Source organism: Triticum aestivum, chromosome 7D (genome assembly GCF_018294505.1).
Source record: "Triticum aestivum cultivar Chinese Spring chromosome 7D, IWGSC CS RefSeq v2.1, whole genome shotgun sequence".
NCBI classification, from domain to species: domain Eukaryota; kingdom Viridiplantae; phylum Streptophyta; class Magnoliopsida; order Poales; family Poaceae; genus Triticum; species Triticum aestivum.
Genome location: NC_057814.1, coordinates 151,929,521 through 152,073,699, shown reverse-complemented (window position 1 = coordinate 152,073,699; position 144,179 = coordinate 151,929,521).

Below are 144,179 nucleotides of genomic sequence, written 5' to 3'. Positions count from 1 at the left end.
ATTTCAAAAACAGTACAAAAACTTGTCCCAAATATTTTTGAAATAAATCTTAAAATAAACTAGATGAAATTTGAAAGAGGTAGGAAAAAGAATCAACTCATTTGGAGTTTTATTTTAAAAGATATAGCCAGTCAAAGATTAGTCAAAGTTCTGTTTTAATAAAACCAGAAAAGAAAACGTTTCGGGGAAAAATACACTTTCGAAGCAGAGGAGACGTACTCGGGACTTTTGCGCTTTCACTTAACCAAAGTGGATGGGCACGCGGGTCGCTGACAGTGGGTCCAGGGGGCCCACTGGTCAGGTTTGACTGGTCTTCCCTCCTTCCTCTCTCTCTGCCCAAACGGTGGCGGGACTCCGGCGATCGCCGTCGACGAACGGGAGCTCCCCACGGGGCCCCGAGGGCAGGGATGGATCCGCCAGTCTAGGGCGGTCCTCCCGGTGGGCGCTAGCCAGGTGGGGACGGAGGAAGACACCGGCGGTGAGCTCCGCGGTGGACGGTGGTTCGGGAGCAAAGGGGGCTTCGGGCTATGGTGGTCCTTGGTCGAGGCTGAGGCGCTAGGCAGCTCCACAGGACTACGGGGAGACGGTTGGTGGCGTTGGATGGACGGGGGAGGGTCTGGTTGCGACGCACTGCACTGGATTGCGGCGGCGACCTAACTAGCCGGAGGCGGGGAAGAAAGCTTCTTCCGGTCAATCCGCGGCTAGGGGAGCACTAGGGGGAAGGCCTGAGGTTGCTTTAGTGCTCGGAGGGGCTCGGGGCTTCCTTATATAGGCGCTCGAGGTCGGTCCCGCGGCGGTCGTGGATAGGATCGCCGGCGACCGATGTTCTGTAGCTGCAGGACTATGTGGCGGCGACGAGCGCGTGTCGACGGCTTGTGGATAGGCTCGGGCTGTTCCCGGGGGGCAGCTGGCGCGCGCGGGTGGTTTGGGCGGCGCCTTCCACGGTAGAGCCCGCTGCCGACACCGGCGTGCCGCCAAGGGAGCCCTGATGGCGGCGATGTAGGGCACCAGGGGGGCTTGGAGGGTACTGGTGAGTGGGCGAGGACAGGGTGTGGCTCTGCAGGTGAGCAAGGGCCAGGGGTGCGACGCGGCGACCCGTGCGCGTGCACGTGCAAAACGCGCGCTCTGGCCGCGCCAAGAGCACGCACACCAGATGCTCGACGAAATGCCAGCGTGTGCTAGAGAGCTTGGGCGATGCTAGTAGTTAATAGGCCAGGGTTAGGGATAGCTAGGAGCTTAGTGGACAAGGTTGCTGGGTTAGTGGATCAAATCCATAATGCAAACTAGAAAACATGCCAAAATTGTTCCTGCACACAGGGTGTTCGACAGAATGCCATGGGCATCTAGGCAACTCTTGGGGTGGCCAAAATCTCCAGTTCCTAGTCTCTTTAGGAGCTAAAGAAGGTGGCAAGGTTAGTTTGGCAAAAACAGAAATTTGTTAGTGCAAGTTTTTGAGAAAACCAGTTTTGGGCAGAAACTAAAGGCTATCATTGCATGCACTAAAAATAATCCAATGGGTCCAATATCCTGGACTTAAGGGTTTGGTAGGGAGGACTACAAGTAGGAAAAAGCTCAAGGGCACTAGAGGAAAAAAAATAGGGTTGCAGTACAAATCACCAAACTGGACCAGAATGAAAATGAGGTTGATTCACTTAATTTTTTCAAAGAACACCATTGGGTTTTAGCATAAGGTTGAATTATATGCATCTACTGACATCTCCAAACACTTGGAAGAATTTTTAAGGGAATATCTAAATAGGTTGTAGTGTAGAGATGCCTACTGGACCAGATTTGAAAACTTGGTGTCGAGCTCAAAATCTCTAATAACCAAAATATATTTTTGCATAAAAGTGATGTGGAAACCTCACATGACATCTCCAAATTTTGGTGAAAATTTTAAAAGCATTTATCAAATGGTTGCAATGAAAAAGGGGCTTCAAATTTATGAAAGATCATTTTAAAAGAATAAAGCTCATGAAAAACAATTATGCAAATAAATCCACTGATAAAGAATTGTTTTTATAAAGAGGGCATACAAGTCCAATAGTACTTTTGGAAAGTTTCCACTTGAGGTAAAAACCCACAATATTAAAGAGAAGGGGGTTTCTGAAATCAAAGGAGAAATCCAGAAAAATAAAAATTTAATTTCCTGGCAAAATTTTAATTAATAAAACAGGGTCAAATTTTTGGGGTGTTACAGTCGGATAAAAACGCTGGCCAAATAAGGATTGACAATAATCAAGGTTATGTCAATATGTATAATGCGGGGGGTGCAACCACTTCAGTATCGGGGACAACCCATGTGGCACTTCAATGGAGAAGACGATGCCACCCGCTGCGGTCGTAAGGGGCCGGGCTCCGTCGCTGCTCTAGCGAAAATACTGATTTATATAAAGGAGAGGAAGAGGAGTTCATCCGCATTAAGCCACCGGATGGATTCTCCATGTACAACCCCCAAGCTGGGTGAGCTGCTACTTTTTACTCCGAACCTTCCCGCATTCTTCGTCATAAGTATTTACCTTGCTATTTCATAGCAGGAACTGCGAAAAGCTGTGAGGGAGGTCCACAGCGCCTCCACAACCAGAGGACCCTGACCGGGCCCTTGACCCCGGACTCGAAGAAGATCCAGACACATTTGTGGAGCTCATCGACAGGACGTTCTATCAATTAAGCTGCGACGGTGCCTTGGTGGCCATCATAGTCGATTATCCTGGACTACTCCCTCCATTGCATGTAAGTAAACCGGAGTCCCAACTTCCGAGGAGGATCCCTTTTTTGCACTTCACCTACCGCACACATATGGTGTCTTACAGGGAAGGTCCTCGGGACGCCATGCCGAACCCGCAATGACTCACCAACAAGGGGCACCGAAACCGGGTAGGCTTAAAAGGAAGGCGGTCAGGACTGAGACGCCGTCGCAGAGGTATGAAAAAGAACACCACTCCGTGATTTTCGTCTTTTAAAATGTAACAACGTCCATGTTTCCTAGCAGGAAAAACGCTCGCCGGACCATATCCGAAGAGCCTGCCGGCCACGCCTCTACCAGCCGGGCTCCAGAACCGGACTTAGAGGCAGACGCTAACGTGGGGCTAACACCGGATGTTCCTCCTACAGAGGATGCAGATAGGCTGTCCGCCACGAATTCCGAAGTGGAGAGTGCCATGAATCGCAGGCGTCGCTGGGCCGTACTCCGCGACGCTTCTTTCTCTCAAGAGGCGTTTGATGCCTTCAACTCAGGAGGCGCATACATCTGAGCTGCTCAAAATGGTCTTGCCAGAGCCACAGACAAGTATGTAAAGGATATACGGCTAAGAAAATCTAATAATTATGTATATCAGTAGCCCCTGAGACTTGAAACAGTTGGCACAACTGATTTAAGGATCGTTGTTTTCGTAGGTTCTTATGGAGAAGAATACCCAGTTGTCTCGAGAGCTGGAGGAGTGCAAAGCCCAGCTACGGGGCGCAGTTGCCGCAATGAAGGAGGCCGAGAAGGCCCCATCTGGTAACACTTGTTTCTATCAAAAAGAATGACATGTACCAGTTAGTATTCGGCATGCATGCAAATTTAACAATAGATTTTGCAGATGACCCCGGAGTGAATCTGGAGGTCGTGCGAGGGGATGAGCAACATGCTCAATGACAGCTAAAGGCTGGCGAGCGCGTTAGGCGGGAGAAAAACGATCTCCAAGATGCCAATACCCGGCTGGGCGTTGAACTAAAAGATGTTTGAGCCCAGCTTGCTGACTCCGTAAAGGAGAATAAGAGGCTTCGACGCGGCCTTTTTAGTAAGTGCTTGAACGAACCTTTATAGAGTTCAGCAAAGAAACCGGCTAACTGAGTTATATCTATAGGTATGTTGACGGGTCGTCCGGCAGAGGAGATGCCCGGGTCTGCTGGTGATCTTCTGCCAGAGCTCTCACAACTGCACGAAGAAGTACAGTAGGTGATGCAGGGCATTGCCCAAGCCTTGTGGCCATCCGCCTCCCTGCCAGGAGGCATGGGGGAGCTTGTAGAGATGCTCAAGGGAGCGCGGCGGCGCTTCCGATTATGGAAGATACCAGCCTGCCGACAAGGTGCAACTGAAGCCTGGGCCATGGTGAAGACGCGATATACCAAGGCTGACCCGAACCACATGGCCGAGGTCGGACCTGTGGGGTCTGATGGGAAAGAGATCCCCGTCAGTTTGGTGTATGACCTGGTGAAATTAGCCGCAAAGTATTCCCAACAGGATTGTAGGCTGGACTGCCTGTTGGATGGTATAGAAGAAGAATTTAGTCAGCCTAAGTGACTGTGTACTTCAAGTGACATATATTGTCCCCAGCCGGATTGTAAATCATTTGTCATGGCAGACCTTTTCGCTTCGACCTCTGGACCCGACAGTCCGGAGTGTATCCGAATACCCGCTCAGTTATGTAAAAACCGGGGTACGCGTGGAAACCAGGCGTAGGGGTCATAAGTGTTTGAACAGACAAGTACCCAACTAGCTATATTATATTACATGGATAGTAAGAAACATATTCCAGGGAGAATAGTTCCGTTAAGGGTTCCTTTCACTGGGTACGCATGCATTAATGTGCATGTCCGAACTGCAAAAAGAGACACAGGATATAAACATCTGGGGGCATGTATTACAATAAATAAAAGTCATCTTTTGTTCACCGACCGAATATTCCCTTAAGAATGCTAGCTTTCGGTTTCACCCAGTCTGAGGTACACATCCGGCTGACCCGGCAGTAACAATCGCAGAGGTGCTCCCCTTATGCCCTAGGCGAATTAACGGGAACGTAGGGCATAAACACAAGAGCCAGGCAACCCAGCTTGGCCAAAACTTAAGTCATATCGATGCATATAATGGCGAAGAAAATGTACATGTGGAAAAGTAACACATGTGCGGGGGAAATGAAGCCCGGAACATAATTATATTAAGCTTCTGTATAAGAAGCCCCCAGGTATAATGAGCACATCTAGCGCGTCAAGATTGTGTAGTCAAGACACATTTTAACCTTTTAAGGCTGTGAAAAAAGGGAAGAAAGAAAGAAAGAAAAGACAGATAACGGATATATAAAAAATTGACGGAGGTAAGGAGACGAACACATAGTCCGGCACTAGGCATAGAACCTTCAGAGTCTGGCTGCGTTCCATGGGTTTGGCTCGAGTCTATGTCCAATGCATCCCGCAGACGGTACGCTCCACCTGTCAGAACTTTGTCAATAACGAAGGGACCTTCCCATTTGGTCTTGAGCTTGTTCTTTTTCTTCTCCGGTAGGCGTAGAACGAGTTCGCCAATGTTATAAGTTTTGGCCCGTACTTCTTTGCTTTGATACCGTCGAGCCTGTTGCTGATAGAATGCGGAGCAGGCTTTTGCCACGTCACGCTCCTCCTCCAGGGCGTCCAAACTGTCATGCCGATCAAGCTCGGCTTCTTTCTCTTCATACATGCGCACTCGAGGTGAGTCATGAATTATGTCGCAGGGCAGTTGTGACACCCCAAAAATTTTGACCTTGTTTTATTAATTAAAATTTTGCCAGGAAATTAAACTTTTCCATTTGTCTAGATTTACCTTTTGATATTGTGGGTTTTTACCTCAAGTGGAAACTTTCCAAAATTATTATTGGACTTGTATACTCTCTCTATGAAACAATTCCTTATCAGTGGATTTAATTGCTAGATTGCTTTTCCCTGAGCTTTATTCTTTTAAAATGATTTTCATGAATTTGGAGTCTCTGTTGCACTGCAACCATTTGATTAATGCATTTAAAAATTTCACCAAAATTTGGGGATGTCGTGTGATGTCTCCACATCACTTTTATGCAAAAATATCTTTTGGTTATTGGAGATTTTGAGCTCTACATCAACTTTTCAAAATCTGGTCCAGTAGGTATTTTTGCACTACAACCTATTTAAATATTCCTTTAAAAATTCTTCCAAGCGTTTGGAGATGTCAGTAGATGCAGATAATTCAACTTTATGCTAAAACCCAGTGATGTTCTTTGAAATATTTGAGTGAATCAACCTCATCTTCATTCTGCTCCAGTTTGGTGATTTGTACTGCAACCCTATTTTATTTTGCTCTAGTGCCCATGAGCTTTTTCCTGCTTATAGCCCTCCCTACAAAACCCTTACGTCCAGGAGAGTGGACCCATTGGAGGATTTTAAGTGCATGCAATGAGACCTTTTTCTTTCTGTCCAAAACTGAAGTTTTGCAAAACTTGCACTATCAAGTTTCTGGTTTTGCCCCAATGATCTTGCCATCATGACCTACATCCAGGGTGACCCTGATCTGGAGTTTTTGGCCACTCCAAGAGTTGCCTAGATACACTTAGCATTCTGTCGAACACCTTGTGTTCATGGACAGTTTTGGCATGTTTTCTAGTTTGCATTATGATCTTGAGCCCCTGACCCATCCAGCATGTCCACTAATCTCCTAGCTATCCCTAACCCTGCCCTGTTAATTGCTAGCCTCCCTCTAGCACTCTAGGCTGCCCTGGCATTTTGTCAAACACGTCCCGTGCGTGCTCTGGGCGCGCCCAGAGCGCACGTTTTGCACGTGTGGGCGCCCGAGCCGCCGCGTCGCACGGCCGCCTCCCCGCGCCCGCTCTGGCCTTCCCCACTCGCCGCCAGCATGCCCGCCCCCTCCCGCATCGCAGAGCCGCCCCTGGCGCACTACAGCGCCGCCGTCAGAGCCTTTGGAGGCACGCCGGCGTCGGCAGTAGGCGCCTGCCACGGACGGCGCCGCCCAAGCCACCCGCGCGCGCCAGCTGCCGCTTGGAGCGGCTTGAGCTTATCCTGGAGCCCGTCGGCACGCGCTCGTCGCTGCCACGTCGCCCTGCGGCTACAGAGCGACGGTCGCCGGCGTTCTTATCCACGGCCGCCGCGGGACCAACCTCGAACGCCTATATAAGGGGACCCCAAGCTCGTCCAAGCCCTCAGGCGACCCCAGGCCATCCCCCTAGTGCTCCCCTAGCCGCGGATTGACCGGAAGTGGCCATCTCCCCCACCTCCGGCAGGTTCGGCCGCCGCCTTCCTCCGGTCCCGCTAGTCGCCAGCAAAGCCTCCCGGGCTCATCTAGCTCCACCATCCCACTCCCCTCGACCTCACGGTGCCGCCCAGCCTCTCAAACGCGACCAAGAACCACCGCAGCCCGGAACCCCAAAACCAACCGGAACCTCCACCGCCGCGGAGCTCGCCGCCGGCGACTCCTTCCACCCCCGACGACCCAACGACCACCGGAAGGACCGCCCTAGACTGGCGGATCCATCCCCGCCCTCAGGACCCCGCGGGGAGGCGCCGTTCATCGACGGCGATCGCTGGAGTCCCGCCTCCGTTCGGGCAGAGGAAGAGGAGGGAGAGGGGGACTAGTCAAACCTGACCAGTGGGCCCGCTGGACTCACTATCAGTGACCCACGCGCCACCCACGCTGGCTTTAGTGGAAGTGCAATATCCAGAGTACGTTTCCCCCTGTTCGAAAGCATATTTTCCCCAAAACGTTTTCTTTTTCTGGTTTTATTAAAAACAGAACTTTGACTGGCTATATCTTTTAAAATAAAACTCCAAATGAGTTGATTATTTTTCCTACCTCTCTCAAATTTCATCTAGTTTATTTTAAGATTTATTTCAAAAATATTTGGGACAACTTTTTGTATTGTTTTTGAAATATTTGTTAATTGAATATTTTCAAAATAGGGAATGGAGAGAGAAGAAAATTTCAAAAAGTGCACCCCCCTTGCATACTCTTGAAGGCAAGCATTCTGAACTCTGGCATAATATTTTTGTGTGGTGTTTTGATACGGTTACAACACCACCTTGACTTGGAGCATACGTTATTTTTATGTGACGATAAAGTCATACGCATGAGTGCACAATGGAGATTCTTTGTGGTTAGAAATGGATATGCTGGTGATGGTAATCATCCTCGTAAGCTTCTCATGCATACCGGAAGGAAGCTGGGAAAGTCGCGGTCTTGGGTAGACACGAGCTTGTCCCTAGTTCCTCGTTGAGACGAGTATGTCCGGTATGGCATGGTGAGGCTTGATGAGTGGTGAGTTTATCTGTTAATGGAAATATTTTTGTCATGCTAATCCTACGGAGAATACTTTGACCTCCTGAGTCGGCCATAGGTCGAGTCTTGTTTAGTAACCCCCATACTTGTTTAGTACTACCACTTGTCCCTGCCGCAGGTAGGGTACGGTTCAGTAAGTTGTCAACCCCGTCCTAGCACACACCGTACAGAGAGGCCATGGTGGAAGATACCGGAGGCCTCCGGTAGGCATGCCACCTGGTCCGGGGGCATGGGTGTTTCCGATTGGGAGCGAGAGGGGAGCACCCCTTAGAGCGCGCGATATAAATTTGATCCCATGCTACGTCGAGGTTGTAGCCTCCCCACTTAGTGTTTTGCTTGACAGGTGTTGTGGGTGATTCCAGACACCGGTAAGTTAAGCTGGTGTGTGCAGGTCAGGCGTGTTTTCAATTAAAAGGCCGTAGGCGGGATTAGTCCCGATGGACTAAGTAAATCCGTTACGCCTGGGTATAGAGTACACCCTCTGCAGAGGTTATATCTATTCGGATACCCATGTCCATGGGCAAGGACTACAGTCTGAGATGGGTCTAGTGACGGTTTTTGGATGGAGAAACGGCTAAACTGGAACATAGTAACGGTATTCGGATGGAGAAACGGCTAAACTAGAACATAGTGACGGTCTTCGGATGGAGAAATGGCTATACTAGAACATTGATTATGACCTATGACATATGAGGATTATGTTTATTATTATTATGGACTAACCATTTACATTATTTGAATTATTAAGTATCCCTGGGATGGTTCTACCTCCTGGATACTCACTGCGATTATTATTTATAAGCCCTTTATGTGGCGTCGCTCAGACGCCCGACTGCGGCATGTTTGTCATTTCTTTATTATTTATAAGCCCTTTATGTGGCGTCGCTCAGACGCCCGACTGCGGCATGTTTGTCATTTATTTATTATTCATAAGCCCGTTATGTGGTGTCGCTCAGACGCCCGACTGTGGCATGCTTGTTATTTTCTTTTATTCATAAGCCCTTTATGTGGTGTCGCTCAGACGCCCGACTGAGGCATGATTTATCTTATTATCCTTTCGAGGCGTCGCTTCAGACACTCGATCGGTGCATTCTATAACCCTACACCCGTAATTGCATATTCATAGTTTACCCGCATGCGTGCCTCATCAGCTAACAGTAATCCTGGGGCTGGTGAGCACAAAGGCCATTTTCTGGGAAATTAATATCCCGAAAAACCAGTCCTGACAAACTTGTTATCAGAGCCAGGCTGACCATTGGCTAATCCTATCTTAGCCAGGTCGATAAACCTAGGTTAACCAAACCACCAGACCTTAACCTAACCCCGGCCAAGCTTCTCACGTAAGATAGCCACATAGTGACCCCGACGCTTTTGCAGTCGGTGCCCAACCTATCAGCCTAGCCTGTCGATCACGCGCCAGTGACCGACACCTAACTTGTCTCATTCGCAAGCGTGCGAAGGAAGACTCCGTCCCTTTTTTCTATAAAAAGGGCACGCTAGCCTCAACCCAGCACAGCACAGCCTCTTTCCCAAACCAAGCCACAATGCCTGGCCCCATTGTTCACAATGAGACCACAGCAACCAACCTTGGAGGTTTTGTGACCGTGCTCACAAACCTCACCCGCTGTGCCTATGCATTAGAAGAGCCCCCAGAATATGTTGTGTACCAAGGACTCATGAGCGGTGAGAGCCATCAGTTCTGGGCCACTGTGCACATCTATGGTAGGGGCCTATCGCCAGAACGCCCCTACAGGTTCACTGGAAGGACAACTTCCTTTGAGCCACAAGCCATCCAACTGGCAGCTCGAGAAGCTATAGTTCAACTCCGGTACTTGTCGCCCAGAGTTAACTGTCGCTCGTTCTACTACTACCCCAGTCGTGACGGGTATGGTAGGCCGCCCCAGGTTGCCAACGGAGATCACGAGACAGATCCTGCACTATTGCATCTGGTACGCTATGTAAGCGCACTAGAGAAACTGTTCGATCAAATCGCCCTTGATCTGATCGCAGCTCGTGGAGAACTGGTTCGCCGAGCCCCGGCGAGAGGAGAAGTGGAGCCTGACGCCGACAACCCAGTCGTGCTGTTCGGACACCCGATCGAGCCCTTGAGGTCTGCCCCAGCCATCTACCAGAATGCTTTGGTGTCCCCAGAAGCGCTTCGTCGCCTTTTGGGAACACGTTCCAACGGGATTGTGGCCAACAACCCCCGCGATGGTCATCACCACTACCCCGACCCTACAGCCCATCAACCTCATCCAGCAAATCCCGACGGTGAAACCCGTGGAGAAACCTCGGCGTCCACAAGGCCAGCCCACTTAGACATTAACGAAGTAGACTAAGTCACTCGAGTAGTATCGAGCCTTAGTTTTTCCATGCCTTGTAATTGTGTGATCCTGTATCACCATTATTAAATATTGTCTGCTTGTGCGCCCCTATTTTTGGAGTAGTAGCCATGCATAAGTATGTCAGCGTACAGATGCATCTTTTAAATTCCGGGCACAGCTACCAAAACCACACCCGACGACACCCACAGCAATGCGTCACATTGATGAGATATGGGTATCTGTGGCATTGACCCCGACCCCATAGAGCAGAACCGACAGCTAGTTACCCTTCACCACGGTAGATAACCTAGCCCCAATGCTATATAAAAGGCCACCTCGTGACCTTGCCAAGTACCCCTCGCCTTGCGCACAACACTCACAGCCTTTTTCCTTGCCATGCCGATCCCCAGTATTTATCAGAGAACTCCAGACGCAACCTCGGGTAGTTTTGTTAAATTATTGTGGGACTTTACCTGCAGTACCATGAGTGCCATCCATCCACCCCAGTACGAGTTGCTCAAATCGAGGATCACCCCATCCACCTCGAAATATTGGGCAGTGGTGCACATCCCTCCCACAAACCCAAATCAAGACCCAACGGAAGTTTCCTTCGTGGGGAAATCCATGCCGACTCCGCATATGGCCATAGAAGCTGCTGCGTACGAAGCGCTCGCTCGTCTTCGATTGGCGGTACCCTATGCCAGCGAACGAGGATACTATTATTTTCCGAGTCGTGCAGCACCCGGAGAAGTAGCATCTTTTCCCGGTGGACGAATTGAGAGAGATCCAGTACTGGCAAACCTTGCCCAGTACGTTATCACTCAGGAGCGTTTGACTCAGCTGGTAATGGGTTATCTCCAGAGCCTCGCTGATTTAAATCCTCGGATCGCTATTGGTAGACCACTGAGGCCTGACCAGGAGAGGCGCATTCATCGACTGGTCAACCCGCTTCCCCCGATAGAAGAGGAGTGTGCCCCAGTACAAGAGACGTTTTCTCATGAACCTGTCCATTTGTCTTTGTTATTGTAGACGTCACCGCTATGTTTATTATCCCACTATTTATTTATGTGCTCTAACTTGTACGTGGTATCCAAAAATTTGTGCAGCGTACCAAATATTTGGTTTCAATTATGTGATCTGTTTTACTGCTGTTAATTTTGTTTTAACTAATTTTCACCCTCGATAAAATTCAAGTGAGATTTCTTTCCCTGAGTTGCTGCAGCGTATATATCTTCACGACATAGATTTTTATTCGCGCAGCACCATAACAGCAGACTCACAACCACAACCACTCGACCTCGTGCGCTTATTACAAATCCTCGTACACATTTTGCGCCTAACTGATCACACCCGAGGACACCACAATCTCAGTAAGAGAGATTTGTGAGTAATCATTCGGGCGCGAGTTGCCCCAGCACACCGACAGCAGTTAGCACTCGATGTCGCACCTAATCCTCGTGATCGCCGCCACCACGAAGAGCTAACACTCGAGCGGCAGCATCACGACGATCATCCAGGATCATCGCGCACAAGAGCACGGAGAACCCCAGCAACGTCGCCAAACCTCCACACACCAGGACCACGTACCAGTCCGGCATCGCCTCCGCCATTAGAGCCTCGTCTCGAGCTCCTGCAAACAGCAATGGAGGAGAAGGAAGAAGAAGTAGAAGCGAGGCCAGGTGTGAGGAAGAAGAGAGGAGCATCGCGATCATTTTATAGCTCGAGATCGGTGTACGGTGGGCGAGGTCCACCAGCGCCACTCGTGGCTCGGTCGCCGGTGTTCGGAGGCGAGTCCGCGAGCAGTGCCGACAGTGCACTGGCCCGCGAGGTGAGTGCACGCTGCACCGGCAGCTAGCACGCTGCGCACTACCGCAGTACGGCCTAGATGCCCTACGCGCTAGGCGTCGCCGGTGGAGGAAGCGCGGGAGAACACGCGAGAGAGAAGAGAGAGCCAGAGGTAGAAGAAGTGGCCGACAGTGGGCCCCGGGTCCACCTGTCAGCCAGAGAGAGCACTGTGCTCTCGGGTACGACCAGCGTGTTTTAGTAATTTAGAATTTATTCTAAATTACTGTATCCACGTAGAAATATCTCGTTTTTTCCCAACCATGGATTTTTTATCCGCGCAACGCCAGTATACCACACTGTGGTTTTACACCACTTATTGCCCTCTCACTGTAGCTACATTGTTATTGCATAGTAGAATGTTGATTTTTTTTTGGTAAAAGCAGTGTTTGTTCAAAACAGCTTTTAACAAATCTCGAGGACGAGATTTTTTCTTAAGGGGGGTAGTGTTGTGACACCCCAAAAATTTTGACCTTGTTTTATTAATTAAAATTTTGCCAGGAAATTAAACTTTTCCATTTGTCTTTACCTTTTGATATTGTGGGTTTTTACCTCAAGTGGAAACTTTCCAAAAGTATTATTGGACTTGTATACTCTCTCTATGAAACAATTCTTTATCAGTGGATTTAATTGCGAGATTGCTTTTCCCTAAGCTTTATTCTTTTAAAATGATTTTTCATGAATTTGGAGTCTCTGTTGCAGTCCAACCATTTGATTAATGCATTTAAAAATTTCACCAAAATTTGGGGATGTCATGTGATGTCTCCACATCACTTTTATGCAAAAATATCTTTTGGTTATTGGAGATTTTGAGCTCTACATCAACTTTTCAAAATCTGGTCCAGTAGGTATTTTTGCACTACAACCTATTCAAATATTCCTTTAAAAATTCTTCCAAGTGTTTGGAGATGTCAGTAGATGCATATAATTCAACTTTATGCTAAAACCTAGTGATGTTCTTTGAAATATTTGAGTGAATCAACCGCATCTTTATTCTGCTCCAGTTTGGTGATTTGTACTGCAACCCTATTTTATTTTGCTCTAGTGCCCATGAGCTTTTTCCTGCTTATAGCCCTCCCTACAAAACCCTTAAGTCCAGGAGAGTGGACCCATTGGAGGATTTTAAGTGCATGCAATGAGACCTTTTTCTTTCTGTCCAAAACTGAAGTTTTGCAAAACTTGCACTAGTAAGTTTCTGGTTTTGCCCAAATGATCTTGCCATCATCACCTACATCCAGGGAGACCTTGATCTGGAGTTTTTGGCCACTCCAAGAGTTGCCTAGATACACTTGGCATTCTGTCGAACACCTTGTGTTCATGGACAGTTTTGGCATGTTTTCTAGTTTGCATTATGATCTTGAGCCCCTGACCCATCCAGCATGTCCACTAAGCTCCTAGCTATCCCTAACCCTGCCCTATTAATTGCCAGCCTCCCTCTAGCACTCTAGGCTGCCCTGGCATTTTGTCAAACACGTCCCGTGCGTGCTCTGGGCGCACCCAGAGCGCACGTTTTGCACGTGTGGGCGCCCGAGCCGCCGCGTCGCACGGCCGCCTCCCCGCGCCCGCTCTGGCCTTCCCCACTCGCCGCCAGCACGCCCGCCCCCTCCCGCGTCGCAGAGCCGCCCTTGGTGCCCTACAGCGCCGCCGTCAGAGCCTTTGGCGGCACGCCGGCGTCGGCAGTAGGCGCCTGCCATGGACGGCGCCGCCCAAGCCACCCGTGCGCCAGCTGCCCCTTGGAGCAGCTCGAGCTTATCCTGGAGCCCGTCGGCACGCGCTCGTCGCCGCCACGTCGCCCTGCGGCTACAGAGCGACGGTCGCTGGCGTTCTTATCCACGGCCGCCGCGGGACCAACCTCGAACGCCTATATAATGGGACCCCAAGCTCGTCCAAGTCCTCAGGCGACCCCAGGCCATCCCCCTAGTGCTCCCCTAGGCGCGGATTGACCGGAAGAGGCCATCTCCCCCACCTCCGGCAGGTTCGGCCGCCGCCTCCCTCCGGTCCCGCTAGTCGCCAGCAAAGCCTCCCCAGCTCATCTAGCACCACCATCCCACTCCCCTCGACCTCACGGTGCCGCCCAGCCTCTCAAGCGCGACCAAGAACCACCGCAGCCCGGAACCCCAAAACCAACCGAAACCTCCTCCGTCGCGGAGCTCGCCGCCGGCGACTCCTTCCACCCCCGACGACCCAACGACCACCGGAAGGACCGCCCTAGACTGGCGGAACCATCCCCACCCTCAGGACCCCGCGGGGAGGCGCCGTTCGTCGACGGCGATCGCCGGAGTCCCGCCTCCGTTCGGGCAGAGGAAGAGGAGGGAGAGGGGGAGTAGTCAAACCTGACCAGTGGGCCAGCTGGACCCACTGTCAGTGACCCACGCGCCACCCACGCTGGCTTTAGTGGAAGCGCAATATCGAGAGTACATTTCCCCCTGTTCGAAAGCGTATTTTCCCCGAAACGTTTTCTTTTTCTGGTTTTATTAAAAACAGAACTTTGACTGGCTATATCTTTTAAAATAAAACTCCAAATGAGTTGATTCTTTTTCCTACCTCTCTCAAATTTCATCTAGTTTATTTTAAGATTTATTTCGAAAATATTTGGGACAACTTTTTGTACTATTTTGAAATATTTGTTAATTGAATATTTTCAAAATAGGAAATGGAGAGAGAAGAAAACTTTCAAAATAGGAAATGGAGAGAGAAGAAAACTTTCAAAAATAGGAAATGGAGAGAGATATATATTTGTTATATCTATTCGGATAGCCATGTCCATGGGTAAGGACTACAGTCTGAGATGGGTCTAGTGACGGTTTTCGGATGGAGAAATGGCTAAACTGGAACATAGTAACGGTATTCGGATGGAGAAACGGCTAAACTAGAACATAGTGACGGTCTTCGGATGGAGAAACGGCTATACTAGAACATTGATTATGACCTATGACATATGAGGATTATGTTTATTATTATTATGGACTAACCATTTACATTATTTGAATTATTAAGTATCCCTGGGACGGTTCTACCTCCTGGATACTCACTGTGATTATTATTTATAAGCCCTTTATGTGGCGTCGCTCAGACGCCCGACTGCGGCATGCTTGTTATTTATTTATCCTTTATAAGCCCTTTATGTGGCGTCGCTCAGACGCCCGACTGCGGCATGTTTGTCATTTCTTTATTATTTATAAGCCCTTTATGTGGCGTCGCTCAGACGCCCGACTGCGGCATGTTTGTCATTTCTTTATTATTTATAAGCCCTTTATGTGGCGTCGCTCAGACGCCCGACTTCGGCATGTTTGTCATTTATTTATTATTCATAAGCCCTTTATGTGGTGTCGCTCAGACGCCCAACTGTGGCATGCTTGTTATTTTCTTTTATTCATAAGCCCTTTATGTGGTGTCGCTCAGACGCCCGACTGAGGCATGATTTATCTTATTATCCTTTAGAGGCGTCGCTTCAGACACTCGATCGGTGCATTCTATAACCCTACTCCCGTAATTGCATATTCATAGTTTACCCGCATGCGCGCATCACGGATTTCGTATATTTCATGACAGACGTTATGATCATAGAATATTTCGCAGCATGATTATCCCTTATTATATTATACCCGTGCTCTTAATGTTTGCGAGTACATTCAAACGTACTCACTGGCTTGTCCCTGGCTATTGTCTTGGCCAGATTCCTTGCTTGGAGAGACCATTGCGATGACAGCCCCGGAACCTACGCAATCGTAATAGCAGCCTCGCGACGATAGGAGTTATCCTGGTCAGCTGTTCTTGTGGGAAATGGAGTCCCATAGACGCAGATGAACCACAAACCGCTTCCGCCATCAACCACTAGAAACCAAGTGTTGTACTCATAGGCCACAATGATCTTGTACTACATATTTTGTACTTTGCTTGGAATTCCTGTATCAAGTTGGTGCCTCATCAGCTAACAGTAATCCTGGGGCTGGTGAGCACAAAGGCCATTTTCTGGGAAATTAATATCCCGAAAAACCGGTCCTGACAGTAGTACCACCTCTGCGCCGTACACCATAAAGAACAGTGTGTATCCGGTAGTGCGATTCGGCATGGTCCACGGCCCCCATAGTATGGAGTCGAGCTCCTCGACCCAGTGCGGATCTGATTCCTTCGAGGATCACACTAATCTGGGTTTAATGCCGCGCATAATGAGACCATTTGCCCGCTCGACATAACCGTTTGTTTGAGGGTGATAGACGGAGGCATAATCGAGCTTAATGCCCATGTTGCCGCACCAAGTTTTTACCTCATCGGCTGTAAAGTTGGAGCCGTTATCGGTGATGATGCTGTGGGGGACGCCGTAACGGTGTACAGCTCCAGATATGAAGTCTATCACAGGTCCGGACTCGGCCGTTTTAACTGGTTTGGCTTCTATCCATTTGGTGAATTTATCCACCATGACCAATAGGTATTTTTTCTTATGGCTTCCCCCTTTAAGGGGTCCGACCATATCAAGCCCCCAGACCGCAAAGGGCCAAGTAATGGGGATTGTTTGGAGAGCGGTAGGTGGCATATGGCTTTGGTTTGCAAAAAGCTGGCAACCGACATAACGTTGAACGAGGTCCTGTGCGTCTGCTCGGGCTGTCAGCCAGTAAAAACCTGTATGGAAGGCCTTGCTTACAAGGGCCCGAGCTGCGGCGTGGTGGCCGCGAAGTCCAGCATGAATTTCTGCCAAAAGTTGCCATCCTTCCTCTTCGGAGATGCACCTTTGAAGTACTCCGGCAGCGCTTTTCTTATAAAGCTCTCCCTCGTGGACCTTGTAGGATTTAGACCGCCGCACAATGAAACGTGCCTCGTTTTGGTCCTCAGGGAGTTCTTGCCTAATTAGGTAGGCCAAGAAGGGTTCTGTCCACGGGGCGATGACAGCCATAATCACGTGGGCCGAAGGCGTTATTTCGGTGGCAGAGCCTCCGATTACGTCAGAGTGTTCGGTATCTGGTGTCATGGTCAGGTCCGGACTGTTGTTGCCGGTCTCTCCTTCCCATACCACGGATGGCTTAAACAACCTTTCCAAGAAGATATTAGGTGGGACAGGGTCGCGCTTAGCGCCGATGCGGGCGTGGATATCCGCTGCTTGATTGTTTTCCCGGACCACATGGTGGAATTCAAGCCCCTCGAACCGAGCTGACATTTTGAGGACGGCGTTGCGGTAAGCCGCCCTTTTTGGGTCCTTGGCATCAAAGTCTCCATTTATTTGAGATATTGCGAGGTTCGAATCCCCACGCACCTCTAGGCGTTGAATGCCCATGGAGACCGCCATCCGGAGACCATGCAACAGGGCCTCATATTCTGCTACATTGTTGGAGTCTGTGTATAATATTTGGAGTACGTATTGGACTGTATCTCCGGTGGGGGATGTCAAGACGACGCCTGCCCCCAGACCAGCCAGCATCTTAGAGCCGTCAAAGTGCATGATCCAATTGGAGTACGCGCCGTACTCTTTAGGGAGTTCGGCTTCTGTCCATTCCGCGACGAAATCAGCCAGTACTTGTGACTTAATGGCTCGCCGTGGTTTGTATGTTATGTTGAACGGGAGGAGCTCAATAGCCCATTTGGCAATCTGGCCCGTCGCATCGCAGTTATTTATTATGTCGTTGAGTGGTACTTCAGAGGCCACCATAATTGAACACCCTTGAAAGTAGTGTCGTAGTTTTCGGGCTGCCATGAAGACCGCGTATGCTATCTTTTGATAATGTGGGTACCATGATTTGCATGGAATAAGGACAGTGGATACATACTATAGCGGCTTTTGAAGCGGGAACTTATGTCCGTCCGTCTCTCGTTCGACGACGAGCACTGCGCTTACAACTTGGTGTGTTGCCGCTATATATAACAGCATTGGTTCACCGATAGTTGGCGCGGCCAAGATTGGGTTGGTGGCCAAAATGGCTTTTATTTCTTCCAATCCAGCCATGCCCGCATCCGTCCATTCGAAGTATTCGGTGCGTCGAAGAAGGCGATAAAGGGGTAGTGCCTTTTCTCCTAATCGGGAGATAAAGCGGCTTAAGGCAGCCACGCATCCAGTTAATTTCTGGATTTGCTTGAGGTCTGTTGGGATAGCCAACAGTGACAGAGCTCGGATTTTGGCCGGATTTGCTTCAATTCCTCTACTGGAGACGATGAAGCCCAAGAGCTTTCCGGCAGGCACGCCGAAAACGCATTTTTCCGGATTGAGCTTGATGTCATATATTCGGAGATTGTCGAACGTGAGCCTCAAGTTGTCTATTAAGGATTTGACGTGTCTTGTTTTAATGACCACGTCGTCTACATATGCCTCCACTGTTTTGCCGATTTGTGTTTCCAGGCATGTCTGAATCATGCGTTGATAGGTTGCACCGGCGTTTTTGAGCCCGAAAGGCCTGGTGTTAAAACAGAAGGGGCCGTATGGAGTGATGAATGTCGTTGCGTCTTGGTCGGACTCCGCCATCTTAATTTGATGGTATCCAGAGTATGTGTCGAGGAAACACAATGAGTCGTGTCCTGCGGTAGCGTCGATAATTTGATCGATGCGGGGGAGGGGGAAGGGATCCTTGGGGCAAGCCTTGTTAAGGTTCTTGAAATCGACACATAGGCGCCAGGATTTGTCCTTCTTTAGTACCATCACCAGGTTTGCTAGCCAGTCCGGATGTTTTTTTCTCTAATGAATCCGGCCTCGAGTAACTTGGCTAGCTCTTCTCCCATGGCTTGTCGCTTAGGCTCAGAGAAACGCTGAAGAGTCTGCTTGACCAGCTTGAACCCCTTTAGAATGTTAAGGCTATGCTCGGCCAGCTTGCGTGGGATTCCTGGCATGTCTGAAGGATGCCAGGCAAAGATGTCCCAATTCTCACGCAAGAACTCCCGAAGTGCGCGTCCACTGTGGGGTGTAATTGTGCCCCGATGGATGCTGTTTTTGTAGGGTCCGTTGGGTGGACATGGAATTTGACTATTTCGTCTGCTGGTTTAAAAGAGGTGGACTTGGGTCTTTTGTCGAGTATCACGTCTTCCATGTCCACTGCGGAGCGCAGCGCAGCGCAGCGCATTTAGTTCTTCGGCCGCAAGGGCTTCGGATAATGCCTCGAGGGCTATGCGGCGGTTTTATTTTCGGTGCGGAGTGCTATGTCCGGATCACTAGCTAGAGTGATGATTCCATTGAGTCCGGGCATTTTGAGCTTCATGTACCTGTAACGGGGTATAGCTTGGAAGATCGTGAATGCCTCCCGCCCTAAAAGGGCGTGGTATCCGCTACTGAACGGGGCCACTTGGAATGTGATTTCTTCGGACCTATAATTTTCCGGCGTGCCGAATACCACATCTAGTGTGATTTTTCCTGCACATCGTGCCTCCCGACTAGGGATGATTCCTCTGAAGGTCGTGCTGCTTTGCTTGATGCGGCTCTTGTCTATTTCCATTTTTTGAAGAGTCTCCTCGTAGGTGAGGTTTAATCCACTGCCACCGTCCATGAGCACTTTAGTAATCCGAAAACCGTCCACAATTGGACTAAGGACCAAGGCGGCTGGTGCTCGGGCTGTTCGGAATTTAGGTTCGTCACTGGCATTGAAGGTTATAGCCGTATCGCTCCATGGATTTATTGCTGCTACGTGGCAGACTTCGGCAATGCTGCGGAGTGCTTGCTTGCGCCTATTATTTGAGGCAAAGGTTTCAAAGACTATTAATATTGTATTTTTATTTTCCACGGGATGGTGCTCTGTTGTATTGTTGATGAGGATATCCTCGCCGCTCTTGGCCACCTGCCGAAGTATCCAACATGCTCTAAGGCTATGCGTCGGCATGGTATTCGCTGTACTATGAATTTTGCATGGCCCATTGAGCCATCCTACCAATACGGTTCGACGTCCTATAGTGGGATTTTGTTTCTTTGTAACTGGATCGGGTGACTTACGAGAGTACACCCTTTTAGTTCGGACGGGGGGTTTAGTGAGAGCCGGAGGATCCCAGAATTTTGTTTGGGTTTTCCACGCGCTTTCCATCGCACAGTACTTCGGTACTATGGCCGCCAAGTCAGCGAAGTGTGCTATGTCACGGCGACTTATGGCGTTAAGGATTCCCTTGTCCGTACAATTTTTGCAAAAGTGAAATTGCATCTTCCTCGCGACAGTCCTTGACCTTGCTCATTACAAGGAGGAACCTGGCCCAATAGTGATGTATTGTCTCTTGGGGCTCTTGTCTAATGTGGGAAAGATCACTTATATCTAGGTGGGTGGGTGGATTTATGTCCGAACCCTGACCCAATCAGAGACCCAGGGGCAGAGGAGTTTCCGAGCTTGGTAGTTGAGGCTCCAGGATGTTGCCCAATAGGTCTGGCCCGCAGTCTGATTCTAGGTTCAAAGCTTGGGCCATGTCCTCCCATAGACGGGTATCCGGCTCGGAGAGCTCGGGAATCCGGACATAGTTTGTCCTCAAGATAGAGGAAGAATCGCTGTGTTGCTCCTCCACCACCACTATCTGATGGGTGATCGGCGGAGAGTTAATCTCCCTTTGGTCGGGTTTAAGCCCGATCCAATCATAGTCTGTAGCGACTCCCAAGGCGGCGATGCGATCCAAGAGCTCGTTCAAGGAAGAGAGCTCCATTGGATCCATTTGCTCGGCGAATCCCGAGCCGACGTGGAGGCTATTTTTGATGACCCAAGAAGTCATCGTCGGCGCAACGGCCGAACGGGCGGTCATGACGAAGCTGCCTAGTCGGAGGGTTTGGCCTATAGCCAGGGCTCCCCCAGAGGTGATGTTGTCCCTGACAACAAGACAAGCCGTCAAGCCTTATGATGACGGCATAGTGGAACTCTCAATGAAAGCACCAATGTCGGTGTCAAAACCGGCAGATCTCGGGTAGGGGGTCCCGAACTGTGCGTCTAAGGCGGATGGTAACAGGAGGCGGGGGACACAATGTTTACCCAGGTTCGGGCCCTCTCGATGGAGGTAATACCCTACTTCCTGCTTGATTGATCTTGATGATATGAGTATTACAAGAGTTGATCTACCACGAGATCGTAGAGGCTAAACCCTAGAAGCTAGCCTATGATTCTGATTGTTCTTGTCCTACGGACTAAACCCTCCAGTTTATATAGACATCGGAGGGGGCTAGGGTTACACAGAGTTGGTTACAAGGGAGGAGATCTACATATCCGAATTGCCAAGCTTGCCTTCCATGCCAAGGAGAGTCCCATCCAGACATGGGACGAAGTCTTCAATCTTGTATCTTCATAGTCCAACAGTCCGGCCAAAGTATATAGTCCTGCTGTCCGAGGACCCCCTAATCCAGGACTCCCTCAACCACCCCTTGCCAGACTGGGGCATCTCCGTCGGCAACGCCAAGCGCGGGTGGACGCACTTGGCATCCACCATGACCCATTTGGCCCTAAGGTTGTCGGCCTTCTTCCCGGTATTCGAGATCGAGTTGGCCTTGCCGGCCGCGATGAAATTGGCGCACCCGGAGATATGACCCTCGCTGACGCGGAGGAAGAAGAGGTGGCGCAGCAGAGCCACGGAAGGCATCACGCCCAGATACGCCTCGCAATAGTAGGCGAAGATGGACAAGAGAAGGATGTAGTTGGGATGAAGGTGCAGCGCGTGCAGCCCGTAGTGGCCAAGGACCTCATAGAAGAAGTCAGAAAAGGGGGGAACTAGCCCCGCGGCGATGCTACTCATGAAGAAGGGGAAAAGGTACTCCCCTCAGGTTCCGGCGCGTCGGAGGCAACCCGGAGCTCCGTCTTCCCCCTCTCGTTGCTCTCCGCCGCCGTCAGCAAGCGCGTGGCGCACGAGGCTCTTCTCCGAGACGTTGGGCGCGTCGAGAGCTGGTTCGTACCAAACCAGCGACGAGGAGGGCTTGACCTTGCGCGGCGCCATTGGTCGCTGATGCGGTGGAGGATGGAAGCAGATCTGGGGATTTCGGAGGCAGGGCGCAAGAAAGGGGATCTGAGCAAGGCGAAAGGAAGCAATGAAGGCAAGCACTGTCTGCGCCAGCCTTTTAACAGTCGGACAGTTGCCGAGGCAGCGTGGGGAAGCGGAGACGCCCACATCCAGTCAACCGCCACGCGTCGATCAAGGCCGTAGGCTATTGGGGCCCGCGGCGCTCCGCACTTGACCTTTAGCTTCGCCTCGAAGCCAAGCCCGAGCACACCTTGGGCCCGGGGGCTACTGTCGGCGTTCTGGGAACGGGGGTCCCTAGACTTGCCTGCCTGCGGCCCATGCCATGGCTCTGTGAGCGGGCCCATACGACCCATCTTCACCAGCAAGCATTCAAGACCATCGCGAGGGGCCAAGCCTCACGAGGCGGACGATGAAAGGCCTCCTCAGGAGTGGCCTCATCAGGTTGGCTCACGAGGGGCGGAGAGATCAAGACAAGGCAAACCTCACGACGTTCTAGTGACGTGAGCCATGATGATCGAGACCAGCTGGATGCCAGGCGAGCGCCCGCGCGCATAGTGTCCTTGTTTCCTCTTTGGTGCTAAGGAGGCAAGTACAAGCGCGGAGTACCAAGGCATCAAGCAAAGGTTTCCATATCAGTCCAACGAGACCAAGACCAGCAGGACGGCAAGACGGACGTCACCATGGAGCCCAAGGCGGCGTCACCACCAGAGCCTTTGGCAGGCGAAGACTACTTTTGTCAGGATAAGCTGTACTAGCAGTCCCCTTTCAAATTGGCCGTTGTTGGCTCCTTTCCCGCTCAATATTTGGGAAGAGGACCAGGGCCTCTATAAATAGGACTAGCCACCATAGTAGGAGGCAACTGAGTCTCAGGCATCTATTCTTTAGCCAACCCTTAGCCACACACCAAGCACAAGAACACCTCAACCTCAGGAGGTTGTTCTTCCCCTTGTAACTTTTCATCCTTAGCCCAAGAGGCAATCCACCACCACACACTTGAGTAGGGTATTACACCACAACGGTGGCCCGAACCAGTATAAATCTTGTGTTCTTTGTGTTGCGAGTTCGTCGAGTTAGCCCTTGAGATCATAGCAAAGCAAGGACGTGGATCGATAGGGGAGAACTTCGCGCGCACCCCAGAGTTTGAACCTTAAGGGTTTTGCCGGAACCCGAGATCCGACAACCCCGAAGTGACAATAATCGGGGCTACTCCCGGTGATGACCGTAGTTTGAGGAGTTCATGTATTCACTATGTGTTAATGCTTTGGTCCGGTACTCTATTAAAAGGAGGCCTTAATATCCCTTAGTTTCCAGTAGGACCCCGCTGCCACGGGAGGGTAGGACAAAAGATGTCATGCAAGTTCTTTCCATAAGCATGTATGACTATATTCGGAATACATGCCTACATTACATTGATGAATTGGAGGTAGTTCTGTGTCACCCTATGTTATAACTGTTGCATGAACAATCGCATCCGGCATAATTCTCCATGACTGATCCAATGCCTACGAGCTTTTCACATATTGTTCTTCGGTTATTTACTTTTCTGTTGCTACTGTTACAATCACTACAAAACTATCACTGTTACTTTTGCCACCGTTACCGTTACTATCATACTACTTTGCTACTAAATACTTTGTTGCAGATATTAAGTTATCCAGGTGAGGTTGACTTGACAACTCAACTGCTAATACTTGAGAATATTCTTTGGCTCCCCTTGTGTCGAATCAATAAATTTGGGTTGAATACTCTACCCTCGAAAACTGTTGCGATCCCCAATACTTGTGGGTTATCATCATTGCACCGATATGGAAACCTTTGCCTGATGCCTCGGAACTCCTCGCGTGCGCTTGCCTCCTTAGCACCAAAGAGGAAGCAAGGACACTATGCGCGCTGGCGCCCGCCTGGCCTTGGTCGTCATGGCTCACGTCATGAGAACCTCGCGAGGTTTGCCTTGCCTTGATCTCTCCGCCCCTCGCGAGCCAGCTTGGTGAGGCCGCTCCTGAGGAGGTCTTGTGGTGTCCGCCTCCCGAGGCTTGGCCCCTCGCGAGTGTCTTGAGTGCTTGTTGGTGAAGATGGGTCGTACGGGCCTGCTTGTGGAGCCACGCCATGGGCCGCAGGTAGGCAAGTCTGGGGACCCCTGTTCCCAGAACGCCGACAGTGAGTAACTTGGACTAGTAACATGCATATGTTACTAGTCTATGTTGCTACTTTCATAGTAGGTAGTAACATATGGATGGTACTCCACATGCAAGTCTTCATTAATTGAGATATAGAGTCATTTTACCTCGGCGTGTGTGTGTGTGTGTGTTTAACAACACGTGTGTGTTAGAGAGAGCGACACATCGACCTACTCCTACATAGAGATGGTGTGTAGTGTACGATTTAGCCGCGAGAGTCGGTGCATCCTCTTGTTTCCGGGCGTCCGGTCGGGACAGGCGGGACAGCTGCCACGCCCGCTCCTGACCAGCATAGCCCACCCAAAGCCCCTACATCGCCCGCGCGTGCTTCCCGCCTGACACCGTCAGCGCCGCTCCAAAGAATTGGTGCCGCATTCATGCCCGGGCAGAGCAGACGCGACCTCTCACTGGCGCCTGCGTTGAAGGGAGAAGCGGATTCAAGAGTGATGGTTGCTTCGTCCGTCCAACTTACTGTTGGGTCTATGTGATTTGACGGCTCATTGGTCATTATTACTGAGGTGGTAGGACTCCTGGATGTCCCACGCTTTCGACCAAAGGAGGTATTACTAGATTACAATTTTCTCCATTCTCAGCGGAGGAGTGCGAGAGCAGTGAAAACACGCAGGCTCAGTGATTACATGGCCCACCTCAGATTATCACCATATTTTCTGGACTCCGTGCGACACCTAACTCTTTACATAGTACTAGTATAGTACGTACTGTAATTTATCAGCGAGATAAATTTGTACAATGCTATGAAGCTTCCAGCTTCTGTTTCATGTATCTTGCGTCCAAGGTTGCCCGTTGGAAGATTTCATCAAATACAAAGGAGAATAACATGCATGGTATTGCATCTCAATGATTGACAGATCATAGCCAATGTGTACTCCCTCCGTTCCAAAATAAGTGTCTCAACTTTATGCAAACTTTAGTACAAAGTTGTACTACTACTAAAGTTGACACTTATTTTGGAACAGGGACAACTAAAGAAAAAAATGATCCATGCAGTCCCTAGCCCTTGAACCGTAAACCCTAACCAGGCTTTAATTTGCTGGCAACGTTGGAGCTTCCGAAGAAATGAAGTTTGCAACCATTTGACCATCGGATCATTTTGTGCAGTTTCACCAAATTCGAGATGAGCATCCCTATGGCAAAGAAATTGAAGAAGCGTGATTAGAATAAGATTATTGGGACTAGTTGGTGAGACATAAACTCATCACAAATACAGTACATAGAAGCCAGTAGAGGTATGTGCGGGGCAAATAAGTAGAGAAATATCCACATGGAGTGATGTGGGCAGCTAGAGTAGTGGTGCAAGCTGGCTGTAAAGGGAGTTGTACCTAAGGGATGTCGGGACGTAGCTCAACCTAGAGGAGGGCGGCGGGAGGACGCAACTGCCCTGTTGCAGCAGTGAGCAATGGACGAAGGCAACCTCACCGGCTTTGTGAGAAAGAACGGCGGGGACCCCTGATCGGGACGTGCCGACAGTGGGTTTTCGCCGTCGGCGATGGCGACCGCATCTACACTAAGCATCCACCCCTTCTCCCGGCGGATGTGATCCGCCGGGATGTTAGAGATGTGGCCACAATCGTTTTGTGCGAGAGAGTGTCAAGACTGAAGAGAGTAATCCCAGCAAGCAACCGTGTAGGCTCGTCCTGCCTATGTATATAGTGGAGCGGTTTCCTTTTCTCTCCATATGAACCTATTTCTATTGTGTACGTGCCACTGAAGAAAAAAAAACTTTATTTATAAATGACCGGGCACCTACTACTCGTTCTCCTACAAACCTTGCGCTTGGCATCTCCAAAATATTAACCTTGCGATTGGCTCTTCGCCTCTTCGGGAAGTCGAGCAATAATGGTACTGCAGTATATATTGTTCTAGCTATATGAAACCGAATGAATTGTTGCACGTCCACCACGTGGGCGAGGGTCGAGGGGCGAGGGAGAGTGCATACTATTACGTCCGTTTCAATATGGACTGCATACGGAGCAAAATGAGTGAATCTACACTCTAAAATACGTCTATATACATCAGTGTTTGGAGTATGTACTAGTTGTTCATATTGAAATCTACTAAAGGACATATATTCCAAACAATATGATAATCTCTCTAACCAAGGTAGGGACGAGGAGTAAACGGAGCGAGTAGTAAAATTTTCTCCTCGTCCTGCGAGCCATCGCGCGCGTGGGCGAGGGAGCGGGCGTAAGGCGTACTAGTAAGTAGTAAGCAAGCTTCACCTGACCCTGCGAGCCACCGCGCCCGTGGGTGGGGGAGATAGCGTACTAAGCAAGCTTCTCCTCGTTCTACGAGTTGACGGGACACATCAAAAGTGCTCCAGTGTATAGAGCCTTGCCTCTAAGGTAGGCCCCACATGGTTTGCCTCTTTTTTAACATAACGCGTCAAGTTGCAATTTGTATGTTCACACGTGGTAGACGATCCTCCATCAAGTGGAAAAGCAGTACACGTGTCAAATTACCACGTGGGCTAACTTTTCATACAGAAATGAGCTCCACCGTGTACCCGCGGGGGTGTGGTTGGGAAAGAGACGGGAGTATGTGCGCCGTGCGTGCACCTCTTCTCTTCATGCACGTCCCCCACCTACGTGGGTCTGTGTAAGAGAGATACAAACCTAGACAGATGGCGTGTGCGTTTGTGAGTGTTTTTTGTTTTTGGGGGGGTGGTGATTTCGTGAATGTATTTTTGGGAATTTGTGTCGATGACATCTCAAACAAAATTTTGCATGCAATGTGTGTGAAATAGAGGCATATCCATATCATATAGAGAGGGCCAGAGGGGGCGATCCACGAGAAGAGAGGGAGGGGTCGTAGATTTCGATAGAGTCGAAGAGAGGATAAAGTGGGTGGGTGCGAGATGGATGAAGAGAGCCATCAAAATTGTGTGTGTGCAAATCAAAGATATAGGGCGACTGACCTACCAGAAAGTCAAAGGGCACAGGGCAAGTTTGTGTGTGGTAGGGAGACATGACTAGAGCGCTCGATGTATGGGTGTGTGGGGGGGGGGGGGGGGAGGGGGTGGCAGAGGCCTAACTAAAGAGGTAGAATGACTCGTATATGTGTTGAGAAGGGAAGACCCAACTATGTCTTGAGGGAGATGGGTCGACATCCATACATAACTGAAGGACAGGATATAGGTTGGGACAGAGAGAGAGAGAGAGAGGAGAGAGAGAGGGAGGGAGAGGGGTAGAGTGCTGGATGGGTGATGGAGTTGCTTCTCGAAGATGGTGGGAGAGGCCTACTAGTCAAACTGAGGGTACAACTGCAATATTATCAATAAGACTGGGGATGTGTTTCTGTGTGTGCCTGTGCATGATAGATCTGTCGGGACGCATGCATGGATGTTGAAGGGGAACCATGTGTTTGCTCAGCAAAGCTAACTAGATCGGTAGATCAATTGTTGTTTGTTGGAGGAAGGGAGAGACATAACTAATGAGGTAGATCGATCGACGCGTGGGAAAAACGAGTTATAATTAAGGACCTAGCTAGCTATATGTATAGCGGGAGATCGGTCGGTGTACATCCATTTCTTAGAGGCAAATAAGGCCCTGCGAGACGGATAGACAGAGAGAATGGAGCTAGGAGGTGGTGCGAGAGGCCGAGCTACTAGCTAGATAGGGGGAGTGTGCGGTTGTAAGTTCGATGAAAACAGGGCGAGAGTTTACACGTGTGTGGGACCATATGAGAGACACGAGGCATGGACACAGAAAGGAGGAGATGGAAGGTGTGTGCGTATGTATGTTGTTGGCAGACACTGGAGAGGTTTATCGATCGGTGTGTGTCGGAAAGGAGTTATGGAGACTGTGGGAGAACGACCTAAAGAAAAAAAATGTGCGCGATGGATAGAATGCTGAGGGAGGGGAAGGGCGAGGAGGGCGTGTGCATGCACGAGAGAAAGTTAGTGCTAGCTACAAAGGTTAGAGGATTGTGTGGGTGTAAGAGACTAACAAAGAACATAATTTGCTATGAAAGTGGATTCATATATTTGAATAGGAGATCATAGTGTTATAAACATATGCATGCATGATATAGTGGTGATACACGTGTTGTGGTCTTGCACATGTTATACCATATATAATGTGATAATGCATGGCGTTTGCAGCTCACAGCTAAATGTCGAACAATCTAAACCATACTATATATCGAACAATCTCACATTTTATTTGAATTTGTGATAATGTGTGGCGTTTGCAGCTTACAAATAAATATCGAACAATCTAAACAATACTATATATCGAACAATCTCACATTTTATTTGAATTTGTGGTAATGTGTGGTGTTTGCAATTCACATCTAAATACTTGTACGCGTAGGGGGGCGGGGCACCATACATTATGTGATAAACACATTATACATATGAGACATGGTTTAGATTATGAAGATCTAGCTAGACCTTGAATTGTACTGTGATTTGAAATCAACATAAAGTGGATTCACAAAAAATCGAGTTCGAGTTCATATAGTACACATAGTTCATTTCTAACTCGAGAGTAATCATGTGGTGTGCTGTGAAGATAATACACAAACGATGGTTTAACTTGACTATAATGATGATTGTAGATCTTATTAAAATAGAGAAACGAATTCAAATGGTTTGACTTCACAATAATCATCTTTGTAGATCTTATTCAAATAGAGAAACCAATTCAAATTTAGTTCCTATTGAGGCGGTAGTATATACCTTTGGAATGCACTAAAACGTTCATTTGAGTAGCAGGTTGCATGCATTATACACGTAGCGAAATATTTTAAATGAATAACATGAATTCAAAATTTTCATTGACATTTGTAGTGCGAATTGATTTGGTACAATACACGGGACTACACTCTCTTGTGTGCTGCGAATTGATTTCTTTTTGTTTTTTCGTCGACGGAAGTGCGAATTGATTTGGTACAGTACACGTTGGTCTTGTCCGGAAATTTCAACCCGCGCCTTGTTACTCCGAAATATTTAAGATATATCTTTGTCTCGTTGTGCTCCGACAACTCCCTCCATCTCAACTCGCGCCTTGCTATTCCAACATTACAATGCGCGCGAAAACTCCCACCTCCTGTGAAATCCCGACACGTGAAATGCCCGTGATACCCCTGAACCGAAAGAACCGCCTAGCTCAAATCGGTGGGGGTAATTTCGTAACTTACCCCACATTTTGGACAAGCGCATCCCTAAGCCATGGTTCCCCACTCCCATCCCATCCGCCCACCCATTCGTACACCGAGGCCGCGAAAACCCGCGAAGCCCCACACCCTCCTCCATCCGCCACCCAGCCGGAGCCTCTTCCCTAAAACCATCGTCCACAGCAACACCTCGACGTCCCTCATCCACCGTACCGGATGAGGATCCGTCGTCGATCTCGTCGTCCTGCCGGTTCAGCCACCCCGTCCTCCACCTCCAAGGAGCTGCCCCGATGTTCCCCTCGTCTTTCGCGCCACCTCCACTCCCACACCGCCGTCTTCATCTGCACCACCGGAAGAGCATCATCATCACCGTTTCCTCGGATGAAGCTGAGGCCTAATCAGCGCCACCAAAGAGTTTGTACACTAATCGCCGCATTTTCTTCTTGGTTCGATCTCACGGTGCTTCCGGCGCTCGGTCCCGAGCCGACACGGCGCGGCTCCATCCACGGCGGCGTCGCCGGCCACTTCCTCCACGGCATCGCTCCCTCGGCGGCAGCGTCCACATCAGTAGGAGCTGTTGCTGCTTTAGCTCTGGCTTGCGCTGCTGCTCTGCTCTTGCTCTCGGTCCCCTGCTTGGTCTGCTCTTTCTATTGCTCTTGCTCTTGCTCGCGTTGCTGCTCTCTCTTGCTCTTGCATGCGATGCTGCTCCGATTTAGCTACACTTCAGTCGACTGAATCAACCTTCGGGTCAGTCGATTTTCATGGGGTGGGGGGGCTCGCTGGAGTTAAGGAAGAACCAGCCGCAGCAGGGAGGGCGGCTCGCCGGAGAGGTACCCCAGTATCTATCTTAGGGTTCAGGGTGGGGGCGGTGGTCGCCGACGGTGGTGTGGCGGTGGCGTGGGGAACGTAGGAGAAAAAGCTCGGCACGGGGGGGGGGGGGGCTAGAGGGATGGCCGGTGCGGCGGCGAGTGGTTTCAGGGCGGGCGGGACGGGGCACCGCTGGCCGCAGGTGGCGGAGGGCGGCGGTTTGGTCGGTGGTGGCTGGCGGCTCAGGGGGGTGGAGGTTGAACTTGAACTGGAGGCCCTTGATTTCGTATCCAATGCTTGGAAAATCGACTGACCAGAGATGAAAAATTCAGTCGACCGGCTCTCGCACGCGTTGTTGCTGCTACTGCTTTTCTGCTACTAGCTAGTGCGTTCAGTTTCGATAGTAAATTCAGTTTCGACAGTATAATTTAGTTTCGACAGCAAAATTCAGTTTCGACAGTTAAGTTCAGTTTCGACAGTTAAATTCAGTTTCGACAGTTAAGTTCAGAGATGAGCGGCTGATGTATTTTACATCATCTAGCACTTTGTGGTTATGTATTTTACGTCATCTATTGGAGACGCTATTAGAATTCCAGTCAGGTTAATGTTGTCTTCATGTCCTGCTTCAGCCTCGGCGTCGTACAACTCACCGGAGTTGCTCCAACGACAAAACCCTCCATCACAGCGGAGCAGTACCCCGGGATCCATCTTAAGAAGCCTAAGATCTTCTTCCCCTCCTCCGGCAGCCAAGTCAGCCGGATCAACCTCACCGACCAACCCAATCACGCTAAGATCGACATGGCTTCGCCAAAGAGGTTGTACACTTGTTGAATCTCTTTTTTACTCTACATGTTATAGATATTGTCCACTGAGCACACGCAGTAACGTGAAATACGATTAGTTTCTCCTACTATATGACAAGCAGTGAGGTACCTGGCAACTTAGCTATCCGTGATGGACTCTCTGTAATGCCATCATTATTTATCTCTGCATGTTTGAGCTATGCATTTGTCGATGGGCCTGGGAGTTGAGCTAGTACGGCAGTGGCCTGGGTCCAAAGTAGTAGAAGTAGGCAAGTAGCACAAAAACATTTTTTGAGTGTAGCTTTTCCTTGCTCAAGCCTGCCTACTAGAATCGCCAGTGCTTGAAAGGAAAAGTGAAGGAAAAACATAGGAATTGGAAAGTTTCCTATGGTACTACTATTCATGAATTTGGTTCAAAAGAATGGAGCAAAGGAAAACTGTAGGATTTCTTCCTTTAGTGTCTCCTTGAAAGAAAAACCATACGGATTTTAATTTCCACTTGTCCTCCTTTTCAAATTCCTATTCATGAAGGACAAGACTAAGAGATAGTAGCATAATAGCATATAACCGTACATTTTCTTGTGGTTTGACTTAATCTCACCATGCTTCTCTGCATCCTGTGATCTTCCAATTCTTGTGAATGAAACACCCAGATTGGCAGAAATCCTATGTTTTTAAATTCTCTGTTTTGCACGTGCATTCCTATCCTATTACTGTGTATTTCCTATCCCTGCGTTGTTAGAATCCTCCAATTCAAACGAGCCCTTACAGAATAACTTCTCTTACAGATAGTTGTCAAAGAAAACCTTGTGTGGTTTGTCCCGCTCCTGCTGCGTCATCGTCCACCCAAGCTCAGCTACTCCAACGACAGAAGGGTCCAGCACAACAGGGGATCGGCCTCCAGACTGTCTTTCGCCGCCTCAGATCTTCTTCCTCGCCGCCGGCAGCCATGACAGCTGCATTACCATCATAAACCGAGCAGATGACCTCGAGGACTACACGGGTCCGCAAGAGAGGTCGCACTCTTTCGTGTCTTCTTACGTTATGCATCGCTTAATATTACATGCTACTTTATTGTCCTCTTCACTGATTAGACTCAGCTCCAAACTAATGGTCAAACTTGAGTTTTGAAATGGTTGTGGGGTACATATCGGGGCCGCAATCAATAGTATCTATCTACTATCTGGTTAATCTCTGGTGTCTACTATGAGTTTCATGTTGGGTGGGAAACAAACAGTAAAGAAGCCATTATCTGTATTTTCTAACTGAAGCCATTATCTGCCTGCTATCATTGGTTTTGGGTCTATCCATAGGTTGCTACCATCACTCTGGATTTCTGCATGCACTCCTTACATAATCTGACTATGTTTTATTCCTATGCATGTCAGTTATTGTACACAATGGAACTAAACATGTAGAGCAAAAGAGACGAGCCTTGCCTGGCAATAAAATTTCATGCAGACGTCGCTCCATGGTAGGCGCAAAGGCAGCCCCCCTCCACCCATTTCGGATTGTAATCGAGAGGAAGATATCTGTTCTGAGGGGGATTCAGAAGGAGAAGACCATTCCTATTTACCCCCTGAGGTCTTCGCTCTAACTTGGCATGCTGATGTTGGTTATATCATGCATAAGGTGCCTTGCATTGCCTACTTGATACATCAAATATATCAACTGCTTAGTTTAGACATGCTTTGTGTGAATGTCATCTGTTTAGTTTATTCATCGTTTTTGTGAATTATGCAACGCCATCTTGTTTAGCCAGGCATCATATATGTGAATTTTGCAATGCCATCCTGCTTAGCCAGTCATCTTATAAGTGAATTATATCAGGCCATCCTTTTTTTCGTTACGTATTACTTTTGTCAATAATGTTAGTACATTCAACCACTCTTCGTGTGCATCAGCGATTTGACACGGTGATGGAAAATTCTGGAGTGAAAACAAGGTCTTCAGAGCAGACTATGCTATCTGACGAAGCACGTATCTCGCTGGTTACAGATAGCTCCTCAGAGGAGGATTCAGAGACAGATGACCAATCCTGTCCCCCCCCGAGGTGTATGCTCTAACTTGGCAGGGTTATGTCGCTTATATCGTGTGTATGGTGTCTTGCATTGCTATGTCTTTTGATTAGTTTAGACATGCTTTGTGTGAATGCCACCTGTTTAGTGTCTAATTACCATATATGTGAATTATGCATTGCCATCTCGTTGCAAGAGATTATATATGTGAATTATGCAATGCTATGTTGTTGTAAAGGCATTATATATGTGAATTATGCAATGCCATGCTGTTGAGCCAATCATCATGTATGTGAATTATATCATGCTATCATTTTTTTGTATTACATGTTCCATTTGTCGACAACGTTTGTATATTCAACTACTCTTCATGTGCATCAGCCATTTGAAGCGGTGATGGAAGTATCTGGAGTGAAAAAAAGGTATTCAGAGTAGACAATGCTACCTGCTGAAGCAGACATCTTGCTGGATACAGAGAGCTCCTCAGAGGAGGATTCAGAGACTGATGACCAGTCCTATTTCCCCCTGAGGTCTATGCTCAAACTTGGCAGGGTTATATTACCCATGTCATGCATTGCTTAGTTTTTACATCATATAGGGATTGCCATCTGCTTACTTGCTTACTATATAAATCATATACTTGAATTATATCATGCCATCATGTTTACATACACAACATCTATCTGAATTATGGCATGTCAACCCATTTAATAAAGACATCATATAGTTATATCATCTCATCCTGTTTAGTGTTTACAGTCATCATATTTTCAATTATGTCATTCTATCCGGGAATTATATCATGCTATCATGTTTCCATAGGCGGCATGTATGTGAATTATGGCATGCCAACCTATTTAATAAACACATTATATAGTTATATCATGTCATCTTGTTTACATAGTCATCATATTTTGAACTATGTCTTTCCATCTTTTTTTGTTAGCCATCATAATGTGAAATTGTGTCATGCTATCCCGTTTACTTAGCCATCATATATGTGAAATTGTGTCATGCTATCATGTTTGGTTAGACAACATAAATGTGAATTATTTCATGCCTTCTTTTATTCCCCACTATCCATTGCAGTTGTCTATCATACAATGTATGTACATTCAATTACTTTTCTTGTTTATCAGCCATTGGAATTGGAGAGGGTGATGGCAGTATCTAAGGGAGTAACAACATGGTCTTCAGAAAAGATAGTGCTACCAGTTGATGAAGATAGAACCATGGTTGTACTTGCCCAAGAACCAGCCCCACCACACATAACCCAGACTCTCGCAGACTGTACCCCTACCCAGTTGGACAGAGAACCAGCTACACCCCTTCTAACCCCAACCCCAGCAGATAGTAACCCAGTTCCAGTTGACACAGCACCGTCTCCACCACAGAGCACCCAAACACGAGCAGTTAGTAAGGGAACTGTATTAGCCAAAGCATGAGGACCACCATTCCGAATCCCAACTCAACGCTTAAAGGAAAAGAAGAATTGTTCTCAGGTCAGGTTCTGTAGCTATATTCCTTTGCTCTTGCTCCTTTGCTCTTGCATCACTGTATTTACTCAGACCAACTATTTTCAAATTTGAAGGATGGAATTGAAACTCCAATGGCGCAACAGGTATGTCTTAAACCTGTTTCTTTAACTGGTTTGCTGTTGTAACTTGCTCTATGTTGATTCCAGTTTCAATTGAATAAACAGTTATGTTCTCATGTCATGCACATTACAAGTGTTGTTATTGCTCTATAGTTTCCCACACTTATATTCTGTCTATTCTGCTTTGTCTTGAACAAATATTATTTGAACTGTGTCTCTATCTTGATTTGGCAACAAAAACTATAATGATATAGACCATAAAGTGACCATAGTACATAGATATATGTCTTTTTCATGTTGTTATCCTGTGCACTTTACTACTGAACTGATTTACCAAAATGAGTTTCATATACAACATGGTAAACCTGTGGTGTGTCTGCTTGTTTTCTTTTAGAATGCGGACAAAATATTGGAGAAGAGTACCCCGTTATACAATGGTAAAGGAAGTAATGCAGATAAGGTTTAAGATAGTGAGACATCCCTGTTGGTCTCCAAGAAAGCTGATAAAAACTACCTTGACGACAGTGAGAGAACCCAAAAGTCCTGTCTTGATGTAATGTTCGAGTTACTGGCCACTACTGCTGGCACAAGCTCTTCGAACTCGCTGCCTGAATCAGTTCGTCTTCTTGAGTCTCAACTTCAAGTTGAAAGACATGATGGAAAAGGCCCACAGGGAAAAGGCTAATGACAGGCCGTAAGTAACCGAATGTTGGAAATGAGCCCAAGAATAAATGGGCCCTGAGAAGGCAGAAAGATAACACGGGTTGGAAACGGCCCAATGGAATAATGGGCCATTAATGGGTATAAAGGGGTACACTGTTCATTGCGGGCCAGATTCACCACGGGCCGTTAATGGGCCAAGAGTTACAAATGGTCTCGTATGGGCCGAAAAACATCATGGGCCATACATGGGCCGGTAGTTACAATGGACTGGAATCATATTGGAAGGCCCAGATGAAGCTACTGGGCTTAATTCAGATAGGCCGTAACGGGCCGTGAGTTAGTGGGCCGTAAGTGAGCTATATACGAACAGGCCGTTAACAGGCTTTCCGCGGGCCGGCCTGTTACCTTTTGACCAAGTCAAACAGGCTGGCCTTTTCACCGGAATGGGCCTCTATTGGGCCGTGCCACGTGTCGACATATCATAGGTGCCTCCTGTCTAATGAATGGATGACATCTGTCCCAACGGTGAGCCAACACGTGTTTCCTCCGGCCAATGAGAATTTTACACGTGGAAAATCCTCATTGGTCCGGGCTGTTAGCGGGTTATCGGATCAAAAACAGGACCCGATAGCTTAACGGCGTTCCGTTATGGTGGATGCCACGTGTCGGTCACCCTTGAAGAAAGCACTTCCATGACGCGCGATTTATCATCATGGAAGTGGACACTTCCGTAATGATAATTTTGGTAATGTCATGGAACAGTTCTACGACAGCACAGGTATGACTATCTTGATTTCGTCATAAATTTTTCATGGATGTACATGCATGACAGAAAACGTGACCTACTGTGACAAACACGTATCATCACGGAAGTGTCTTTTTTCGTAGTGAACACCCCCGCCGACGCCCACGCCGCGGTCCTCCCAGGTCGTGCGCGACAAACAGCGTCGCAGCGTTGGTGACACTGGGCGCCAACGCGGGAAGTGCCCCCTGCATCATTCTTGAGATGCACAGGGCTGGCACGCACGCCAAGATGCTGGTCAAGACGGCGCACGGCCGCGGAACCGTGACGGCTCTCCTTCTAACATGGTTAGAAGTCCGAGCACCTCCCGTTACTCGCACTTGTCGCTACCACCTACGCCAGCGGAAGCATTAGCGGTAGTGCGGCTACTCCTCGACTTTCCTCCTACTGCGGAGAAGCAAGAAGAGTGGAGGGCTGCTATGCAGAGCCTTATTGGCTACGCCAATAAGGATCAATGTCAGGAGGCATGCCCCTCGCGGCATCGGTGCACCGAGCCAGCGCGTGTCGACGGCGGAAGGGCCGGAGGCGTCACAACCACGGTGCACTCCCCTCTGCCAGGACAGCCACGGTTGCCAGCTCGGCGGATCGACGCCCGTGATGATGGATCCACGGCTTCGTCCGAGCCACGAGCTCGTCGCGACCAACGTCAAGTTCTTCGGGAGCAGGTTAAAGAGGACGCTCGAACTACCATCGAGCGACGACGGGAAGCATGCCATCAATCTGATAGGCGTGCAGGGCCCACTGCGTACAAGCCTGCGCCGGGGGATCCAGGTGACTTGCCTTATGAGGTAGGTTGTCCAGCTTTCACCCGTGAGCTGCTGCAGTTCCAGTGGCCCACTACCCACACATTCAAACCTGAAGTCCCGGAGAAGTACGACGGCAAGACCCATCCGTCTGAGTTCCTGAGCATATACACCATCGCGATGCACGCTGTCGGGGCTCGGGATGGCAAGGTGCTCGCCAACTACTTCCGGTTGGTGCTCAAACCCAACGTCAGGTCGTGGTTGATGCACCTGCCAGTAGATTCCATCTCCTCTTGGTCGGACCTGTGCCACGAGTTTATTGGCGCCTTTATCGGTAGCCACCAAGCTCCTGGCCAGGCAAGTGATTTGCATCTCATTCCCCAGAAGGATGGTGAATTCCTGCGCAAGTAGATACAGAGATTCAGCCGTGTGCAGTACAACATCCCAGATGTTCGTCCCGCCGCTGTCATCAGCGCGCTCCATCAGAACGTGTGCAACCGCAAGATGCGTGAAGAGCTGGCCATGAACAATGTCAGGGATGTTGCCGAACTGTATATTTTGGCCGACAGATGTGCTCGTGCTGAAGAAGGAAGGAAGTACCCCGGTGAAGATGCCGGTATGGGAAGCGATTCTGGAGACGAAGATGTCATCGCCCTGGCAAAGAAGGGTCGACGGTGCAATAGAAAGCGCGGGGGCAAGACCGTCCTTGCCATCGAGGAATCCGGCGACCCCGGCACCGCCAAGAAGGCCAAGGTTGACAACTCCGGCAAGGAAGTTGCCAGGTGTGCCGCCTGCCACGACTTGGCGGCCGCCGACAAGCTGGAGGGCTCCAACAAGCAATATTGCAAGATCCATCGCACCAAGGGCCATGACCTCCAAAACTACCGGCAAGTTGAGCAGTTTGTGGAGAGGCAGAAAGCCGAGTATGAAAGATGGGACAAGGAGAAGGGCCAGGACGATGCTGAGGGGTCCAGCAAGAAGCGCGGTGGCCGAGGGGGCGCCACGGCAAGGAGAAGCAACAGGAGAGGCCTGCTTGAGGCCACGACAAGAAAGAGGGGGAGATTACCATGAAGAGGATGATGAGTCCAGTGACCAAGAATTTCAAAAGGCCATAGAGGCCATGTGCATCGATGGTGGCGCCTCGTTGCATTCTTCTCACCGCCAGCTTAAACAGTGGGCATGCGAGATCAATGCGACAGAGCCATCAATCGATGCCCAGAAGCCACTAAAATGGTCCAGCACGCCTATCAATTTCGACGCCGAGGATCACCCTAAGCACACAACCGTGGTCGGGTGCTTGCAATTGTTGGTTTCGCCAACAATTCGCACCCTCAAGGTGACGAAAATGCTAGTGGGCGGTGGGGCCGGCCTGAACTTGATCTCGCCCCAAGTGATTGAGAGGTTGCAAATCCCCAAGGGAGATCTAGAGGAGACGGGCACGTTTCAAGGGATCAATCCGGGGAGGAGCCAGCCCAAAGGTAAGATCACGCTTCCAGTTACATTTGGAGGCGAGCTGAACTACAGGACAGAGAAGATCATTTTTGATGTAGCTAAGATCCCATTGCCGTATAACGGGATCCTTGGCCGCCCAGCACTAGCCAAGTTTATGGCGGCGGCGCATTACGCCTACAACACGCTGAAGATGCCCGACCCGATGAGCATCATCGCTGTCGGCTCCGACAAGAAGGATGCACTTATCTGTGCTGACCAGTTGTACCGGGAGGCAGTGGTAGCACCTACCGCAAAGGCACTTGCTCCTGCCACTGGAGCCCCCGAGGGGAAGAAGACCGGCAAGACCTCGGTCACCGGCAAGGCTTCTGGCCCCGGCCAAGCGTCTTGCACCCACTCCGGCAAACGCGCCTCCTCGGAGTGTTGCGTTCCCGTTGAGGACGTGTCGGAGAGCTCCACCGGCAAGAGAAAGCAATCCAAGGCTGCACCACCAGAGACCAAGAAGGTGCCCGTTAAGGAGGACGACACGGGCGGAGCTTTCACTATAAGCTCCACCCTTGACAGCAAATAGGAAAGCGCGCTCGTCGCCTTCCTGCGGGCGAATGTCGATGTGTTTGCATGGCAAGAATCCGACATCCCCGGCGTTCCTAGGGAGGTGATTGAGCACCACCTTGCTGTCTGTCCTCATGCGCGGCCCGTCAAGCAGAAGGTCAGGAAGCAAGCTTTGGAGCGGCAAGAGTTCATCATCGAGGAGACTAGGAAGTTGGAAGCTACACGCTTGGTCAAAGGAGTGCTCCACCCAACATGGTTGGCCAATTCGGTGGTGGTGCGCAAGGCAAATGGGAAGGGGATGCTGTGCATTGATTATACAGATATCAATAAAGCCTACCCAAAGGATCCTTTCCTGTTGCCGCGCATTGACCAGATTGTGGACTCCACTGCCGGGTGCGACCTGCTATCGTTCCTTGATGCCTATTCAGGATACCACCAAATCTTTATGACGAAGGAAGATGAAGAGAAGACCGCCTTTATCACCCCATGTGGTACGTATTGTTTTATACGAATGCCTTTTGGGTTGAAAAGTGCTGGTTCGACATTTGCAAGGGCAGTTCAGATTGGTTTTGAGCCCCAACTCCATAGAAATATGGAGGCTTATATGGATGACATAGTGGTCAAAACCAAGGACAAGGCAACACTTGTGCTAGATTTGGAAGAAACATTTGCAAATTTGGCAAACTTCCCGGGTTCTTCGTGTCTCAGCGCGCGATCGAAGGGAACCCCGACAAGATCAAGGCAATTAAGCAGATTGAAGCACGAAGGTGAGTTAAGAATGTGCGTCAGCTTGCCGGCTGCGTCGCTGCTTTAAGTAGGTTTATCTCCAAGTCTGCTGAGCGCACCCTCCCCTTTTTCAAGATTTTGAAGAAGGCAGGGCCCATGAAATGGACCCCGGAGGCTGAGGCAGCGCTGCAGGATTTGAAGAGGTACCTCTCCTCTACGCAAATACTAGTTGCGCCTAAACTGCAAGAGCCGTTGCTGCTATATCTAGCGGCAACGAATCAAGTGGTCAGTGTTGCGCTAGTGGTGCAGAGGGAAGTTGACGAAGAGGCGGTAGCGGTGGCAAGACTATCAGATGACGGGCCAGAGCTCCCTCTGGTAGGGCCTGGTGCCGGCGAGGCAGGACCCCTGGCAGAGTCTGGCATCGGCAAGACAGGAGCCCCGGCAGAACCTGGCACCAGCAAGATAGGATCTCCACCAGTAAGCGAAGTGGTACAGAGGAAGAAGATGATGCAGCATCCAGTTTAATTCGACAGCTCCCTCTTGCAGGGGGCTAGATCAAGGTACTCTGGTGTGCAGAAGTTGCTCTTCAGCCTCCTTATGGCCTTGAGGAAGCTGCATCATTATTTCCAAGCACATGAGATTACCGTCATCACTCGCTTCCCGTTGCAACGGATCTTGCACAACCCAGATGCGACCGGGAGGATTGTGGAATGGGCATTGGAGCTGTCAAGTATTGTTCTCAGGTTTGAAAGCACTTCGACAATCCAGAGCAGGGTTTTGGCGGAGTTCATTGCAGAATGGACGTCAACGCCTGACGAAGAAATTCAGGAGACCACTCTCCCCGGTGAGGAAGCAAGCCGCAACTGGGTTATGTACTTTGATGGGGCTTTCTCGCTGCAAGGCGCCGGTGTCAGCGTGTTGCTTGTCGCGCCCACCGGTGAGCACCTCAAGTACGTAGTCCAAATGCATTTTCCCCAGGAGAGATCAACGAACAACACCATGGAGTATGAGGGGCTGCTTGCTGGTCTCAGGATCACGGCAGACCTTGGGATCAGAAAGCTGATCGTCCGTGGGGATTCACAACTCGTGGTGAAGCAAGTGAACATGGATTATCAGAGCCCGCTAATGGAAGCTTATGTAGAAGAAGTGAGGAAGTTGGAAGAGCGTTTTGACGGTCTACAAGCAGAGCATGTTCCTCGAGCAGAGAACAGCATTGCTGACGACCTGTCGAAACGTGTTGCCCTCAAGTTACCTGTGGAACCAGGGACCTTTGTGCTCCAATTGACCCAGCCATCCATTGAACCATCGGCAGGATAGAATAAGCGAAGGAAATCAGGCCCCAACAAGTACTTTCCCACTGAACTCCCAGGAGCCGCCGGCAAGGATGTTGCCGAGGACGCCAAGCTTGCCGGGGAGCAACAGGCTCCGGCAGGGCCTCAAGCCCTTGCTGTAGAGACAACCGCTCCCGCGGTAGAGGACGTGCCTCTAGTCATTGCCGTCAAGCCTCAGGCTCCGGCATGGGCGTAGCACACTGTTCAGTTCCTCCAAACAGGGGAACTCCCTGAGGAACAGGAAGAAGCAGAGAAAGTAGCCCGTTGGTCTGCCCTATACCAGTTTGTGGACGACGTCCTGTACAGGAAAAGACCGAACAGTGTGAAATTGAAATGCATTCCCCGGGAGGACGGACTGGAGCTATTGGCAGAGATACATGGGGCATATGTGGCTCTCACACAGGATCAAGAGCCCTTGCCGGCAAGGCATTCCCGCAAGGTTTCTTTTGGCCCACGGCTCTCCAGGATGCAACTTCACTAGTAACCAAGTGTGAAGCGTGTCAGTTCCATTCGAGTTCCACTCGAAGAAACTCCATCAACCAGCTCAAGCTCTTCGGACAATCCCTCTTTCCTGGCCATTTTCGGTCTGGGGGCTCGACATACTGGTCCCCTTTCCCCGTGCTGTCGGGGGCTTTGAGTACTTGTATGTCGCAATCGACAAGTTCACAAAGTGGTCAGAAGTGGAAGCAGTGAGAAAGGTGACAGCACAATCAGCCGTCAAGTTCTTCAAAGGGCTAGTTTGCCATTTTGGTGTGCCAAAAACAGTCATCACCGAGAACGGTACACAGTTCACAAGCCACACCTTCATGCAATACGTCCAAGACCTCAGCGACAAGATATGTTTTGCTTTTGTTGCACACCCACGAAGCAACGGCCAGGCAGAAAGGGCAAATGCTGAAGTGTTACGGGGCCTCAGGACAAGGACTTTTGATAGGCTGCACAAGTGCAGAAGACGCTGGATTGATGAGTTGCCGGCGGTTCTTTGGTCAATCAAAACAATGCCAAATCGAGCCACCGGCCAGACGCCCTTCTCCCTCGTGTACGGGGCAGAAGCAGTTCTCCCCATGGAACTCACATACGGGTCACCTCGAGTGCTCGCTTATGATGAGCTTGAGAAAGAGCAGTTGCGGCAAGATGACGCTATGCTCCTTGAGGAAGATCATCTTCAGGGTGCTGTGCGAGCTGCGGGCTACCAGCAAGCCTTGAGTTGCTACCATAGCCGCAAGGTTCATGCCCGAAGCTTTGAGGAAGGCGACCTTGTTCTTCGGCGCATCCAGTCGGCCAAGAATTCCAACAAGTTGACGCCGAAGTGGGAAGGCCCTTATCGGGTAATACGAGTCACCAGGCCCGGCGTGGTCCGCCTGGAGACCGAAGATGGTATCCCAGTGAGCAACTCCTGGAACATCGAACATCTTCCTAAATTTTACCCGTAAGGCGCAGTTGCCTGGCCTCCTGGCAAACCACCTTTTGTACAAGCCTTATCGGCAAGGCATGTGAGCCTTTGTACAAAGCCAGGCACAGACCCTGAGCAACAGATGAATAAACGAAGTGCTGGCGCCCTAAGAATTAGCATGCATGCTAGGTTGAGTCTCTCTCTCTGGTAGGGTTGATAGTGCTTAGCGGCAACTAACCCCTAGCCTAGAGGTCGTGTGTGCGTGTCTTTTTGTCCCTTCCAGTCCGCTTTGGTTCGTAGGCTGCACGGGCGCTTCAGCGGATCTTTCTAAAGGAAAGGAGACGAACTGACACCCCGACCACGGCAAGACAAGGCTGCCGAGGGGCAGCAGATTCAGATAAGTCCTTTTGTTTCCCCCACTGCGTACTTCCGTATGAAGCTTGAACATATTAAACTTCGCTCGGTGCCATGCCACCGTGCTCCCTCCTTCCTATGCACCAAACCCTTTTTTGGCTAGAGTTGGGTTGTAGTTGCGATGGAAGGGGAATGAGCGAAGGGCCTAATCCTACTTTCCCCCGACCTCCGCCAAGGGCATGAGCGTAGCCATGGTATCAAGCGGGAAGACGGCAAGGCTTGTTGCCGGGTGACGTTGTTTATTAAAACATAACAAGGACTCGCTCCTTGGTGTAAGCCTCTCTCACGCACAAAAGGACCCGACAAACACCCTTTTACTTCATTAATACGCTGATTAACAAGTACAATTCATATAGAAGATAAGCATGAGCAAGGGGTTACAAAGTTTAAATTTGACAAGTGCACGCAGGCTTAAGATCTAAAAAATGATAAGATGCCCGTAATTCCTTTCTTGTCCCTCTCCTCAGGAAGCGGATCGAGATAGTGGGAGGGCAAAAGGAGTGCCTAGGTGAGGTACACGCAGCAGAAGACAGCAAGAGAACACCCCGGCAGCCGTCCAGAAGATGGCTGGTGATGATGGTGCCGGGAGAGAAGCCGAAAGATGAGGCAACGTGCCGGCAATACGCGATGAAGGCATTGATGCCATTGTACTCCAACTTGATGGCCCGCCACCCGCCTTCTTCGTCTTCTCCGGCCTTCCAGCGCTGGCCGCTAGAAGCGGCGGCCCCGAGAAGTTCAAGGAACTGGCTTGAGAGGCCACCGCCAAGAACCACCCCCCGGCAAATCGCTCTGCCGGGAGAAGAGCAGGTGCAGATGATGGTGCTGCCGGCGTCGCTCGGGGACGGTGCATCCGACATATAGTCGGACCCGTCCCCGTCGTCCTCCCCACCGGTCTCCTCCTTGTCGCTATCGCTCGAGGAGGAGCTCTCATTGTCGGTCGAGCTCTCCGCGCAGCACCCTAGCCGGATTCCCGATCGCCCAAAAACCTTGATGTAGAGCAGGTCAGCCTCCATTAATTTGAAGTGGAGGATGTGCCCCTTGTCGGTGTCAAAACCGGCAGATCTCGGGTAGGGGGTCCCGAACTGTGCGCCTAAGGTCGATGGTAACAGGAGACGGGGGACACGATGTTTACCCAGGTTCGGACCCTCTCTATGGAGGTAATACCCTGCTTCCTGCTTGATTGATCTTGACGAATATGAGTATTACAAGAGTTGATCTACCACGAGATCGTAATGGCTAAACCCTAAAGGTCTAGCCTGTATGACTAAGGTAATGAGTCTCTCCCTTTCCGGACTAAGTCCTCTGGTTTATATAGACACCGGGGAGATCTAGGGTTACACAAGGTCGGTTACAAAGAAAGGAATCTACATATTCGGTCGCCAAGCTTGCCTTCCACGCCAAGGAGAGTTCCATCCAGACACGGGTGCAGTCTTTGGTCTTCGTATCTTCACGGCCCAACAGTCCGGCCCATGGCTAATAGGTCAGATGCCCGAGGACCCCTTAGTCCAGGACTCCCTCAGTAGCCCCCGAACTAGGCTTCAATAACGAGGTGTTCGGCGCGCATATTGTCTTCGGCATTGCAAGGCGGGTTCCTCCTCTGACGGCTTCCAAGTAATGTATTCGGCTTTTAATTCAAAGCCGCACCCCTCGGCTTCTGTGTATCTATGACTTCATCTTCCACGTGTTGGGCGAATGCGGACGGTCAGGGTCTTTTTTGCAGATAACACCCTAGCCATGCCAGAAAGAGCGTCTATTTAAAGAGATTGGACCTGAGATCCATTTGGCACCATGCGGAGAAAATCCTCACAGACTGCCAGGAAAGACCATTCCAACATGGCTAACATTCCCAGCTCCTCCTCCCATTCCAACCTAGAGAAAGGCGAGTGGGAGAGGTGCTCTGTGTCCCACGGCCAATTGGAGAAGTTGCAAACGCAGGGATTTCTTCCTCCTGCAGATATGGTCCCTGTTCGAGCAGGATTGGCCTCCTTCAACAGCAAAACCCAGGTGGAGGATTTCCCCAATCCGTCTGCGGGAGAACGAGTGTGCTTCGTCCCCTATTTGCTGAGGGGCGTGGGGTTCCAATTCACCCATTCCTCCGAGGGCTTCTGGAGTATTATGACCTCCAGCTGCACAATTTTACCCCAGCCTCCATCCTGCACATCGCGGGCTATGTTGCTTTATGCGAACTATTCCTAGGTTGTGAGGCCCATTTTGATCTGTGGAGAAAGTTGTTTTGCCTTGTCCCGCGCAACCACGAGGTATCGATATTTGAAGTGGGCGGGGCCAAAATATGGCGTATTGCTGAGACCGGATACCTATTCGGCACACCGAAGAAAGCTTCCGAGGAGTGGACCTCTGAGTGGTTCTACATTGACGATGTTGTACTTCCAGATCCAGTCCGGAGAGGTCTCCCCAAGTTTGCGTGTGTTCCTCTGAAGAAGCGCCATAGCTGGCGCCCCCGGAGCCCCGAGGAGGAAGATAGTGCGGAAGTTCGCCAACTCCTGAGCAAGATCAGGACGCTTGCCCAGTCCGGGTATACAATAGTCAAAGTGATGGCGACCTCCATAGTACGGGGAGTTCGGCCACTCCAATATAGAGGACTTCCCATGTGGAATTACAATGGGGAAGATGACACCTCCCGCTACGGCAGGAAAGGTCCGGACACCCCTGCCGCCCTAGCCAAAATATTGGCCGAACTGTTTGAAGGTGAGGAAGAGGTGTTCCTGTGCATCACGCACAGAGAAGGACATTCCATGTACAATCCTCCTAGCTGGGTGAGCCCCCAACTTTTTTGCTCCACTCATTCCCCTCCCTGAGCTTTATTAACCCGTCCATTTATAACAGCAGAGGCAAAAGACTTCTGAGGGGCTTTACAGCCCCGCCCCGCAGCCCGAAGGCCACAATCGGGACCTTGACCCGGATTTGAAGAGGATCCGGATATATTTGTGGTGCTGGAGAATGGCGTGTTTTACCAGGCAACCTACAACGGCATCGAAGTGGCCATCATCGCCGATTACCCTGGTCTTCTCCCCGATTCACACGTAAGTGGTCAGGAGACATCTTCCTCGAAAGGATTCCTTCGTTCTGCCTCACCCACCGCATTGTCTCGTGCTTCAAAGGGGAGGCGTTCTACATACCGTGCTACTCCAGGAGCGACTCCGAAGAGAGCGGCTCCCGCACCAGGCAAGCCTTCGAAGAGGAAGGCAAATGAAGACACGGTCGGGCCCTCGACAAAGAGGTATGGGTTTGTAAATATGTTTGACCTTCATGTTCGTCCTGTATCAGGAAAAGACTTCACCGGACTGTGTCCGGGGATCCGGCTAGTTATACTCCCAACAGCCGAGACCCAGACCCAGGCGAGGAGACGGGGGCCGATATGGGAGTGACGCCGGACTGTCCTTCGGCCGAGGGCTGGGAAAATATGTCTGTCACCAACTCGGAAGTGGAGAGCGCCATGAATCATCGGTGCCAGAGGGCCATTTTACGAGGCCCCCATTTTTCGGAAGATGCGTTTAATGCCTTCAGCTCGGCTGATGCATACATCCAAGCTGCTCGAGATGGGCTTAGCAGAGCCACAAAGCAGCATTTGAAAGATGTGCAGGTAAGTTTACTGTGTCTGAGTATGATAACCGTATGCCAGTAGCCCCCGAGACTTAAAGTAGTTGGTACAACTGATTTGAGGATCGCTGCGTAATCAGGTTCTCTCTGAGAAGAACGAGTGGCTGGCTCAAGAGCTAGAAAAGTGCTGGACGCAGTTAACCGCAATTACCGCCGAACTGGAAAAATCCAAGAAGGCGTCTTCCGGTAATATTTCCCTCCATCGAGAAATAGTAATTGTATAGCAACTGTGTTAACGCTGCAGCTTCCCTCATAACAGGATCATCAGATCAACTGGAGGAAAAAGAGTCGAAAAGACTACATGCCGCAGGCGAACGGGTGTTGACCCGAGTCAGACAAGAGAAAAACAAACTCCAAGATTTAAATACGAAACTGGGCGAAGAACTGAAAGATGTGCGAGACCAGCTAGCCGACACCGTGAAGGAGAACAAAAAGCTGCGAGGCGGCATATTCAGTACGTGGCCGGATTTACGTAATGACAATTTGGAGATAAAAGTAGCTGATATAGCTATGATTACAGGTATGCTGACAGGCCGTCCCGAAGAGGAGGTGTCCGGATCGCCAAGTGATCTTCTGCAAGGGCTGTCGCAATTGCACGAGCAGGCTCGGCAGGCAATGCGGAGTGTAGCCAAGGCCTTATGGCCATCTGCCTCCCCTCCAAGGAGTATGGAGGAGCTTGTAGAGCTGTTTAAGGGAGAGGGGCTGTCGGTGTCAAAACCGGCAGATCTCGGGTAGGGGGTCCCGAACTGTGCGTCTAAGGCGGATGGTAACAGGAGGTGGAGAACACAATGTTTACCCAGGTTCGGGCCCTCTTGATGGAGGTAATACCCTAATTCTTGCTTGATTGATCTTGATGATATGAGTATTACAAGAGTTGATCTACCACGAGATCGTAGAGGCTAAACCCTAGAAGCTAGCCTATGATTCTGATTCTTCTTGTCCTACGGACTAGACCCTCAGGTTTTTATAGACACCAGACGGGGCTAGGGTTACACAGAGTTGGTTAGAAGGGAGGAGATCTACATATCCAAATTGCCAAGCTTGCCTTCCACGCAAAGGAGAGTTCCATCCGGACACGGGACGAAGTCTTCAATCTTGTATCTTCATAGTCTAACAGTCCGGCCAAAGTATATAGTCCGGCAGTCCGAGGACCCCCTAATCTAGGGCTCCCTCAGTAGCCCCTGAACCAGGCTTCAATGACAATGAGTCCGGCGTGCAGATTGTCTTCGGCATCGCAAGGTGGGTTCTTCCTCCGAAGACTCCATAGAAGATTTCAAAAACAAGGATAGTGTCCGGCTCTGCAAAACAAATTCCACATACCACCGTAGAGAGTATAATACTTCCACAAAACTAGTCTGCTAACAACTTTTCATAACGTGACATCACACCATGGCCCGATCATTATTCAAAACCGTTTTTCTCAACCAGCTACTGCACATATTGCGAGGCAGTTTCCTTGGCACGTCTTGTCGAAGCAGAGATCATGTCCCCTTATCACAGGATTCTCATCAATACGGGTGTGGGTAACCCAACCGTGCCATTAATCACGGTGCTTGGGGAACAAGCGAGTTTACCAGGCAGGTGAGGAGGTGCACAGTTTCCTCCGCCCTTATAAAGGGACAAGGACTAATCCTTTTTACCCACGCCTTCTTCTTCCCTGCCCATCCATTCTCGCGCACTCGAGCTCCAGCGCGCAAGTTCGCATTTTCTCCGCAAAACCACTCCAAACATGTCCGGAGCGGGAGGCAAGTGGATGGTCTCCTCCATTACGGAGGAGAACATTATGAAGCTCCGGGAAGCCGGATACCTGGCCGTAGATATCGCGCACCGGCTCCCAGACACGGGGCAGATCGTCCCCACCCCCGAACCCCACGAAAGGGTTGTCTTTCTTACCCATTTCGACCGCGGGCTGGGATTTCCCCTGCACCCATTTGTCTGCGGGCTCATGTTCTACTACGGGCTAGACTTCCATGATCTGGCCCCTAATTTCATCCTCAACATCTCGGCGTTTATCGTCGTGTGCGAGGCCTTCCTCCGCATCAAGCCCCACTTCGGCCTGTGGTGACCGTAAAGGGGTGGCAATCGGGGTGGTTCTACATCACCGAGCCGCCCGACACCAACTGGGTGGCGGCCCCCGAATTTCGATCCGGCATCCCCATGCGGCTCACCTTCTGGAAAGTGAAGGGCCTATCCTGGGGTTCACCGGTGGAGCTGACCGGACTCTAGAACTGCGTCCAAAACATGATAAGCAAGAAAATCAAGCTTGTCAACGTGGTCCAAGTCATGCTCTTCCGCCGGATCCTCCCGTGTCAAAGACGGGCATTCAATTTGTGGGAGTTCGACTCGGCTAAGCACCAGACGCTGCGAGAGCTCTTCGACACGACGCACCAAGACATCTGGAAGGTGCTGTGCAAGTCCGCCGAGGTACCTCCTCCCCTTACCGAGGATCGCGGACTCAGCACAAAGCGCCATGCCAATCCGGTAAGCTCCTTGTATCTCATAAGATCTTCCTTTCCCCAGTATGATCATATGAGGGATCTAACCCCCTATGCCATTTAACAGGACTGGGTCGCGACAGCGGAGCAGATTGATTGTCCGGCCCCACTGCCCAAAGATCCAGCAAGGTCCCTCCTAACGGAGATGCTGGTTCCGGCGCCCTATGAGGCGCCGGAGAAGAAGGCCAAGAAGAAGGCCACGGGGACCAGGAAAGGTCTCCGGCGCAAGGCCATATCGGACTCATCGTCCGATAACACCGAGGCGCCCTCCTCCCACGAAAACAAGGAGGAGGAAGAGGAAAGTTCTCCCCCCCCCAGCCGGGGGAGACACGAAATGGAAGGCCACCCCATTAGAGGATGCCGAAGGGTCCAAGAAGGGAAGGACTCATCATCCGGACTGCTCCACGGCGGCCGCTTTTAGCGACGAGGATTGGTTACCTAGGGACAAGCCCCTGGTGAAGTCGTAAGTATCCGGATACCATACTAGTTCTTGGTATGTTTTATTTTATTGCTTCTTTTCATGTCGAACATGATCGTGCAGTCCATCCAAAGCCCATATCGACATATCCTCTTCGGAGGAGTCTTTGGGCCCGTCGGAGATGAACAGCGATTCACCCCCGACCGCCTCCTCCCCCCGCCCTATGGACGACGTCGAGGTGTTGTCTCAAAGGGCACTGAACCAAGGGTAGACAGTTCCGGAGGCGCCCCAAGGCGACATTCCAGGCGCTGGGCGCACGAGGGGCAAAACTCCCATGGGCCCTAATGTCGGGGGCAGCAAATCTAGCCCCCAGCCGAATACTGCGCCAGACCCTCCAGTGGTTCCGGATTCTGTCAGGCGACCCCTCACCAAGGGGGGCGAGCCGTCTGTGCCGATGGCCTCTGTCCATCCAGAGGCATCGGACAATTTGCTGGAAGCGCTTCGTGGCGCTTCCATTGACGAAGAGCACCACACTATCATGAGTGCGGTGGTCGAGAAGGTTCGGTCCGCCAAAAGCGGCCTGACTGAAGCCTATGCCAGCCTCCTAACAGGCTTTGAGGAAAGTAATCAAATTATGAGAAAATGTTACAGCATAGACAGTAGCCCCTGATGCTCTGTTTGGTGTTCGCAAAGAAAGGCCGAACAGAGGATCAAATAATAATCACAGGAGTTTAATCAGAATATGTCTATGTGAATAAGCAGGCTTCGCTGCTGGCCGCTGCCGCTCGCACGATGGATGTCGCCACACTGAAGCGGAACCTTAAACGGTCCGAGGAAGAGCTCGGCCTTACCAAGAGGCAGCTCGAAGAGAACAAAGGTAAGTAATACCTTGTCTGTTTATTGATAAAGAAAAAAGGAAGGTGGTTTTTAGATCACAGGATCGTCATGAATTTTGCTAGGGGCCACGATCGAAGTGGCGACCCTGAAGAAGGCGTTGTCCGAGGCCTAAGGCAAAGCGGCCAAGGAGCGCGCCGAGCGCGAGAAGCAAGAGGCCCGAGTCGGCGAGGTTCAACAAGAGCTCCAGGAGTTTGTCAAGAAGTACGAGTCCTTGGAGCGTGACTCTAAGACGCAAGGGTCCGAGCTTGCGAAGGCCCTCTAGAATGCACATAATGCCAAGGCCGAAGCCCAAAAGGCCCTCTAGGAAATTGAGGCAGTCAAGAAGATACCGGTGGGTAAGGCATTCATTATGCAAAGCAAGCATGTGAAGGAAACTTTCCTTTTACTTACCCAAATTCAGAGCTCTCCAGGAGCGTTCGCAGATCTACCCAGCAGTATGTCGGATGCCGCAGAGTTCTACCGGGCCGAGGAAGGGAGCTCGACGAAGAAGTTGTTTTGGTCTCAGTATACAAGGACCGAACATCCGATGCCCTTGAGCGACCAGTTGAAGCAACTGGTCGAGCTTCACAAGGCAGCCGAACTGGCCATGAAGGGCCTTATAGTCCGGATGTGGCCTGGTGAGCCCCTGCCTAGCAGCTATTTCGGCCTGGTAAGGCGGCTTGTGAACGCCTGCCCACGGTTTGAAGTTATAAAGCGGCCCGTCTGCATTGAGGGGGCGCGCAGGGCTTTTGCCCAGGTGAAAGTGCACTGGGCGATGATGGACGCCGAGAAGCTGGTGAAGGAGTGGCCGCCGGAGGGCAAGGAGCATCGCCAGCCCGAAAAGTATTATGACAGTGTCCTGAAGGGTGCTCGCCTTGTGGTAGAAGAATGTGCTAAGGATGTAATATTTGAATGAATGTACTCATGTGATCCTGTAATATGAAACGAGTTCATGTGCGCTAAGTAACGCTTATTAATTTAAAATATTACCTTCTGTGCGGCCGTTTATAAAATTTGAGAGTTGGCCAGTCGTCGGCTTCTGCCCCTATGTAACTAGTACTGAGGTGTTCGGGATAAACCTGATCACTCTTTATCCTAGTTTTGGGTCCTTCAAAGGAGGTGTTCAGCACAACGAACCAGGCAATCAGACTATAAAGCTTTATCACTCTCACTTAGCGATAGAAGTCTACAATTTTAAATTTTGGCGAAGCCCCTAGTATTCGGAAGGCCGAACTTGGGGCGCTATGTACGCCTAAATCGGACAAGGGCTATTCCTCGCCCGAAGCGGAAAAATCTTTAAGGATTTGAGACCTCTCGAACAGCGACCAGCTCTCGCCTGATCATGACAGTCAGTTTTCGGCTTTCTCTACTGAGGTGTTCGTCTGGAAGAACCGGGACACAGTCGCTGTAGTTCTCCCAGTGCTACCGTAGCCGATATAGTGGAACGGAAGGTACCAAAACACGGGAGCCGGGCAAACCCAACTATTGACCCAAGACATGATTCGGAGCTGATGCATACAATGCTATAAATTCGGGGTGCTGCACTGTCGAAAGTGTTCGGACTTTTCTTGCCGTGTTATGGGGTACACTGAAGCCCCGGGCGCACTGGATGTATCAGAATGTACTGGTGCAATTTGTCGTAAATAAGCAGACAGGGAAAAAATATGAAGAAGTGCAATAATGAGCTAATGTTGTACATTGTTATTTAAATGATACGTCAAAGCGTATGCATACATGTAGTGCAATAAGTAAAAAATAGGACTATTTAACATGTCCTATCCAAGGGCAAGCTGCGTGTGGGTATGCAAAACAGGTATATCGATCGTTATCAGAGACCACCTGTGGATTCCCTTGTACATCAAAGCTTCTAGCTTCCTTGGTGTTTCCTTCTCGTGACGGGTCCGATAATCAGACGATCGGAGAGGGCCTTCAGAGAATAGGGGCTTGGCGATCCTCTTGCAGGGTACTCCGGACTCGCTTGAAGGTGTCCAGGGTCTTTTTCACCGAATTGGCGGTTTGCCTCATAAGGTTGCTTTGCGCTTCTGCTGCGAGGGCCGCAGTGTGCTCCTCCATGCGGAGCGAGCGTTCTGTGTTTCCATTAACTGTTATAACCCCACGAGGTCCTGGCATTTTGAGCTTGAGGTATGCATAATGCGGTACCACATTGAATCTGGCAAATGCGGTTTGTCCGAGCAGTGTGTGATAGCCACTGCGGAAGGGGACGATATCTAAGATTAACTCCTCGCTTCGGAAGTTGTCCAGAGATCCGAAGACCACTTCCAGTGTGATTGAGCCCGTGCAACAGGCCTCTACACCTGGGATGACACCTTTAAAGGTGGTTTTGGTGGGTTTGATCCTCGAGCGGTCTATACCCATTTTGCGCACTGTATCCTGATAGAGCAGGTTGAGGCTGCTGCCACCGTCCATAAGGACTCGAGTGAGGTGAAATCCGTCAATGATGGGGACAAGGACCAAAGCGGCAGAACCGCCATGACGAATACTAGTAGGGTTGTCCCTGCGATCGAAGGTGATCGGACAAGAAGACCATGGGTTGAACTTTGGGGCAACTGGCTCCATCGACGTCCCTCAGTGCACGCTTCCATTCCCGCTTGGGAATATGGGTTGCGTATATCATGTTTACCGTTTTCACTTGGGGAGGAAATTTCTTCTGTCCTCTTGTGTTCGGCGGCCGGGGCTCGTCCTCGTCTTCGCTATGCAGCCCCTTTTCCTTGTTTTCGGCATTCAACTTGCCAGCCTGTTTGAACACCCAGCATTCTCTGTTGGTGTGGTTGGCTGGTTTATTGGGGGTGCCGTGAATTTGGCACGAACGATCGAGTATGCGGTCCAAGCTGGACGGGCCCGGATTGCTTCTTTTGAACGGCTTTTTCCACTGAACGGATTTAGAGCCACTGAATCTGGCAGTAACTGCCGTGTCTTCAGCGTTGTCTCCGTTTTTGCTATGCCGGGGCTTAGAGCGGCGCCGTTGACGCCGGTGCTTAGATTGCTTCTCGAGGGGATTATCCTCTATTGCCTTATTGCCATCGCTTTCTTTGGGGGTGTCCACCATGTATATATCATATGATGAGGTGGCAATCCAGCGCCCTGTGGGGGTGGTTCCTGTTCTTCTCCTACATCATCGTCCATACCGTCGATGTCTTCGGAGCCGAAATCAAGCATGTCGGTTAAGTCGTCGACAGTGGCTATAAAGTGGGTGGTGGGTGGGTAAAGAATTTCTTCGTCATCCGCTCCCCACTCGAGCCAGATACAGTTCGGCCAAGGGCCTCCTGACAAGGAGAGAGACCTTAATGAATTTAGCACATCGCCCAGGGGCGAGTCCTGAAAGATATCCGTGGAGGAAAACTCCATGATCGGCGCCCAATCAGATTAGATAGGCACTGACGCGGGCGGTTCGGAGCCCGTGGCCGGGGACGAATCCAAGTATCCGGCAACACCGGCCTCGTAGGAGGTGAAGTCAGTATTCGGCTCTATCGCCGCTGAGTGTGCGGCCTCCGTGGCGGGGTCCATCCACCCATCATCGGACGGTGCAACTTGCTCCGGATTGAGGGCCGGAGTAGCCACAGGTGTGATCTCCCGAACACCGTTCGACAGCGGAGCTAAGTCATGCTCGTCGTGACTGTGCGGCACACCTGACATGGGCTCGAATCCGTCAAAGATCAAGTCTCCATGGATGTTGGCAGTATAGTTTAAGCTTCCAAATCTGACATGACGGCCAGGGGCGTAGCTCTCGATCTGCTCCAGATGGCAAAGCGAGTTGGCCCGCAGTGCGAAGCCGCCGAATACGAAGATCTGTCCGGGGAGAAAAACCTCACCCTGGATCGCATCGTTGCCGATGATCGAAGGAGCCATCAAGCCTTACAGTGACGGCACAGTAGAACTCTCAATGAAAGCACCAATGTCGGTGTCAAAACCGGCAGATGTCGGGTAGGGGGTCCCGAACTGTGCGTCTAAGGCGGATGGTAACAGGAGGCGGGGGACACAATGTTTACCCAGGTTCGGGCCCTCTTGATGGAGGTAATACCCTACTTCCTGCTTGATTAATCTTGATGATATGAGTATTACAAGAGTTGATCTACCACGAGATCGTAGAGGCTAAACCGTAGAAGCTAGCCTATGATTCTGATTCTTCTTGTCCTACGGACTAAACCCTCCGGTTTATATAGACACCGGAGGGGGCTAGGGTTACACAGAGTCGGTTACAAGGGAGGAGATCTACATATCCGAATTTCGAAGCTTGCCTTCCACGCAAAGGAGAGTCCTATCCGGACACGGGACGATGTCTTCAATCTTGTATCTTCCTAGTCCAACAGTCCGGCCAAAGTATATAGTCCGGCAGTCCGAGGACCCCCTAATCCAGGACTCCCTCAGCGGCGGCGTATCCGACTATGGAAGATATCAGCCCGCCGAGAGGTGCACGAGAGGCCTGGGCCATGGTGGAAATGCGGTACACCAGGCTGGATCCAAATCACATGGCCCGGGTCGGACCGCTAGGGTCAAATGGGGAAGAAATTCCCGTTAGTTTAGTATATAACCAAGTAGAAGTAGCCGCCAAGTATTCCCAGCAGGAGTGTAAGTTAGATAGCCTTCTGGACGGCATAGAGGAGGAAGTTTTTGAGTCCAAGTGAGTATGTACTTTCCTTTGCATATGTAACTCTAGCTGAATTGTAAAACGATTGTCATGGCGGACATTTTCGTGTCAACCTCTCGACCCGAAGGTGCGGAGTGTTTCCGAATACCAGAACGGCCGAGTAGGCCGGGTATGCATGGAAACCAGGCGTAGTGGTCATAGTTGCTTGAACAGACAATTATCCGGGTAGTTATGGTATATTACATTAAGAGTGTAAGAAACATCTTCTAGAGAGAATAGTTCCGTTAAGGGTTCCTTTCCCTGGGTGTGCATGCATCGATGTGCATGTCCGAACTGTGATGAAGAAATCACAATGTGTATAGCTTCTGGGGGTTCACGACGGGCCGAGTGCAAAAATATCTTTAGTTCACCGACCGAATATTCCCTTAAGAATGCTAGCTTTCGGCTTCACCTAGTCTGAGGTACACATCCGGATGACCCGGCAGTAACAATCGCAGAGGTGCTCCCTTTATGCCCTAGCCGAACTAACGGGAACGTAGGGCATAAGCACAGGAGCCAGGCAACCCAGCTTGGCCAAAACTTAAGTCATATCGATGCATATAATGGCGAAGAAAAGGTACATATGGGAGAAAACGCATATGTGAGGAGCTTGATGCTCAGAAAATAACAATAGCAAGCTTCTGTCCAAGAAGCCCCCAGGTATAATAGACGTACATACTACAAGACGTATGCGTCGGGGGTGTACGGTCTAACCGCACAAAAGCTTTTAAAGCGAAAAATGAAAACGAGAAGAGAGAGAAAAATAATGGAAACAATAGGGGAAGGAGACGAACAAAGATTTCCGTGCTAGGCATAGAATCTTCGGAGTCTGGCCGCGTTCCAGGGGTTCAGCTCTAATCGATTGTCTGATGCATCACGCAGGCGGTACGCCCCTCCGGTGAGAACTTCGTCAATGATGAAGGGACCCTCCCACTTGGGCTTGAGTTTGTCCTTTTTCTTCTCTGGCAGGCGCAGATTGAGTTCGCCGACGTTGTAAGTTTTGGCACGCACCTCTCTGCTTTGATACCTGCGAGCCTGCTGTTGATAAAATGCGGAACGAGCTTTTGCGACGTCGCGCTCCTCCTCCAGGGCATCGAAGCTGTCCTGCCGATCGAGCTCGGCCTCTCTCTCTCTCTCTTCGTACATGCACACTCGAGGTGAGTCATGAATAATGTCGCAGGGTAGTACTGCCTTTGCGCCATACACCATGAAGAAAGGTGTGAATCCGGTAGTGTGATTGGGCGTGGTCCGCAACCCCCAGAGTACGGAGTCGAGCTCCTCAACCCAGTGCTTGTCTGACTCTTTCAAAGACCGCACTAGTCTAGGCTTAATGCCTCTCATAATAAGACCGTTGGCTCTTTCGACTTGACCGTTTGTTTGTGGATGATATACAGAGGCGTAATCGAGCTTGATGCCCAGATTAGCGCACCAGGTTTTCACTTTGTCGGCTGTGAAATTGGAGCCGTTATCAGTTATGATGCTGTGCGGAACACCGTAACGGTGTACGACGCCGGATATAAAGTCTATTACTGGCCCGGACTCGGCCGTTTTAACTAGTTTAGCCTCTATCCACTTGGTGAATTTGTCCACCATGACTAGCAAATATTTTTTCTCATGGCTTCCGCCTTTAAGGGGTCCAACCATATCCAGTCCCCAGACCGCAAAAGGCCAAGTGATGGGGATTGTTTGTAGGGCGGTGGGGGCATATGGCTTTGGTTGGCGAAGAGTTGGCATCCAACGCAACGTTGGACAAGGTCCTGTGCATCCGCTCGGGCCGTCGGCCAATAGAATCCTGTACGGAAGGCCTTGCTAACAAGGGCCCAAGCTGCGGCGTGGTGCCCGCCGAGATCAGCATGAATCTCAGCTAGTAGCTGCCGCCCCTCCTCCTCGGAGATACACCTTTGGAGGACTCCGGTAGCACTTTTCTTATAGAGCTCTCCGTCGTGGACCTTTTCGAACGCCGGACAATGCGGCGGGCCTCATTCTGGTCCTCAGGAAGCTCCTTCCTGTTAAGGTAGGCCAGGAAGGGTTCGGTCCACGGGGCAATAACTGCCATGATGAGATGCAGCGATGGTGTTATTTCGGTGGCTCAGCCTCCGATGATGTCGGTGTTTTCGGAATCTGGGGTTATGTTCGGATCCGGACTAGTGTTGCCGTTTTCCCCCTGCCACACCATGGATGGCTTAAAAAGCCTTTCTAGAAAGATATTAGGCGGGACGGGGTCGCGCTTAGCACCGATACGAGCAAGAACATCCGCCGCTTGATTACTCTCTCGAGCCACATGATGGAACTCGAGCCCCTCGAACCGAGCCGACATTTTTATGACGGCATTACGATAAGCTGCCATCTTCGGATATTTGGCATCGAAGTCTCCACTTATTTGAGATATTGCAAGGTTGAGTCCCCGCGCACTTCCAGGCCTTGTATGCCCATGGAGACAGCCATCCGGAGACCATGCAATAAGGCCTCGTATTCGGCTGCGTCGTTGGAGTCTGTGTATAGTATTTGGAGTACGTACTGAACGACGTCTCCAGTAGGGGACGTTAAAACGATGCCCGCTTCTAGCCCTGCCAGCATTTTGGAGCCATCGAAGAACGTAACCCAATTGGAATAGTTGACATACTCTTTAGGGAGTTCGGCCTCTGTCCATTTGGCGACGAAGTCAGCCAGTACTTGGGATTTGATTGCTCGACGTGGTTTGTATGTAATATTAAATGGAAGGAGCTCAATGGCCCATTTGGCAATCCGGCCCGTGGCATCGCGGTTGTTTATTATGTCGTTGAGTGGTACTTCGTAAGCCACCGTGATCTAACACTCCTATAAGTAGTGTCGTAGCTTTCGTCATGCCATAAAGACCGCATATGCTATCTTTTGATAATGGGGTACCGGGATTTGCATGGTGTAAGAACAGTGGATATGTAGTATACTGGCTTCTGAAGCGGGAATTTGTGTCCGTCCTGTTCTCGTTCAACGACGAGCACGGCGCTCACCACCTCATGTGTTGCCGATATGTATAATATCATGGGTTCGCCTACGTTCGGCGCGGCCAGGATTGGGATGCTTGCTAGAAGTGTTTTTATTTCCTCCAGTCCGGCTGTTGCCGCATCCGTCAACTCGAAGTGATCGGTTCGCCGTAGAAGGCGATAGAGTGGCAGTGCCTTTTCTCCTAATCTGGAGATAAAGCGGCTTAGAGCTGCCACGCAACCTGCGAGTTTTTGGACTTGTTTGAGGTCCGTTGGCATAGCCAATTGAGACAGAGCTCGAATTTTGGCTGGATTTGCTTCAATTCCTCTATTGGAAACGATGAAGCCCAGCAGTTTTCCCATGGGGACGCCGAAAACACACTTTTCCGGATAGAGCTTGATGTCATACGCGCGGAGGTTGTCGAATGTGAGATGTAAATCGTCTATTAGTGTTTCGACGTGCCTAGTTTTGATGACGACGTCATCCACATAAGCTTCAACTGTCTTGCCGATCTGTTTCTCCAGGCATGTTTGAATCATGCGTTGGTATGTGGCGCCGGCCTTCTTGAGCCCGAAGGGCATGGTGTTGAAGCAGAATGGCCCATATGGGGTAATGAATCCTGTTGCAGCTTGATCGGACTCCTTCATAATGATTTCATGGTACCCAAAATATGCATCAAGGAAGCACAATGAGTCGTGTCCTCCGGTAGCATCAATGATTTGATCAATGCGGGGGAGGGGGAGGGATCCTTAGGGCAAGCCTTACTGAGGTCTTTAAAATCGACGCACAACCGCCAGGATTTGTCCTTCTTTGGTACCATCACTAGGTTTGCCAGCCAGTCCGGATGTTTTATTTCTCTGATGAATCCGGCCTCGATTAGCTTGGCCAGCTCCTCCCCCATAGCTTGGCGTTTGGACTCGGAAAAGCGCCGCAGTGCTTGTTTGATTGGTTTGTATCCCTTTAAGATATTAAGGCTATGGTTGGCCAGCTCATGTGGGTTTCCAGGCATGTCAGAAGGGTGCCAGGCAAATATATCCCAGTTTTCGCGAAGGAAATCCCTTAGTGCGGCGTCGACCGTTGGGTCTAGTTGTGCTCCAATAGATGCTATCTTCTTGGGGTCCGTTGGGTGGACCTGGAATTTGACTATTTCTTCTGCCGGCTTGAAGGAGGTGGATTTGGGTCGTTTGTCTAAGATCACATCGTCCTTATCCACCGTAGAGCGCAGTGAGGTTAATTCTGCAGCCGCAAGGGCTTCAGATAATGCCTCAAGGGCCAGGGATGCGGTTTTGTTTTCGGCGCGGAGTGCTATGTCCGGATCACTAACAAGAGTGATTATGTCGTTTGGTCCGGGCATTTTGAGCTTCATATACCCGTAATGAGGTATAGCTTGGAAGTGTGTAAAAGCATCCCGCCCCAACAGGGCGTGGTATCCGCTGCTGAAAGGGGCCACTTGGAAGGTGATCTCTTTAGAACGATAATTCTCCGGCGTGCCGAATACCACGTCAAGTGTGATTTGTCCCGCACACCGCGCCTCCCGACTAGGAATGATTCCTCGGAAGGTCGTGCTGCTTTGCTTGATGTGGCTCCTGTCTATTTCCATTTTGTGGAGTGTATCCTCATAGATGAGGTTTAGTCCGCTGCCACCGTCCATGAGGACCTTGGTGAGTCTAAAGCTGTCCACGATGGGACTGATGACTAATGTGGCTGGCGCTCGGACTGTCTTGTATTTCGGTTCGTCACCGGCATTAAAGGTTATAGTCGTGTCGTTCCTAGGGTTTATCGTAGCGATTTGGCAGACTTTGGCGAGGTTGCGGAGTGCCCTTTTGCGCTTACTGTTTGAAGCGAATGTCTCGAAGACCGTCAATACTCTGGGGTCGTCGTCTTTCGGAGGGTGTTGCTCTGGGGCATTTTTGGTAAGGATGTCCTCGCTGCTCTTGGCTACCTGCCAGAGTATCCAACATGCTCTAAGGCTGTGGGTTGGTATGGTGTCCGGTGTCGTGTGTATTTTGCATGGGCCATCGAGCCTTCCCTCCATAACGGTTCCATGCCGCGTAATGGGTTTATGTTTCTTGGCTATTAGACTGGGCGTGTCGCAAGGATGTGCCTTTTCGCTTGGACCAGCGGTTGAGTTGGGACCGATGGCTCCCAACAAGCTGCTTGATCTTTCTAGGCACTTTCCATTGCGCTCTACTTCTGTACGATAGTTTCCAAGTCAGCGAAGTGTAGTATACGGCGGCGATTAATGGCGTTGAGGATTCCTTCGTCCGTGCAATTGTTGCAGAACACAAATATCGTGTCCTCGTCACGGCAATCTTTAGCCTTGTCCTTGACAAGGAGGAATCTGGCCCAGAAGTGGTGGACCGTTTCTTGAGACTGCTGTTGTATGCTCATGAGAGCGCTTATGTCTGGGTGGGTGGGTGGAATTGGACTCGGACCCTGGCCCGGTCGATGATCCGGAGTCTGGAGGTTTTCCAGACTCAACAGTCCGGGCTCTAGAGTATCTTCTGGTTGCCTGTGCCCGCCGTCCGGTCTATGTTCGGAAGGTCGGTCACCTCCTTTTGCTGGTGGGTATCCGGCTCTGCAGAGTCGGCGATCCGGACATAGTCCGTCTTTAGTGTAAGGGAAGAGTCGCCGTCTTGCTCCTCGACTACCGATATCTAGTGGGTGACCGGTGGAGATTTGATTTCGCTTTGGTCGGGTTTAAGCCCGATCCGATCGTAATCTGTGGCGATTCCCAAGGCGGCGATGCGATCAAGGAGCTCGTTTAAAGACAAAAACTCCGCCGGATCCATCCGCTTGGAGTGTTTGGAGTCGATGCGAAGGGGATTTTCGATGGCCCGAGAGGTCATCGTCAGCTTAGCGGCCGAACGGGCGGTCATGGTAAAGCCGCCCAACCGGAGGGTCTGGCCTGGGGCCTATTCTCCTCCGGCGGTGATATTGTCTTTGAGGACGAGGTGATTCATCGATCTTGTCGTCGAAGGCACAGTGGAACTCTCAATGAAAGCACCAATGTCGGTGTCAAAACTGGCGGATCTCGGGTAGGTGGTCCTGAACTGTGCGTCTAAGGTCGATGGTAACAGGAGACCGGGGACACGATGTTTACCCAGGTTCGGGCCCTCTCTATGGAGGTAATACTCTACTTCCTGCTTGATTGATCTTGATGAATATGAGTATTACAAGAGTTGATCTACCACGAGATCGTAATGGCTAAACCCTAAAGGTCTAGCCTGTATGACTAAGGTAATGAGTCTCTCCCTTTCCGGACTAAGTCCTCCGGTTTATATAGACACCGGGGAGATCTAGGGTTACACAAGGTCGGTTACGAAGAAAGGAATCTACATATTCGATCGCCAAGCTTGCCTTCCACGCCAAGGAGAGTTCCATCCGGACACGGGTGCAGTCTTCGGTCTTCGTATCTTCACGGCCCACCAGTCCGGCCCATGGCTAACAGGCCGGATGCCCGAGGACCCCTTAGTCCAGGACTCCCTCACCCCTTCATCAGGCAGTGGGCGCGTGCGAAGGTTTTTCAACCACGACGAAGAAGCATTACATGAGGGACGGGGAACTTTACGTTCGCCAACATGTCGCCATTGCAACATCCCTTCATGTGAAGCCTCAACCTCGATGGCAGGTCAACCTCCATCACCCTTGTGAACACCTCAGGAAGGCGAAGACGGCTACGCGGCGGCTCGCGCAGCTGCAAGATGACCTCCAGTGCCCTATCTCCGACATGGCTGCTTGACGAAGCGGGAGGAGACGGCGGTGCCACAGGTGCCGCACTCCCACGTCCTCTTCCGCCTCGACCACCTCGCCGACCGCAACCCCGTCCAGCACCTCCACCTTGGGCGCTTGGCTCTTCCTTGACCGCCGCAGCTCTGTGGCGAGAGGAAGATCTAGTCGCCTCCGTAGAGGGACGGCCGCGACCGCGCCCCCTCGGCATGATGGTGGATGGAGGGTGGAGAAGAAGAGGAGACGCAAGGGGATGCCCCTCTTTCCTCCTCCCGACTCCTCTTTTATAGCCAGGCAGGAAGGGCGGGGGCTTGGTGCTATGCCTTCCCTGAAGGGTCATTTCGGGTTCGGCTCATTAAAGCCATTTGCAATGAGCGAGGTCATCGACCGCCCTCCCCGCGCCAATCAAAGGCGCATGGGTATCTGCAATGGCACGCCTTCGCATATCCCGCGCGTCCGCCACCTACCCCGCGCCATGCATGCGATGTAAGTGGCGAAAAAGGCGTGCGTAGTGGGAAGCGTGGAACGGCGATTACCATCCCGTGAATAAAGGCTATTCACGGGCCGCTGTAAGCGTAGTAGACGAGAAGCTTATAGCAGTAATTCCCTGCCACGCGTGCCCGCGCACTGTTTGGGCCTGCCCAACAACGCTTCGCACCCGTGTATGGCCCAGTCCCGGGGGCTCCTGTCGGTGTACTAAAGTTTTTCCCTTTAGCACTCCATACTTGTGCATGGGCAATCACAGCCACCCCCGCAGCGAGGCCTAAAGGGGGCGATCAAGGACACATACGAGGCAAAGAGAAGCCAGAAGCCAGAAGAAAGAGGACGAGCTGGACCCCCAGCAAGATCCTTGCCGGGACGGCTTGCGAGACCCCGGCAAGATCCTTGCCGGGACAATTTGCAGATCACTCACAAGGGCACCCTTGAGGTTGAAGGCTCTGACACCATCGACAATGTTATGGCCAAGGCCCAGGGGCGCGCACGCGGTGGCATGCAGATCTTTGTGAAGGCCAGAAGACGCAGTACCCAGCAAGGTCCTTGCCGGGGACGTCCGCAAGGCCCCGGAAAGATCCTTGCCGGGGACATCGGCGACACCGCGGCAAGACTCTGCCACCCCGTCACCGCTCCAGCACAGTGGCCGGCCTGCCAGCCTGGCAAGCGCCTGCGTGGTGGTATGCAGATCTTCTTGAAGACCCTGCCACCTCTCCAGCGCAGCAGCTGGCCAGCCAACTTGGCGCTGCATGCCTTGTCCGCATGGATGCGTGTCAAGACGGGGCGGGGCGGCGGCGGATGAGATGGGTTCTACCCCCGTCCCCGATACAGCTGAAGGGCACGTAAGCAACGCATTTAATGCATTTGTCCTAAGACACCAGTGATAAACATAAATACTGTAGCTACTTTACACCTCCGGTGTGCCACTGTGGCAGCCCCTTCGACATATAAAAGGAGGCCCATGGCGTACTGGAAGAGGATTCAACCTTTTGAACCTCTCGGCCCAGCTAGCTAGCCGAAGCTCAAGAACACAGAATACACAATCAAGCAGGACTAGGGTTTTTCACTTGTCAGCGGCCCGAACCTGGGTAAAACTCCGTCGTGTTGACCATTAGATCCGCTCTTTGCTCTACCCCTCTTCTCTGCCGAACCGTTGAAGGGATCCACGTGAGCCCATAGGTGTCGTTTCATCGACATGACTGTGTGTGATGTACATAAGAAAAGAAACGTATTCCTTGGATTGACTGTGTGTGATATACATATGAACGGAAACGTTTTCCCTGGATTGACTGTGTGGGATGTACATAAGAATGGAAACGTATTCCTTGGATTGACTGTGTGTGATATACATACGAACGGAAATGTTATTCTGGGATTCATCGTGTGGGATGTACATACGAACAGAAATGATTGGGTTTTGATGCCTCGCCCGATCGCACACGAGCTCATTTGGCCCAGCCTGTGTCCCACGTGGGCCTATCCCCGACGATTTCTGGGTCATGTGGGAAGGACCCCCCTATCGCCCACACTCACTTGGCAACGGATCCAAATGCCGTCACGAAAGGGGCTAAAATCGTTTGTATAGCACCGACTCGTACCAGTGATATAAGAGTCACAACCTAGGGCGATACGGCACTAGCTCTAGTCATAAATATAATGTAGGCATGTATTCCGTAAATTATCATACTTACTTATGGAAAGAACTTGCATGACATCTTTTGTCCTACCCTCCCGTGGCAGTGGGGTCCTATTGGAAACTAAGGTATATTAAGGCCTCCTTTTAATAGAGAACCGGAACAAAGCATTAACACACAGTGAATACATGAACTCCTCAAATTACGGTCATCACCGGAAAGTATCCCGACTTTTGTCACTCCGGGGTTTGCGGATCATAACACGTAATAGGTGACTATAAGTTGCAAAATCAGATCTAGAACATAGATATAATGGTGATAACATAAACGGTTCAGATCTGAAATCAGGGCACCCGGGCCCAAAGTGACAAGCATTAAGTATGGCAAAAGTCATAGCAACATCAATCTCAAAACCTAATGGATACTAGGGATCAAGCCCTAACAAAACTAACTTGATTACATGATGAATCTCATCCAACTCCTCACCGACCAGCGAGCCTACGAAGGAATTACTCACTCCTGGTGGGGAGCATCATGGAATTGGCGATGGAGAAGGGTTGGTGATGACGTAGATCGAAGATCGCCCTCTCCGGAGCCCCAAGCGGACTCCAGATCTGGCCTCCGGATGAAGAACAGGAGGTGACGGCGGCTCCGTCTCATGAAACGCGATAATTCTTTCTCCCTGATTTTTTCCCTAAAAATGTGATTTTATAGTGTCAGGGTTGAGGTCTGCGAGGCCACCAGGTGGGGACAACCCACCTGGGCGCGCGAGGAGGGGGGCCTGGTGGGTTGTGTGTCACATCCCTAGTTCTGGTTTGCTCTAGGCTAGCTAGTCATGTGTGCATCATGTTTAAATTTCAATGAATTTGAAATGGGGACATGTGAAAGCCTCAGAAATCATTTCTGAAAAAGACCAAGATAAATATTGCTTCAAATAGGTCCAAGAAAATGTTCATGTTTCTCTATGGAAATATTGGCCAGAATTAAAATTCAAACCAATATTTTTAGGAGCTCATAAATATTTGTTTTGGGCATTTGAAGCTAATGCAATAATTATTTGCATAGGATATATATACATGTTATACATTTTATATATGTCCAATAATTCTGGGTAAATGTGAGCGACTCTGGAATAATCCAAATAGTCCCTACAAAAATTTACCAGAAGCATATAAAATGATTTAGCGCAGAGACTAAATCAAAACAGAGTTATAACAGAAATAGAAAACAGAAACAAATGAGAGAGAGAGAGAGAGAGAGAGAGAGAGAGAAGTGCTTACCTGTGCAGCCCACCAGAGCCGGCCCAGCTCCTGTGCTGGTCCAGCACTGTGCGGCCCAGCCCACCGCAGCCGCCACCGTCTTCAACCTCCTGCCAGTAGGCAGGAGGGCGTGTGCTCGCCGCACGCGCGCGCCACCTCCACCCTGCCTGGCTGCCCCCTCGTTGCCCTGGGCGCCTCCCACGACGCCACGCACACCCCGGACCCTCTCACTCTCTCTGGACCCCTCCTCCTCCTCTGCTCTCCCTTCCTCTCGTCACCGAACACACCTGAGAGCGCCGCTCGCCGTAGCCATGACCACCGGCCACCCCTTGTTCCGTGATCGTGCCAAGCAGCTCCGCAATCGGGCACCACATCCCCAAGCCGAAGGAAACGAGCCGGAGGACTGTGCTTCGTCGCCAACGTCCTCGTCTTCACCGCCGGCGCCCGGAGATCGTCTCCGTCGATTCGTCGGTTTCCGTCCGTCCCCGAGGCCACTGACTTTCTGCGCCGCCTCCCTGTGAGCTCCTCATCTCTCCTCTTTGCTCGCCCCCTCCGTTCCCATCCTCTAGCCATCGTTCCACAAGTGCCCGAAGCCCGGCTCCGCCGGCCATGACGCCGCCGTGGCCACTGTCACATAGAGCTGCAACCGAGCACATAGCCGTGCTCAGCGCAACGCCAGAAGCCCAAAACCCCCTCCAGCTGCCCCTGCCGTGCCTCGCAACACCGAAACCGCCGAGACCCGAACTCCGGCCGCCGCCTTGCTCGCCGCCGGCGCCGCTCCCGGCCACCCCGCTGCCTCCCGTCCGGTCCTTTGGATGCGGACGAGCAAGAGCTACTCCCCGGTGCCCTTAGCTCACCAAACCACCACCCGTAGCTCAAATCCGAGCCGAGCCGCCGTCGTTTTGGTCGCCGCCGGCAAGGCTCCGGTGATCGATGACGTGGCACCGTCATTAGGCGCTAACCCCGCTGCTTAAACCGCCGACAACCACGGACAGTGGGCCCCAGGCCTGGTCAAACCTCAGTCAGCGCTGGGTTTGAACGGGATTAGCCCTGTGTCGCTGACGTGTGGCCCCCACACGTCAGGTTTGACCTGGGTCAACCCAATTGACTGCTGACACAGGCATGATGCAGTGCTGATGCAATTAATCCTTTTCTGGATTTAAAATAATTCAGGAATTCGAGAAAATAGTGCAAACTTCTAAAATTCATAGAAATTCAACCGTAGCTCCAAATCAAATAATTTATATATGAAAAATGATTAGAAAAATCCCATCTATCCATCTGCACTGGTTTCATGCATGTTAGAGCAACCTAACCTGCTGCTTAGATGAAACAAGATAATGCACTTATATGACTTTATAAAATGGGTTTGCATTTGAATCTTTGGTTCAAATGGACTCATCACAATCTGTTCTAGCTTGCATTAGCCCAGAACACATTCATATTACCATGTCATGATCATGCATCATATTGTGCATTGCATTGATTGAATTTCTTCTCTGTTGCCGGTATTTGTCCCCCCCCCGGTAGACGATGTTCCGGCGTTGTGATCGTTGACACTAATGAAGACTCAATGCTATCTTCAGAAGTGCCAGGCAAGCAAAACCCCCTTGTTCATTCCGATACAATCCCACTCTCTCGCTCCTGCTCTCTTTTACTGCATTAGGACAACAACGATCTATCTGTTACTTGGTGCGGTAGCTGAACCCCTTTATCCTCTGCATGACTTGTCATTGCCACAGTAAATAGATGAAACCCACTAGCATGAGTAGGAGTTGTTTGATCCCTGATGTGCCTACTCATTCATGCTTGTTTGTCATGCCTGCTATTGCTTAGAGTTGTGTCAGGTCTGATTCATCGGGAATGAATTGGAATGTGGTGAACATGTCCTACTGTGTGTGAGCTAAGTGTGTGAACACGATTTGGTAAAGGTAGCGGTGAGAGGCCATGTAGGAGTACATGGTGGGTTGTCTCATTGAAACCGTCCTCAGGAACTGAGTTCTGTGTTTGTGATCCATGAACAGTTACTACCACACATTGGAATGCTTAAGTGCCCCTCTCGACTTATTAATCAACTTGATCTCTGTCCAGGAGTTGCAACTAGTTTCTGGTGTTTGTAGGTAGTGTTAGTAGTCTACCAAGTGGCACCCGGTACAGGTGGGCTTGGGACAGACTAGGCACCGTGGTACGGTGTACCAAGCGTAGATCCATCCGTCGAGGTGGGCTTGGGAACCCTGTTCACATCGTTTGGGGCCGTGAGCGACACCCTGGCCGGATCTCCTTGCGGATGGAACCCGAATAGGCGATAAACCTGGACGAGAGACTTGTGTGGTTAGTTACGTCGTGGCCGACTCCCTCGCCAGGCTTCCGCTTGAAGGTTGCCGAGGTACACGACGTGTACATGGTGGTAAGTGGCGAGAGCGTGTATGACGAAGTACACCCCTGCAGGGTTAATATGATCTATTCGAATAGCCGTGTCCACGGTAAAGGACTTCTGGGTCGCCTGTACAGTTCATAGACAAGTGAAAGTGGATACTCTAAAATGCGCAAGATAAGCGTGAGTGCTATGGATGGCGTTCTCGTAGGGAGACGGGAGCGGATCCATAGTGGTGTATTGATATGGTGAATATGTGGACTCGTGTGCGCCACCTCAAAAGAGTTACTTGCAGTCGTAGTTCAGGATAGCCACCGAGTCAAAGCTGGCTTGCTGCAGTTAAACTCCACCACCCCTTTTGTTGATACCGATGCATATGTAGATAGTTCTGATGTAAGTCTTTCTGGGTACATTTGTACTCACGTTTGCTTATTTTATGTTTTGCAGAGAGACGTCAGTCTCGCTAGTAGTTCCGTGTGGACTTCGACGTTTAGCTTGTTACCTCAGCTACGATCTTGTGCCCTCGGCAGGATCTGGTAGATGGTCAGGCTTCTCAGCCTTTTTCATTTATAGATGTCTGTACTCAGACATGTTAAGTTGCCGCATGTGCTTTGACTTGTATGCTCTGAATGTTGGGTCATGAGACCCATGTTTGTAATATCTCGCTCTTCGGAGCCTAATGAATAAATACTCTGAGTCGTAGAGTCTTGTTGTGATGCCATGTTGTATTTGCACATATCGAGCATATTGTGTGTATGATTGAAATGCTTGGTATGTGTGGGATCCGACAATCTAGTTGTCCATCCTTAGCAGCCTCTCTTATGGGGAAATGTAGTCTAGTGCCTCCTTGAGCCATAGTAGTCCGCTACAGCCCGGTTCACTGGAGTCCTGCTAGCCCAGCACTACTGCTCTGGACACTTGACTGGCCGGCATGTGTTTCATATCATTCCTGTGTCTGTCCCTTCGGGGAAATGTCACGTGGTGACATCCGGAGTCCTGCCTAGCCTGCTACAGCCCGGGTTCCCGGAGTCCTGTTAGCCCAGTGCTACAGCCCGGATTCGCACGCTGCTGACCGACACGTTCGATGTTGATTCATGTATGCCTGTCCGCATACGTTAGTGCCGCTTTGGGTTCACGACTAGCCATGTCGGCCCGGGTTCTCTGTCATATGGATGCTAGCGACATTGTCATATACGTGAGCCAAAAGGCGCAAACGGTCTCGGGCCATGGTAAGGCGACACCCGTGGGAGTACCGTGCGTGAGGCCGCAAAGTGATATGAGGTGTTACAGGCTAGATCGGTGTGACTTGGAATCGGGGTCCCGACAGCTTTGGTATCAGAGCCTGACTGCCTGTAGGATTACCAAGCCAAACTGGTCGAAGTTGAGTCTAGAAATGCTTTAGTTATATAAGGGAATTGATTGTGGAAGGGAACGTAAGGCTCTTTTTACTCCTTTACCCTATGCCCTTCTGATCTGAGTCATCCTCTTCTCTTCTACGGGGATTAAGAACTAGGCTTCTCATCTTTCTATCAGGATCACGTGTTACAAATCCGTAGACTCATAGGATTGATGGATTTAAGCCTCAGTTCAGTTTCTTCTACTTCCGTATGTTAGCTGTTGATCTCGAAACCTTGATATTGTGCTTCTAAGTGGTTATGCCAACATTTTGTAGGATGTCTCAAATCTTTTTGAGCATTTACAGCCGTTATGCTGTCCGAGTCATCCCAGGCTTCTAAATAATCTGATGCATTTGCAAATCCCTTCTTTCCGTTCTCGATGTTCCTTTGGGCCAGATTAACCACACTAATCGTTGAGTTGAGGTACTCTGTTGCCTTGACATATACGTTGGAGTTATTATTATGAACCTAGGTGTCTTAGAGGACCACTTAGCAATCTAGCAATGCTTGCATCCCCAGTGTGATGATTCTGGCCATTACTCTCGAAAGCATCCCGTGATGCCACTTAGTTAGTAGGCATTCTATTCCCGGGTTTCTAAACTCGTGATTCACCCTACTTACTTCATGTTGATAGTGTTGCTAGTTCCTTTAGGATATTAGTAACCCTTGTGATAGTCTTCGAGGTCCGTGGTATCTCATTCTTCCAATACCATGAACCATCATGGCAGAAGTTCTTTTAACCAAAAGATCACAACCAGGGCGCTCTTGAGGAGTACTCCATTCATATTGTGACTCTGCCAGTCCTTCCTCCTCTGCATGGGTTATCCGGAAGAAATATGTTGAATTTGTTCGACATACTAATCCATGCATCCACAACTCAGATAATCATATGTTCTTTGGGGTTGTCCCTCTTTAGCTGTATTCCGACCTTCATCTATCAATTGATAGTCAAGGGTATGTGTGCGATCGTGTTCATCGATGCGTACTATCCTTGTGGCCCGTCAAGCCGTTCTATTTCAGAATGACTAGGAGAAACAAACTCCAGTACCTCGTCCATCTTTGGGATTGGGTCAAAGCAGTTGTATTCCGCAGATCAAAACGCCAAACCAGCTTTTGATTCTGTTCTACCTTGGAGTATTACCATATTTATGTCAAGAGTGTCATGAGAATTGCACCACCTCTTATGAATTCTTGACGCAGTGATACTTCTCGCCATCATTATTCATTCCTCGGTCCCGTGCTGTCACAACCGGAACACCGACAAGTGCACCGTGATGTGTGAAATCAATACTCTGAGCAACTCGTTGCTTGGTAGTTAATGGCAATACCCTCATTCTTAGCGTGTTGGTTGTTCAATCATCATCCCGAGATTGATCGTGTTACCTAGTCAAGTTTCCTGGTGCACTCTTCGGTCAACGAGTTAGGATTGTATCAATTCCTCGCCCTTTTTGATCACATCGTCTTGCCCTGAAAAGCAAGATTGTTCTCGAGCTTAGTAACATATCGGTGGTTTGTGATTTTCTGATTATCTTCTCGGAAGTATCACCAGGTTGTTTCCTGACTGTTATGTTGAGCTCGTGATCAAGTTGGTTTCTTGTAAACCACCCCTTCTCCAAGAATCCGTGTTGGATACCCCTGAGCTAGTTGGTCAAGCTAAACAACAACTTGGAGAGTTGGAAGATAAAGGCTTGCCTGGCTTAGTTCTTTCCAAAGGATATCTCTTGTGTGTGTGTTTGTCGTAGAAAGATAATTTCTTCATCGATTGGTCCTCGTGATCAATTAATGGACCTATCATCTTAACCAAACTTTGATTTGAGTATGGGCTATCATCAAATCAAATCAGAACCAATGATGTTCGTAATGTTGTCCTACTCGTGGTTGATTCCTCGAGCATACACCATTACATCTTTTGGGTCTGACCAATGCTATTCCCGTGTTTACTTAATTTTGGAACTCCATCTATATGGAAGCCTGGATGGATTGTTGTTGAGCTCATTGACAACATTTCCATCTTGTCCATGATTTTGTTGAGCATTAAGCTAGTGTTGGAAACTTTTATAAGCATTATCTTCGTGTCCCGCTCATGAAGTATATGTTGGATGAAGAAGATACTTCCTCTAATTCACATGCACTTGATGTAAGTTGCCGCCGAGAATTCGAGAAAGTTTGTTTTGCTTCCTCTGGAATCATCCCAAGTCAGTTATGCATGTGTGAAGTATTCTATGGTCTGTTAGACTGATCATCTTCGTTCCATATGAATTCCGTAGCACCTCGAGCCACTAACTGATTTGTTCAAGGAGAAGAAGTTCCTTCATAAGAGCTAGTCATATGACTTATGCAAGGACTTCGTTATCCGCGATGACGGTTCCCCACCTGAACTCGGTAGTGTTTTATTATAAGACTACCACGTGGTCATGCTTGTCTTGGATAGCGTGTTCACAGGTTTGTAGCGGAACCAGCTCATGTTTTGGAGCTTGCTATCGTAGCTCATGCCCCGAGAATCTCGCAACGTCATCTCGTCGAATTGCGTTGCAAACTTTCATTTCTCCTTCTAGACTTGATGAGTCTGGAATATCCTGACACCAACCAGATCTGAATCTCGGGCAGATATGATGGTTGGAACCTTTTCCAAGAATTATAATATTGGTCTCTCTATAACCCGGTAAGTGGATGTCCTAGCCAACACACCCAGCCGGAAGACCTATTATTGTAGTATTCTGATTGATAAAGTTGGCCACCTCCCCATAAGGATTCCGTAGTTATTCCTTATGGATTCTTGTTTTCCCGAAGTTCGACCTTTACTTGATGGCCGTGTTGATGTTTTAAGCATTGACCGTGTTACGCTAGCACATCAAGGAGAACATTAGAAGCGGAGTGCTAAATGTCTCTCGGTCGATCATCCAGATTTGCTTCTTTGGCATTGCTAAGGAAAAATCTGAGAAAGTGTTATCTTCCTTTGCATCTGCATCCTCCATCACCGTTCATCATGGTAGTATGATGTGTTGCCAGGATCCTCAGCACGGATGTTGGTAAAACCTTGATGAATATGGAAATGCTCAAGTTCTTGAAAGCACGCTCAGTCACTAGGTTATATCCTTGGTATCAACTGGAATGTGCCTTCCATTTGCCGAGTTGTTCTATAACCATAGTTTCCTTTCCAAATTGAGTGTGCCATTCTTTTGAATTCTTTCTAACGATCATTTGTAATTGCCTTACGCTAGTATAAAGAGTTTCAATGATCTCTGAATCAAAAGTAATTCTTTTTGCCACTTAAGGGAAGAATTCTACGAGTCACCTTTCCTAAGATGCCCCATTATGGAATCATGGCAATTCTTCCTCGCTATTCTGAAACCTTCGTCAAATTGTTTCTTCCGTCCCTTCTGATGCATGTTTTGCCTCTCAGCTCCATAGATATTCTATGTCCCATTCCGTGAGTTGAGCTTGTGATCATTAAGATGATCCTAAGTTGCTCGAACCTCAGGAAGATTGATTCTTCTAAAAATTCTCCCTCTCTATTCGTTGTTATGTTGGATGTAGTTCTCAAAGCGAGACGTTGAGATCAAGGGATGCAATGAATCAACATCTCCGAGAAGAACAATTGGATCGTGAAGATTATGTTAGTTTGCGTTCCCTTTTCATCTTACCCTACGCTTGAATCTCGGGACGAGATTTTTGTTTAGTGGGGGTGAGTTGTCACATCCCTAGTTCTGGTTTGCTCTAGGCTAGCTAGTCATGTGTGCATCATGTTTAAATTTCAATGAATTTGAAATGGGGACATGTGAAAGCCTCAGAAATCATTTCTGAAAAAGACCAAGATAAATATTGCTTCAAATAGGTCCAAGAAAATGTTCATGTTTCTCTATGGAAATATTGGCCAGAATTAAAATTCAAACCAATATTTTTAGGAGCTCATAAATATTTGTTTTGGGCATTTGAAGCTAATGCAATAATTATTTGCATTGGATATATATACATGTTATATATTTTATATATGTCCAATAATTCTGGGTAAATGTGAGGGGCTCTGGAATAATCCAAATAGTCCCTACAAAAATTTAGCAGAAGCATATAAAATGATTTAGCGCAGAGACTAAATCAAAACAGAGTTATAACAGAAATAGAAAACAGAAACAAATGAGAGAGAGAGAGAAGTGCTTACCTGTGCAGCCCACCAGAGCCAGCCCAGCTCCTGTGCTGGTCCAGCACTGTGCGGCCCAGCCCACCGCAGCCGCCACCGTCTTCAACCTCCTGCCAGTAGGCAGGAGGGCGTGTGCTCGCCGCACGCGCGCGCCACCTCCACCCTGCCTGGCTGCCCCCTCGTTGCCCTGGGCGCCTCCCGTGACGCCACGCACACCCCGGACCCTCTCACTCTGTGGACCCCTCCTCCTCCTCTGCTCTCCCTTCCTCTCGTCACCGAACACACCTGAGAGCGCCGCTCGCCGTAGCCATGACCACCGGCCACCCCTTGTTCCGTGATCGTGCCCAGCAGCTCCGCAATCGGGCACCACATCCCCAAGCCAAAGGAAACGAGCCGGAGGACTGTGCTTCGTCGCCAACGTCCTCGTCTTCACCGCCGGCGCCCGGAGATCATCTCCGTCGATTCGTCGGTTTCCGTCCGTCCCCGAGGCCACTGACTTTCTGCGCCGCCTCCCTGTGAGCTCCTCATCTCTCCTCTTTGCTCGCCCCCTCCGTTCCCGTCCTCTAGCCATCGTTCCACAAGTGCCCGAAGCCCGGCTCCGCCGGCCATGACGCCGCCGTGGCCACTGTCACATAGAGCTGCAACCGAGCACATAGCCGTGCTCAGCGCAACGCCAGAAGCCCAAAACCCCCTCCAGCTGCCCCTGCCGTGCTTCGCAACACCGAAACCGCCGAGACCCGAACTCCGGCCGCCGCCTTGCTCGCCGCCGGCGCTGCTCCCGGCCACCCCGCTGCCTCCCGTCCGGTCCTTTGGATGCGGACGAGCAAGAGCTACTCCCCGGTGCCCTTAGCTCACCAAACCACCACCCGTAGCTCAAATCCGAGCCGAGCCGCCGTCGTTTTGGTCGCCGCCGGCAAGGCTCCGGTGACCGATGATGTGGCACCGTCATTAGGTGCTAACCCCGCTGCTTAAACCGCCCACAACCACAGACAGTGGGCCCCAGGCCTGGTCAACCTCAGTCAGCGCTGGGTTTGACCGGGATTAGCCCTGTGTCGCTGACGTGTGGCCCCCACACGTCAGGTTTGACCTGGGTCAACCCAGTTGACTGCTGACACAGGCATGACGCAGTGCTGATGCAATTAATCCTTTTCTGGATTTAAAATAATTCAGGAATTCCAGAAAATAGTGCAAACTTCTAAAATTCATAGAAATTCAACCGTAGCTCCAAATCAAATAATTTATATATGAAAAATGATCAGAAAAATCCCATCTATCCATCTGCACTGGTTTCAGGCATGTTAGAGCAACCTAACCTGCTGTTTAGATGAAACAAGATAATGCACTTATATGACTTTATAAAATGGGTTTGCATTTGAATCTTTGGTTCAAATGGACTCATCACAATCTGTTCTAGCTTGCATTAGCCCAGAACACATTCATATTACCATGTCATGATCATGCATCATTTTGTGCATTGCATTGATTGAATTTCTTCTCTGTTGCCGGTATTTGTCCCCCCCGGTAGACGATGTTCCGGCGTTGTGATCGTTGACACTAACGAAGACTCAATGCTATCTTCAGAAGTGCCAGGCAAGCAAAACCCCCTTATTCATTCCGATACAATCCCACTCTCTTGCTCCTGCTCTCTTTTACTGCATTAGGATAACAACGATCTATCTGTTACTTGCTGCGGTAGCTGAACCCCTTTATCCTCTGCATGACCTGTCATTGCCACAGTAAATAGATGAAACCCACTAGCATGAGTAGGAGTTGTTTGAGCCCTGATGTGCCTACTCATTCATGCTTGTTTGTCATGCCTGCTATTACTTAGAGTTGTGTCAGGTCTGATTCATCGGGAATGAATTGGAATGTGGTGAACATGTCCTACTGTGTGTGAGCTAAGTGTGTGAACACGATTTGGTAAAGGTAGCGGTGAGAGGCCATGTAGGAGTACATGGTGGGTTGTCTCATTGAAACCGTCCTCAGGAACTGAGTTCTGTGTTTGTGATCCATGAACAGTTACTACCACACATTGGAATGCTTAAGTGCCCCTCTCGACTTATTAATCAACTTGATCTCTGTCCAGGAGTTGCAACTAGTTTCTGGTGTTTGTAGGTAGTGTTAGTAGTCTACCAAGTGGCACCCGGTACAGGTGGGCTTGGGACAGACTAGGCACCGTGGCACGGTGTACCAAGCATAGATCCATCCGTCGAGGTGGGCTTGGGAACCCTGTTCACATCGTTTGGGGCCGTGAGCGACACCCCGGCCGGATCTCCTTGCGGATGGAACCCGAATAGGCGATAAACCTGGACGAGAGACTTGTGTGGTTAGTCAGGTCGTGGCCGACTCCCTCGCCAGGCTTCCGCTTGAAGGTTGCCGAGGTACACGACGTGTACATGGTGGTAAGTGGCGAGAGCGTGTGTGACGAAGTACACCCCTGCAGGGTTAATATGATCTATTCGAATAGCCGTGTCCACGGTAAAGGACTTCTGGGTCGCTTGTACAGTTCATAGACAAGTGAAAGTGGATACTCTAAAATGCGCAAGATAAGCGTGAGTGCTATGGATGGCGTTCTCGTAGGGAGACGGGAGCGGATCCATAGTGGTGTATTGATATGGTGAATATGTGGACTCATGTGCGCCACCTCAAAAGAGTTACTTGCAGTCGTAGTTCAGGATAGCCACCGAGTCAAAGCTGGCTTGCTGCAGTTAAACTCCACCACCCCTTTTGTTGATACCGATGCATATGTAGATAGTTCTGATGTAAGTCTTGCTGGGTACATTTGTACTCACGTTTGCTTATTTTATGTTTTGCAGAGAGACGTCAGTCTCGCTAGTAGTTCCGTGTGGACTTCGACGTTTAGCTTGTTACCTCAGCTATGATCTTGTGCCCTCGGCAGGATCTGGTAGATGGTCAGGCTTCTCAGCCTTTTTCATTTATAGATGTCTGTACTCAGACATGTTAAGCTTCCGCACGTGCTTTGACTTGTATGCTCTGAATGTTGGGTCATGAGACCCATGTTTGTAATATCTCGCTCTTCGGAGCCTAATGAATAAATACTCTGAGTCGTAGAGTCTTGTTGTGATGCCATGTTGTATTTGCACATATCGAGCATATTGTGTGTATGATTGAAATGCTTGGTATGTGTGGGATCCGGCAATCTAGTTGTCCATCCTTAGCAGCCTCTCTTATGGGGAAATGTAGTCTAGTGCCTCCTTGAGCCATAGTAGTCCGCTACAGCCCGGTTCACTGGAGTCCTGCTAGCCCAGCACTACTGCTCTAGACACTTGACTGGCCGGCATGTGTTTCATATCATTCCTGTGTCTGTCCCTTCGGGGAAATGTCACGTGGTGACATCCGGAGTCCTGCCTAGCCTGCTACAGCCCGGGTTCCCGGAGTCCTGTTAGCCCAGTGCTACAGCCCGGATTTGCACGCTGCTGACCGACACGTTCGATGTTGATTCATGTATGCCTGTCCCCATACGTTAGTGCCGCTTTGGGTTCACGACTAGCCATGTCGGCCCGGGTTCTCTGTCATATGGATGCTAGCGACATTGTCATATACATGAGCCAAAAGGCGCAAACGGTCCCGGGCCATGGTAAGGCGACACCCGTGGGAGTACCGTGCGTGAGGCCGCAAAGTGATATGAGGTGTTACAGGCTAGATCGGTGTGACTTGGAATCGGGGTCCCGACATTGTGCCCATCCAGGTGCCCCCCTCTAGTGGTTCTTGGCTCCAGTAATTCTCATTTATTGTATAAAAATCCTCGTAAAGTTTCATTCCAATCCGAGAACTTTTATTTCTGCACAAAAACAACACCATGATAATTCTCCTGAAAACAGCGTCAGTCCGGGTTAGTTTCATTCAAATCATGCAAATTAGAGTCCAAAACAAGAGGAAAAGTGTTATGAAAAGTAGATACGATGGAGACATATCAACTCCCCCAAGCTTAAACCTTTGCTTGTCCTCAAGCAATTTAGTTGATAAACTGGAAGTGGAAAAGAAAAACATTTACGAACTCTTTTGCTCTTGTTTACATAAATAAGCTTAAGTAGCACCCAGGTTTTCAGCAAAGATTATAACTAACCATGTCGACAATAACTCTTAGAAATTATATTAACTCATATCAACGGCATAATCAACTAGCGAGCAATAATAAGATATCTCAAATAACAACACTTTGTCAAAACAACCATGATATAATATGACAATAGTGGTATCTCGCTAGCCCTTTTTGAGACCGCAAAACATAAATGCAGAGCACCTCCAAAGTTCAAGCAGCGACTAAACATTGTAATTAATGGCAGAAAAGATCCAGTCATGATGCACCCAACATTAGCTACACACAATGCATGAGGATGACAATAGTACTCTCAGGATCTGGCGCTTATTTGAGAAGGTGATGACACAACATAAAAGTAAATAGATAGTCTCTTCGCAGAGGGAAGCAGTGATTTGCAGTGGTGCCAGAGCTCATGTTTTAAAATAGAGGCAAATGAAATTTTGAGAAATGCACCCTTCTTGTTTACTGCACGACCATTAGTTATCGGTATCTTCCATGCTAAACACATTAGTGGCGATTCCCAAGCAATAAAAGTAAAGGTTTACTCCCCCTCTACCAACAAACACACTCCACGGCTGGTCTGAATCCACGAGTACCTTCCATACCAACAACAGTCCTGGGGGAGTTTTGTTTAATTATTTGCAATTTGAATTCGAGACTGGGAATCCCTATTACCGCCCCTCTCGTGGAAGGACGAGTGAATAAACACTCATCATGAGAATAACCTGCTTAGCATGGAAGATACAAACTACCTCCTTTTGCTCTATGAACAATCCAGGCACAAAAAAAATAATTATTTGAAGTTTTTAGAGGTGGAACATGCAAATTTACTTAGGACGGCAGGGTAATACCGCATATAGGTAGGTATGGTGGACTCATCTAGAATAACTTGGGTTTCAGGATTTTGATGCACAAGGAGTATTCCCACTTAGTATAGGCGAAGGCTAGCAAATAGGTTGAGAAGCGGCCAGCTAGAGAGCAAAAACGGTCATGAACATGCATTACGCGATACTAGCATGAGTAGGATATGAACACCATTAACATAAATATCATAGAGGCTATGTTGGTTTTGATTCAACTACATGCATGAACATGTGCCAAGTCAAGCCACTCAAACATTCAGAGGAGGATACCATATCATCATACTACATCACAATCATTTTAACGCAATGTTGACATCCAAAATAAATCATTATCTACTCCTAACTACTTAAGCATGGCATGAGAAACTATAATCTCTAATGGTCATTGAAACATGTTTAATCATAATAGGCGGAATGATGGATACTAGGTTAAACATATTTACAAAAACAGAACAAGTTGAGTTCATACCCGTTTCTCTCTGCCACAGCCAGTTCATCAAATATCGTCATTATTTCCCTTCACTTACGCGGCCGAATGATATGAAAAATGATAATAGTGCAAGAGTGTTGTGGACTAAGCTGGAATCTGCAAACATATTATTCAAAAGGAGAAGACAAGGTAATATAGGCTCGCTGTTAGATCAACAATAATGCATATGAGAGCCACTCAACATTTTCATCAAGGTCTTTTCATCGGTATGACTCAATGAAACGAAAAGAATTTCAGAGAAACACACTGATTTTTTTTGGAGTTTTTGGTTTTTCTGGAAGAAAACAAATTAAAGAAAGAAAAACAAAAATAAGAAAAACTAATTACATGGGAGAGATCCCAACAAGCAAAAGAAGAACAAGGAAATCTTTTTGGGTTTTCTTTTTAAATGCTACAACTAACTACACTGGAAAGAAAAACCGAAAAGAAGCAAGCACTACAAAAAAAAGACTTCTGTGATGATACGTGTTTGTCACAGTAGGTCATGTTTTCTGTCATGCATGTACATCCATGACGATTTTATGACAGAATCAAGATAGTCATACTTGTGTTGTCGTAGAAGTGTTCCATGACATTACCAAAATTATCATCACGGAAGTTTCCACTTCCATGACGATAAATTGCGCGTCATAGAAGTGCTTTCGTCAAGGGTGACCGACACGTGGCATCGACCGTAACGGGTCGCCGTTAAGCTATCAGGTCCAATTTTGGATCCGGTAACTTGTTAACAGCCTGGACCAATGGGGATTTTCCATGTGTAAAGTTCTCATTGGCTAGAGGAAACACGTGTTTGCTCACCGTTGGGACAGATGTCATCCACTCATTGGACAGGATCCGCCTATGATACGTCGACACGTGGCACGGCCCAACAGAGGCCCATTCCTGTGAAAAGGCCGGCCCGTTTGACTTGGTCAAAAGGTAACGGGCCTGCCCACGGAAAGCCTGTTAACGGCATGTTTGTATATAGCCAATTTACGGCCCGCTAACTCCCGGCCCGTTACGGCCTATCGGAATTAAGCCCGGTAGCTTCATCTGGGCCGTCCAATATGATTCCAGCCCATTGCAACTTCCGGCCCATATGTGGCCCATGATGTCTTTCGGCCCATATGAGGCCCTTTGTAACTCTGGGCCCATTAAAGGCCCGAGATGAAACTGGCCCATAATGAACATTGTATCGCTTTGTACCCATTAACGGCCCATTATTCCATTGGGCCCTTTCAAGCCCATGTTATCTTATGGCCTTCTCAGGGCCCATTTATTCTTGGGCTCATTTCCAGCATTCGGTTACTTACGGCCTGGTACTGGCCTTTTCTGATTGTGGGCCAAATTCAGCCCGTGGTTACAGTCGGCCCGTTTGTGGCCCGTTAATCCGTTAGGCTGTTTTCATAGCGTCATCAAATACAGCCGATTAACGATGGCCCACTATGGTCGGCCCATGAACGGACGATTCCAACTCTAGCCCGTTTAAGGCCCATAAGGTGGTCCGTTGTTGGCGCATGTTTGGCCGATCGATCATACGGCCCATAGAAGGCCCATTGATGCTACGGCCCGTAGAAGGCCCATTGTGTCTATGGCCCTTAGAAGGCCCATTGTTTCTATGGCCCGTAGGAGGCCCATGGTAACTACAGTAAATATGTAGCACATGGTTATTGTGGCCTAGTTTTAAAAAATAGGTTATTGCGGCCACTAGCAAACCGCGGAAAAAGAACAGCACTGACTACAAACAAATAAATAAACAAGACAACAAGGAAATAAATAAGCAAGCAACTTATGCTAGGCTATCACGGCTATTACACATATTACATCCACTGGGCATCAAAGTTCGCCACCAGTGCAAATATAGGGAACAAAGCAGCATATCATATACACTGGTTGTCAAAGTTGGCGACCAGTGCAAATAAACGCCGCAGTAAAACAAGTCCAGAACTGAAACCACTTGAGAAGAGCTCAAGAAACAATATCCTGGGTACCCATAATGCTGGCAAGATGCTTAGCAAGCTTATTAACATTCTCTTGTTTGGCGCTTAAATCCTCTAGCACTTGTTGTTGCACAAGAAAGTATGCATCTGAATTCTGCAGGGACTTCCTCAGTCCTTCGGCTTCTTGCTGCAGCACAGCTTACTGATGCCTTTCAGCTTGTAGCTGAGACTGAAGAAGAGGAAGTGATTCAGGAAGCGAGTTCGAAGAGCTTGTGCCAGCGGTACTGGCGAGTAACTCGAACACTACATCAACGTAGGACTGTGGGGTTTTCTCACTGTCTACAATATCATTTTTATCACCTTTCTTGGAGACCAATAGGGTTGTCTCACTATCTTAAACATTATTTGCATTACTTTCTCTACCATTGCATAGTGGGGTGCTCTTCTCCAATATTCTGTTCGCATACTACAAGAGAAACAAGCAGACACATCACAGGTTTAGCATGTAGTATACGAAACTCATTTTGGTAAACCGGTTCAGTAGTAAGGTGGACAGGATAACAGCATGAAACAAACATATATCTTTGTACTATGGTCATTGTATTGTCCATATCATTCTAGTTTATGTTGCCAAATCAAGATAGAGACACAGTTCAACTGATATATTTTTAAGACACACCAGCATAGACAGAATATAAGTGTGAGAAACTACACAGCATTGGCAACACTTGTAATGTGCATCACATGAGAACATAACTGTTTATACAATTGAAACTGAAATCAACATAGTGCAAGAAGTTAGAACAGTAATCCAGTTAAAGAAATAGGTTTGAAACATACCTGTTGCGCGATTGGAGTTTCAATTAGATCCTTCAAATTCGAAAGTAGTTGGTACGAGTAAATACAGTGATGCAACAACGAAGGAGTATGGACCATAGCTACGGAATCTGACCTGAGAACAGTTGCTCTTCTGCTTTAGACGTGGAGTTTGGGTTCGCTGTCATGGTATTCGTGCTTTGGGCACTGCAGTTGCTTTACAAACTGCTCGTGTGGGGTACTCTGTGATGGAAATGGTGCTTTGTCAACTATAAGTGGGTTACTATCCGCCGGGGTTGGGGTTAGATGGGTTGTAGTTGGTTCTCTACCCAACGGTGTAAGTGTGCAATCTGGAAGAGGCTGGATTATGTGTGGTGGGGCTAGTTTGTGGGCCAGTACAACCATGGTTCTATCTGCATCGACGGGTAGCACTGTCTTCTGTGAAGAACGGGTTTTTGCTCCCTTAGATACTACCATCACCCCCTCCAATTCAAATGGCTGATAAACAAGAAAATAAATTGAACGTACAAACAGTGTATGATAGACAGATGTGGTAATTCACATATCTGTTGTCTAACCAAACAGGACAGCATGACACAATTTCACATATATGATGCCTAACTAAACAGGATAGCATGACACAGTTTCAGATATATGATGGATAACTTAACAGGATATAATGGCATAATTCAACATATGATGAGTATCTAAACAGGATGACATGACAAAACTATATGATGTCTTTCTAAAATAGGTTGGGATGAAATAATTCACATACATGTTGTCTAAGTATACAGGATGGCATGATACATTGACATAATTTATTCATATACTAAGCAGCTGGCACTCGCATGTATGATCTCTAAAGTAAGCAGATGGAATTCAATATTGTGCATATGATGTCTGAACTAAGCAATGCAAGACACCATATGCATGATATGATAAATATAAACATTGCAACTTAGAGCATACACCTCAGGTGGGATATAGGACTGGACATCTGTCTCTGAGTCCTCCTCTGAGGAGCTCCCTGTAACCATTGAGATATATGCTTCAACAGGTACCATTGCCTGCTCTGAAGACCTTGTTTTCACTCCTGATTTTTCCATAACCGTCTCAAATGGCTGATACACATGAAGAGTAGTTCAATATACACAGATTGTCGACAAATGGAATATGTAATGAAAAAAAAGATGGCATGAGATAATTCAGATATATGATGCCTGGCTACATGGCGGTGCATAATTCACATATATGATAACTGGCTGAAAAACATGGCATTGCATAATTCACATATCTGATATAGAAAGCAAATAGGAGGCATTCACACAAAGCATGTCTAATCTAAGCAGATGGCATGGCAATGCAAGACACCATATGCATGATATGAGCATTATAACCCTGCCAAGTTAGAGCATGCACCTCGGGGGGGATACGACTGGTCATCTGTCTCTGAATCCTCCTCTGAGGAGCTATCTGTAACCAGCAAGAAATCTGCATCGACAGGTAGCACTGACTGCTCAGAAGACCTTGTTTTCACTCCAGATTTTCCCATGACCGACTCAAATGGCTGATGCACAGGAAGAGTACATGAATGTATAAACATTGTTGACAAATGGAATACATTATGAAAAAAATATGGCACGATACAATTCACATATACGATGACTGGCTAAACAGGATGGCATTGCATGATTCACGTATATGATGCGTGGCTAAAGAAGATGGCATTGCATAATTCCCATATACTCCCTCCGTTCCTAAATATTTGTCTTTTTAGAGATTTCAAATAATGGACTACCACATACTGATGTATATAGACATATTTTCGAGTGTAGATTCACTCATTTTGCCCGTACGTAGTCACTTGTTGAAATCTCTAAAAAGACAAATATTTAGGAATGGTGGGAGTATGATATAGAAACCAAACATGTGGCATTCACATAAAGCAAATCTTAACTAAGTTGATGACATATAAGATGTATAATGTAAGCAATGTGAGGCGCCATATGCATGATATGACCAATATCAGCATGCCAGGTTAGAGCAAACACCCCAGTTGGTAAATAGGAGTGGTCGGCTCCCTCTGAATCCCCATCTGAACAGTTATCTTCCTCTGGAATACAATCTGGAATGGCGGGAGGGGGCCCACTTCGCCCACCATGGAGCGGCGTCTGCATGACATTATATTCCCACGCAATGGTCTTCTCTTTTTCTCTACATGTTCAGTACGATTGTGTACAATAACTGACATGCATAATAAAAAATAGTTAGATTTTGTAAGGCCTAAGGGGAGCATGTAGAAATCAAGACTGATGGTAGAAAACGAGTAGATAGATCCAAAACTAATGATAGCAGGTAGGTTATAGCTTCAGTTTAAAAAGAGAGACAATGGATCATCTAATGTTTGTTGGCCACCCAACATGAACCACATAGAAGACCCAGATGAACCAGATAGTAGACAGATACTATTCGTTGCTGCCTCGATATGAGACCCACGGGCATTTCAAAACTCAAGTTTGAACGATAAAGTAGCAGGTAATAATAACCGATATATAACGTAAGCAAACACGAAAGACTGCGACCTCTCTTCCGAAACTGTGTAGTCCTCAGGTTCATCTGCTCAGTCGATGATGGTAATGCAGTTGGCGTGGCTACCGGCAACGAGGAAGATGATTTGAGGTGGTGAAAGAAAGTCTGCAGGGGAATCTCTGCTACAGTGAACACTTCTGTCGATGGTGCACCTCAGGTGGGGTGGATGACGGCACGACAGGAGCAGGACATACACACAGAGTTTTCTTTGACGCCCATCTGAAAATGAAGTAAATAGCACGAGTACTAGTACCATAGTAGTTCCATAGCAAAGGATCCCTGATGGATCGACATGAATGCAGAGTAACAAAGTGATGCAATGAGTGTACAACCTCTTTGGCATAGCCTTGTCGACCTCAGCATCATTGGGTTGGACGTGGAGGATGGTGATGCTGGTGTGACTGTTGGAGGCGGGGAAGAAGATCTGAGGCCTCTGGAAACGGCGCCGAGGGTACTGCTCCGCTGTGATGGACGGTTCCGTTGTTAAAGCAGCTCCGGTGAGGTGTACGGCGACGAGGCTAAAGCAGGACAAGATAGACAACGTTAATCTGAAGTGGGACTCTAATATCATCTACAATAGATAATGTAAAATACATCACCAAAAAGTGCTAGATGTAAAACACATCAGTCGCGCCATGGCCGCTCCAACAGATGTTGTAAATACTGAAGCAACTGAACTTTATCGTCGAAACTGAATTTTACTGTCGAAACTGATTGAACTAGTAGAAGAGGATTGCAATAGATGTTTAGGGCGTTCGAGCACTAGTAGCACAGAAGCAGTGATCTAAATCAGCAGACGCTCGAGCAGGGAACGGACTAGCAGAGAGCAAGTCGTGCAGCAGCACCGCGAGCGAGTGCTAAAGCAGCAACTCCTGTAGCTGCCGGAGGTCGTGCAGCAGCAGCAGCGCGAGCGAGAGCAAGAGCAGAGCAGCAGCACGAACGAGAGCAAGAGCGGAGCAGCAGCGCGACCGAAAGCAATAGCAGAGCAGAGCAGCAGCACGAATGAAAGCACGAGCAGTGCAGCAGCGCGACCGACAGCAAGAACAGAGCCGCAGCGCGAGCGAGTGCCAGAGCAGCAGCAACAGTGCGAGCGAGAGCCAGAGCAGCTGCAGCTAGTGCCGGTGTGGAAGTCGCCGCCAAGGAAGCAACGCCATGGCGGAGAGACCCCGTGAATGAAGTGGCCAGCGACGGTGTCGTCGATGGAGACCCGCCATGGCTGCTCGGTATCGAGCACCGGCAGCCCCGTGAGATCGAATAAAAGATAAAATGCAACGGTGAGTGCAGAACCTCCTTGGTGGCGCCGAGTTGGCCTCGGCTTCATCGGAGCAATTGGTGAGGGTGCTGCTGTTCTGGTGGGGCAGGTCAAGACGGCGTTGTAGGGATGGAGGTGGCGTGATAGATGAGGCAAACGTCGGGGCAGCTCCTTGGAGGTGGAGGACGGGGCGGCTGATCCGGCGGGACAACGAGATCGACAATGGATCATCATCCAGTGCGGTGGATGAGGGACGGCGAGCTATTGCGGTGGACGATGTCGTCGGGGAAGAGTCTCCGGCTGGGCGGCGGTCGGGAGGCCGACGGAGGAGCGTGGGGTTTCATGGGTTTTGGTGGCCTCGGTGTACGAATGGGGGAGACGAAGGGGAAGGTAGGGGATCCATTGCTTAGGGACGCGCTTGTCCAAAATGTGGGGTAAGTTACCACTGTACCCCCACCGGTTTTGACATCGCGACGTCGAGCCGGCATTTCCGGCTGAGGGATAGAAAGGGGGATTTCTCGTGTGTGGGCTGCGGGACCGATTTCGGATGAGGAGGGAGTTTTCGCGCGCGTCGAAATTTCGGTATAATAAGGCGTGGCGTGGGTTGAAGAGGCGGGAGTTTCAAAGCAGATGAGACAAAAGATACTCGAGCTCTAAAATTTCGGGACAACAAGGCGCGGATTCCTTGTTCGGCAGAACAAACTTAACGTGTACAAAAAAACAATTCATACAAGACACAAGAGAGTCATGTCCCCTTTTACGATATTGCTCTAAATGTCATTGAAAAAACTACAAGAAAAATGTAAAAAAATCGGGAGAACAAGATTACCCTATACAGTACCAAATCAACTCGCACTTCCCTCAACAACAACAAAAAACAAATCAATTCCCACCAAAAGAAAGAATCATGTCCCTTTTTATCTGATTACAAATGACAGGATCTCAAATTTCAATTTTTGAATCCACATTATGTTGAATTCGAATATATCGTTAGGTGACCTTGCGGTTTATAATGGATGTAGTCCTACATTTTGATCTTCCATCATATATGAACATTTTACTCCACCCTATGAACATATATATTGTCGTCTACCATATGGACTAAATTTGAATCAATTTTCCTTATTTGAATATGATTATTGTCAAGTTATACAATCATTTAAATATTATCTTGATAACAAAAAAAATGCATATAGCAGTAATCATATTTCACTATGAACTACATGTACCATACGATCTCCAATTCAAATATTTGTATCTATTTTATGTTGAGTTCAAATCAGAGTACATTGCTCTAGGTGGCGAGATGTTCGGGATAATCTAAACCATGTTTTCATATGTATAAGTTTTGGCTAAATTGGGACAAGTTTTGGTATAAGCTTCTTGCAAAACCAGAGATTCTCTCAACAGGCCTCGTGGTTCCGAGAGGGAACATGTCACCTTTGCGTGCAAAACGATATACGCTGCCTCCCCCCTAATTTTCTTTACAGAGGCAACATAAAACTATATGAGTGCCCCGTTAAAATTTGGAATTGTTCTGGGTTCGTTTGGCCTTTTTTATACATTAAATGAGTTTCTAGACATTTAATGTGCATAATCCTAATTTGAACTGCAAGCACATGCTTCGATGCACCAAAGTTGGTTGAAAAATCACATGTGTGTCCTTGAGTGAATTTCTAGGTCCCATGCAAGAAATGGGAATAAATTCAAACATCTGGGTGTCGTGACTCGGCCAAGAACATCGAGAAACTTGGTTTTTAAATTCATGTAAATCCAAAACTCGCCTAGAAATCATGAAACTAGGCATGGTGTCATGTCATGACATTAAAATGTTGTGGTAAAAAATTGGGCCGATTTGGAACAAGTTTTGGTATAAGCTTCTTGCAAACCGGAGCTTATCGCAAGAAGGCTCATGGTTCTGAGAGGGAATGTGTCCCCTTTGAGTGTGAAACGATATACGCTACCCCCCCTTGAGTTTCTTTACAGAGGCAACATAGAACTACATGAGTGCCCTGTTAAATTTTGGAATTATTCCGGGTTCGTTTGGCCTTTCTTATACATTAATTGAGTTTCTGGTCATTTAATGTGCATAATTCAAATTTGAACTGCAAGCACATGCTCCCGTGCACCAAAGTTGGTTGAAAAATCACATGTGTGTCCTCAGGTGAATTTCTAGGTCCCATGCAAGAAATGGGAATGAAATTCAAACATCTGGGCATCGTGGCTCGGCCGAGAACATTGAGGAACTTGGTTTTAAAATTCTTGTAAATCCAAAACACGCCTGAAAATCATGAAGCTTGGCATGGTGTCATGTCATGGTACTACCATGCTGTGGTAAAAAAATTGGCCGAATAGGAACAAGTTTTGGTATAAGCTTCTTGCAAACCGGAGCTTCTCTCAAGAAGGCCCGTGGTTCTAAGACGGAACGTGTCACCTTTGAGTGCGAAACAATATACGCTGCCCCCCTTGAGTTTCTTTACAGAGGCAACATAGAACTACATGAGTGCCCTGTTAAATTTTGGAATTATTCTGGTTCGTTTGGCCTTTTTTATACATTAATTGAGTTTCTGGTTATTTAATGTGCATAATTCAAATTTGAACTACAAGCACATGCTCCCGTGCACCAAAGTTGGTTGAGAAATCACATGTGTGTCCTCGGGTGAATTTCTAGGTCCCATGCAAGAAATGGAATGAAATTCAAACATCTGGGCATTGTGGCTCGGCCGAGGACATTGAGAAACTTGGTTTTAAAATTCTTGTAAATCCAAAACACGCCTGAAAATCATGAAACTTGGCATGGTGTCATGTCATGGTACTACCATGTTGTGGTAAACAAATTGGCAGAATAGGAACAAGTTTTGGTATAAGCTTCTTGCAAACCAGAGCGTCTCTCAAGAAGGCTCGTGGTTCTGAGAGGGAACGTGTCACCTTTGTGTGCATAATTCAAATTTGAAATACAAGCACATGCTCTAGTGCACCAAAGTTGGTTGGAAAATCACATGTGTGTCCTCGGGTAAATTTCTAGGTCCCATGCAAGAAATGGGAATGAAATTCAAACATCTGGGCGTCGTGGCTCGGCTGGAAACATTAAGAAACTTGGTTTTTTAATTCCTGTAAATCCAAAACACGCATGAAAATCATGAAACTTGGCTTGGTGTCATGACATGGCACCAACATGCTGTGGTAATTTTGTTGTCCGATTTGCGAAGGCGCACACATTAACAATCAACAAAGTCATTTTGGAACAAGTGTTGTCACGTTACAATCGGAAACACAAGTATTATTGAAACCGTGGGCGTTCTATTTACCATTTTCGTGCCGTCACGCGTCCTCTTTTTTTATTAGCTAGGAGGCGCCATGCAGGGTAGCTATTTGAGTACGGGAGGCATGCGATCAGACCCCTGCGCGTGCTTATCGGGAGGAGAGCCCTTTGACCTGCTGATTTCTACCACGCAACCTTCTCCTTGTAGACGTTGTTGGGCCTCCAAGTGCAGAGGTTTGTAGGACAGTAGCAAATTTCCCTCAAGTGGATGACCTAAGGTTTATCAGTCCGTGGGAGGCATAAGATGAAGATGGCCTCTCTCAAGCAACCCTGCAACCAAATAACAAAGAGTCTCTTGTGTCCCCAACACACCCAATACAATGGTAAATTGTATAGATGCACTAGTTCGGCGAAGAGATGGTGATATAAGTGCAATATGGATGATAGATATGAGTATTTGTAATCTGAAAATATAAAAACAGCAAGGTAACTAGTGATAAAAGTGAGCGTACGGTATTGCAATGCTAGGAAACAAGGCCTAGGGTTCATACTTTCACTAGTGCATGTTCTCTCAACAATAATAACATAATTGGATCATATAAATATCCCTCAACATGCAACAAAGAGTCACTCCAAAGTCACTAATAGCGGAGAACAAACAAATAGATTATGGTAGGGTACGAAACCACCTCAAAGTTATTCTTTCTGCTCAATCTATTCAAGAGTCCGTAGTAAAATAACACGAAGCTATTCTTTCCGTTCAATCTATAATAGAGTTCGTACTAGAATAACACCTTAAGACACAAATCAACCAAAACCCTAATGTCACCTAGATACTCTATTGTCACCTCAAGTATCCGTGGGCATGATTATACGATATGCATCACACAATCTCAGATTCATCTATTCAACCAACACATAGAACTTCAAAGAGTGCCCCAAAGTTTCTACCAGAGAGTCAAGACGAAAACGTGTGCCAACCCCTATGCATAGGTTCATGGGCGGAACCCGCAAGTTGATCACCAAAACATACATCAAGTGGATCACGTGATATCCCATTGTCACCACAGATAAGCACGGCAAGACATACATCAAGTGTTCTCAAATCCTTAAAGACTCAATCTGATAAGATAACTTCAAAGGGAAAACTCAATCCATTACAAGAGAGTAGAGGAGGAGAACCATCATAAGATCCAACTATAATAGCAAAGCTCGCGATACATCAAGAACGTATCACCTGAAGAACACGAGAGAGAGAGAGAGAGAGAGATCAAACACATAGCTACTGGTACCTACCCTCAGCCCCGAGGGTGAACTACTCCATCCTCGTCATGGAGAGCGCCGAGATGATGAAGATGGCCACCGATGAGGGATACCCCCTCCGGCAAGGTGCCGGAACAGGGTCCCGATTGGTTTTTGGTGGCTACAGAGGCTTGCAGCGGCGGAACACCCGATCTATTCTGTTCCCCGATGGTTTTAGGGTATATTGAGATATATAGGCGAAAGAAGTCAGTCAGGGGAGCCACGAGGGACCCACAAGGGTGGAGGGCGCGCCCAGGGGGGTGGGCATGCCCGGGGGGGTGGGCGCGCCCTCCTGCCTCATGCTCTCCTCGTTGATCCCCTGACGTGCACTCCAAGTCTCCTGGATTGCTTTCTTTCCACAAATAACTTCTCCCGAAGGTTTTATTTCGTTTGGACTCCGTTTGATATTCCTTTTCTTTGAAACACTGAAACAAGGGAAAAAACAGGAACTGGCACTGGGCTCTGGGTTAATAGGTTAGTCCCAAAAATAATATAAAAGTGTTTAATAAAGCCCATAAACATCCAAAACAGATAATATAATAGCATGGAACAATCAAAAATTATAGATACGTTGGAGATGTATCACCTCCATCTGTCATCCACCTCTCTCCCAAGGTCTCCATTAATGGCGCCCGAGCCTTTGTTTAATGGCGTGGCTATGTCTCACTCGACTGAGATTTAAGAGAGAGAAAAGAAAATCTGAAAAGAAAATTTTGCACGGATCTTGATGTAAGATCCGATGGACATATATAGCATCTACTGCGACTTATAGCAAGACTGATGAATATATAAGGACGAGGACAGTGGATAATAAGTGTCTTACATAATTAGGAAGATAATTAAAAAAGCCACATGCGGTTACGCCCGAAATACACAAGGTCAAAAGAAGAAGGAAGCCAACGATCTGGCTCGCTGATCTCTACTTTCTTGATGTGTTGCTGCAGGCCACGGGAACTAGTCTCCACGGCGAGCGGCGATGAGCTCTGTCGTGTCCTCAAGACGCTGCTTGAGAGCATCCACGGATTCCTCCACCAGCCTTTGGCGCTCGATGCGGAGCATGTCATTCTCGTCCATAAGTTTCTTGACGATGACGCCGGTCCTCTTCAACGAAGCACTGGTCTCCTCCTGTTGCTCTGTACTTCGGACGATCTTCGCCCTCAGCAGGTCGCGCTCGGCCCAGAGCCTCTCATTGCCCTCCCTTAGTTGCTGGATGACGTCGGTAGCCTCTTCAGACGAGGCATTCATGTCGTCCTGCAACCTCACCTAGCCGGAGATCTGATCCATCTAGCTATGGATGATCGCATCCATGTACCTGTAAGAGTCGTCGCCTACCCGCGAGACATTTTCCCAGGCCGCTGCGGCGCGGCGGGACATCTTTGCTGCATTCGCGGCGTGGCGGGACATCTCTGCTGCTTTGGCGGCACGGCTGGACCAGTCTACTGCATCGACGGCGCGGCGGGACCTTCGTGCTGCTTCGGTAGCGCGGCAGGACCTTTGTGCTGCTACTTCCATGCGGCGGGATATGTCGGCTGCTTTCGCGGCGAGGCGGGACATCTCTCGTGTTTCCACTTCCATACTCGCATCTCCCTGGTGGTAATCTCTCAACCCAGAACTCACGCTGGCCATGGCAGATGCAAGGGAAGGATGCTGAATGACTTGTTTGTTTTTGTGGATGAGGAGTTGAGGAGGAATGTGCAGTCATCCTTGCATAGTAGTATTTATAACCAAGTACTAATATGCTCCTAAGTGGGAAACCATTTAGGTTTTGATCGGTGTGAACAGGTTTGCAATTAAATATAGCGTGGTAGTAGTAATTTTTTATGACATGCATGAACATTTTGTTAGTTAAATTTATGGTGAAACTTTGGCAATAAATACAATGAGGACCAATAAACCAGGACGGAGGTAGTACCTTCATAGTATGTGATAACATAGATGTCTTCATTTATTACTACCTCTGTCCTGGTTTATTAGTCCCCATTGTAATCTGTGCTAAATTTTGACCAAAGATTTAACTGATAAAATATTAGTGCATGTCAAGAAAAATTATATTGTTGGATTCGTATTTGAACATAGTTTTCAATGATATAATTTTTTGTGACATGCATGAACATTTTGTTAGTTAAATTTATGGTGAAAATTTGGCACAGATTACAATGGGGACCAATAAACCATGACACAGGTAGTACTTTGTAGACTCATTTTGCATTGGAAAGCGCTATGTGATGGTAACATATTTATGTTACTCTATTTGCCTCTCTCCTCATTAATTACTTGCCACCTCATCATTTTTGCTTATGTGGCATCTATGTTACTGCCTATGTTACTCCCACTATGACCAGCCTTATGCGCAGAGAAATTAGGATCGGAGGGAGTACTACTAGTAGTAGTACTACTTTGATGTGTCGCGTCAACTCGCACCAGTATGCAACACTTCCTGAACAAACAAGCATATAAGCTGTTATACTTCTTATAAGCTATTATACTTCTTACCCAAAGGATCTTTATATCCAACAGACACAAAATATCCATTCAACTGTTGGAAATTACTTTAACTGCTGATCTAATGTCGAAGTAATTGTTGCATGGTGTAACACCCACGATACGGCTATATCTCCCACATGTCAAGGCACGACTTAGAGGCATAACCGCATTGTAGGTATTGTCGCAAGAAGGGTCATCTTCACACAATCCCATGTAATGAACAAGAATGGGATAAAGAGAGTTGGCTTACAATCGCCACTTCACACAATACATAAATTAATTCATACATCATCCAAAATCCACACATAGACCGACTACGGTCAAATCCAAATGAAAAGAAGATACCCAAATGCTAGATCCCCGATCGTCCCAACTGGGCTCCACTACTGATCATCAGGAAACGAAACATAGTAACGACCACGTTCCTCGTCGAACTCCCACTTGAGCTCGGTTGCATCGCCTGCGCTGGTATCGTCGGCACCTGCAACTGTGTTGGTAGAATCTGTGAGTCACGAGGACTCAGCAATCTCACACCCGCGAGATCAAGACTATTTAAGCTTGTAGGAAGGATGGGCTAATGAGGTGGAGCTACAGCAAGCACTAAACATATATGGTGGCTAACATACGCAAATAAGAGCGAGAAGAGGAGCAACGCAATGGTCGCGAAGCTAGAAATGATCAAGAAGTGATCCTCAAACTACTTACGTTCATGCATAACTCAAACCGTGTTCACTTCCCGGACTCCGCCGAAAAGAGACCATCACGGCTACACACGCGGTTGATGTATTTTAATTAAGTCAAGTGTCGAGTTCTCTACAACCGGACATTAACAAATTCCCATCTGCCACATAACCGTAGGCACGGCTTTCGAAAGATAATACCCTACAGGGGTGTCCCAACTTAGCCCGTTATAAGCTCTCACGGTCAACGAAGGATAAACCTTCTCCCGGGAAGACCCGATCAGTCTCGGAATCCCGGTTTACAAGACATTTCGACAATGGTAAAATAAGACCAGCAAAGCCGCCCGAATGTGCCGACAAATCCCGATAGGAGCTGCACATATCTCGTTCTCAGGGCACACTGGATGGGCAAGACGTCGGGTTGGCATAGACCCTGGTTGCCCAGAGGGCGCTGGACATCGCCCGGTTTGTGCCAGCACTCGAAGGAGCACTGGCCCGGGGGTTTAAATAAAGATGACCCTCTGGCTCGCGAAAACCCAAGGGAAAAAGGCTTAGGTAGGCAAATGTAAAACCAAGGTTGGGCCTTGCTGGAGGAGTTTTATTCAAGGCGAACTGTCAAGGGGGTCCCATAAATCACCCAACCGCGTAAGGAACGCAAAATCAAGGAACATAACACCGGTATGACGGAAACTAGGGCGGCAAGAGTGGAACAAAACACCAAGCATAAGACCGAGCCTTCCACCCTTTACCAAATATATAGATGCATTAATTAAATAAGAGATATTGTGATATGCCAAAAAATATCCATGTTCCAACATGGAACCAACTTCAACTTCACCTGCAACTAGCAACGCTATAAGAAGGGCTGAGCAAAAGCGGTAACTTAGCCAAACAACGGTTTACTAGGAAAGGATGGTTAGAGGCTTGACATGGAAATATGGGAGGCATGATATAGCAAGTGGTAGGTATCACAGCATAGTGATAGAGCGAACAACTAGCAAAGCAAAGATAGAAGTGATTTTGAGGGTATGGTCATCTTGCCTGCGAGGTTCTCAGAGTTGTCGAAAGCTTGATCCTCGTAAGCTTTCTCAACAGGTTCCTCATAAGCGTACTCGTCTCCCGGCTCTACCAAAAGCAAGAACACAAGCAAAGGACCAACAATCAATCACGGGAAATGCACAAGCAACATGATGCAATACATGACATGATATGCGAGATGTGATATGCAATGCATATGCGTGCTTCAGAAGGGAAAAGATGAACAAGGCATCAACTTGGCAAACCAAGTATGACACTCGAAAGATGAGATGATTTCGGTCGAAATCGATATAAAGATCACAGGAAACGGATACACGGTTTGCAAATGGCAAGCAAAACAAGAATGGCACAATTCTGCGATTAACAGCATGATGCCACTTACTTTTCAACAAGAAGCTAAGCTACTGCACTCCAACATAACAACAAAGCATATGACAGTGATGCACTCAAGATGGTTGACAAAAGATGAACACTGAGCTACAGCTAGATCACACAATAACAGGTTCAAACAAGCATTGCAAAAGTGCAAAAGATATCAGCTTCCCAGACTTGGTGAAAATACTGAACATGGCTGAAACAGCATCAGGTAGCAATGTTCAGAGCAAGCAATCAACATGCTACAAGAACTTATCATAGCACAACAAGCCATGTCATTAATCTACGAAATGCATAGAACAAAAGTCTCTTACTGGCTATGAGACAAAAAGGCACAAAAGATATGATGGCACCCATGTAAACATATCAAGTTTTGTTAACAGGTTTCAGACTTGGCAGAAAACAGAGCATGGCATTAACAGAATTTTGAAGGCATCTTTGTGAGCTCGATTCACCCATCACAAGGCAATTCATGACAAAACAAGCCTACCAACAGCAAGAAGACATGTTCGTGAAGCTATCCATGGCAATATCAAGTTCATAGCATGTATGGATCACTAGCAACATCCATGGCAAAATTGAATATCATGTTAACATTCTGCCAGGAACATTTTATAGCAAAAGTAGATCAAGATTGAGACATGCTAGGGAACTCCATAATTGCAAACAGGGGAATGGATGGATAGAGCACAACTATATGTCCAAAACATCCTTACTGAACATACTCAAAAGAAGCATGGAACTCAGTGTGGCCACATGGGTACATGGCATCAAAATAACAGCAGTAAAAGACTGCAAAATCCCAAGTACCTGAAAACAGAAACATCACGAAGCCTAGTTTGCATTCTTGTGGTAGTCACCACATAGATCAAAAAAATACATGGAATACACCTCTGTAAAGATGGCATGGCATAGATCAAAACACCTGTAGAGCTCATGCCCATAAGATGCACACATCAAATGCAACAAAAATAACAAAACATCAAGTTCTGATAAGTAACAGCAGTAAACAACATATAGCACTCTTGCATCAGAGATTTGGGCATCAAGATGAACTCAAACAAACATGTCACAATGGAACAAAATGGAGAGCATCTCGCAATGAACATATTGACATATCATGCACGCAAAATGGAGCAGTATGCAATGAGATATGACATAATGAACAGAGCAACATAAAGTGATAAATTCGGGACTTAGCAGAAAAACGAGGGGGGAAAGTCAACCTCCGATCTAGGGTTCTCACGCGAACTGAGGCGGGGCCGGAGCTCTTGCCGGAGAAAGGAGCGGTGGCGGCCGGAGAGGGTCGGAGAGGGCGCGGTGCGGACGGGGACGGCCGGATCTGGCCGGATCCGGCGCCGGCGGAGGCGGGGCCGGACAGCGCGGGCGGCGACGAGCTCGACACGGTGGGCGGCGGCCCGGCGACGAGGCGGTGCACCAGCGACGAGGAGGCGGCGAGGCGCTGGGCGCGGCGGCGGGGCGCGGGAGCCCGCGGGAGGCGCGGTCGGCGGCGGTGACTGGGCCGCGGGGGCCGGCGATGGGCTTCGGCGGGCTGGCGCGGCGCGGGCGACGGTGGCGCGCCATGTGGCGGACGCCGGTTGGAGCGGAGGCGGCGGCGCGGGCTTTGTCCGGCGCGGACGGACACGTCCGGCACGGCGAGGGGAAATTCTAGGGTTTGAACTGCGGGATTCCGGGGGAGGCACGTATTTATAGGTAGAGGGAGCTAGGAGACTCCAAATGAGGTGTGGTTTTCGCCCACACGATCCTGATCCAACGACGGAGAGCATGGAAATGACTTAGATGGGTTAAAGGGCTGTTTTGGAGGGGTGTTGGGCTGCACCACACAAGAGGCCTTTGCGGTTACCCGGTTAACCGTTGGAGCATCAAACGACCTTCAAATAGAACGAAACTTGACAGATGGTCTACCGGTGGTGTACCAAGGCCACATGGCAAACCTCGGTCCATTCCGAGAACGTTTAACACCCGCTCACGAAAAGAGACGAGAGGGGGCGCCGGTGCATGTGGGAGTGTCGGATTGCAAAACGGACAACAGGGAAAATGCTCGGATGCATGAGACGAACACGTATGCAAATGAGATGCACATGATGACGTGATATGAAATGCATGACATGAACAAAATGCAAAACGAGAGACAAAACCCGACCACGAAGGGAATATCATAACACATAGCCGAAAATGGCATCAGTTGGGGTTACAAATATGGAAAGTCACATCCGGGGTGTTACAACACTCCACCACTACGAGAGGATCTCGTCCCGAGATCTAGGACTGAAAGAACTCCGGATAATCGGAACGGAGGTGGTCCTCGCGCTCCCAGGTGGCTTCTCGGTCGGAATGGTGTGACCACTTCACTTTCAGGAATTTGATTGACTTGTTACGAGTCTTGCGTTCGGTTTCTTCAAGAATAGCAACGGGGTGCTCATGATAAGACAGATCTTCTTGGAGATCAATCTCTTCAAAGTTGATGGTGCGCTCAGGAGTCTTGAAGCACTTGCGAAGCTGTGACACGTGGAACACATCGTGCACGTTCGCGAAGTTGGAGGGAAGCTCAAGTTGATATGCGAGGTCGCCTCTTTTGCCAATGATCTTGAAAGGACCCACGTATCTAGGAGCAAGCTTCCCTTTGATACCGAAGCGACGAGTGCCTTTCATTGGAGATACGCGGAGGTAGACATGGTCTCCGATCTCGAAAGCCAAGTCACGATGCTTGCTATCATAGTAACTCTTCTGGCGCGATTGCGCGGGTTTGAGATTTTCACAGATGACTTTACACATTTCTTCAGCCTCTGTGATTAAGTCATTGCCAAGAAGTAGGCGTTCACCAGTCTCTGACCAATTGAGAGGAGTACGGCACTTTCTGCCATATAGAATCTCGAATGGGGCCTTGCACGGACTCGCTTGGAAGCTGTTGTTGTAGGAGAACTCGGCATATGGAAGACAATCTTCCCACTTCATGCCAAAGGAAATGACACACGCCCTGAGCATATCTTCAAGGATTTGATTGACTCGCTCGACTTGGCCACTAGTTTGACGATGGAAAGCTGTGCTGAAGCGAATGTTGGTGCCCATGGCCTTCTGAAAGGAGTCCCAGAACTTAGAAGTGAAGATGCTTCCACGATCTGAAGAAATCAATTGTGGAATGCCGTGCAAGGAGACAATCCTGGAGGTGTATAGCTCTGCCAACTGAGCTGCTGTGATAGATTCTTTGATTGGAAGGAAATGAGCCACTTTAGTAAGCTTGTCGATGACAACGAAGATAGCATCATTTCCGCGCTTGGACTTAGGAAATCCAGTCACGAAGTCCATTTCGATATGATCAAACTTCCATTCTGGAATAGCAAGAGGTTGGAGGAGACCAGCTGGTCGTTGGTGTTCTGCTTTCACCCTTCGACAGACATCACATTCGTTCACGAATTGAGCAATCTCTCGCTTCATTTGAGTCCACCAATACGACTGCTTGAGGTCATGGTACATCTTCGTACTTCCAGGATGAATGGAAAGAAGAGAATTGTGCGCTTCATTCATTATGGCCTTCCTTAGATCACCTTTAGGAACCACAATCCGGTCCTCGAAGAATAAAGTGTCTCGGTCATCAATGCGATAGCACTTGTATTTGGAAATGCCCTTGTCAATACCACGTTTCACCTTCTTCACCATGGCATCAAGAAGTTGTGCCTCACGAATTTGGTCTTCCAAGGTTGGAGCGACTAGGAGGTTGGCAAGAAAACCTTGAGGAACAACTTGGAGATTCAGTTTGCGGAACGCTTCGCGAAGATCCGGTTGAAATGGCTTGAGAATTAAGCTGCTGCAATAAGCCTTCCTGCTCAAAGCATCTGCAATGACATTGGCCTTGCCTGGAGTATATTCAATACTCGGATTGTACTCTTGAATCATTTCGACCCATCGAGTTTGCCTGAGGTTGAGGTTGGGCTGAGTGAAGATGTACTTGAGACTCTTGTGATCGGTGAATATGGCCACTTTCCTTCCCAACAAGAGATGTCTCCATGTTATTAATGCATGGACAACTGCCGCCAACTCAAGATCGTGAGTGGGGTAGTTCTTTTCGTTGGGCTTCAACTGACGAGAGGTATAGGCCACAACTTTCTTCTGTTGCATTAACACAGCACCGAGACCTTGAAGAGAAGCATCACAGAAAACTTCGAATGGCTTGGATTCGTCAGGAGGAGTTAAGACAGGAGCTGTGACGAGTTTCTCTTTGAGAGTGTTGAAAGCAACGTCACACTCAGGAGTCCAGGCATACTTCACATGTTTCTGGAGGAGGTTGGAAAGAGGCTTTGCAATCTTAGAGAAATTCTCAACGAATCTTCGGCAATAGCTTGCAAGACCAAGGAAACTGCGGAGCTGCTTGACACTCTGAGGAGGTTCCCAATTCACAATTGCAGACACCTTCTCGGGATTAACAGCGATGCCCTTGGCAGAGATGATATGACCAAGGTAAAGAACTTCATCAAGCCAAAACTCACATTTGGAAAACTTCGCATAGAATTGATACTCTCTGAGCTTGTCGAGCACCAATCGCAAATGTTTGGCATGGTCCTTCTTATTCTTGGAGAAGACCAAGATATCATCGAGATACACCAGGACGAATTCATTGGTATAGGGGTTGAAGATGAAGTTCATCATTCGAGAGAATGTTGGAGGAGCATTGACAAGGCCGAAAGACATGACAGTATATTCATAAGAACCAAAACTTGTTCTGAATGCTGTCTTGGGAATATCTTCTTCACGAATGTGAATCTGATGATAACCCATTCGAAGGTCAAGCTTGGAGAATACTTTAGCACCTTTAAGTTGCTCGAATAGCTCATTGATGTTGGGAAGTGGATACTTGTTCTTGATTGTCTTCTTGTTCAATGGATGGTAGTCGACACAAAGTCGGTCCATGCCATCCTTCTTCTGGACAAAAAGAACTCCACAACCCCATGGAGATGAACTCGGTCTGATCAGACCCAGGCGCTCTTGTTCATCGAGCTGTTTCTTCAATTCCTTCAGTTCCTTGGGTCCAAGCTTGTAACGACACTTGCAAACGGGTTTAGTGCCAGGCTCAAGATCGATAACGAATTCGACTGGCCGGTGAGGAGGCATACCCGGAAGCTCTTCTAGAAAGACATCTTGGTACTCACAAACGACTGGAATATGAGAGATAGCATCCAACTCGCCCTTCCCATTGAGAGAAAACAACCGAATGGTTTCATCACGAGCGGCATAGATGATAACATCCTCAGAAGAGTGTGTTAATTGAATTTCCCTGGTAGCACAATCAAGTTGAGCCTTGTGCTTAGAAAGCCAGTCCATCCTGAGAATTAGATCAATATCAGAGTCGCCAAGAACCATTGGAGAAGATAAAAATTTATAGTTGCCCATCTTGATAGAAACATCCGGAGCCATCATTTTGGTATTCATGAACAAGCCCGGAGAGGAAACCTCTATCGGCTTAGGAAGATCGACAGTATGCAAATTGTTCATGGATGCAAAAGGTCTTGATATGAAAGAAATAGATGCACCGGTATCAAATAAAACTTTTGCAGGAATATCATTAACTGAGAGATTACCCATTATCACATCAGTAGATTCCTCCGCTTGAGTTGCATTCATCATGTTCACCTTTGCAGACTTGGGATTATGCTTGACCACTGCATTGCTGGAAGATCTCACGGGAGGAGGAGGCGGAAGGAGCCTTTGGTTGAAGAACTTGTTAGCATAGTGACCTTTCTGCTGACATTTGTTGCAAGTCACCTCCGAGAGTGGACGATGATAAGGAGCATTCGACTTTGGAGCTTGATTCTGAGACTTGTTCTGATAGCCAGGGTTGGGTGGGTGGGAAGATCCATGGCCACCTTTGTTCTTCTGCTGGAAAGGCTGACGAAACGGAGGAGGAGGAGGAAACCAGAACTTCTGTTGCTTAGCAGCCACTAGTGAGGAAGAAGAAGACTGAACTGCGTCCCTGACTCTCTTCTTAGAAGCCTCACACTTGAGCTGGGCAGCTTCTTGCTTCAGTGCCATGTTGTAGAAATCATCATACTTGGTCGGCTCAAAAAGCACGAGAGGTAATTGCAGATCTTCTCTAAGGCCACCTCTGAATTGATAGATCATGCTCTTTTCATCAGGAACGTCTTGCTTAGCGAAGCGAGCGAGTTTCTGAAATTGGGTATTGTATTGATACACGGACATGCTGCCTTGCTTGAGATTGCGGAACTCCTCACGCTTGCTCTCAACAACACTTTGTGGAATGTGGTGAGCATTGAAGTCTCGGCGGAAATCATCCCAGGTAATCACACGACCTCCTCTGGAATCTTTGTATTGTTGATACCACTCGGCAGCTTGATCCTTGTGTTGAAAAGAAGCAAACTTGACAAAGTCCTCAGGCCTGACATTGCTACATTCAAAATGCTTGTTGATGTCCACGATCCAATCATCGGCGTCTGTGGCCTCGGCACGGTAGTTGAAAGACTTCCTCTGATTTGCAAGGAACTAGTTGAGGGTAGCGAAGTGAGGCTGATTGTTGCCTTGGCCTTGATTTCCTTGGTTTCCTTGCCCTTGGGTACGCTCTTGCAAGAGTTGCAAAATCATCTGAGCATTGGCGTTGGTGGCTACCATGATAGCTTGCCATGCCTCCGGAGGCGGAGGTGGTGGCGGAGGGTTCGCCGGACTCCCCTCATTGCGTTCCGGATTCTAACGCGTTGGCGGAGCCATCCTGAAGAGGGTGACATCCGTTAGCATCTTGATAGACAGATAGACAAGTTGAATCAACGGATAGAAATTGCAACATATAGTCTTCACAATAAAAATTCGAACGAGGATGAACGAATGAATCCCATAGTAAATCATCACACTTTCATAAGGTGAGAAGCCACTTGATAAGAAATTGATGAATGAAATAACAAGGTACGACTGGAACAAATAAATGGTAAGGATTACCCAATCACAAACCAAATATCTGCGGGAAGAAATGCTAAGAGCTACTTGAATCCCACCTATAAACTCCTGAAACTTTCTGGTTATGCAATCTAGTGTTGGGGATACAGGGGACACAAAATATATCACCCAAACTAACAATACCTAGATCCAGCTGTATCCATCCTTCAACACATAACCAAGAAACCTTCGGAAATCATTTACCTCAACCTTCGAAAACCATCCGTTATACGAGTTATGGCAATACTCCCGAACTCCCGCCCCAGTACTGGGTGGCGTCGAGGTGATCTCACCAATAACTGCATAAAAGAGATTTTTTATGTCGGCGAAACTCAGGTATTCCAGAACTGCAACGATAAAATTGTGACGACAACACCTCGGAGCTCAACTCCCCGGGACACTGCCACAACCCCTAAATGTCAGGAGGCACCAAGAACAATGTTCTCGTCACAAAACCATCGGAACGATTCCAAGATACCCGCGTGATCCTAAAAAAAATTTAGTGAAATATGAGGAGAGAAGAGTCAAAACTTCTACGTCAGGAGACCTCACCAGAGCGACGAAGGGACTGAGGAGTAAAAAGAATCCTACTCTCCGATATATATAATCCTAAGACTCAAAACATTTTTGTTCTGGACTCAACAACGCCAGCGATTCGATCAAGCAGGGGGCTCCTAAGTCGGGGATGGCTCTGATTACCAACTTGTAACGCCCACGATGCGGCTATATCTCCCACGTGTCGAGGCACGACTTAGAGGCATAACCGCATTGTAGGTATTTTCGCAAGAAGGGTCATCTTCACACAATCCCATGTAATGAACTAGAATGGGATAAAGAAAGTTGGCTTCCAATCGCCACTTCACACAATACATAAATTAATTCATACATCATCCAAAATCAACACATAGACCGACTACGGTCAAATCCAAATGAAAAGAAGATACCCCAAATGCTAGATCCCCGATCGTCCCAACTGGGCTCCACTACTGATCGTCAGGAAACGAAACATAGTAACGACCACGTTCCTCGTCGAACTCCAACTTGAGCTCGGTTCCGTCGCCTACGCTGGTATCGTCGGCACCTGCAACTGTGTTGGTAGAATCTGTGACTCACGAGGACTCAGCAATCTCACACCCACGAGATCAAGACTATTTAAGCTTGTAGGAAGGATGGGGTAATGAGGTGGAGCTGCAGCAAGCACTAAGCATATATGGTGGCTAACATACGCAAATAAGAGCGAGAAGAGGAGCAACGCAACGGTCGCGAAGCTAGAAATGATCAAGAAGTGATCCTGAAACTACTTACGTTCATGCATAACTCAAACCGTGTTCACTTCCCGGACTCCGCCGAAAAGAGACCATCACGGCTACACACGCGGTTGATGTATTTTAATTAAGTCAAGTGTCGAGTTCTCTACAACCGGACATTAACAAATTCCCATCTGCCACATAACCACGGGCACGGCTTTCGAAAGATAATACCCTGCAGGGGTGTCCCAACTTAGCACATTATCAGCTCTCACGGTCAACGAAGGGTAAACCTTCTCCCGGGAAGACCCGATTAGTCTCGGAATCCCGCTTTACAAGACATTTCGACAATGGTAAAACAAGACCAGCAAAGCCGCCCGAATGTGCCGACAAATCCCGATAGGAGCTGCACAGATCAAGTTCATAGCATGTATGGATCTCTAGCAACATCCATGGCAAAATTGAATATCATGTTAACATTCTGCCAGGAACATTTTATAGCAAAAGTAGAGCAAGATTGAGACATGCTATGGCATTCCATAATTGCAAACAGGGGCATGGATGGATAGAGCACAACTATATGTCCAAAACATCCTTACTGAACATACTCAAAAGAAGCATGGATCTCACTGTAGCCACATGGATACATGGCATCAAAATAATAGCAGTAAAAGACTGCAAAATCCCAAGTCCCTGAAAACAGAAACATCACGATGCCTAGTTTGAATGCTCGTGCTAGTCACCACATAGATCACAAAAATACATGGAATACACCTCTGTAAAGATGGCATGGCATAGATAAAAACACCTGTAGAGCTCATGCCCATAAGATGCACACATCAAATGCAACAAAAATAACAAAACATCAAGTTCTCATAAGTAACAGCAGTAAACAACATATAGCACTCTTGCATTGGAGATTTGGGCATCAAGATGAACTCAAACAAACATGGCACAATGGAACAAAATGGAGAGCATCTCTCAATAAACATTTTGACATATCATGCACGCAAAACGGAGCAGTATGCAATGAGATATGACAGGATGAACCGAGCAACATAAAGTGATAAATTCGGGACTTAGCAGAAAAACGAGGGGGGGAAGTCAACCTCCGATCTAGGGTTCTCACGCGAACCGAGGTGGGGCCGGAGCTCTCGCCGGAGAATGGAGCGGTGGTGGCCGGAGAGGGTCGGAGAGGGCGCGGTGCGGACGGGGACGGCCGGATCTGGCCGGATCCGGCGCCGGCGGAGGCGGAGGCGGGGCCGGACGGCGCGGGCGGCGACGAGCTCGACGCGGTGGGCGGCGGCCCGGCGACGAGGCGGCGCACCGGCGACGAGGAGGCGGCGAGGCGCTGGGCGCGGGCGGCGGAGCGCGGGAGCCCGCGGGAGGCGCGGTCGGCGGCGGGGACTGGGCCGCGGGGGCCGGCGATGGGCTTCGGCGGGCTGGCGCGGCGCGGGCGATGGTGGCGCGCCACGTGGCGGACGCCGGTTGGAGCGGAGGCGACGGCACAGGCTTTGTCCGCCGCGGACGGACACGTCCGGCGCGGAGAGGGGAAATTTTAGGGTTTGGACTGCGGGATTCCGGGGGGAGGCACCTATTTATAGGTAGAGGGAGCTAGGAGACTCCAAATGAGGTGCGGTTTTCGCCCAAACGATCGTGATCCAACGCGGGAGAACATGGAAGTGACTTAGTTGGGTTAAAGGGCTGTTTTGGAGGGGTGTTGGGCTGCACCACACAAGAGGCCTTTGCGGTTACCCGGTTAACCGTTGGAGCATCAAACGACCTTCAAATGGAACGAAACTTTACAGGTGGTCTACCGGTGGTGTACCAAGGCCACTTGGCAAACCTCGGTCCATTCCGAGAACGTTTAACAACCGCTCACGAAAAGAGACAGGAGGGGGCGCCGGTGCATGTGGGAGTGTCGGATTGCAAAACGGACAACGGGGAAAATGCTCGGATGCATGAGACGAACACGTATGCAAACGAGATGCACATGATGACGTGATATGAAATGCATGACATGAACAAAATGCAAAACGAGAGACAAAACCCGACCACGAAGGGAATATCATAACACATAGCCGAAAATGGCAAGAGTTGGGGTTACAAATATGGAAAGTCACATCCGGGGTGTTACACATGGCCACCAAAACCCACCATCTCTTAAGCTAAAGTAGACCGAGCTAACCCCTACATTAGCATATTACTAAGATAAACAAAAGGCACTGTAGAATCATTTAGGACATGAGCTTGTCAATCTGAATGTGGAGGGACACCAGCTTAGCCCCGGCCAGCAGCTTGGGCGGAACTGTGAAGAAGGTTAGCTCCTGCACGGCGACGTCGCCGGGATCCTTGCTGCTTGTCACCTCCATTTCCACCTTGATGGCGTCGGTCCTGCCTTTGGGCTTCCCGGGCGGGCCGTTCACCCACAGCTTGGCCACGTAGTGCGGCAGTGGGGACAACCCTGCTCTGATGCAGACGACCGACACGGTGATAGGCGCGCCAATGTCGAGCACGCCGCCGACCAAGAAAAATGTGCGGCCGTCCTCCTCCGCGAATAGCAAGAGCCGTGGCTCCGAAAGTGGCACTTGCAGCTGGAGCACCTTGTCGTACTAGATCCTATGCACGGGCATGGGATGCATGGTGCTGATGTGGTGGGAGAGCACCGGCGACGGGCCTTCGTAGCCGCAGACGGGCACGGGGCATTTGTAGGGCGCGGGCGGACACACGCTCTGGTGATCGGCGAGCTTGTGGTAAGTGGCGTAGAGCCCACAGCCTTCGTGCGGGCACTCCACCCTCACCAAGGAGAGGACGGCGTCCACCGCTGTGTTCCGCACGTCGAAGCCACCGCCGCGCTGGCACTTCTGGCACTATCGCTGGTTCCCGGGGCGCTCGACGCGGCAATCCGCGCAGGCCAGGTGCCCTCCCTTGCACTGCACAAATCAATCGAACAGCACATCAATCAAGAAACCTGCACCTTGCTCGATCAGCCGAACAGACGAGGTGTATTTGAACCTCATACACTAGAGGCTTCAAGGGGCAGAGGCACAAGGGGCAGTGCAGCAAGGTGAGGTCCATCGAGACCATAGAGAGCTCCATCATCGGGTCCTGTTCCGTCTGCATGATCTCACCCTCCTCGTGCACAACCATCTCTTGCTTTAGGCCGGGGCATTACAAAGCTTTACCATCACATATTCATACTACTTCAAGGTGCATTAAATCAATACATGCAAGTATCAAAAGGAGAGTCACGGCATGCATGCATGCGTTGTAATTAATGCATCGGTAAACGCAAATTATTGAAATGTATCGAGTGCAGTGCTTTGATGTGTCGCGTAAACTCGTACAACAACGAGAAGTTTGATTACTACAACGCCCTCTCCCTCGTGGACTGAGCTCCAGTGCCTTAACTGCACCTGCCTTTGGCTGCATGACAGGTGGGCCACCCACCTGTTGGGCCCACCTGTCATACACGCAAAGGCATGAGTAGTAAGTGAATGAAGTTGCGTCCCTCCCTCGCCCATGAGCGTGGTGGCTGGCAGGACTATGAGAAGCTTTCGCTACACGCTCTCCCTCCCGCACGTGGTGGACATGCAGCAGTTCATTCGGTGTCAGATGGCCAGAAGCATACTATAGTACTCCTCCACTGCAGTTGTCGTGGAATAGTCACGGCAGATGCCCTGTGAAAGGACTTAGTCGTGGAGCCATCGCAACTAGGAAGCTTAAAGGGGTTAAACGGGACAAAGGACACGAGGGTTATACTGGTTCGGCCCCTTACGGTGAAGGTAAGGCCTACTCCAGTTGAGGTGGAATTACTAGGGTTTCGATGACCAGGGAGCGAATCCGATATGCCTGGCTACCGATTTGATGTTATCTCTCCAGAACCGCTGCCGGGTCGTCCCTTTATATAGAGAGGTTAACGCCCAGCGGCTCTCAGAGTTCCGGCCGGCTCATAAACAGTGTCCGGCTCGGACTCTTAACTATTCTTGCCTTACACTACAAGTCAGGCCATAACGGCGGTTTAACACTATGGGCCTTAAGTCGCCTCTGGGCCTTAGGCCCATTACTAACCCGCCATCCTTAATCTGTCCTTGGGCTTCTGAATGGAGAGCTGTCGCAACGTAACCCGGCCCATCCTAGGCGGGTTACACCAGTAACTATATCCCCAACATTAGGCCCCAGATTGATTTGAACCAGTTCATGTCAATCTTCAATACCTTAAGAAAAAATCTTCTGGCTTCTGTTTGCGCAAAGGTTATAACCCGCCATGACGTCATCTTCTGGATTCTTGGTAACCCGCCGTGACGTCATTGGCCATTAATGCACGTTCTGCCCAACATATCTCAACGGATCCTTATCTTAATAACTATCCTGAAAATCGAGGCGTCTCTGTAGCTGGATAATCATGCTGTCAGCCTCCTCTTTTCTCGCGCCCACTTATCAGCCTTCCCTTATAAATAGGCCCGACTGGGTCCTTTCTCATTCTTCCCTTTCCATCGTCTTCCTCCTCTCGACGCCTCAGAACCCGAGCTCCGCCGCCGCCGCCGCACATCTCGTCTTCCTCAGCCTCGGCCGCTGCATCAACCTGAGCTAGTTTAGAGAACCGCGGCGCACCTCCGCTGCTCATCAGCACCAGTAAGTCTTTGTCGTCCCGTACATTAGATCCGCATTAGGGTTTCGCGAGTTCTCTGTGTTCTTCGTGGTTCCTCGTGATTCCTTCGCAGTCCTTCCACAACGGTTTCTTTTGATCCGAAAACAGCACAGAACTCCTGTGGTAGCAGTTTCACACCCATTTTCAACACTAGAAGATCCCTTTTGCTTGCAAAAAGACCTCATTAGAGCTTATGAACTTCTCTGTACCCGTTTTTAGGTCTAGAAAATTTTCTTTCTTGCACGACTGTTTGATCCAAAATAATAGCTCCAGTTTGTGAAACTTGTTTGTGCAACACTTAGGCAAAAACTGCATCTGTCAGCCATGATGGCTCTTATCGCCGGCTTATAAAGCAATGCTCAATGAATAGTCCGGGTTACTCATAATGGATTTGAATAACTTAATTGTTCATGATGCCCATGGTGGTTTAAACAATCTGACACCATAAGCCATATATCATTAGGCCCCTCCGTAAACCGCCACCTTGAATATGAATTGAAATATTTTCGCTGGCTTAAAGTTGAACCGGAAATTTTATTTTTGTCATAGCCTTTCATCCTTCACAATGCCGCCCAAGGCACCCATTACATGCAACTGGGTTAGATCCAACGTCACTGACAGCACCTTAGTTGATTTCATGAAAACGGGTTACCTGCCAAAGAAAGAGGTCATGTCCTATCATGCTCCTGACCCGTCAGAAGAGAGACCTCAACCCAAGGATGGGGAAGTTGTCATATTTACTGACCACATGAACCGGGGCTTTGCTCCTCCCGGCTCAAAATTCTTCAGAGATGTCCTGCACATTTTCGACCTGCGACCTCAAGACATTGGACCCAATTCCGTGTCAAACATCTACAACTTCCAAGTGTTCTATGAGGTGTACCTTGGAGAAGAACCCAGCTTGCTACTCTTTAGAGAGTTATTTTATCTGAACTGCCAAAACGAATGTGCCAATGGGCCCAGCTTGGAGCTCGGCGGAATCTCAATCCAACGACGGAGAGATTGTCTCTTCCCTTATGCTGAGCCGCCAAGCCACCCGAAAGATTGGAACCAGACATGGTTCTACTGCCAAGACACTACTCCGGCTGATGAGAATCCTCTGCCCGGCTTTCGCGCCCTGCGTCTGGAATCAAATCACCCCTTGCCAGATAAATTATCTCAAGCTGAACGTCAACCACTTACTCCCACCATCAACAAGATCAAAGCTCTTCTGGGGAACGGCCTAAATGGCATTGATCTGGTCCGGGTTTGAATTGCCTGGCGGGTGATTCCTTTAAGCTGCCGCCCCGGCTTGATGTGCGATTACATGGGCCAGAAGGATGATCCTCTTCGGCACAGTCCAGACGACTTACCTGAGGACGGTATTGATGATACGACCAAGTCTCTTCTGAACGAGAGCCTGGCAGATTGCGAGAGAGTGGGTTTAAATCCTTTCTGCAAAGCTAACCCGGCTCCAGCGGTAAAGCATTAACCTGAACACTTTACCTTCCATTTTAACGATTTCGTCTTAACTTCAAAAACCTTTGTTGTATTTTACAGGCTAATGATAAATTCTGGAAGGTCAAGTATGACCATGAAGCTGCCAAGAAAGCCAGAAAAGTTAAGAAAGCCGCCAGGAAAGCCGCTCCCCGTAAGAAAGGGAATAAACCTAGCGCCTCGGACCTGCTTCATCTGGAAGACACCTCCGAGTCAGAGGTAACTCTTGACTCTTTAGGCTCCTTCTTTAACCATCTTATTAACACTGATTATCAGCAGGAGGACACCAGAGCGAGTCATGAAGTGATTGAAGAGGTAACTATAATTTCCTCCGACTCCGAGCCTTTGCCGAGACAGAAAATCCTCAATTTCCTCCGGCGACTTGATTGAAGAGGTAACCTGGAAAGTAAGATTTTCACATCCTTTAGCTTATCAAGATCCTCAATTTCTTTTGAAGCGACAGATTCATGAGAGTCGGAGGCAGACTCGGACCAGCAAAGATGCAGACCTCTCCTCCGGCCTCCCCGATGCATCAAGGAAGCGCCGGACAGAGGTTATCTTCGACTTATATTCTTTGTACCCTTTGGCGGGCTTCACTCATCAACCACTTAATCCTTCTAACTCAAATTACCAGGAAACTTCACCTTCCTCCGGCGACTCAATACAGTCTAGCCTGCCGGCTTTCAAAACCGCTCCCGCGTAATGATGATCAGTTTATTTTGTGCTTATCTTACTCGTTTTTGTACTAACCCTTTGACTTTCAGTGTACAAGTAAAGCCCAGCAAGAGGACAAAGAAAAGTAAGCCAGTCGAAGAACCGAGCTTGGCTGAGCCGGAACTCGGAACGGCTGCTCCTGACGCTTCTACTCGTGAGCCGCCAGCTGCACCAGCTCCTGATGTCGCCAATGCTCCATCCATTGAACAAGTTATGGGAGGTTCTGAGAACCCGGAGATCTCCAGCCCGGCTCATCCAGATGACCCGGACGTTGAAATCATCCAGACTGAATTTGTCGAACCGGGAAGACCTACTGTGCTGGCTAAGCGCTCTGCCAAGGAAGAACTTCTGAAACACCGCAGGGCCAAGCTAGACATCACTGATTACGCTCATCTGAGCATTGAAGACATTGTCTCTGGCTATGTGAATCAAGTGCACAACAGCCGGGATCTGGAAATTGATATGGTGAAACAAATACAGCAAAAATCTGAGGTATGACTCTCTTGCTTACTCCCTAGTTATCCTTACCATGTCAGCCCCCAAGTCTATTACTTATGATGAAATATGTTGTAGACTTAATACCAGCTTAGTAATCACTGCAAGAAAACCGGCTTATCTGGTAGCACTCGAGGGCCGGTTTAAATAGCATATTTGAACCGGTCCTTACCTTGTTTTAATCAAGTAGTTGAGAAGCATTATGCATTAGCCCCCAAGTGCCAAGTACCTTTGCCTGCAAAGTGCTTGGGACTTATTTTCATGAACCGGCACGGTAAATAGAGCTCTTCAGCATACATTAGCCCCCAAGTGCCAAGTGTCTTTGCTTGCAAAGTGCTTGGGACTTAATGTTGCATTATAATCACCCTAACTGTGACCCGGAATTTGTACAGGCCGACTGTAAGCAATTTGAATCGGAGATCTCTGATTTAAAGAACCGCCTGAAGACTCGGGAAAGTGAAACCCAAAAGGCCAACTCGAAATTTGAATTCAGTGTATCTGCACAAGAGAAACTGAAGAAGAAGTTTGAAGCAGAGACAAAAGCCTAGGCGGATGAAAAAACTGCTTTGCTCAGCCGGGCCGAACAAGCGGAGGCCACTCTTGCTGAAACAACCGCCGAGCTATCCGGCTTAAAACGCCATGTATCTCAGATGGTCTCCGCAATCTTTGGTAAGTTACTCTGTAAGTTTATAGCTAGTTTACATCTTTCATTTCCCATAAGCATCTCAATTGCCATCAGCTCACCTGACTTTGTGATGCAGGTCCCAGGAGTTCCAATCTCAACCAAAACGTGCTGACAAAACTGAAGGCGGTTTATACCTTGGTAGAGCAACTTTACACCGGGTCACAACGTGCCTTAGCTATTGTGGCTCTGTCAAATGAAGTTCCCACTCATCTGGCGGATGTACTCAGGCGGCTTGTCGTGCTTCCTCAACGCTTCCAAGAGTTGAGACGAGCTTCTGCAAGAGCCGGAGCCATCGCCGCTCTGAGTCGGGCCAAGGCGTTTCTACCGGAGCTAAACCCAGCCGACATCGCCCTTGGGTATCCCAGTTTGAAGGAAGATGGCACTCCCTTTGACCAGAAGGACTTCGCCGCTTGTGTGAAGAGCATACGCCCTGTGGCCACTTTGATTGGTAATGATACAGACCTTACCAAATATCAACCGGGCTATGACGCGGAGAATCAGAGGATCCCAACACCTCGATATGAAGCAGTCAGCCTGATTCCTCCAACTTGTAAGCATACCTTCGCCCCTGAAGTTGACCCGGCCGGGTTAATTGATGATGAAGCTCAATTTGAAGCCTTTAGTGGCATTGACTGGAAATCATCAACCTTCCAAGACATGGAAACAGCCGGAGGAGCAGAAAGGGATGAACCGGAAGCTTCCGCCCAACAGCACCTTTGATCTCTGAGGCGGCTCATGGTTATGTCTTAAAAACAATGCCTCACCTTTTGGACTCGGGGAGTCATGTAATAGAGTAGGACAAACACTTAATTTTGTCGTGCCATCATGCACGTGTGTAGCGCTCAACACTGTTTAAGCTGCCCTTTTATATTCTTTCGGGTTATGCTTGATCCTCTGCTTTCCTTATGTTTAAAGAGTTGTCTTTAATTGTCCTGCATAGAAAACAAATCACAAGTCCCTAGGCAGCTTACCGCATGGAGAGTCATATATTTTACATATAACCCAGAATATGAAGCAAAATCATAATAAACCGGTTCTCAATTATATCTTTGAGATAACCATAACAGCATACCTGCGACCCTTCAAGTGCACTTCCAGTTTATGTAACCCGAATAATGAGGTTGAGAACTCAACTCCGGTTCACCAGCACATATGTGCTATCAACGTTATTAATCAAGGTTAAGCCGGTGGATTAAGAACCACCCTTGAATACTTTCGATATGATCAAGAGAACTTGTTTGCAACAAAGAGATCTCAAAAATTTGGAGGCTTCTGATTCGAATACGACCAGAGAACCATCCCAAAGGGGTTAAGCTAAGATTCAAATACGATCATATAGCCCCCATGGCTTTGGCGTTGCCGATCAAGAGGGTACCGACAGCTATGTTCTCTTTGGTTCGAATACGACCTATGTTTGAACAGGAAGCCCCCAAATGACCTTGAGAGTTGTTTAACGACGCTGATTCGAATACAATCCACGTCGGTTCCCAAAGGGGGTTGAGCTATGATTCAAATATGATCAAGAAACTCCCCAGTGAGCTCGGCAATATGCCAATCAAGTGGGTATCGACAGCTATGTTCTCTTTGGTTCAAATACGACCTATGTTTGAACAGGAAGCCCCCAAGTGATCATATTTTTAATGGCTAGATTCGAATACGATCATAAGCCGGATCAGCCTCCAAGTGACCATGTGATATTACAATGAAAATAACAATGACACATTTACCTTTGGAGGGGAAAAAGGACAAAGGTCCTGCTTTATTATTTACAATAATATATACATGGCTATAGAAATATGTACATTATGAGAGCCGGTGGCTCAAGTGTAATAAGGCCGAAGATGAGCAATATTCCACGGCCGGCGGGTCTCCTCCTCCGACTTACGTGAATCTTTGTCCTCTCGAACATCGATGAGGTCGTATGACCCGTTGTGCAAGTTCTTGCTGACCACAAAGGGCCCTTCCCAGGGTGGGGATACTTGTGTGCATCTGTTTGATCCTGGATGAGCCGGAGCACCAAGTCGCCTTCCTGAAAGGTCCTGGACTTAACCCGGCGGCTGTGATAGCGGCGCAGGTCTTGTTGGTAAATCGCCGAGCGAGCTGCTGCTACGTCGCGCTGTTCGTCCAACAAGTCAAGAGAATCTTGACGCGCTTGCTCATTATCCGCCTCGACATAAGCCGCCACTCGAGGCGAGTCATGACGGATGTCGCTAGGGAGAACCGCCTCAGCTCCGTAAACCATGAAGAAAGGTGTGTAACCCGTAGACCTGTTAGGAGTAGTATTGGTGCTCCATAATACAGAGGGTAACTCCTCCACCCAACAACCCGGCGTCCGTTGCAAAGGGACCAAAAGCCGGGGCTTGATGCCTTTCAAGATTTCCTGATTGGCTCTCTCAGCTTGACCATTGGATTGAGGGTGAGCTACTGATGAAACATCAAGCCGAATATGCTCTCGTTGACAAAATTCCTCCATGGCGCCTTAGATAGATTGGTACCATTGTCAGTTATAATGCTGTGTGGAAAACCAAAGCGAAATATCACCTTTTTCATGAACTGCACCGCCGTGGCCGCATCACACTTACTAACTGGCTCTGCCTCAACCCACTTTGTGAACTTGTCAATCGCCACCAAGAGGTGGGTCTTCTTATCCTTGGACCTTTTGAAAGGTCCAACCATATCAAGCCCCCAGACTGCAAACGGCCAAGTGATTGGAATCATCCTCAACTCTTGAGCTGGCACGTGAGCACGTCTTGAGAACTTCTGACAACCGTCACATTTATTGACTAAGTCCTCTGCATCAGCATGAGCCGTCAACCAATAAAAACCGTGACGAAAAGCTTTGGCCACAAGGGATTTTGAGCCGGCATGATGGCCACAATCCCCCTCGTGAATCTCTCGTAAAATTTCTTGCCCTTCCTCAGGGGAAACACAACGCTGAAAAGCCCTAGTGACACTGCGATGATGCAACTCGCCATTGGCGATTATCATTGACTTAGACCGCCAGGTTATTTGTCTGGCCAAAGTTTCATCCGTAGGCAATTCCCCCCGGGTCATGTAAGCCAAGTATGGCACTGTCCAATCTGGGATAACGTGAAGAACCACCACCAACTGTGCTTCTGGGTCAGGAACAGCCAAGTCTTCCTCTGTAGGCAACTTGACAGAAGGGTTATGCAGAATATCCAAGAAAGTGTTAGGCGGCACCGTCTTACGCTGAGAGCCCAGCCGGCTTAAGGCATCAGCCGCCTCGTTCTTTCTGCGGTCAATGTGCTCCACTTGATATCCCTGAAAATGCCCGGCGATGGCATCAACTTCACGGTGATAAGCCGCCATGAGGGGATCCTTAGAGTCCCACTTGCTAGATACCTGTTGAGCCACCAAATCTGAGTCGCCAAAGCACCTTACCCGGCTTAAACTTATCTCCTTAGCCATCCGAAGGCCATGGAGCAAGGCCTCGTACTCAGCTGCATTGTTAGTACAGGGAAACATCAACCGTAGTACATAACGAAATTTGTCACCTCGAGGGGAAGCTAACACAACTCTAGCCCCCGAGCCCTCCAACTGTCTGGACCCGTCGAAGTGAATAGTCCAGTATGTGTTATCCGGCCTCTCTTCAGGCATCTGCAGTTCTGTGCAATCGTTGATGAAATCTACCAATGCTTGTGATTTGATAGCCGTGCGTGGCACATACTTTAGACCATGAGGCCCAAGTTCAATGGCCCACTTAGCGACTCTTCCTATGGCTTCTTTGTTTTGGATGATATCTCCTAAAGGAGCAGAACTAACCACAGTGATAGGGTGGCCCTGGAAATATTGCTTAAGCTTCCGGCTTGCCATGAACACCCCATAAACAAGCTTCTGCCAATGTGGATACCGTTGCTTGGACTCAATGAGTACTTCGCTGACATAGTAAACCGGCCGCTAAACCGGATGTTCCTTACCCGCCTCCTTGCGCTCCACCACGTTGGCCACACTGACGGCTCGTGTGTTAGCGGCTACGTACAACAATAAGGGCTCCTTATCGATAGGAGCAGCAAGAACTGGCGGCTCAGCTAACTGTCTTTTCAAATCCTCAAAAGCAGCATTAGCAGCATCACTCCAGACAAAGTTATCTGTTTTCTTCATCATCTGATATAGTGGTATGGCCTTTTCGCCCAACCGGCTTATAAACTGACTCAAAGCAGTGATGCGACCCGCCAGACGCTGGACGTCATTTATGCACGCCGGCTTAGCCAGAGAGGTGATTGCCTTGATCTTTTCCAGGTTAGCTTCAATGCCTCTGTGAGAAACCAGAAAACCCAAGAGCTTGCCTGCAGGAACACCAAAAACACACTTGGCCGGATTAAGCATCATCTTGTAGACCCGGAGATTATCAAAGGTCTCTTTCAGATCGTCTACCAAGGTTTCCTTCTCTCTGGATTTTACCACAATATCATCCACATAAGCATGAATGTTGCGCCCAATCTGATTATGAAGACAATTCTGCATGCACCGCTGGTAAGTCGCCTGTGCACTCTTGAGCCCAAAAGGCATAGACACATAACAGAAGGCTCCAAAGGGAGTAATGAACGCCGTCTTATCTTGGTCCTTAACAGCCATTTTGATCTGATGATAACCAGAGTACGCGTCCAAAAAATTCAAACGCTCACAACCCGCCGTAGCATCAATAATTTGATCAATACGAGGGAGAGCAAAAGGATCAGCCGGAGAAGCCTTATTTAAATCCGTATAATCCACACACATACGCCAGGTGCCGTTCTTCTTGAGCACGAGCACTGGGTCAGCTAACCATTCTGGATGGAAGACTTCAACGATGGACCCGGCCGCCAAGAGCCGGGCTATTTCCTCACCAATGGCCTTCCGCCTCTCCTCATTAAACCGCCGGAGGAATTGTCTGACCGGCTTAAATTTTGGATCAATATTGAGAGTGTGCTCAGCGAGTTCTCTCGGTACACCCGGCATGTCAGAAGGTTTCCATGCAAAGATGTCCCGGTTCTCACGGATGAACTCGATGAGCGCGCCTTCCTATTTAGGATCCAGATTGGCACTGATGCTGAACTGCTTAGATGAGTCACCTGGAACAAAGTCAACAAGCTTAGTCTCATCGGCCGACTTAAATTTCATTACCGGCTCATGCTCCGTGGTTGGCTTTTGCAAGGACGTCATATCTGCCGGGTCAACATTATCCTTGTAAAACTTCAACTCCTCTGTTGCACAAACAGATTCAGCGTAGGCAGCGTCACCTTCCTCGCACTCCAAAGCTATCTTTCGGCTGCCATGAACCGTAGTTGTCCCATTATGACCCGGCATTTTGAGCTGCAAATATACATAACACGGCCGTGCCATGAACTTGGCGTAAGCCGGGCGCCCAAATAAAGCGTGGTACGGGCTTCTGATCTTGACCACCTCAAAGGTTAATTTTTCCGCCCTGGAGTTGTAATCATCTCCAAAGGCTACTTCTAGCTCGATCTTACCAACTAGATAAGCTGACTTACCAGGCACCACGCCATGGAAAACAATATTAGACTGGTTGAGGTTTTTATCAGTTAACCCCATACGACGAAAGGTCTCATAATAGAGGATGTTGATGCTACTGCCTCCGTCCATGAGCACTTCAGTAAATTTATACCCACCAACCTGAGGAGCCACCACCAAGGCCAGGTGACCCGGATTATCAACCCGGGGAGGGTGATCTTCCCTACTCCATACAATAGGCTGTTCAGACCATCTCAAATAACGTGGAACCGCCGGCTCAATAGCATTCATAGCCCTCTTATGAAGCTTTTGGTCTCGCTTGCACAAACTGGTAGTAAACACATTATACTGTCCACTATTGAGCTGCTTTGGATTGGTCTGGTATCCCCCCTGCCGCTGCTGCTGATTACCCTGGCCAGATTGTTGATTAAAACCTCCTTGATTACCTTGAAAATTCTGGAAATTGGAATTTGAGCCGCCGCCCGGGCCATGAAAGCCGCCACCACCTGAGCCGCCGCCCTGCCCATTGTTGCCATTAAAAGTGTTGGAATTTTTGAAGGCTTTCATGATTGTGCAGTCTTTCAATAGATGAGTGGCCGGCTTCTCCCTAGAGCCATGCCTTGGAAATGGCTCATTCAACAATTGCTCAAGCGTCGGGCCTGACCCGTCGGATCGGGGAGGTGGTCTCCCCTTACGTCGGCGGTCGTTACCCTGCGCATTGGTGTTGGCCACAAACTCTATACTGCCATCAGCCTTACGTTTGTTACCTCCCTGGTTCGCCGGGTTATGCTGAGGGCCCTTGCCGTTGCCATTCTTCTTTCCCTTCCCTGTCCTTTCATCATCAGACGCGGGATCCTTGGTACTATCAGAGTCGGCGTACTTGACCAGAGCCGCCATCAGCATACCCATATCGTTGCAATCGTGCTTGAGCCACCCAAGCTTCATCTTCAGGGGCGCAAAACGACAATTTTGCTCCAACATTAAGACCGCAGAGCCGGCGTCCGTCTTATCAGACGAATGTATTATTTCCTTGACCCGGCGTACCCAATGGGTCGTAGACTCGCCTTCTTGCTGCTTGCAGTTAGTCAAATCCATAATTGACATAGATTGCCTACATGTATCTTTGAAGTTTTGGATGAACCGGGCTTTCAGCTGTGCCCATGACCCGATGGAATTAGGTGGCAGTCCCTTTAACCAAGTGCGGGCAGTCCCATCCAACATCATGGTGAAGTATTTGGCCATTGCCGCTTCGCTGACCTCCAACAACTCCATAGCCATCTCGTAGCTTTCAATCCATGCTCCGGGCTGTAAATCAGCCGTGTAATTAGGTACCTTCCTAGGTCCTTTGGAATCTTTGGGCAGACGTTCGTTACAGAGAGCCGGCACCAGACAAGGGACACCTCCGGTCCTCGTAGCTATGCCTGCCTCGATAGAAGCCGTTGGATAAGCCGGGAGGGGCTGGTAAGCCGTCAGCTGAGCCGCCTGCTCCGCCTCTTGACGTGCTCTGTCTTGGTCTACCGCGTTAAAGGCTCCATTATGCGCCGGGCTATGGCCAGCTGGCAAGTCACGGCGCCGGACATTGCTTGAGCCGGTCGCTGAAGCCATGTGCCTGCTATAACTTGGGCTCCGGCTTGGACGAGGGGTTGAATGAATCCTGTCTCGGCTATATGAATACGCCTCATGTTGAGCCAGAGCCGTCTGAAGAAGTTCTCTGACCCTGTGGGTTTCGACCGCCGTTGGAGAGTCACCCTCGACTGGGAGAGCCGCTAGTCGCGCCGCTGCAGCGATCATGTTTTCCAACGGATTAGAATAATGACCCGGTGGTATCGGCACGTATTGAGGTGGGGCAGTATTCACACGGGGAGGCCCCATCACTTGCGGCTGAGCCGGCGTTCCAGCCCCGGGTGCCGTGACTTCTGGCGGGTTACTGGGCCCTGCACCGGGCGTGTTGAAGAGGTTTCGAGGATCATAAACCAGAGGGAGCCGAGATTGAGCCTTCTGATGCCTCCTTCTCATGACCTCATTGGATGCATTCTGATCCATCGTGAGCCGGAAAGACTGCGCCTGAATCAATTGAGTCTGGGCGTCCAGAGCTGCCCGTTCTGCAGCCATCCTGATTCCCTCCGCTGCCAGATCTTCCTTGGCTCGTGCTATATCCAGCTTTAACTTTGCCACCTCCGCATCATGTTGAGCTTGATCCGCTGGGACGACCGTGGCGGTTAGCAGGGCAGTCATCTTATCCGTAAGATCCATCAGCACCTGAGCCAGCGAGTGCGCAGGGCCTCCTGCCCCAGCGGCGGAGTTTTGCACAGGTTGCGTGTCGGCCATGAAGATTCCAACCCGGCTTGGCGGCTCAAAAGGGTCCGGAAAACTGTTGCCATCGGAACAACCCCCGAGCCCGTCGTCTTGAAGTTGATACAATGAGTCCGTCTCACCTGTGGATGATTCATCATCAGAGCAGATGGCCGTCTTGTCGCTAGATCTAGATCCTTCAGAGAGTTCTCCGTGGATGCATCCCACGAAAGCACATTTCAAGGCGGGCAGAGTCCGGGCGGGTCTCGCACGCTGAGCCGTCTTGATGAGGTCGGCGCCGATCTCCGGCTCAGGGCTCGGCTCGCCGATCTTGCCAATGAAAACGTGGATTCCGCCGATACCCGTACTCGATTGATCCGCGTCGGAGCCCCAGCCTGCGTCATTGATGTAGAGCTTGCCGCGACGACTCTTTGTCATCCGGCCCACAGCGTATCCCTTGAGCCCTTCGAAGCTACCCTTCAAGAACTCAAATCCACCATGCGCTGGCCCACGGTGGGTGCCGACTGTCGTGGAATAGTCACGGCAGATGCCCTTGTGAAAGGACTTAGTCGTGGAGCCATCGCAACTAGGAAGCTTAAAGGGGTTAAACGGGACAAAGGACACGAGGGTTATACTGGTTCGGCCCCTTACGGTGAAGGTAAGGCCTACTCCAGTTGAGGTGGAATTACTAGGGTTTCGATGACTAGGGAGCGAATCCGCTATGCCTAGCTACCGATTTGATGTTATCTCTCCTGAACCGCCACCGGGTCGTCCCTTTATATAGAGAGGTTAACGCCCAGCGGCTCTCAGAGTCCCGGCCGGCTCATAAACAGTGTCCGGCTCGGACTCTTAACTATTCTTGCCTTACACTACAAATCAGGCCATAACGGCGGTTTAACACTATGGGCCTTAAGTCGCCTCTGGGCCTTAGGCCCATTACTAACCCGCCATCCTTAATCTATCCTTGGGCTTCTGAATGGAGAGCTGTCGCAACGTAACCCGGCCCATCCTAGGCGGGTTACACCAGTAACTATATCCCCAATAGCAGTAGTACTCCATCATTGTTCGACTTCTCTAAGAGGCGAAGAGCCAAGCACAGCCTGGACGCTCATGTGGCAGTTTCATGTGTAGGTAGTCTAGGATAGCATGTACCATGCCTATAAGCTTAAAATCATTGGGGTCGGCTCCATGCTATGAGGCTGTCTCGAAGCTTATTTATTAAAATAATCTTCTGGCCCTACCTATCATCCTGGTGATTGTAGTTTGCACGCTCATCTGGTCAAGACAGGAATATATATTTTAATTTGTGGTGGGGTAAATGTTAGAGGTTGCAGGAAATATATTGTACACTACGGGTCTTTCAGCCAAGTTTAGAGCCAACCATGTGGGGCCAGTGCTATGATGTGTCGCGTCAACTCGTACAACGAGGAGAAGTTTGATTTTACTACTACACGCCTTCTCCCTCGCCCATGCGCGCGGTGGCTCGCAGGCGAGGACAGGCTTTTGCTTATACTACAACAAGCTATCCCTCCCGCTCGCGGTGGACGGACATGCAGCAGTGGATTCGATACTGTAGAAGTAGTAGTAGTAACATCATTGTTTGTCTTCTCGAAGAGGTGAAGAGCCAAGCGCAACCCGAACGTGGCAGTTGCGAACCTTGGAGCACGCATATAGCCAGGCTCTTGCATGAGACAAAATTGCTATGTGAGCCCACTATTGTAGTACTTCCTAGTATAGCCGTGTAAACCAGAAAGGTGTATTTTCCTTTCTAGAGATTTCAACAAGTGACTAGACTACACTGAGACGGAGTACATATGGAGCAAAATGAGTGAATCTAGACCGTAAATAAATACGTAGTTCTCTCGTTTTCCTCTCCGCCTTGGTCGCGGTGCACAATATTGAGTATACTAGTACTGGCTAGTCTCTTTTTGACACGCATTTACGTTTTTATAACACAGTACAGACGCAAGCGCTCATATACACGCGCATACACTCACCCCTATGAACGCACACACGCACACCCTACCCCTATGAGCACCTCCGAAAGACTGAGCTGGCATACTACTATCATCTTGAAATTTATGAAGTCACCATAGGCACCTCGTCGTCGACGGAAACGTCTCGTGACACGCGATAGACGCGAGCGGCAGTCGCCTCCATAGGTGCTTCAATGCCAAGGAGGGAGAGGGTAGCGGTTCCCGAGACGTTGAATGGTCAATGATGCATCCTCAATTACATGCAGACGGAATTAACTGGAGAAGCGGAATAGAGCCAGCACGATGTGAATGCAACAGAGTTTGGACTCTCATATAAAGGTGTCCCACCACTCCAATCCATCTACTCCTAGTCTCTGCGCAACACTGCTCACTCCAATCCAAGACCAAGTGACCAGAAGCCACAAGCACCTATGGAGGCGATGGACGCGAGCGGCAGTCGACTGTGCCAAATCATCCAAGGCGCCGGCCTGCGGCCCTGGACTGTGCAGCGTTTCCAGACGGTGTTGGCAACCGCCGGCGTGGTAGCCCTCGCCAACACCGACTTCGCCTCTCGCATGGACGGCATGATGGTCAACTCCATCTGCAAGTTCACCGCCGTCAAGAAAGCATGCGGACGACCTTGCCGTACTGCTCCTGCCCGCGCGCCCAGGCTCCTCATTGCCTGCCACCCTCATCGGCCTCCTAATAACCCACGAGTATAGGGAATCAATTGTAGCCTCTTTTGATAAGTAAGAGTGTCGAACCCAACGAGGAGCTAAAGGTAGAACAAATATTCCCTCAAGTTCTATCGACCACCGATACAACTCTACGCACGCTTGACGTTCGCTTTACCTAGAACAAGTATGAAACTAGAAGTACTTTGTAGGTGTTTTTGGATAGGTTTGCAAGATAAAAAAGAGCACGTAAATAAAAAGTAGGGGCTGTTTAGATAAGGACACAATAAAGTAAATATAGCGAGTGTGGAAAAGTGGTGGTAGGAGTTGCGAAATTGTCCCTAAGCAATTGACTACTTTACTAGACCGATAGCAAGTTTCATGTGGGAGAGGCCACTGCTAGCATGTCATCCCTTACTTGGAATTCTATGCACTTATGATTGGAACTATTAGCAAGCATCCGCAACTACTAACATTCATTAAGGTAAAACACAACCATAGCATTAAGATATATTGGTCCCCCTTCAATCCCGTATGCATCAATTTCTATGCTAGGCTGAAGCTTCTGTCACCCTTTCCCTCCAATACATAGTCCTATCAACATACAACTAACCCTATGGTGTGATCCACGCGCGCACTCATATGATGCGCACCAAAGGACAGCAACATAACCACAAGCAAATTAAATCAATCATAGCAATTCATCAACCACCGATAGGACAACGAAAATCTACTCAGACATCATAGGATGGCAACACATCATTGGATAATAATATGAAGCATAAAGCACCAAGTTTAAGTAGAGGGTACAGCGGGTTGCGGGAGAGTGGACCACTGTAAATAGAGGGGGAAAGGTGATGGAGATGTTGGTGAAGATGGCGGAGGTGTTGGTGTAGATCGAGGTGATGATGATGGCCCCCGGCGGCGTTCCGGCGCAACCGGAAGCGAGGGGGAGAGAGCCCCCTCCTCCTTCTTCTTCCTTGACCTTCTCCCTAGATGGGAGAAGGGTTCCCCCTCTGGTCCATGGTCTCCATGGCGTGGTAGGGGCGAGAGCCCCTCCAAGATTGGATCTGTCTCTCTGTCTCTCTCTGTTTTCTGCGTTATCGTCTGCTGCCCTTTCACCGTTTCTTTTATATCCGGAGATCCGTAACTCCGATTGGGTTGAATCTTTCGCCGAGATTTGTTTCCAAAAATTAGCTTTCTTGCGGCCAAAGAAGGGCATCAACTGCCTTACGGGTGGCCCACGAGGGTCAGGGGCACGCCTGCCTGGAGTGGGCGTGGGCCCCACCCTCGTGGCCACCTCGGGCACCATCTCGCGTTGATTTTACTTCCCAAAAATTACAAATATTCCAAAATAATTCTCCGTCCGTTTTTATCCCGTTTGGACTTCGTTTGATATGGGGTTTCTGCGAAACATAAAACATGCAACAAACAGGAACTGGCACTGGGCACTGGATCAATATGTTAGTCCCAAAAATAGTGTAAAAAGTTGCCAAAAGTATATGAAAGTTGAATAATATTGGCATGGAACAATCAAAAACTATAGATACGATGGAGACGTATCACCTCCATCGTGACGAATTCTTTCAAGCCCTGGTGGCCCTGCAGGTGGCGTAGGTCGCGACAAAGAATATGCACCTCGAGGCCGTGTGACACCCAAGTTTTTTATTTGGATTTTTTTTAAAGATTTTTATTTGACTTGAGGGGAGTGATTTAAATTTTTCTTCAAGAGAACTCTCACTCTCAAATATTTTTCTTTATGGCAAAAGTTTTATTTGGATTCAACCAAGATCTGCCTTTGGTCTTGGAGGTTCTTGCTTTTCACTTGGACTCAAGACGAAATATTTTCACTTGGGAAATGACTTTTGAAAATCTCCTTGAAATTTGCACTATGGCTTTTGGAAAATCCTTTGCCACTTTCAACAATTCCTTCTTGCCATGGCCTTAGTGCAAATCCCCTCTCCTAACCCTTCCCTCACCTTTGGATCATGATTTGCATCAAATCCAGCAAGTTGAACCTCCCCATGTGATTATTTCCATTTATATTCTATTCAAATAAATTTCTGCCTTCTTTCTAGCACTTGGAGATTTGCAAAGGAACTCCACTTTCTGTCTTGATTTTTGCCCCCAAACCTTTTTCCCCTCCTAGTCCTTTGAACCCTCAACCAAGAACCATGAAGATCCACTGGTCTTCAGTTCAAAATTTTCAAACTACACCTGCTGCAAGTTTGGACCAGATTTGTCAAATTTGGTGAAATTCATTCAAAACCTTCTCCAAAAATTCCAAGTAAAATCAGGCAGCCTCTGGGTGCATTGAGTGGTCACCTCACCAAGTTACAGCTCCAGAAAAATTTATCTCATTGCAAAATCCTTCTGTCGAACACCTGCAGTGCACTGTCTATGTCAAGTTCAGAAAATTCAGAGATTCAGTCAGTGGCTTGCTGTCGTTTTCTTCAGAGAAGGACATCGATCTCGCCAGTACCACCGCGTCGCCTTGCTCCTCGTCCCCGCCCTCTTGTTCCTGCACCGCACGAACGCCTGGCGCCTTGCGGGCGTCGGCGACGAGCAGCAGAAGGTGCGCCGCCCCGTGACCGACGCCGGCGGCGGCTTTGCGGACGCCAGCGGGAGACACGGCGCCGACGACGCCACCCAGCGCCGCCCAAACCACCGGAGCTCGCCGCGTGGCCTTCCACTCCCCCGAACGCGCTGCCGCTCTCGTCGTGAACCGCAGGGCGCGGAGCGCGCTCTCTGCCGCCGTTGAGCCCGTGCGGTCACCTCACCGTGGACCGACGCCATTACGCCAAGACCGACCCCGTTTAGCTGTGAAACGACTCCAGTAACCTCCACTGATGCTGCCTGGCCGCTCAAACCACCTGCCAATCCACTGCTCCGCCGTAATCGCTCGCCGGAGATTCTCCGTTCACGGCCACCCCGTCGATCTGCCTATAAATAGAGGCCCCGAGCTTCAACTCGAGCACCCACCATCCCTGCACTCCCCCTAGAGCAAGCCTAGCCACTGGAAGAGCCCCGAGGAGGTCTCCTTCCTCGACTCCGGCCGCCGCGACCCGCCACGGGATCCAGCCCGATTCGCCCCCGTGTGTGCTCCTCCGCCTCCATTCTCTTGCCAGTAGCTTCACCTTGCATCCCTCGTTCTGACCCGCGCCTCAATTCGTAGTTTGCAGCCCTCCACCGGAGTTCCCCATCCTCACCCGAGCCGCCGTCCGCCGGAGATAGTGTCGCCGTCGACGTGGTGCTCCCCGTTGGACGAGTCCACCACCCACCGACGCGGAAGAAGACGCTGAAGCTCTTGGTACCCTCCGTTTCTCCTAACTCGCCGTGGTTCGACGCCGGCGTCCACCGCAGTCTTCGGGCGCCGGCGAGCTTTTTAAACCTGACAGGTGGACCCCGCCTGTCAGCCTCTATTCTATTCTCCTTCGAACCGTTTTCTGTTGGCGCCTTCGGGCAAATACGTTTTCTCCTTTGCGCTTGCGCATTCCCAACCGAAGCGTTTTCTGTTTTCTCAGTTAAAACCCTGGAACTTTTCTGTTTCATTACAGATAAGTCCCTGGACAGAAACCTTTATAACTTTTTAATAAAAAGGATTTTTGAGTGATTCTTTTTCTGACAATCTTCAAATTTTGTCTAGTTTTTTATGGGATTTATTTGAAAAATATTTGGAAAAGTTTCTGTGCAAGTGTTGGTTTTCACGTTAGTACCCGTTTCGTGATTGCCGTAGGTTCCGGAAGAGGTGACGGAGCCGCGAACTTCGCCGAGCTAGACTCCGACTTCTCCGAACCAGGCAAGCATGTTTTGAACATTTGATATGACAGGTGTTTTACATGTTCGCGTGAAAGTTTGTGCGTGGCATATGAGTGTCGGTAAATACCTCGTTGCTTGTAAGGCAACGACCCGGTTGTTCCAAAGTCGCGATGATCTCTGATGAGAGATGGCCTAATCATGTGGTGACATGAAGGGCAGCAAGGTGGTACTGTTGTAGCATACCAGCCTTGCGTCATCCGACTTTCTCCGACGTTAACGTGGTTGGAGCCACGTTATCGTTCTTTTCCCGCATGTTCCAAAGTTGCGATGATCTCTGATGAGAGATGGCCTAATCATGTGGTGACATGAAGGGCAGCAAGGTGGTACTGTTGTAGCATACCAGCCTTGCGTCATCCGACTTTCCTCCGACGTTAACGTGGTTGGAGCCACGTTACCGTTCTTTCCCCTTTCCGTGCTACCACATGTCTCATTGCCAGGATGCGGTTTAGTAAGTTGGTAACCTCTTTCCGTGTACACACCAAACAGAGAGGCCGGGATGATGGTACCTTGGCCCAGGATTAAAGCCAGTCATCCGGTCAGGGGGCATGGGTGTTTCCGGTTGGGACCGAGAGGGGGGGCACCCCCTTAGAGCGCGCGTATAGAAATTTGATCCCATGCTACGCGAGGTTGTAGCCTCCCCGTCTCAAGGTTTTTCTTGAATGTTGCCGAGGGTGATCCCTGGCTTCGGATGGTTGAATTGGGTGTGTACTGGTTAGACGTGTTTCTTCCAAAACACCGTAGACGGAACTAGTCCCCGTGACTACTGAAATCCGTTGGCTGTGGTTAAGTACAAACTCTGCAGAGTCAATTCTTTCCAAATCATCGTATCCATGATCAAGTAGTGTAAACATTATATCCATATCTATCCGTGTGAAAACTTGTCCCCGGTGAACAAGCTCAAGTGGTAAATCCAGATTTATTGTTATTCCTGTGGATGGACTAACTTTATATTTGTCGCATGCTTGTGATAATTTATGTTCCCGAACGATTGTATTATTGAGCTGTGATATAAGCCCTTTATGTGACGTCGCGCAGACGTCCGACTGTGGCGTGTTCTTGTTTCTTACTTTAAATATAAGCCCTTTATGTGATGTCGCCCAGACGTCCGATTGTGGTGTGCACTGTCTTTATTTCCTGTTATAAGCCCTTTATGTGGTGTCGCCTCGACGCCCGACTGTGGCATTATTATTCCGCATTTTCCGCTCGAGGAGTCTTTCAGACACTCGTTTGGCACCTGTATTATTATTCCGCATTTTCCGCTCAAGGAGTCTTTCAGACACTCGTTTGGCACCAGTATTACTATTCTATAGTTTCCGCTCGAGGCGTCATTCAGACCCTCGCTTGGCACCCAGTATTTATTATCTCTATGTCTGATCGCACTGGTTAACTTGTTCATGTGCTTCATGTTTACATTTGTTATACCTTATGTCCGAACTGTCTTGCGAGTACTTTCATAGTACTCACCTGGCTTGTTGATTTGGCCAGATGTTGACGAAGGCGATCTCTTGGATGAAGAGTTTGATAGCGCATCCGATGCCTAGAGGAGTCCCAGTCAGTCCTGCGCGATCCCGGATATTGGTCACTTGTATTGTATACGCTTCCGCCACCCGCAATAAGTCTTCTCGAGCCTCACTCCGACGCTCGAAGAGTTGTAGTCTTCTGGAATCATATCACTCGCTTCGCGATGATATTTCCACCACCGTTATTATCGTGAGTTAGTAGTTTGCCACCCTATCCGCCGTCTTGTTTTAGCGGCGTGCATGTAATAAATTGTTGGGCAGTCTCTGCTCAACCTTGTATTATATTTAGTACTCCTGGTATTTTTCTTCTGTGACCAAGATATTGTCTACCAGTGAGAAGGAATTCTTCCTCGCTGGTCCGTAAAAGGGATTGGTCTCTCAATAATTATTTTATTGAAAAACCGGTCGTGACAAGCTTGGTATCAGAGCCAGGCTGACTGTAGGAAGCCACTAGGTGCGATCGCTAATCGGTTATTAGCGTCTTTTGTGCTTTTTCAGCATTTTGCAATTGTAGCTATTTTCTGTTGGTCATCATAAATTTATGACATGACTACTCAGAATTTTTGCCTACTTTTGTAGATGGCTGGCAGCAGCTGTGAGAATCGAGTGTTCACCAACGTGCCCGAGGGGTTTGTCAAGCTCCTCGTCTCCATCACCAAGCTCGCGATCGGGCCAGCAGCTCGCCCGGAGTTCACACTCTACCAGCACAAGCTCAGTGACGACGTGTCTATGCACCAAGCTGTGGTGCAGTTCAAGGGAGGACGTTCTGCTGCTCGCCACTTCCGTTTTGTGGGAAGGGCCATGCCTACGGAGAGGCATGCCATGCAGATGGCTGCCCGTGAGGCGATAGCTCGCCTTCGGGACATCCTTCCTACGATGAAGACTCGTCGCTACCGCTACCTCCCATGCCATGTGCCTTACACCAGCCACTATGCGTTTGCCTGCCATCGGGGAGAACGAGATGAAGCCATCGAGATGGTTGTGGAGTATCTCAAGGCTCTGGAGGAGTCTTTCGACAACCTCGTAGATGATCTTGTGGCTGCCCGCATGGACTTAGTCCGGGGCGGTCCTGCCAGCAGGAAGGAGCTTCTCCACACGGCGCCGCCTCTGACATTCGTCTCGTCTTCAGCCTCTTATGCACCGGCCATTTTGGCCACTGCTCGCCGTCTGCCTACCACTGAGGAGTTCGACCGAGTCATCGCTCCTACTCCAGTCAGAGCCGCACCGCCTGCCGCACACGCTCTACCACCAGTCGCCCCCGCACCATCACCGCAGCGCAGCGTCACGCGCCAGGAGCCAGCTAGAGAGGAGGTGGAGGTTGACTCTCCTGGACCGCTGAGCCTTGCCATCGGCAAGGGGAAGGAGATCTTCACCATCTCCGACTGAGAGCACCGAGTAGCCGCGTGTTATGTCTGCCTGTATGATGTGTTGTTTTATCTGTACGCTAGTTTGTATTGGTGTGTTTGCTGCCTTCCGGAGTAGTACGCTAGTTTTTAATAACATGTCAGGATTGTGTACGCGCATCCTGAGTGCTGTATCTTGTGTTTGCTTTTCGCATGTAAGTTTTATGTTAAGCACTTCTTCTCCATGAAAAATCATTTGTGTTTCTTTGAAAACCTTGAAGCCTTTTAATTGTTGCCTTTGCAAGATTTTTCTTGTGCTACACAGTTTTTCTCATGGGTTTTGCAAATAATACCCCAGACTGGAAAAATGTCTCGCCCGTGGACTCGCTCCATGCCCAATCAGCCAGAAGAGGTTTACGGGACACAGACCAGCAACAATTTCACTCAGGGTCAGTCCAGCCAACAAGACAGCGAAGCAGCACTGTCTCAAGTATGCCGTCTCTTCGAGCAAAGCCAGCAACAGCACCAAGAGATGATGAACCATGTCATCAATATGGGAAACCACCGTGAACCCTATCAACCACATTCCAAGTTATCCGAGTTACAGAAGACTCGCCCCTCAACTTTTGCTCACACCGATAGGCCGCTGGAAGCCGATGATTGGCTTCGTGAGATTGAAAGGAAACTGATTATTGCTCAGTGCTCAGATCATGAGAAGGTGCTTTATGCACCACACTACCTTACTGGAGCAGCCGCAGCATGGTGGGAAAACTTCCTACACATGCATCCCAGGGAACACAACATCACCTGGGAAGAGTTCAAGGAAGGCTTCCGTGGGGCACACATCCCCAGGAGCATCCTAAAGATCAAGAAGAGAGAGTTTGATGACCTGAAGCAAAGAGGCATGTCAGTGACAGAGTACAATGGTCAGTTCACCCAGCTGTCTCGTTATGCCTACGACGAGCACATGACAGAAAGCAAGAAGATGGAAAAATTCCTGGACGGCCTGGCACCAGCACTGAGATGCCAACTGATTGTGCACACCTTTCCGGATTTTAAGACGCTGGTGGACAAGGCCATCACCTTGGAGAATGAGCGCCGTAGTCTGGAAGATATCCGTAAGCGGAAGAGGGACAAGACGACTCTTGCCCGCAGCAACCGAGGCAAGACTGAGGTCCCAAGGACAGACGCAAGGAGATCCACGACTACTGAGCCAAGGCCCGTCGGACAGTTTCATGCCAGGGACAAGGAGTTCACATACCGTCCAGGGGTCACCTGCTATGCTTGTGGTCAACAAGGGCATTATGCTAAACAGTGCCCGAAGCCAAGAGACTCGGCACCCAAGCCGAACAATGGTGGAAACAATCCAGCCCCCAAGCGCAACAACTTCAACCCCAGCAACAACCACAGGAAGGGTCACCTGAACCATGTGACCAGGGAAGAAGCGCAGAATGCCCCAGACATCGTGCTCGGTACGTTCCCTGTCAACACAGTACCTGCCACGGTTTTGTTTGATTCTGGAGCTTCCCATTCGTTCGTTTCGAAGAGTTTTGTTTCGCAACACGGTTTTCCGATACTTCCCTTGGAAAAATCTATGATCATCAAGTCCCCCGGAAATAAGCAAATCGCTCAGGGTTACTGCCAAGGAGTGGTCATTGAGTTCGAAGGACTACAATTCCACGCGAATCTCATCGTGTTGGAAAGTAAAGGACTGGATGTCATTTTAGGGATGGACTGGTTGACCACCAACAAAGGATTCATCGACTGTTTCAATCGGACAGTGATTCTCACTCACCATCACGGCAAGACAATAAGAGTTTCCGCTCAAGAAAGGCCACGATCACAGAAACCAAAACTGAACAAAATGGACATTGCAGAACTGAGAAAAGTTCCAGTGGTATGCGAGTTTCCTGATGTATTCCCTGAAGAACTACCAGGCATGCCACCAGACCGAGAGATAGAATTCAGCATTGAACTAGCACCTGGCACCGCTCCCATCTATAAGAAGCCGTATAGAATGGCACCCTCAGAATTGGTGGAGTTGAAGAAGCAGATAAAGGAGTTGTTGGACAAAGGATTTATTCGAGCCAGCTCCTCACCTTGGGGTTCGCCTGTGTTGTTCGCCAAAAAGAAAGATGGGACACTGAGGCTGTGCATAGACTATCGAGCCCTCAATATGGTCACCATCAAAAACAAATATCCGATGCCACGAATAAATGATTTGTTTGACCAGCTCGCACAGGCCAAGGTATTCTCAAAAATTGATTTGAGATCGGGATATCACCAATTGAAGGTACGGACGGAAGATATCCCCAAGACAGCTTTCACTTCCAGATATGGGTTATACGAGTTCACAGTGATGCCTTTTGGACTAACGAACGCCCCCGCATATTTCGTCCACCTCATGAACAAAGTGTTCATGAAATTCATGGACAAATTTGTGGTGGTATTCATTGACGACATTCTGGTTTACTCAAGGACACCAGAAGAGCATGCTGAGCACCTCAGAATTGTTTTGGGAGAATTGAGGAAACATCAGTTGTACGCCAAATTTAGCAAGTGCGAATTTTGGCTAAGACAAGTTGGCTTCTTGGGCCATATACTGAACCAAGAAGGCGTGGCCGTAGACCCAGAAAAAGTCAAGGCCATACTGGACTGGAAGCCACCCGCCAATGTTACTGATGTGCGGAGTTTCCTGGGAATGGCCGGATATTACAGAAGATTTATTGAAGGATTCTCCACTGTGGCAAAACCTATAACACAGTTACTCAAGAAGGACAAGAAATTTGTATGGACGGAAGCATGCGAGCAGAGCTTCCAAGAACTCAAGAAGAAGCTGACAACCGCACCGGTCTTAACTGTGCCAGACATACACAAGAGCTTTGAGGTGTATTGTGACGCATCCCGAAAAGGACTCGGATGCGTACTAATGCAGGATGGCAAGGTTGTCGCATATGCCTCCAGGCAGCTGCGAAAACATGAGGAAAATTACCCAACACATGACTTGGAGCTAGCAGCAGTCATACATGCACTCAAGGAGTGGAGGCACTTTCTGTTGGGAAATCGCTGTGAAATATATACAGACCATAAGAGCCTCAAATATATTTTCACACAGCCAGAGCTGAATTTACGCCAACGACGCTGGTTGGAACTGGTCAAAGACTATGACGTCGGCATTCACTACCACCCAGGGAAAGCAAATGTAGTGGCCGATGCCCTTAGTCGAAACCCCAGCCCGGACAGTGACGGTCAGCAAAATTTGAGGCCTGAGTTTCAGCGAGAGTTCGCTAGGCTCAACATGATGTTAGTCTCCGAGGGCACCGTATCGAACCTGGAGATACAACCCACCCTGGTGGAACAAATCAAGAAGGCTCAACAGGGACATCCCAGCATCGAAGGCATAAAGAAGAAAATGAATCTTCGTAAGACTTCCGAGTTCGTCACCGACAGTGAAGGAACATTATGGTACCGAGACAGACTTTGCGTGCCTAACATTGAGGAACTCAAGCAACAGATCTTGACGGAAAGCCACACCGCTCCATACTCGATTCATCCTGGAGGAACCAAAATGTACAAGGACATTCAGGAAAGATTTTGGTGGCACGGTATGAAAAGAGATATAGCCACATTCATTGCTTGTTGCGATTCGTGTCAGCGCATCAAGGCCGAGCATCAAAAGCCAGCAGGGCTACTCCAGCCAAACAGGATACCGGAGTGGAAGTGGGATGAAATAGGAATGGATTTCATCGTCGGATTACCCCGATCACAACGTGGGAATGACGCCATATGGGTCATCACAGACCGACTAACCAAGGTTGCTCATTTCATTCCCGTGAAGACTACCTACTCCACACAAAGACTGGCAAAGCTTTATCTCTCTCGTATAGTTTGCTTGCACGGAGTCCCAAAGACTATAATATCAGACCGAGGCACCCAATTTGTCTCCAAATTTTGGGATCACCTACAACAAGCTCTGGGCACGCAACTAGCTTTCAGTACAGCATACCACCCTCAGACTGATGGACAGACGGAACGTGTGAACCAGATCCTAGAGGATATGCTAAGAGCCTGTGTGCTCACCTATGGATCCAGTTGGGAAGAGAGTTTGCCGTATGCCGAATTTGCTTACAACAACAGTTACCAAGCCAGCTTGCAAATGGCACCCTTTGAAGCATTGTACGGACGGAGGTGTCGTACCCCACTGAATTGGTCAGAAACAGGTGACAGCCGTATCTTCGGCCCAGACATGCTTAAAGAGGCCGAGGAGAAAGTTAAACAAATCCGGGACAGACTCAAGACAGCACAGAGCCGCCAAAAGAGCTACTATGATCAGAAGCACCGTGAGGTCAGCTTTGAACCCGGTGATTCCGTATACCTCCGAGTATCTCCTATGAGGGGTCTACAACGGTTCAAAATTAAGGGGAAGCTAGCCCCAAGATTTATTGGACCATTTTGTGTAAAGGCACGAAGAGGCACGGTAGCCTACCAACTAGACCTCCCCAAGGAGCTGTCAGACGTCCATGACGTGTTCCACGTCTCACAGTTAAGAAAATGTGTGAGCAACCCAGAAAAACATGTACCTCATGAGGACATTGATATGCAACCAGATCTCACCTACAGAGAAAGGCCAGTAAAGATTTTAGAAGAGTCTGAACGGAGGACCCGTCAGAAAACGACAAAGTTTTTCAGGGTTCAGTGGAGCAACCACACTGAGGATGAAGCTACATGGGAAAGGGAAGATTTCCTTCGGGCAGAACATCCATATCTATTTGAGGATCAGCAGAAATCTCGAGGACGAGATTTTTCCTAAGGGGGTAGGTGTTGTGACACCCAAGTTTTTTATTTGGATTTTTTTAAAAGATTTTTATTTGACTTGAGGGGAGTGATTTAAATTTTTCTTCAAGAGAACTCTCACTCTCAAATATTTTTCTTTATGGCAAAAGTTTTATTTGGATTCAACCAAGATCTGCCTTTGGTCTTGGAGGTTCTTGCTTTTCACTTGGACTCAAGACAAAATATTTTCACTTGGGAAATGACTTTTGAAAATCTCCTTGAAATTTGCACTATGGCTTTTGGAAAATCCTTTGCCACTTTCAACAATTCCTTCTTGCCATGGCCTTAGTGCAAATCCCCTCTCCTAACCCTTCCCTCACCTTTGGATCATGATTTGCATCAAATCCAGCAAGTTGAACCTCCCCATGTGATTATTTCCATTTATATTCTATTCAAATAAATTTCTGCCTTCTTTCCTAGCACTTGGAGATTTGCAAAGGAACTCCACTTTTTGTCTTGATTTTTGCCCCCAAACCTTTTTCCCCTCCTAGTCCTTTGAACCCTCAACCAAGAACCATGAAGATCCACTGGTCTTCAGTTCAAAATTTTCAAACTACACCTGCTGCAAGTTTGGACCAGATTTGTCAAATTTGGTGAAATTCATTCAAAACCTTCTCCAAAAATTCCAAGTAAAATCAGGCAGCCTCTGGGTGCATTGAGTGGTCACCTCACCAAGTTACAGCTCCAGAAAAATTTATCTCAGTGCAAAATCCTCCCGTCGAACACCTGCAGTGCACTGTCTATATCAAGTTTAGAAAATTCAGAGATTCAGTCAGTGGCTTGCTGTCGTTTTCTTCAGAGAAGGACATCGATCTCGCCAGTACCACCGCGTCGCCTTGCTCCTCGTCCCCACCCTCTTGTTCCTGCACCGCACGAACGCCTGGCGCCTTGCGGGCGTCGGCGACGAGCAGCAGGAGGTGCGCCGCCCCGTGACCGACGCCGGCGGCGGCTTTGCGGACGCCAGCGGGAGACACGGCGCCGACGACGCCACCTAGCGCCGCCCAAACCACCAGAGCTCGCCGCGTGGCCTTCCACTCCCCCGAACGCGCTGCCGCTCTCGTCGTGAACCGCCGGGCGCGGAGCGCGCTCTCTGCCGCCGTTGAGCCCGTGCGGTCACCTCACCGTGGACCGACGCCATTACGCCAAGACCGACCCCGTTTAGCTGTGAAACGACTCCAGTAACCTCCACTGATGCTGCCTGGCCGCTCAAACCACCTGCCAATCCACTGCTCCGCCGTAATCGCTCGCCGGAGATTCTCCGTTCACGGCCACCCCGTCGATCTGCCTATAAATAGAGGCCCCGAGCTTCAACTCGAGCACCCACCATCCCTGCACTCCCCCTAGAGCAAGCCTAGCCACTGGTAGAGCCCCGAGGAGGTCTCCTTCCTCGACTCCGGCCGCCGCGACCCGCCACGGGATCCAGCCCGATTCGCCCCCGTGTGTGCTTCCCCGCCCCCATTCTCTTGCCAGTAGCTTCACCTTGCATCCCTCGTTCTGACCCGCGCCTCAATTCGTAGTTTGCAGCCCTCCACCGGAGTTCCCCATCCTCACCCGAGCCGCCGTCCGCCGGAGATAGTGTCGCTGTCGACGTGGTGCTCCCCGTTGGACGAGTCCACCACCCACCGACGCGGAAGAAGACGCTGAAGCTCTTGGTACCCTCCATTTCTCCTAACTCGCCGTGGTTCGACGCCGGCGTCCACCGCAGTCTTCGGGCGCCGGCGAGCTTTTTGAACCTGACAGGTGGACCCCGTCTGTCAGCCTCTATTCTATTCTCCTTCGAACCGTTTTCTATTGGCGCCTTCGGGCAAATACGTTTTCTCCTTTGCGCTTGCGCATTCCCAACCGAAGCATTTTCTGTTTTCTCAGTTAAAACCCTGGAACTTTTCTGTTTCATTACAGATAAGTCCCTGGACAGAAACCTTTATAACTTTTTAATAAAAAGGAATTTTTGAGGATTCTTTTTCTGACAATCTTCAAATTTTGTCTAGTTTATTATGGGATTTATTTGAAAATTATTTGGAAAAGTTTCTGTGCAAGTGTTGGTTTTCACGTTAGTACCCGTTTCGTGATTGCCGTAGGTTCCGGAAGAGGTGACGGAGCCGCGAACTTCGCCGAGCTAGACTCCGACTTCTCCGAACCAGGCAAGCATGTTTTGAACATTTGATATGATAGGTGTTTTACATGTTCACGTGAGAGTTTGTGCGTGGCATATGAGTGTCGGTAAATACCTCGTTGCTTGTAAGGCAACGACCCGGTTGTTCCAAAGTCGCGATGATCTCTGATGAGAGATGGCCTAATCATGTGGTGACATGAAGGGCAGCAAGGTGGTACTGTTGTAGCATACCAGCCTTGCGTCATCCGACTTTCTCCGACGTTAACGTGGTTGGAGCCACGTTATCGTTCTTTTCCCGCATGTTCCAAAGTTGCGATGATCTCTGATGAGAGATGGCCAAATCATGTGGTGACATGAAGGGCAGCAAGGTGGTACTGTTGTAGCATACCAGCCTTGCGTCATCCGACTTCCTCCGACGTTAACGTGGTTGGAGCCACGTTACCGTTCTTTCCCCTTTCCGTGCTACCACATGTCTCATTGCCAGGATGCGGTTTAGTAAGTTGGTAACCTCTTTCCGTGTACACACCAAACAGAGAGGCCGGGATGATGGTACCTTGGCCCAGGATTAAAGCCAGTCATCCGGTCAGGGGGCATCGGTGTTTTCGGTTGGGACCGAGAGGGGGGGCACCCCCTTAGAGCGCGCGTATAGAAATTTGATCCCATGCTACGCGAGGTTGTAGCCTCCCCGTCTCAAGGTTTTTCTTGAATGTTGCCGAGGGTGATCCCTGGCTTCGGATGGTTGAATTGGGTGTGTACTGGTTAGACGTGTTTCTTCCAAAACAGCGTAGACGGAACTAGTCCCCGTGACTACTGAAATCCGTTGGCTGTGGTTAAGTACAAACTCTGCAGAGTCAATTCTTTCCAAATCATCGTATCCATGATCAAGTAGTGTAAACATTATATCCATATCTATTCGCGTGGAAAACTTGTTCCCGGTGGGCAAGCTCAAGTGGTAAATCCAGATTTATTGTTATTCCTGTGGATGGACTAACTTTATATTTGTCGCATGCTTGTGATAATTTATGTTCCCGGACGATTGTATTATTGAGCTGTGATATAAGCCCTTTATGTGACGTCGCGCAGACGTCCGACTGTGGCGTGTTCTTGTTTCTTACTTTAAATATAAGCCCTTTATGTGATGTCGCCCAGACGTCCGATTGTGGCGTGCACTGTCTTTATTTCCTGTTATAAGCCCTTTATGTGGTGTCGCCTCGACGCCCGACTGTGGCATTATTATTCCGCATTTTCCGCTCGAGGAGTCTTTCAGACACTCGTTTGGCACCTGTATTATTATTCCGCATTTTCCTCTCGAGGAGTCTTTCAGACACTCGTTTGGCACCAGTATTACTATTCTGCAGTTTCCGCTCGAGGCGTCATTCAGACCCTCGCTTGGCACCCAGTATTTATTATCTCTATGTCTGATCGCACTGGTTAACTTGTTCATGTGCTTCATGTTTACATTTGTTATACCTTATGTCCGAACTGTCTTGCGAGTACTTTCATAGTACTCACCTGGCTTGTTGATTTGGCCAGATGTTGACGAACGCGATCTCTTGGATGAAGAGTTTGATAGCGCGTCTGATGCCTAGAGGAGTCCCAGTCAGTCCTGCGCGATCCCGGATATTGGTCACTTGTATTGTATACGCTTCCGCCACCCGCAATAAGTCTTCTCGAGCCTCACTCCGACGCTCGAAGAGTTGTAATCTTCTGGAATCATATCACTCGCTTCGCGATGATATTTCCACCACCGTTATTATTGTGAGTTAGTAGTTTGCCACCCTATCCGCCGTCTTGTTTTAGCGGCGTGCATGTAATAAATTGTTGGGCAGTCTCTGCTCAACCTTGTATTATATTTAGTACTCCTGGTATTTTTCTTCTGTGACCAAGATATTGTCTACCAGTGAGAAGGAATTCTTCCTCGCTGGTCCGTAAAAGGGACTGGTCTCTCAATAATTATTTTATTGAAAAACCGGTCATGACAGGCCGCGCTCGTCGCGCAGCGCCTCGCCATGCAAGAAACCGTCGACCTGCACATCCATGTCTACGAGGAAATCGTCTACATAGGTCACTACAAGGCCAGCGAGGACAGAAAGACGTTGGCCTTCTTCCAGCGGCTGGAATCTTTGGACGCCATTGTTCAGAAGCACGTCGACCTGGCCACGAAAGCCGCTGCTACTTAGCCATCGTTCGGTGGGCCGGCACCTTGAGTCGAGGAGGTGCACGTCGTCGATGGATGCATATGTTCTTCTTGCCTCCTGTAACCAGCACTGCATCGCCTCGTGCCCGTAATGTTTTATTAGTATAGTACTCCCTCCGTTCGCAAATATAAGTCTTTCTAGAGATTCTAGCAAGTGACTACATACGGAGCAAAATGAGTGAATCTACACTCTAAAATATGTCTACATACATCTGTATGTTGTATTCCATTTGATATATCTAAAAAGGCTTATATTTAGGAACGGAGGGAGTATATGGCATTTTTTCCAGTCGTAACGTTTTCACTGTGAGGTGGGGCCGCAGTTGAGCAAACCGACCATCGGCAAATCCCCACCCCACCCACCGGGCGTCTGCTGAGTTTAGAATTAGAAGAGAGAAACGAGGGAGAAGAGCTAGCTGTAGCACGGACGCTGTTGTCAGATGGGACTCGTGTTGATAGAATAGGAGTACTGAGCACTCGTACCTCTTTTTTTTAGGGAAAAAGTAGTCGTATGTCTAGTACCACTAGTTGGGTGCGTGCGACCTATACTTGTCATCACTTTAGGTCTCCTTTTCGAACCGCAACTAACGCTTCGCCGTACTTATTTTTTCACGCATTTATCCTCTTATATGTCCTCCTAGGCTATTTACACAAGCTCCCTTTCGCCAACATGTGGGACATAGAGCATCTGGGTCATAGTGTTGGGGAACGTAGTAATTTCAAAAAAATTCCTACGCACATGCAAGAACATGGTGATGCATAGCAACGAGAGGGGAGAGTGTTGTCCACGTACCCTCATAGACCGACAGCGGAAGCGTTATCACAACGCGGTTGATGTAGTCGTACGTCTTCAGGATCCGACCGATCAAGTACCGAATGCACGGCACCTCCGAGTTTTGCACACGTTCAGCTCGATGACGTCCCTCGAACTCCGATCCAGCCGAGTGTTGAGGGAGAGTTTCGTCAGCACGACGGCGTGGTGACGATGATGATGTTCCACCGACGCAGGGCTTCGCCTAAGCTCCGCAACGATATTATCGATGTGTAATTTGGTGGAGGGGGGCACCGCACACGGCTAAGAAATCAATAGATCAATTGTTGTGTCTCTGGGGTGCCCCCCTGCCCATGTATATAAAGGAGCAAGGGGGAGGCAGCGGCCAAGGGGAGAGGCGCGCCAAAGGGGGGAGTCCTACTCCCACCGGGAGTAGGACTCCTCCTTTCCTTGTGGGAGTAGGAGAAGGGAAGGGGGAAGGAGAAAGAAGGAATGGGCGCCCCCCCCTCCCTAGTCCAATTCGGACTAGCCCATGGGGAGGGGTGCGGCCACCCTTTTGGGTCTTTCTCTCCTTTCCCGTATGGCCCATAAAGGCCCACTACGAATTCCGTAACTCTCCGGTACTACGAAAAATACCTGAATCACTCGGAACCTTTCCGAAGTCCGAATATAGTCGTCCAATAGATCGATCTTTACGTCTCGGCCATTTCGAGACTCCTCGTCATGTCCCCGATCTCATCCAGGACTCCGAACTCCTTAGGTACATCAAAACTCAATAAAACTGTCATCGTAACGTTAAGCGTGCGGACCCTACGGGTTCGAGAACTATGTAGACATGACCGAGACACCTCTCCGGCCAATAACCAATAGCGGGACCTGGATGCCCATATTGGCTCCCACATATTCTACGAAGATCTTTATCGGTCAGACCGCATAACAACATACGTTGTTCCCTTTGTCATCGGTATGTTACTTGCCCGAGATTCGATCGTCGGTATCTCGATACCTAGTTCCATCTCGTTACCGGCAAGTCTCTTTACTCGTTCTGTAATACATCATCCCGCAACTAACTCATTAGTCACAATGCTTGCAAGGCTTATAGTGATGTGCATTACCGAGTGGGCCCAGAGATACCTCTCCGACAATCGGAGTGACAAATCCTAATCTCGAAATACGCCAACCCAACAAGTACCTTTGGAGACACTGTAGAGCTCCTTTATAGTCACCCATTTACGTTGTGACGTTTGGTAGCACACAAAGTGTTCCTCCGGTAAACGGGAGTTGCATAATCTCATAGTCATAGGAACATGTATATGTCATGAAGAAAGCAATAGCAACATACTAAACGATCGGGTGCTAAGCTAACGGAATGGGTCATGTCAATCACGTCATTCTCCTAATGAGGTGATCCCGTTAATCAAATGACAACTCATGTCTATGGCTAGGAAAGATAACCATCTTTGATTAACGAGCTAGTCAAGTAGAGGCATACTAGTGACACTCTGTTTGTCTATGTATTCACACATGTATTATGTTTCCGGTTAATACAATTCTAGCATGAATAATAAACATTTATCATGATATAAGGAAATAAATAATAACTTTATTATTGCCTCTAGGGCATATTTCCTTCATTCTCCCACTTGCACTAGAGTCAATAATCTAGTTCACATCGCCATGTGATTTAACATCAATAATTCACATCACCATGTGATTAACACCCATAGTTCACATCTCTATGTGACCAACAGTCAAAAGGGTTTACTAGAGTCAATAATCTAGTTCACATTGCTATGTGATTAACACCCAAAGAGTACTAAGGTGTGATCATGTTTTGATTGTGAGATAATTTTAGTCAACGGGTCTGTCACATTCAGATCCGTAAGTATTTTGCAAATTTCTATGTCTACAATGCTCTGCACGGAGCTACTCTAGCTAATTTCTCCCACTTTCAATATGTAACTAGACCGAGACTTAGAGTCATCTAGATTAGTGTCAAAACTTGCATTGACGTAACCCTTTACGACGAACCTTTTGTCACTTCCATAATCGAGAAACGTATGCTTATTCCACTAAGGATAATTTTGACCGCTGTCCAGTGATCTACTCCTAGATCACTATTGTACTCCCTTGCCAAAATCAGTGTAGGGTCTACAATAGATCTGGTACACAGCATGGCATACTTTATAGAACCTATGGCCAAGGCATAGGGAATGACTTTCATTCTCTTTCTATCTTCTGCCGTGGTCGGGCTTTGAGTCTTACTCAATTTCACACCTTGTAACACAGGCAAGAACTCTTTCTTTGACTGTTCTATTTTGAACTACTTCAAAATCTTGTTAAGGTATGTACTCACTGAAAAAACTTATCAACCATTTTGATCTATCTCTATAGATCTTGATGCTCAATATGTAAGCAGCTTCACCGAGGTCTTTCTTTTGAAAAACTCCTTTCAAACACTCCTTTATGCTTTGCAGAATAATTCTACATTATTTCCGATCAACAATATGTCATTCACATATACTTATTAGAAATGCTGTAGTGCTCCCACTCACTTTCTTGTAAATAGAGGCTTCACCGCAAGTCTGTATAACACTATATCCTTTGATCAACTTATCAAAGTGTATATTCCAACTCCGAGATGCTTGCACCAGTCCATAGATGGATCGCTGGAGCTTGCATATTTTGTTAGCACCTTTAGGATTGACAAAACCTTCTGGTTGCATCATATACAACACTTCTTTAATAAATCCATTAAGGAATGCAGTTTTGTTTATCCATTTGCCAGATTTCATAAAATGCGGCAATTGTTAACATGATTCAGACAGACTTAAGCATAGATACGAGTGAGAAACTCTCATCGTAGTCAACACCTTAAACTTGTCGAAAACCTTTTTGCGACAATTCTAGCTTTGTAGATAGTAACACTACCATATCTGTCTGTCTTCCTCTTGAAGATCCATTTAATCTCAATGGCTCGCCGATTATTGGGCAAGTCAATCAAAGTCCATACTTTGTTCTCATATATGGATCTCATCTCAGATTTCATGGCCTCAAGCCATTTTGCGGAATCTGGGCTCACCATCGCTTCTTCATAGTTCGTAGGTTCGTCATGGTCTAGTAACATAACCTCCAGAACAGGACTACCGTACCACTCTGGTGCGGATCTTACTCTGGTTTACCTACGAGGTTTGGTAGTAACTTGATCTGAAGTTACATGATCATCATCATTAACTTCCTCACTAATTGGTGTAGAAGTCATAGGAACAGATTTCTGTGATGAACTACTTTCCAATAAGGGAGCAGGTACAGTTACCTCATCAAGTTCTACTTTCCTCCCACTCACTTCTTTCGAGAGAAACTCCTTCTCTAGAAAGGATCCATACTAAGCAACGAATGTCTTGCCTTCGGATCTGTGATAGAAGGTGTACCCAACTGTCTCCTTTGGGTATCCTATGAAGACACATTTCTCCGATTTGGGTTTGAGCTTATCAGGATGAAACTTTTTCACATAAGCATTGCAACCCCAAACTTTAAGAAACGACAACTTTGGTTTCTTGCCAAACCACAGTTCATAAGATGTCGTCTCAACGGATTTAGATGGTACCCTATTTAACGTGAATGCAGCTGTCTCTAATGCATAATCCCAAAACGATAGTGGTAAATTGGTAAGAGACATCATAGATTGCACTATATCCAATAAAGTACGGTTATGACGTTCGGACACACCATTATGCTGTGGTGTTCCAGGTGGCGTGAGTAGTGAAACTATTTCACATTGTTTTAACTGAAGGCCAAACTCGTAACTCAAATATTTTACCTCTGCGATCATATCGTAGAAATTTTTATTTTCTTGTTACGATGATTCTCCACTTCACTCTGAAATTCTTTGAAATTTCCAAATGTTTCAGACTTGTGTTTCATCAAGTAGATATACCCTTATCTGCTCAAATCATCTGTGAAGGTCAGAAAATAATGATACCTGCTACGAGCCTCAATATTCATCGGACCACATACATCTGTATGTATGATTTCCAACAAATCTGTTGCTCTCTCCATAGTTCCGGAGAACGGCGTTTCAGTCATCTTACGGTTCGCAAGCATCAAGTGATTCATAATCATGTGATTCCAAAATCCCATCAGTATGGAGTTTCTTCATGCGCTTTACACCAATATGACCTAAACGGCAGTGCCACAAATAAGTTGCACTATCATTATTAACTTTGCATCTTTTGGCTTCAATATTATGAATATGTGTATCACTACGATCGAGATCCAACAAACCATTTTCGTTGGTGTGTATGACCATAGAAGGTTTTTATTCATGTAAACAGAACAACAATTGTTCTCTAACTTAAATGAATAACCGTATTGCAATAAACATGATCAAATCATATTCATGCTCAACGCAAACATCAAATAACACTTATTTAATTTCAACAGTAATCCCGAAAGTACAGGGAGTGTGCGATGATGATCATATCAATCTTGGAACTACTTCCAACACACATCGTCACCTCGCCTTTTTACTAGTCTCTGTTTATTCTGCAACTCCCGTTTCGAGTTACTACTCTTAGCAACTGAACCAGTATCAAATACCGAGGGGTTGCTATAAACACTAGTAAAGTACACATTAATAACATGTATATCCAATATACCTTTGTTCACTTTGCCATCCTTCTTATCCACCAAATACTTGGGGTAGTTCCGCTTCTAGTGACCAGTCCCTTTGCAGTAGAAGCACTTAGTCTCAGGCTTAGGACCAGATTTGGGCTTCTTCACTTGAGCAGCAACTTGCTAGCCGTTCTTCTTGAAGTTCCCCTTCTTCCCTCTGCCCTTTTCTTGAGACTAGTGGTCTCGTCAACCATCAACACTTGATGTTTTTTCTTGATTTCTACCTTCGTCGATTTAAGCATCGCGAAGAGCTCGGGAATTACTTTCGTCATCCCTTACATACTATAGTTCATCACGAAGTTCTACTAACTTGGTGATGGTGACTAGAGAATTCTGTCAATCACTATTTTATCTGGAAGATTAACTCCCACTTGATTCAAGCGATTGTAGTACCCAGACAATCTGAGCACATGCTCACTAGTTGAGCGATTCTCCTCCATCTTTTAGCTATAGAACTTGTTGGAGACTTCATATCTCTCAACTCGGGTATTTGCTTGAAATATTAACTTCAACTCCTGGAACATCTCATATGGTCCATGACGTTCAAAACGTCTTTGAAGTCCCGATTCTAAGCCGTTAAGCATGGTGCACTAAACTGTCAAGTAGTCATCATATTGAGCTAGGCAAACGTTCATAACGTCTGCATCTGCTCCTGCAATAGGTCTGTCACCTAGTGGTGCATTAAGGACATAATACTTCTGTGCAGCAATGAGGATAATCCTCAGATCACGGATCCAATCCGCATCTTTGCTACTAACATCTTTGAACATAATTTTCTCTAGGAACATATCAAAAATAAATACAGGGAAGCAACAACGCGAGCTATTGATCTACAACATAATTTGCAAAAATACTATCAGGACTAAGTTCATGATAAATTTAAGTTCAATTAATCATATTACTTAAGAACTCCCACTTAGATAGATATCCCTCTAATCATCTAAGTGATTACGTGATCCAAATCAACTAAACCATGTCCGATCATCACGTGAGATGGAGTAGTTTCAAAGGTGAACATCACTATGTTGATCATATCTACTATATGATTCACGCTCGACCTTTCGGTCTCTGTGTTCCGAGGCCATATCTGCTTATGCTAGGCTCGTCAAGTTTAACCTGAGTATTCCGCGTGTGCAACTGTTTTGCACCCGTTGTATTTGAACGTAGAGCCTATCACACCCGATCATCACGTGGTGTCTCAGCACGAAGAACTTTCGCAACGGTGCATACTCAGGGAGAACACTTTTATCTTGAAATTTTAGTGAGAGATCATCTTATAATGCTACCGTCAATCAAAGCAAGATAAGATGCATAAAGGATTAACATCACATGCAATCAATATAAGTGATATGATATGGCCATCATCATCTTGTGCTTGTGATCTCCATCTCCAAAGCACCGTGCTTGTGATCTCCATCTTCGAAGCACCGTTATGATCACCATCGTTACCGGCACACCGTGTTCGTGATCTCCATCTCCGAAGCACCGTGTTCGTGATCTCCATCTCCAAAGCACCGTGTTCGTGATCTCCATCTCCGAAGCACCGTCATGATCACCATCATCACCGGCGCGACACCTTGATCTCCATCGTAGTATCGTTGTCGCCTCGCCAACTCATTGCTTTTACGACTATCGCTACCGCTTAGTGATAAAGTAAAACTATTACATGGCGATTGCATCTCATACAATAAAGCGACAACCATATGGCTCCTGCCAGTTGCCGATAACTCGGTTACAAAACATGATCATCTCATACAACAAATTATATCACATCATGTCTTGACCATATCACATCACAACATGCCCTGCAAAAACAAGTTAGACGTCCTCTACTTTGTTGTTGCAAGTTTTACGTGGCTGCTACGGGCTTAGCAAGAACCGTTCTTACCTACGCATCAAAACCACAACGATAGTTTGTCAAGTTGGTGCTGTTTTAACCTTCGCAAGGACCGGGCGTAGCCACACTCGGTTCAACTAAAGTGAGAGAGACAGACACCCGCCAGTCACCTTTAAGCAACGAGTGCTCTGAACGGTGAAACCAGTCTCGCGTAAGCGTACGCGTTATGTCGGTCCGGGCCGCTTCATCTCACAATACCGCTGAACCAAAGTATGACATGCTGGTAAGCAGTATGACTTATATCGCCCACAACTCACTTGTGTTCTACTCGTGCATAGCATCAACGCATAAAACCAGGCTCGGATGCCACTGTTGGGGAACGTAGTAATTTCAAAAAAATTCCTACGCACACGCAAGATCATGGTGATGCATAGCAACGAGAGGGGAGAGTGTTGTCCACGTACCCTCGTAGACCGACAGCGGAAGCGTTATCACAACGCGGTTGATGTAGTCGTACGTCTTCACGATCCGACCGA